General features: G+C 35.1%; 2 protein-coding genes across 4 annotated transcripts; one reads left to right on the top strand and one right to left on the bottom strand.

Moving 5' to 3' along the window:
• The first annotated feature begins 63,694 nt into the window (after nucleotides 1-63,694).
• LOC148949307 (uncharacterized) lies at nucleotides 63,695-125,632 on the top strand. Of its 3 annotated transcripts, XM_089093335.1 has the most exons (13): nucleotides 63,695-63,843; nucleotides 81,428-81,610; nucleotides 84,470-84,594; nucleotides 86,926-87,151; nucleotides 92,388-92,590; nucleotides 98,270-98,419; nucleotides 99,143-99,245; nucleotides 101,571-101,627; nucleotides 104,248-104,351; nucleotides 105,682-105,871; nucleotides 112,009-112,904; nucleotides 121,748-121,916; nucleotides 125,515-125,632. In XM_089093335.1, the coding sequence occupies exons 1-12, from the start codon at nucleotides 63,762-63,764 to the stop codon at nucleotides 121,892-121,894; spliced, it is 2,466 nt and encodes an 821-aa protein (XP_088949461.1). In that variant the 5' UTR covers nucleotides 63,695-63,761; the 3' UTR covers nucleotides 121,895-121,916; nucleotides 125,515-125,632. The 3 variants fall into 3 exon arrangements, with proteins under 3 accessions (XP_088949461.1, XP_088949462.1, XP_088949460.1); XM_089093336.1 differs by lacking the exon at nucleotides 125,515-125,632 and having other exon boundaries at nucleotides 84,473-84,594; nucleotides 121,748-122,192; XM_089093334.1 differs by lacking the exon at nucleotides 125,515-125,632 and having other exon boundaries at nucleotides 121,748-122,192.
• A 3,873-nt stretch (nucleotides 125,633-129,505) lies between these two features.
• On the bottom strand, nucleotides 129,506-143,258 carry LOC148949306 (dehydrodolichyl diphosphate synthase complex subunit nus1-like). Its single transcript, XM_089092918.1, has 3 exons — nucleotides 142,898-143,258; nucleotides 132,039-132,261; nucleotides 129,506-129,651 (listed from the first exon to the last, which is right to left on the bottom strand). The coding sequence occupies exons 1-3, from the start codon at nucleotides 143,256-143,258 to the stop codon at nucleotides 129,561-129,563; spliced, it is 675 nt and encodes a 224-aa protein (XP_088949044.1). The 3' UTR covers nucleotides 129,506-129,560.
• Between the last annotated feature and the right edge of the window lie 921 nt (nucleotides 143,259-144,179).

The following is a 144,179-nucleotide window of genomic DNA, read 5'->3' as shown; positions in this document are numbered from 1 at the left end:
CATCTCCTCTGTCTTCTAATTTTTAGCTAAATCACTATTTTCGGTGTGGTACCATGCAGTATTTTGTGGTACGTGCCTTTATTTTTCATGATAAAATTACTGTTGGAACATACCCTGGAAAAATTTATGTCGCAAAGGTAAAACAAGAATTTATTATTAAGGTAACTGTTTTTTTTAATCTGAAGCAAAACTACACAGGATGACCTTTTAACAAAGAGCTAGCTGTAATGTCAACTCAAAATTGAATAGTCATAAAATACAAACCAATAATTGGCATACAATACGAACCACTAGAACAACATTAGCATAAAATACACAATTTTTCATTTTTATCCTTAAAAGTTAAAAGCAAAATGGGATGAATATTGGAAAATTATTACTCGCAGTCTCCGTTATATCAAACTGCTCATAGTAACAGGCTGTAAGTACCGAGTGAAACGGCTGAATAGTAATCGAAACTCTAAAAAAAATTGATAACAATAGATTCAACAGAGAATTGAATATTCAAGTTGATTGGGAAAATATAAGGGTCATTAAGTTTAATTATACCCATTAAAAGCTAAGAGCCAGTAAAAATTTGTCCTATGTCTGAAAGAGGGAAAACGACAGAAACAGATGATCTTAATGAAAATTACACCATTATATTCAGCATATCAGATAAACCTACTTTAGAAGTTTCAAGGCCCTATATACCAAAATACGGAATTTTACATTTTTACCACAAGAAAGATCACGAATGCATGTTACTTTGTTTCTTTAATTTCTTCCCCAAGGGTGACCGAATCGAAACTGTGATCCTATAAGCTCGGGAGACGGTTCATATACCTTCGATGCCAAAAGAAAAATTTGGCACGATATAATAAAATTCGTGACAAAGCTGTTTTAAAGTATAAAAAAAGGTGGACTTGCCCTTATCAAAAGTAGAATACTTTTTGAAACTCCATTTGAAAGGCAATTTCTAGGGCAAATCTCAGCATTTTGACGCTCTTGACAAGCCAAACTCTGCCTCAAATTTTGCTTAAAATTTGACATCTTTCAATCCAATACAGCTAGTTGCTCTTCCGTTTCTCAAACAGCAACATGTTCATGAAAATGAATAAGATCAGTTTCCTTATAGTTTTTTGGTACGATCAAATACTGCTATTGGCCATTAAGTGCTACCTAATAATCGAGCTACCACTAGTGCTACCTGGGTTTTGTTGGCGTTATATGAAAAAATGGGCTAAAATTTACCAACAACTAAATAATTGAGCATTTTATTTGTGGTATTTTTCAAACTGTCAATGAGAACTGCGTCCTAGAGAATATTTACGATACTTGGGTGGGTTGCAACTTGACCAAGAAGTATTAAACTGCTCTGTTTTTGGGTATTATTATTGTGTCTGTAAAAGAACGTGATGCGTGCAAACAATTTTTGCTCAGAGGTGGAAAGACCCTTCCTTGGCCCACTAGTGCTACCTGGGTTTTGTTGGGGTGATATTAAGAAATGGGCTAAAATTTACCGACAACTAAATAATCGAGCATTTCATTTGTGGTTTTTTGCAAACTGTCAGTGAGAATGGCGTCCTAGAGAATAAAGAATTTTTTCCGAAAATTGGGGATCTTTTTACATTGGTGGTGAGAAGCTATGTTGGACAAGGATATACAGAGTATGATGCGGGTATGATATCTCTCCTTTTTAAAGGAGGCGATAGAATGGACCTTCAAAACTGGAGGCCTATATCGGTTTCAAACAGTGACTACAGAATGACGTCCAAATTCTTAACTAAGAGAATGGAGAAGGTGATGCCTGGAATCCTGGGAGGATATCAGTTTGGTGGTATTGGAGGAAAGAAAGCCCAGCATATTCTCAACGTGCTGCATGACTTGATGGTACGCAGAGACGACGAAATAGCAAAAAATAAAGGGTTTTCCTTAATGGCTTTCCTACAGTGTATGGATGTTGTCAAAGCGTAAGACTCGGTTATAAGATTGATACTGTGGACACTGATGAAGGAAAATTTTGGGTTTGATCAACAATTTATGAAGTGGTGAGAAAATTTATATAAGAACCCGTTGGCGTTTGTGAATATAAATGATAACACTTGTGGAAGGCTGAAGCTTGAAAAGGCAGTGCGACAAGGGGATCTGAGTGCCCCTTATTTATTCGGACTTTACATAGATCCCCTTTTTAAGTATGTTGAACGGCGGATACAGGGGATTGCCATTACGACGAATATCTCCTTGAAATCACTGGCTTTTTTAGACGACGGGGCCCCCATTTCTGGGAGCAGAGGCGCCGTTTCAGCCAAACCTTAGGATGGGCAAGCAATCGACATGGGCCCCGAAGCAGGCTTGTATAAAAAAAATTGCCTCTAGCTTTATCCGAAAAAAAACTGCCTTCCGTGGGAGTTACCGTAAAAATTAAGGAAATTGTCTCAATTGCTTTCCCTCTCTTTCTTTCGCTCTTATGCCATAGGTTCGGAAAAGGCCAGATATCTGAAGAAAGCGGAAACGGTATGTGCGATGTTAAAAAAAACAGCCGTTTGGAAATCTTCCACTTTTCCGAACCTATAACTTGACGAAAGCCAAACCTCTGTAGAAACTCACGCTTTGACTAAAGTACATTCTGTAGCCGAATTCATCAGCTCGCTGCTTAAAGTAAATACTTTAGTCGAAGTCGGAGTCACGCTCCGGCTATGACGATGCAAAACTTTTCTCGATCAAGTATATTTACAAAATCAAAAAATACAACAAAATTTTGAAACAGATCAGTGAACACTCAAGGCAACAAGGGGAACCGTCGTGGTTTCATCTTCGAAAAGTCGTCAACAAGCTGGTCGAAATCCAAGTTTTTAACTAAATCCTTCTCTGCAAAGATCAAAAGCAGGTGACTAAGACGATCGTCTCCTGTGGTAAAGTGTAGATAGTTCTTCACTATTTCCAGCCCAGAAAACAAGCGTTCATTGCTGGCTGTCGTGACAGGAAGTGTGGCAGCAATATTAAGAACTTTGATAATTTCTGAATAGGCCACTGGAAGTGTCTCGATATTATCGATGACGTCCATGAAGTTCTTCAGCTTTGCCTCCTCCTCGAGCAAAAACCGCTTGGCAATACCAGCTTGGGCCTCAAGAAGAATCTGGTCAATGTCCATTTCAGAATAAAGTTCAGAGAATTGCTTGAGGAGCCCTGCATCCATGAACTTGGTTGAGCTGGGGTCCAGAGCTTCGAGTGCACTGAGCACTGGAAGGTTATCTGTAAGCCATCTGTCGAATTCCGCAATCAGATGATCTACAGTCTCCAGGTATTCTCTTTTTAGTTCTTCCGCTAGAAATGGAGCTCTATTGTAGGATTCAACAAAGTTTTTTCCTAACGTCGAAGCGGTCATGAATTCTTTCAGGTGTTTGATAATTTTTTGGGTTCTTCTAGGTCCTCCCTTCTGACCCACAGAATAGAATTTGGTCATTATCTCGTATATGTTCAGTCCTTCAAGGTTAAGACCCTCAGAGACCTGTTTTAACTTCTCCAAAAGCAAGTCAAGTGAAGTGGCAGGCTACAGTTTAGCTATTACTTCTCTTGTAACTTTAGTCAAGGTGTGGGACCTGAATATTACCAGATCAACTGCCTGAAGCTGCTCAGAAGGGGAGTTTGTCGTCCTCAGAATTGCTTCCATATAGAGCAGCTGGAATATAACTGTGAAAGATTCCATTTTTCTCTGGAGCCCAGCTGCTTCCGCTCGAGCAAAATTATTTTTACAATTTGGTATTCCAAGTAAAGTTTTAAGTGTCAATGGAAGAAATTTTGTTTCAAAAGTAACAAAAGACTTGATGAGTTTTATTAATATAGAGAAATTGGTGACATTTCCGTATCACCCACAAGCTAATTGTAAAATAGAAAATAGGCATAAAGTATTTTAGAACGTATTAAGCATTTATACAAAAGACAGCAGGAACGATTGGGATCAATTCTTACCTTATTTAACCAACATAATCGACACTGCTTATTCAGAAACTACCAAAGACAACCCATTTTATTTACTATTTGGTCGTGATTTTAGAATCCCGTATGATGAGATTATTGAATCTCGGCAGTATTACAATAACTCAGAGGATTATAAACAAGAATTCATAAATAGGATGAGGAAAACTTATGAGATAATTAGGCAAGAGTTGCAAAAATGTAAAATAAACCAAGAGCTAAGAAACCAATCCAAAGTCAAGGGGAGCATAGATTTCAAGATAGAAGATTGCGTCTACCTAAAGAATGAGGCAAAAGTGGAAGGCAAAAAACTTTCCAACAAATATTCTGGACCGTACAGAATATTCAAAAAGTACGATAACGATTATACTTTTAAAATGGTGAACCCCGATAGTGGAAGAACTTACAAGACACATATTAGCCGAATAAAATGAGCAAAATTTCCGGAGAGATGGGTATCACGTCCCTCCTCTACTGATTCGTCAGATGCAGAAAATGAGCCCCCTAAATCAAGATTGGCAGAGCTAAAACCATTTAATTTCAAGCAAGACTATTTCGAGGATAAGACTGATGAGGAAAACTTTGAAGAATTTTTAGATATGAAAAACCTACTTGTCCCCAAGAAAAAATCACTAATACCAAACAGATTAAAAACGCCAAAAGATCCAAAAGGTTCATCATCAGAGAGCGCAGGAGAACTAGATTATACGATATCCCCGAAAATCCAATTTCTCCCTGATAGAATTTCGAACCCTTGTCCTCCAAAAAGATTTCCAGACGATATGGTTTCCCCTGCAACACCAATAGAGAGGCCCCGGTCATTGCAGGAAGAATTGAACAGAGCTGTAGAAACCCCGGGTATTACTGGTAAGAAAACTCCTCCCAAAGATTCAACTAAAACAAATCTGCGAGAAGCTATGGATTTAATAAATTTCCCAATAAAAACGAGTCAAAGTACATTGTCTAAGAATAAAACTCCCGAGGATGACCGGCAAGGACAATATCATGATATAACTGTGTCCAAGGTCAAGCCTCATCAATGGACTTCACGGAGGGAAACACTAGTGCAAAGAATGCCCCATCCCCCTGAAGACATGGCATTTAAACAGTGGAGGAACCCTGCAAAACTTTTGATTCCTCTCAAAGCTCTCAAGAGTCTTTCAAATCTCCCAAGTTGAAAACTGAAAGCGAGGACTTAGAGAATAAACCTTCTACTTCCAGAGGAGTAGAAATTTACGAAGGAAGGGGAGGTGATACCTCAAAACTGTGAGGTGAAACTTCTAAAACTTATAATCGAGAATCATCGGAAACCAGTTCCGAAGAATCTGACGGCGAATCGGACCATATAGTAGTTAAATAAATAGGGAAATCAAAACCGACTTCAGCAGCCACACACGCGAATGAAACAAAATTAAAAGGGCAAGAATTTTTGAAAAAACAATACAAAAAGTTTGATCTTATTTCGCAAGAAAACCCGAAAAAGAAAAAAACGCAAGAAGTCGAGGAGAAAGTAACGACACAATCGGGTAGAACGGTTAAAAAACCCGATAGATGAAATTTTCACTTAATCAGTATACGATTAAAATATTTTAATGGATAGGCGTCATAAAGGAATATAAATTTAAAAACTTTTAATTTACGAGTAAAAATTATACAATTATAAAAAATGCTATAGAAAAATTTTGTTCAACATATATCATTTCCCGAAACAAATTCTAATTGAAAATTAACACTGCATATGATTAATTCGACTAATTTCCTTTACTACAAATAGTTATACGTATCATCCCATTACGGTGCATCCAGTCCAACTGAAAGAAGTCGTGATAGGAAGTACTAAGCGAGAAATATTCATACACCTTAGAACTGATCTTTGGTTATTTTCTGTTCCAAGAGAAACTGTTGGAACTTTGTCTTGTTACAATAATACAGAAAGAATAGACCCGAGTTACAAAACAGAATTATTGTTACAAGATGTGGGCACGATAACCATAAAACAAGGATGTCGACCTGTAACTAATGAGTCAACTGTTCGAACACCATTAATTACCACGCACAAAAATATAAAAAATTCCAAAATAACCAACCTCAAGGCAATTAACCTGTCCTAAACTATTCCCAATATAGAAATTGAGGAAATGAAAACCTCGATATGGTCCAAAATAGAAAAGAATAAAGGGACATTAAGGCTTACAAAAATAAGAAAAGCATTAGATTCCCAGATCCCCCTATTTACAAATGAAGACCAGCGATTAGCGTATGTGGATAATAGATACGGATTGTTCTCAACCAATTTCTGGTGGAACATACTACTGACCGTATGTTTCGTATTCGCAACTTTCCTGACCATAAGAACCTTATTGACTTCTAATTATGGAAAAATCATGAGACCAAGAAAGCGAAAACCAAGAGAAGAACACGGAGAAAAAGCTGAAATGCAAAGGTTCAACCTGGAACCTCATGAGAACATTTCAACCAAAAAAAGGGAATACATTAAAAAATGAATGGGTATAGAGGTCTCCACTCGTCGTTGCTATGTCTGGCTCCCTCATTTTAAGCGTCGTTTACATAAAAACGTGGTGCTATGACGCTGCAACAGGCGTTGCTTAAACAGCACGGACGTGTGTGAACAATGCAGGCATGAAATGTGTTGTAAAATTAGACCTCAAACTTAATAATGTAGCGTAATTTATATTTAAATGGTTATTTTAAATCTAATACAGAATTAAATGAGTGCTGAGAAAGATTAAGTTAAATTGTGTGTAATAAAGTATACCGAGGAAAATAATAAGGGACATTACTTAAAGTTAAGAGAAGTAATCTCTTATATATGAGAAATAACAATGCCAGTTTGTTAAAAACAATATATGCATATTAACATTGGCATATGCTTGATATTACCTTTTAGTATAACGATAGCCATTTATTGTAACCAATCATATTGCTTGTTATGTATTATGACTATTTGTTTTAAAGAACGTGTGATTCTGCCTCGTTGTTTTTATTACAGGAACTGGATCGACATATTGGAAATCGATCATTACAATGCGTAGTCCAGTGCAGATACAACCTAGTAGCATCTATTTTCATCATACCTCAACCAACGAAGAGTACTCACCATACTCTCCAGGCAATTTTCATCCCAGCTTCGTCTACGAAAACAATTGTTACCTTTGATCGTTGTTTCCTCGACCACGAGCCATATTACGTATCAGGTAACATTATATTTGAATCTTAGTATCCAGTGCATTATCAAACTACATAATGACATAAATCCTGAGAACCCCATCGACCAGTACAAGATATAAGTACATAAATATCGCCTTTGATAATCATTATGGACCCATATACCATATAACCGTATAGTTATGATATTCGATGACCCCAAAAATTATTTATGTGTCACAGACTCAAGCGTCGAATCCCTTTCGACCATCTCTCGTAATCCATCCTAGCCCCTCTATGTGAAAAGTTCATATTTCTGTTATCCTATAAATGTTAAGAGATAATTTCTGACAAATGGACCTGGAAACCAGCCACTGAATTACGGAAACCGAAATTAACCCCAGTGATTAACCCCTTAGTGACAATATACTCCTCCCGCAAGTTAAAGACAATATGTTGAAGGAGTCAGTAAAGTTTGATGTCAACCCATTCCAAAACCAAACTTCAATTCCCCTGTGATTAACCAAGGAATCACCGCAAAAGTTAATAGACGCAAGCCAGGCACGAGCAATTTTAGAAGAGAACTATAATCTCTAAGTGCAAGAATGAACAATTTTATACGAGAATTACATTATCTATGTGCTTTAAAATATCCCAAAAATGATATGCTGAGAAGAAAATGAACGCAATCCCAGTGTTCAACCCCTTAATAATAAGGCACCCTATGAACTATCAAAAAGCAGGTGAGAATGAACTCTGATAGCATATTCCCAACCTGTAGTTGGAAGTATCATTTCCCATTTGACAATTACAGGAAGCTTGTCATGTGAACATAATCATGCTCGAACTGTTCCATGAAGAAACTATATTGTATGTGCTTTAAAAATTTTGCCAAGACGAAAAGAGTGAAGGACCAAAAATTACAACAGAAGGATTGAGTACGCTAAAGAGACACGAAGGTGATGAAATAGCTGTGAATTTACATATGTTATATCTTAATAACTTTGATAACTCAAAAATTCCAATATCCTATCATTAATGTGACGTAGCAAACACCCCAGTGAAAGTGTTCTAATGTTACTAGTGAACATGGTAAGCCCAATATTGTGTGTTTTAAATCGTTCTTATATGTAGTGTTAGATGTTCAGATAGAGTTATGTGTAGCAGAATAAAAAAAAACTTGTAAAAGGTGAATTCTCATAAAAAAGCTTATGTAAAGGTAGAATAGCCTCAAACTTGTTGGAAATGTAAAAGATATCAGTGTTAGATGTAGAAACAAAAATCTTTAGGATAGTAGCTAGGCTAAAACCATAAATAATCTTAATCCGGTTGATGAACTTTAGATAGGGATTTATAATAAAATAAGAAAAGTAATATAGAAAATTTTTAGCACTCCTGATTAAGCTAAAATAAAATATAAAATAATAAAATGTCAATCAAAATTATGTAGAATAAATAGTTAATAAATCGCGAATATTTCAAAAACCCAAGGGCAAGCAAGTCCTAATGACGGGACGTCATTAAATAATGGAAGGGTAATATGTACCGTGAGCAAAATGTGATATATTTAAAATACAAAAATAAAGTTCCTTCTTTCTAAAGATAATTCCGATTTCCTCTAATTAAGTTAAATCTCGTTTCAAAAAAGAAAAGTTCTTAATCAGCAAAAAGAAAAACTGCCTTTTAGTTCCAGCCAAAACTCGGCGCTAATCACGGGAGATGGTTTTGAATTTCGCCGAGATGATGGGTAATAAAAAACTGCTAAATACAATGTTTCGCAGGAAGTCTAAGTTATAAGAGAGTGTGAACGTTAAAATCATCGAAATATTTAAAACAAATTATTGGACGAACAGTTCGCATAATGTAGTGAGTTTGCGAACATAATTACAAAATAGCGGCCCCCTCCACAGGACTTAGGCCAATTGTGAGTCAGCTCTTAGAGCGCAGGACAAAAACTATATTTTATAGGGTGGTAAAAGTGCTTTTTGAGGATTATTAGTATCAGAGTTGTTTCGGCGCTCAGGCATTGCAATTCTGTTATTATTGTTATCTCAGTTACCATCGTTGTCATTTGAAGTGAACCACTGCTGTACACCTAAATATGTAAGTCATAATAAAACTATTGCTTTTCTAATTGTGTTTATTTTATATGTCTGTATCGAGTCGCACGACAGGTAATTAATTCATATGTCTCCATTGGTAGCGCTCCCAGGGATCTGATTACTACATAATATAACAGGTAATTGATTTCGAGATAACCCAAGGAAAGGAGGTTACATTTTATAATTACATATTTTATTTTCTTGCTTTTAGCAAGTTGCGCGATCGGTATACCGCTTTTAATCATAATATCACATATGACACAGTCCTTAGTGCTATAAGTGGCGCTATCGGAGAACTTATAAGGTGTAAGTTCACAGCCTTAAAGTATAATATTACATTTGACGTGGTCAATCTTTATTACCAAAACCTAACCCACTCTAAATTTTTTATTGCTACATTACAACAGTAAAAAAGAATTAGCTTTTTTAAGCGCCATAGGGAGTTCCCAAAGGGACCAAGCTGGTCAACTGATAATTCCTTTGAGGTGATTTTCGGCGTTTTCCTAGCAGGTAAGATGGAACATTTTGAGGGACTGTCCTTTCCTGAAATTTAAGAAGAAAATTTGCTCCGATTAATAGAAAAAATAAAAAATAGGCTTTCCGATTATATATGTTTCATTAAAACTGAACATCTCTGTCTCCGGGACAAACCGCGAGAAGTTATATGGTTTTTCTAAGATTTCCGGAAAAGTAGGTGTCGGCTTTTAGTTTTGTGTCGATTATTCGAATCTCTTATCCAAGCTCTACAAGCCAGGGCAAGACTGCCCAATAAATTCTGAATAGTTTGGCCAGACAAACTAAAAAAGTGCATAATGGGCGAGATAGGGTGAACATTTAAGGTACCGCATCCCCTTAACACAATAAAAACTACCCAGCGCGTTTAAGAATAGTAACTTTGGTCCACCAGATCTTGAAAAAAAAGAAACGACTTAATAAAACACAAATACTGTAGGTTACTTACTTGCCGAGCCGGTTCAGTTGGCTTTTGCTTCTTAATCCATCTTTTCAGTGAAACTTGCTTTTCTGCTTCTCTCTCCTTCTTCAATGCTGCCAATTTACGTTTTTGAGCTCCTGACAAACTCAAGAATTCTCAATGGTTCTTCAGCTGCTGATATTAGATAGTAAACTGGCGAACTGGGCGAATAATACATGGGTTATATATGGATTGTCTTACGGTTTTAAACAAATTCATTCATTTAAACTGATCTGTATAATTTCCCGAATTTCCTTTTTGCCGCTCCCGACAAAGATTCCACTCCCGACAAAGATGCCGCATCTAAAAACAAGTGCACCCTTCCATTCTATCAGACATTATAGGATTACAATTCAATGGAATCAAAACCAAAATACTTGGCCGGTACGAAAACTTAAGGCTCCAAAAATAAGTAGAAAGTAAGTAGATAAGTAGATTTAATATTTGGAAGTAGAATAGTCCAAAAATAAATATTCTACTACCAAAATAAGTAAAAGTGGAAACACTGCTCATGATAGCACATAAGAAAGATGTTGAATCAATAAAATCAAAAACTGATCTGTAACTTCAATCCTTGCACGACCCAGTTGCACTATTAATCTCACTATTATCTAAGTGAATCTACATATAAATGTAGTAGTTTCAAAATTTTGACTAATTGCTAATTGTAATTTTGTTCCTGTATATTTTGTAAAAGAAAAAAAAGACCTTTTTGGGAGGAAGCTTGGGCCCCCCAGAAAAATTAGGGTGGACAATGGAACACCCCTGCCCCCTCCCCCAAATGGCGCCCCTGCCTGGGAGTATGGCTGATTTGATGGAAGTGGTGAGAGGACTATTGTGGTATGAGGAGCATTTCTTCATAAAAATATACAGAAAAAAGATCCAGTTACTAAACATAGGTGAGTGCTCACGGTTAGATGATAGCGTTTGGGTCAAGGAGGCTCAGTCAGTGAAAGTATTGGGTGCACTTTTTGAAAGAACGGTGAATGTGGAAAATTTGTGGGAAGAGCGTGTGCAAAAGTTTGAGGGGTTGCTGGTAGCCCTTCAAAGAACACACTTCGTGTCAATGTTTGAGAGAGTAGTGTATGTAAACACATATGCTCTCCCACTGCTATTTTATCTGGGACCGGCTTTCAATTTTGAAGAAAAGTATGCTAAAAAGGTAGAAAGGAGAATTTGGCGTTTTGTTTGGAGGGGAAAGCTGGAAAAGCTAAGTAGAGAAAATGTTGTATGTGCTCCGAGAAGAGGGGGTTCTTGGTGTTATAAATTTCCGAAAGGTGTGTAAGTCTCTGAGAATTAGAAACGTCTGTAAGATGATCTGTAGTAAATTGATGGACGGTGAAATAATAAGAGGATGGGCCTTACCAGTGATAAATAGTGAGAAGGATGAACTAGCAAAAGAAAAAATGATCAGGGATGTGCCAGAAAAACTTCAAGAAGCAATATGGTGTATTCGAGAAATGAAAAACCAAGGCTTGATGAGTGATTAGGTGAAAATGCCGAAAGGAAAAAGATAGTGGATGGATATTTAGAGAAAACGGAAGAAGAAGAAGTGGTTTTTCACGTGAAAACAAAACAACCATTTGTGAATTTTGAGCTATCGTTTGAGAAAATGCATAGTGTACCGTATAGTCAGTTTATAAAGGAATTTATGTTTCTGTTTATTCATGAGATACTGCCGCTTCAAGATCGGGTCAGCCGCTTTACCAAAGATGAACGTCTAAAGAGCAAGCTTTAAAACGAAATACTGATAAATGGCCTAGAGTACGAATTTTTAAATTGTAAATGTAATAAAGGAATTGTGGACATGTGTTTTAGTTTATTAAGAGATTGTGGAGTCATTTGGAATACAAAGGAAGATAAGTTCTATTAAATTGAATATAAAAATCCCTGGAAATGAGAGGAGAGAGCGAGCTGTGGTGTTCATTTTGACGAAACTTTATGAATATTTATGGAAAAGAAAGAAAAAGGGACCAGGAGTTTAATCAGGAAGGTTTGATTGTGATTGCACCAGAGCGATAATGTGTTTAAGTAGATCTGAAAGGTGGGAAGAACGATTGGATGTTAATAGAATGGAATTGTTGGCTAAAGAGTTTATTAGCAAGATGTAAGTTGTGTGTGAGGAGATATGTTGCGAGTGTGTGTCTCAGTGTAAGTAGCAATGGGTAAAACAGCGTTGCCAGTTTTTGTAATTTTGCTTCTGTTTTGTTTTTGGAGTTAAATAGCAGCCGAAGTATAGTTAAAAGTGTAAAATGAAAAGATAAAGTTGAAATATGGTATCATTATAACTTTCTTTGAGGTCTTTGTAATTTGTAAATATGTTGCCTTGAGATTTGTCAATATTGAACATGCTAACAAAGTAATATGTCGCTTCACGACACAATGTAACAAACATCGAATATTGTGGACTTAGAAGTTTTAGCTCCACAGATTTATAATGTGAGTTCTGTTTAGTAAATTTTATTTGGTTTTTCAAAATAAAATCATTTTTGTAGTCCCCCTCCAATATATTCAAATTCAGGGTATAACCCCACCCCCCCCCAAAAAAAAAATCTTTGTACTTTGTTTCAAATATGCTCTTTTTTCCACTACATAAACCCCATCCCCCCTCCCTCCTCCCAGCATTCGTCACCTTTTAAATCATTCAATTGAAGTTATTATTCAAAATTGTCTTTTCTCCTTGATGAGTTTAAAACCACCAGAATCTTCACACTTGCGATTTAAACAAAACTGTGTGTGAAAATGTCTCGAGAGGGTGATTCCGTAAATAAATCTTGTCGCACGTGCCTTATCTAAATTAAGAAAAACAAGGGTGGTAGCACCACATGGGAATGATTAAGATCACGGGTTTACATAGCTTTTACCTGTATGGAAGAAAGGGGCGAATTATATGCAAAATTAAAAGAGATATTTCTAGGACATGGAAATTATGTAAAAGGCAGATGCTAACAGCCCTTTAGAGTTCATATTATTAAATTCTATATCTTTCTCTTATATTCTCAGGGAAAGGAAGTGTGAAAACTATGGTTTTTAACTCTGATAGTATTAAGCTAGAAAGCAATGTCTCTAATTTAGGCGGGAGGGTTGCTAAAATTAGACCTATCTATCTTACACTGTAAACGAAAGACATCTTTTATTATCAAAAGTGTAAAAGGGTTGCTTTTGCAGCCAATTACTCCTTATGAGGGGACTGTTCTATTCTCAAATGGCTTTGATGAAAGCAAATACTTCCGTTATGAAGAGAAATAATGGTTTAGTTAAATCTTCAATGTTTTACCTTCCGTGAAAGGAAGGAATGGGGCAATTTAAATGCTCAAATTTTCATATTCATAGATTTTATCTGCTCTTTAGATGATTATTAGTTTAATAGGCTTTTCATAAAAATCCTACTTTCACTAATTTCTCTTCTTCTGTAACAGGGAGTCATTATTTTATACTAAATTTTTTCTTCTTTTCTAGAAAATCACCGAGTTGACAGGCCCAATGAAAAGGGCAAGGAATAATAATGCCACATCACTAAAACGGTTGATGATGCCTAGCCTATCCATACCTCATCTCCCCCCTTCCAGGCAGTTAATGCCTGCGCAATCTGCCCCTCATCATGAGATGCCTGACCTTTGGTTGATCATGTTGAGTTCAATATATCATTTTATTGTGACTGTTCTATATGTAAAGGACATTATCAGGATTTTGAGCATTTTCATGAACCTACTACAACATGCTTAGACACTGTGGACGCAGAGATAGACGAGTAGAATCTGGAGGAAATGAGGAGAAAAATCATACATGATACGGAGAAAAAATTATACAGATTTCAAGCTAGCTCGCATAAAACAATGTTCAATATCAAGGAAAAGAAAGAGGAAGATCGAAAGAAGAGACGTGGAAAAGAGGGCTATCTCTACAGAGATACCTCAAAATCTAGTATAAAAGACACTGATGAGAACTCAAAGAAACATGTACATAGTGCAAGATATAACAGTCAATATTATGATGAATATGATCTAAAAGAAGAGAATAGGTGGTCCTTTAAGAGACAGCATAAGAGGTTGTTCTATGAAAAGGTTTTTAAACATCGAAAATCGGACTGGAACAGCTCTCATGCATCATTTTACGATAAATCTCAATATTGATGTGCTTGACAAGTTTTGTAACGTAATCTCACAATAAATTTCATGTGACCCTGACTTTGCAGCCAATCAAGGTCAATATACAGTGAATTCAAATGATCTACCAGCATTAGTGGTTCTCGACAGTTGTCTATACAGCAAAGAAGAAATCTAAAGTGATGAATAAAGACATTGTTGTATATATACATTTTTTCTTTATTAATAAACAAATTCGCATACATTTTTAAGCACTTTACTCATAGGACACTAAAATTATTTGTTTATTTTCAAAGACAGCACTTATTGCAAAGGTTCATTACTCATGTCATCTATGACAGGAGTTTTGCATCTTCTACACTTAAGACGGAATACGTTCGCACATGTGCTTATGCTCAGCAATTTGAACATTGTAGACTAGCATCTGTAACAAAATTGGTTTTTCCAAGCCTGAGGGGTATATTTGATAGGAAATTTCACAGATTTATCCTGAAAGAAGATCAAACATGATTAAAAACTATAGGTTCACACAAAACCAAAGTTTATAAACATCTGATTTTATCAATAACATTGATTTTTTTTAGTAAAGCTGGGTTGGATCCAAGCCCTTATTGGGTACTTGTTTGCATATTTTTTTCCAATTTTGTTTGTTTTCTTAAGAAAATGGTCCATATTTAAAAAATTTGGTCTTAGATAATTGAAAATATCGGTGTCGAAATTCTGTTTTTTACAGTTACGCTTACTATTATTGAGATGGCACTAACCTCCTTCGGGCTTCATTACGGAGTTCTGAAAGTAAAAGTTTATTAAATTATTAAGAAGGCTATTATTTCTTTGAAATATATATTTACATTATAATTTTCGTTTTTTAATTTTATATTAATGGAGAATTTCAACATAGCTTCAATTAGATATTTTTTTTCCGGCATAGTTGAAAGGTCCAATATCACAGAATGGGAGGGGAGTTCTTCGATGGAAACGCATGACATAATTTATTCATTAAAGAGTCACGTATAATATTCCAAAATTATTAAAATATTTTTTCATATTTAATTAAAAAATCAAGGGGCAATCCAAAACAAATATAGTGCAGAATTGGCAATAAACGTTCAATGTAAAATTAATAGAGTAAAGGAAAGGGATTCAGTAAAACACTGAAGAAATAATAATTAGCGATTCATAAAGGGATTTTAATTGCAATGTAACAACGTTGATTATCGCAGGCGATTCTTCATATAGTCCATTTGATTAACTTAGGAAACAACCTCATTAGAAAACAATAGCACTAAACACATTTGAAACTAGATGTCAGATTAAATGAAGGACTTATATTCATAATCATGAAAAGCTGGATCTCGGGGGAGGAGTGCACTAAAAGTCCTTTTTGGGCAGAATATTGAGATTTTTCACATTTTTCTCATTATTTCCTTGAAATTTCATATGGGGTACTTAAAATATCCTTGGGAGAGGGGGTTTCGGCTTGTCCTCTGTAAGTAGGTATTATTACCTTATCTCTTTCGCATGCATCTAAAATCATAACGTTTTCAAACTGTGTTAGCAAGAAATCTAAGAAATCTAAAGAGGCAAAAGGAAAATATAAGCTAGAACTACGTTTTCAATGCAAAATACATCCCATCCCGGTATTATCTAAAAAACGGCCAGAAATTAAATTAAAAAAAACTTTATTTTCTTTTATTATTTAATCTATTACCAAGAACCACTCTTCGTTGGATTATTAAACAACCTCCCTTTTTAAGTTGAAATTTTGCTCCTTTTGTTTCGAGATTAGATTTTGAATTTGTCAGTTACCCCGATCTGTTCTTCGCTAGATTAACCAAGGTGACAGGAGCCTCCTAAAGACCTTCTATATCCCCTATGTAAATTAAAGTTTAGCTCTTTTCAGTTTAAAGATTTGCTTTTGAATTAGTGAATTTTCAAAATCTATTCATAAGAACCTTAAATGCCCCCTTCTTAAATAAAATCTTAACTCTTTTTACTTTCGATTGTCCTTCAGATTTCTCATTTACTAAGAGCTGTTCACCATTAAATTGCCAAAGACACCCAGAACCTCCTAAGAATCTTACATAACCCTTTTTTAAATTAAAATTTAGCTCTTTTGTCTTAGGGATTTGCTCCTCAAATTTTTAAATTAGAAAATGTGTGCTAACCTATCGATTCTATAACGACCCTCGTGTTTAAGGAGTCGTTCTTAAAGAATTGGGACATATTAATAAAAAAGCTCTAATCGGGCATAATCCTTCTTCCGGCAATCCTTTTTACTCGCGCGCGTAAGCTAACCTAACCTAACCTATGGTTTTGGTATTTCCGTGGAAAAATTTGGAATTTTGTATTTGATGTTTCAAGTGTGCACTGTCATTTATATCTATTGTCCCCTTCTCAACACTTAGCTCTTTATTTAAAAGTTCGAAATCTGTCCCAATTCTTTAACAACGACTCCTGAAACACAAGGGTCGATATAGAATTGACGCAGTGGTCCTAGAATATCGTAAGAGGGTTCATTCGAAACATTGTATTTTTTTGCCAGAAGAAGGATTATGCTTGATTAGACCTTTTTTATTAATCATCTTAACAGTCCTTTATATTATGACTTTAGAAAGCAAAAAATTCCAACAAGGTTGAAAACGAACTGTTTGAAGCACGTAAGCTAACATAACCTAACCTATGATTTTGGTATTTCCCTGCAAAATGTGGAATTTTGTATTTGATGTTTCAATTGTGCACTGTCATCTATATCTATTGTCTCCTCCTCAACACCTAGCTCTTTACACTAAAGTTTGAATTCTGTCCCAATTATTTAAGAACGACTCCTAAAACACATGGGTCATTATAGAATCGACCCAGTGGTCCTAGAATATCATAAGAGGGTTCATTCGAAATATTGTATTTTTGCCAGACGAAGGATTATGCCTGATTAGAGCTTTTTTATTAATCTATCCCAATTCTGTAAGAACGACTGCTGAAACACGAGGGTCCTTATAGAATCAACCCAGTGGTCCTAGAATATCATAAGATGGTTCATTCAAAACATTGTATTTTTCGCCAGAAGAAAGATTATGCTTGATTAGGGCTTTTTTATTAATCATCTTAACAGTCCTTTATATTATGACTTTAAAAAGCAAATATTTCCAACAATGTTTAAAACGAACTGTTTGAAGCATGTAAGCTAATCTAATCTACCCTATGGTTTTGGTATTTCCGTGCAAAAATGTGGAATTTTTTATTTGATGTTTCAATTATGCACTGTCATCTATATCTATTTTCCCCTCCTCAACACCTAGCTCTTTACGCTAAAGTTTGAATTCTGTCCCAATTATTTAAAAATTACTCCTGAAACACAATGGTTGTTATAGAATCAACCCAGTGGTCCTAGAATATCATAAGAGGGTTGATTCGAAACATTGTGTTTTTTTTGCCGGAAGAAGGATTTTGCCTGATTAGAGCTTTTTTATTAATCTGTCCCAATTCTTTAAGAACGACTCCTGAAACACGAGGGTCGTTATAGAATCGACCATTTGGTCCTAGAGTATCCTAAGAGGGTTCATTCGAAACATTTTATTTTTTTCTAGAAGAAGGATTATGCTTGATTAGAGCTTTTTTATTAATCATCTTAACGGTCCTTTATATTATGACTTTAAAAAGCAAACAATTCCAACAAGGTTGAAAACGAACTGATTGAAGCACGTAAGCTAACCTAACATAACCTATGGTTTTGGTATTTCCGTGAAAAAATGTGGAGTTTTTTATTTGATGTTTCAATTGTGCACTGTCATCTATATCTATTGTCCCCTCCTCAACACCTAGCTCTTCACGCTAAGGTTCAAATTCTGTCCCAATTCTTTAAGAAAGACTCCTGAAACACAAGGGTTGTTACAGAATCGACCCAGTGGTCCTAGAGTATCATAAGAGGGTTCATTCAAAACATTGTATTTTTTTTTTTTGCCGGAAGAAAGATTATGCCTGATTAGAGTTTTGTTATTAATCTGTCCCAATTTTTTAAGAACGACTCCTGAAACATGAGGGTTGTTATAGAATCGACCCAGTGGTCCTAGAATATCATAAGAAGGTTCATTCAAAACATTGCATTTTTTGCCAGAAGATGTATTATGCTTGATTAGAGCTTTTTATTAATCATCTTAACAAACCTTTATATTATGACTTTAAAAAGCAAACAATTCCAACAAGGCTGATTAAAATTCTACGACTTCGATGGTGTCTTTCTCCCTTTTTCGAAAATCAGACAAATTTTCTCCGGCTCGTAGCTTTGGATTTATAAAACTAAGCTGTGCTGGGAATTAAAAGATAAAATTTTATCTGATATTTTATCTGACGGTTTCATCCTGAAAGGTTCTGTATGTAAGTGATGGAAGACATTTGCTTGTTTTTCAATTTATTCAACAACATAGGTTAATCTAGATGTTGAACCGTTACTTTCATTTGCGATATAAGTCTCTGTTTGTTGTTTCTTAGAGCAGTCTATAATGAACTAAAGATTCTTTAATCAAAGAATAGCAATGAATAACTCAAACATTGTAATGCAAAATACTGGCCAGGTAGTGTGTTTTTTGTTTTGTGTTTCAATTTTAGCCTCATATTGGTTCATATTTGTAAGTAACGACAAAAAAATTGCTGAAAATCGAACACCAATTTATTTGGGTTTCCATATTACTATGTTAGCTTTGTAAACAGCAATCTCTAAATCCCATAAAACAAACTATGGTAGCAAATAATTCTTTCAGTTTATTTGTTATGCAATAAAAATTTGAAAACAAATTCATCAACTAAAAAAAAGTTAAGATTTAATTCTAAGAGGAGACATTTAATGTTGTTCTGAGGTTCTGACCGTCTTTAATAATAGAACGAAGCATACATTTTCTAATTTAGAAATTTGAGGAGCAAATCCCTAAGACAAAAGAGCTAAAATTGAATTTAAAAAAGGATTATGAAAGGTTCCTAGGAGGTTCTGGGTGTCTTTGGCAATTTAACGGTGAACTCCTCTTAGTAAATGAGAAATCTGAAAGACAATCGAAAATAAAAAAAGTTAAGATTTTATTTAAGAAGGGGCATTTAAGGTTCTTATGATTAGATTTTAATAATTGACTAATTCAAAAGCAAATTTTTAAGTGAAAAGAGCTAAACTTTAATTTACACAGGGGATATACAAGGTCCTTAGAGGGTTCCTTTCACCTTGGTTAATCTAGCAAAGAACAGGTCTGGGTAACTGACCAATTCAAAATCTAATCTTGAAACAAAAGGAGCAAAATTTCAACTTAAAAAGCGAGGTTCTTTAGTAATTCAACGAAGAGTCGTTCTTGGTAATAGATTAAGTAATAGAAGAAAATACAGATTTTTGAAAAAATAATTTCTGGCCGTTTTTTAGATAATGCCGGATGGGATGTATTTTGCATTGAAAACGTAGTTCTAGCTTATATTTTCCTTTTGCCTCTTTAGATTTCTTAGATTTCTTGCTAACACAGTTTGAAAACGTTATGATTTTAGATGCATGCGAAAGAGATAAGGTAATAATACCTACTTACAGAGGACAAGTTGAATCCCCTTCTCCCAAGGATATTGCAAGTACCCCATATGCATTTTTAAGGAAATAATGAGAAAAAATGTGAAAAATCTCAATATTCTGCCCAAAAAGGACTTTTAGTGCACTCCTCCCCCGAGATCCAGCTTTTCATGATTATGAATATAAGTCCTTCATTTAATCTGACATCTAGTTTCAAATGTGTTTAGTGCTATTGTTTTCTAATGAGGTTGTTTCCTAAGTTAATCAAATGGACTAAAGAATCTCCTGTGATAATCAACGTTGTTACATTACAATTAAAATCCCTTTATGAATCGCTAATTATTATTTCTTCAGTGTTTTACTGAATCCCTTTCCTTTACTCTATTAATTTTACATTGAACGTTTATTGCCAATTCTGCACTATATTTGTTTTGGATTGCCCCTTGATTTTTTAATTAAATATGAAAAAATATTTTAATAATTTTGGAAAATTATACGTGACTCTTTAATGAATAAATTATGTCATGCGTTTCCATCGAAGATTACCCCTCCCATTCTGTGATATTGGACCTTTCAACTATGCCGAACAAAAAAATATCTAATTGAATCTATGTTAAAATTCTTCAATTTTAAAATTCTTCAATATAAAATTAAAAAAAAGAAAATTATAATGTAAATGCATATTTCAAAGAAATAATAGCCTTCTTAATAATTTAATATACTTTTACTTTCAGAACTCCGTAATGAAGCCCGAAGGAGGGTAGTGCCATCTCAATAATAGTGAGCGAAACTGAAAAAACAGAATTTTGATACCGATAGTTTCAAGTAGCTAAGGCTAAGTTTGTTAAGGATTGGCCATTTTCTTAAGAAAACACACAAAATTGGAAAAAAAAATATGCAAAAATGTACCCAAGAAGGGCTTGGATCAAACCCAACTTTAATTTAAAAAATCAATGTTATTAATAAAATCAGATGTTTTTAAAACTTTGGTTTTGTGTGAACCTATAGTTTTTAATCATGTTCGTTCTTCTTTCAGGATAAATCTGTGGAATTCCTATCACCCATTCTGTCGTAAATGCCGGTCTACAATATTCGAATCGTTCAGCATAAGCACATGTTTGAACGTATTCCGTCTTAAGTATAGAAGATACAAAACCCCTATCATAGTTGACATGAGTAATGAACCATTGCAATAAGTGCTGTCCTTGAAAATAAACAAATGATTTTAGTGTCCTATGAGTAAATTGCTTTAAAAATGTATGCGAATTTGTTTATTAATAAAGAAAAAATGTATATATACAACAATGTCTTTATTCATCACTTTAGATTTCTTCTTCGGTGTATAAGCAACTGTAGAGAACCACTAATGCTGGTAGATCATTTGAATTCACTGTATATTGACCTTGATTGGCTGCAAAGTCAGGGTCACATTAAATTTATTGTGAGATTACGTTACAAAACTTGTCAAGCACATCAATAACGAGATTTATCGCAAAATGATATATGAGAGCTCTTTCATCCCGATTTTCGATGTTTAAAATCCATTCCATAGAATAACCTCTTATGTTGTCTCTTAAAGGGCCATTTTTTCTCTTCTTTTAGATCATATTCATTATAATATTCACTGTTATATCTTGCACTATACACATTTTTCTTTGAGTTCTCATCATTGTCTTTTATACTATATATTGAGGTATCTCTGTAGAGAAAGCCCTCTTTTCCACGTCTCTTCTTTCAATCTTCCTCTTTCTTTTCTTTCATATTGAACCTTGTTATATGCTAGCTTGCTTCCAATCTCTATAAATGTCTCTCCATATCATGTATGATTTTTATCCTAATTTCCTCCAGATTCTTCTCGTCTATCCCTATGTCCACAATGTCTAAGCATGTTGTAGTAGGTTCAGGAGAATGCTCAAAATCATGATAATGTCCTTTACATATAGAAAAGTCACAATAAAATGATATATCGAACTCAACAAGATCAACCAAAGGGTCTGGCATCTCATGATGAGGGGCAGATTGCGGAGGCATTAACAGCCTCAAAGGGGGGAGATGAGGTGTGGATGGGCTAGGCATCATCGACCGTTTTAGTGGTGTGGCATTATTATTTCTTGCCCTTTTCATTGGGCCTGTCAAGTCGGTGATTTCCTTGAAAAGAAGAAAAAATTTTGTATAAAATAATGACTCCCTGTTACAGAAAAAGAGAAATTAGTGACAGTACGATTTTTATGAAAAGCCTCTTAAGATAAAATCTATGAATATGAAAATATGAGCATTTAGATCGCCAAATCCCTTCCTTTCAGAGAAGGTAAAACATTGAAGATTTACCTAAACCATTATTTCTCTTAATAACGGAATAACATAAGTATTTGCTTTCATCAAAGCAATTTGAGAATAGAACACTCCCCTCATAAGCTATAATTGTCTGCAAAAGCAACGCTTTTCCGCTTTTTATAATAAAAGATGTCTTTCGTTTAGAGTGTAAGAGACATAGGTCTCCTTTAGCAACCCCCCCCCTAAATTAGAGACATGGATTTCTAGCCTAATACTATCAAAGTTAAAAACCAAAGTTTTCACACTCCCCCCTCTGAGAATATAAAAGAAAGATATAGAATTTAATAATATGAACTCTAAAGGGCTGTTAGCATCTACCTTTTACATAATTTCCATGTCCTAGAAATATCTCTTTTAATTTTGCATATAATTCGCCCCTTTCTTCCATACAGGTTAGAATTATGTGAACCCGTAAGCTTAATCCTTTCCATGTGGTGCTACCACCCTTGTATTTCTTAATTTAGATAAGGCACATGCGACAAGATTTATTTACGGAATCACCCTCTCGAGACATTTTCACACACAGTTTTTGTTTAAATCGCAAGTGTGAAGATTCTGGTGGTTTTAGACACATCAAGGAGAAAAGACAATTTTGAGTAATAGCTTCAATTGAACTAATTAAAAGGTGACGAATTCTGGGAGGAGGGGGGGATGGGGTTTATGTAGTGGAAAAAAGAGTATATTTGAAACAAAGTATAAAGATTTTTTTGGCGGGGGGGGGGGGTACCTTGAATTTTAATATATTGGAGGGGGGCTACAAAAATGATTTCATTTTGGAAAAACCAAAGAAAATTTACTAAACAGAACTCACATTATAAATTTGTGCAGATAAAACTTCTAAGTCCATAATATTCGATGTTTGTTCCATTGTGTCGTGAAACGATATGTTACTTAGTTAGTATGTTCAATATTGACAAAATCTTAAGGCTGAATTGCGATGTAAGAGAAATCCATTGACCTAGAAATAGGTCTAATTAATCCTGTCACGTTAGACACTCTTATCCAGCAATTATGTAAACCCCCGCCATGAAACAACATCAAACCATAAAACAATATAGCCATCAAACCATATATCTAACAACAAACAGAACCATGAAACAACATCAAACCATTTAACCATCAGACAATATAACCATCAAACCATATAACCATCAGCAAACAAAGCTAAGAACCAACACATAAAATCATCAAACCATATAGCCATCAAACAGGTCTAAAAGTAGGTTTGATCTTGTTCGGCCAGGGATTCTAGGCATCTGATTGGCCTAGAAATAACATTTTTACCAAAGGACATTAAATCTCGTCCCAGGTTTTTCCCCAGGACATTAAATCTCTTCAATGCCCATATATGGAGTATATTCAGTATGTAAATATGGGGTTCTACTGTTATGGAGTTGATACTTCGAATAAAAGATGACATATGAGACACGAATCTCTTATTATTAAGTTGTATTTAGAAGTTTAATTTTGTATATGTCAAACGTTCACAGGTCTAGATAAATATTTGCAGGTACTGCAGATTATCCCATATACAGGTTTTAATATATGTCCTTTGCAGTGAAAATCAGTGACCGGTAGCACTAATTTATGAAAATTCTGGTGGGGGATATTTTCCACTGTTTGTGTTGTTCCAATAAAATACCAAAACAGATTATGTTTCAATAGAAATTCTTGCAAAGGGTACTTTTCTTAATCTAGAGGGTGGGGTAAAAAGTAGTTCTTAATTAAAAATTTGAATAAACTTGCCCTGAAAATCAGGAATGTTTAGCAAACTTTCATGTCATACTCTATTAACAGGGAAATTTGATTCTACCCTTGGTATTTCAGAAGGAGTTTAGAAATGTATTTTCAAGAAGTTGTAAGTTATCAATCTTTATGATAATTAAATTTTAAAAGTTGTAATTTTCTTTAACTGAAAATATGCGCAACATTAAAACTTTAAACGAACATATATTATTCAGTATTTAGGCTGCCTCCTCCTCAATACGCCTCTCTTTACGCTCAAGTTTTCACCACTTTTAAAAAGTTAATTATTCTAATTAAAGGGTCGTTGTGGTTTAGGAGCCCCTTTTTAAGAATTTGGAAAAAAGGTTTAACTTTAGCGTAAAGAGCAGGGTATTAAGGAGGAGGCACCGCACATAAATAATAATTTCTGTTTTTTTTAAGCTTTAGTGCTGATCCTTGCTTTCAGTTGAAAAATAGTTTTTCTTAAAATTTTATTTCTGATCGTTTTTCGAATAATAACGGGACACACACCTCCCCATTCATGGCAATTTCTCCAAGGAAAACTCCCCCAAGGAAAGTTCCCAAGCGTATGAAAGTACCCCCATGAATTTTACCTCATAAAAGTTCATGCTCACTGCAAATGCCCATCCCCCCCCCCAAAAAAAAAAAAATAATCTTGTTCACAATACTGGACGAAAAATTCTTTTGAACATAATTTAACTCAAAAAAATAATTGTTTTTAAATTTATTTATGATTGTTTTTTAATTCACACCAAAAATCACCACTATGTTGAAAATTTTTCGAAGGTCCTTGCCCTCCAACTTGAAGTTCCTTGTGTAGAAACTTTCACAGCAGAGAATTATTACTCATTATAGTTCTTCATGGATTATTTCTCATGTGGTAAATGAGTAAATTTTGCATATGAATTCAGGCATACTTCTCCACATGTAAAATTTTTGTTGTAACGTCAACCACCGCCCCCCCCCCACGATTTTCTGGCGTCCTCTTTCCCTGTTTTTTTCCTTTTTTCTCTCTTCCTTTAGAATAAACTTGCATATTTGGTCAATTATTGGCCCCTTCGTCACATTGCCATCCCCCCCCCCCAAAGATTTTGCTCATTGGCGCCCTTGTCACATTGCCCCACCCCTCCCACCAAGATTTTGCTCTAGATCCGTCACTGGACTAGAGCTCTCAAGTTCTGATCTAATCAGCACCCTCCGGAGTATCAGTGATCATAAGGTGGAGTTGCGGATGACGAAGGGCAGTCCCCCTTCCATATGTAATAGATTCTGCTCATTTTGGGATTTAATGACACTCTAATTTCATGATAGCAGCGTAGACCAGAAATATTCACAGAAAGCAGACCAAAAAGCAATCCAAATACGTTTCTTAAAGTTCCTTTTGTCCCCTCCTCAAACAAAACATATCCCCCCCCCAAAAAAAAAAAAATAATGGTTATAGCCCTGGTGATTATACATCGTTTTTTACTTCCGCAATCCCCTTGTCTCTCACTTAGAACTAATTCTGTATTTATCTAATGGTTTAATGAGAACTATAATGTTTTGGCATTAAAATACACCATTTGATATATCCCCCTCCCTCCCTAACTGCAGAATACTCACAGGATTCTATTGTAAACGCTTAAGGGCCTTTTAAAGTTTGTAATTTGGCCACTGATAACCGATAGGATTTGATATTGGAAAACGCACGGATATTTTTCGAAGAAAGTTTTCTGCAGGGATGGGGGGATTTTCTTGGGAATTTTCAGTAGGTAGATGATATTTGGGAATAAATTTCTCTCAGCCGAGATGTATTTTCCATATGAGGAATTTTCTGGGTGGATATTTTCCGCGGGGGGATTTTCTTGGGCGATTTTTCTGCGGAGGAATATTTATAGGGGTTTAATTTTCTGCAGGGGGGGTATTTTTGGGGGGGGTTTAAAAACCTAAAACAATTGGCAAAGGCTTTAGCTTGCAGCTCTTCTCCCGTTTTTTTATGGGGGGGGGGGGTCTAGTCTTCCTGAAAGACAAATTTATTAAATATTTCAACTATGAAAATTGGTCGAAGGTAGACCAACTAAATATGTAAATATATATATATATATATATATATATATATATATATATATATATATATATATATATATATATATATATATATATATATATATATATATATATATATATATATATATATATATATATATATATATATATATATATATATATATATATATATATATATATATATATATATATATATATATATATATATATATATATATATATATATATATATATATATATATATATATATATATATATATATATATATATATATATATATATATATATATATATATATATATATATATATATATATATATATATACATATATATATACACATATATATACACATATATATATATATATATATATATATATATATATATATACATATACATATATATACACATATATATACATATATATATATATACATATATATATATATATATATATATATATATATATATATATATATATATATATATATATATATATATATATATATATATATATATATATATATATATATATATATATATATATATATATATATATATATATATATATATATATATATATATATATATATATATATGTATATATATATGTGTATATATATGTATATATATATATATATATATATATATATATATATATATATATATATATATATATATATATATATATATATATATATATATATATATATATATGTTTATATATCCACTTCTCGCGTACGAACGCGAGATGTGGAGTGTCGTTAATGCTAATGAAATAAAACAAAATGGGACGAAAATATAATAGTTTAGAAACAAATTTGGACTACATATTTGCACATTAGGGGAGGGGGTGGGGGTAAAGCATAGCATATATTAAATATGTAATCTAATCTAGCCTAACCTAACCTAGTTACCAAACCCCAAAAAACTGATTTAGTTCCCTAAGCCCTTAAAAACTAAAGTTTAAATCTTTGTCACGGAGTGAGCAACACCTCACAAACCTGTTTTTCAATAGTGGCTTTGAGATTTCGATGCGGTCTTTCTTTCGTGTGTACCCAGATTCTACACAAGTATCGAAAAAACTTCGGTACTTTTCACTCGAATTCACTTTTCATTCATTATTTTCTGAAGAAAATATCCCCAGAAAATACATCTTCACTGAAGAAAAATTATTCCAAAAATTTTATCCCTCCGGAAGACTTCCCCGAAAATTGGTTCTGTGTTTCCTAGTAAAAAATACTATCTGCAAGAAATGTACGAATTAAAAAACTTACAAAGGCACTTGATCTTTCACAATGGTCTGATTGTTTTGTAGTTTGGGAGGGAGGGAGATACCTCAAAAGGAGCAATTTAATGCCAACAAATCCTAGGTCTCATTGAGCCATCAGATAAATATAGAATTAGTTCTAAGGTAGAGACGAGAGAAGGATGAAGGTTGAAGTATAATCTCCAGGGCCGTAACCAGGTTTTTTTTTGGGGGGGGGGGGGGGAGTGCAGCAAAACAAAAAATAAATAAAAATGTTAAATTGATATCTACTTCCTTATGATTTCTGGGAATATTTCTGGTGTACACTGTTGCTATGAAAGTAAAGAGTAACACTAAATCCCAAAATGAGCAGAATTTATTCCGTATAGAAAGGGCTGTCCCTTCCTGTTTTACACCTTCACCTCATGGTTGCAAAGCTTCAGAGGGTGCTCATTAGTTCAGAAATTGAGACTTCAAGTACTTTTATTATAAGCCGAAAGTTTTGTTAGATCAATGAGCCGGGGGGGGGGGGTATTTTTTTAGGGGAAGAACCTTCTACGGTTGATTTTACTGTAAGAGGAGAGAATTTTATCATGGAGGAAGAGCCATATTTATCGGCATTATTTGAAAAACGATCAGAAATTAAATTTAAAAAAGAAATTTTTTCAACTGAAAGCAAGGAGCGACGTTATAACTCAATATGAACATAAATTATTCTTATATAGAGGGGGTTTCCCCGGGGAATTCGTTTAAGGGGGCTAGGCGGGGGGTTCCCCCCCTCTAATAATTTGTACCAAAATATTTTTACATATCCCATGCCCCTTGACTACCTGGATATAGACCCGACTTGCCCCCCCCCCCAAATAAAAATGTTAGAGATTCTCCCCTTGTTTTCCTTCCTCCTTGATACGTTGCTCTTTACGCTAAAGTTTGACCTTTTATATTTTGTCCCAAATTTTTAAAAATGATTCCTGAAACACAAGGGCCACTTAATTGCAATGATAATCTTTTTTATAAGCACTAAACAGCTTTACAGCGAAGAGCAAAGTATTGAAGATGGGAGCAACCCACTCATATACAAAATAATTTATGTTGATTTTAAGGTTTGACTTTGCTCCTTACTGTCAGTTCAAAAATATTTTTTTCAATTTAGTAAATTGAAGCCTTATGACTCTTTACTATAAACAACTTTTTTGTCAACGAAAAAAAAATATAGCAAAAGTTTTCACTTTCTGAAAGTCTTTTACAGGACTTTATCTATCTTCTATATCCCCATAAACATTTAGATAATGGTAAAATCTTTCAATTTGTTTGCGTTGAAAATTTCCCTTTCAATTCAGATGTTAAAGCAAAACTTTTGGATATCATTCCACTTTGCTCCAAGGGTTGTAGCCATGTTTGTTGGTTTAGGTAAAAATCGACAGAAGTAAAAATTCATAGATCATGATATCAGAGATTCTAGACACTTTCAGGGGTGGGTCCAGGATTTTTTTAGGGGGAGAAGGGTGCAAAATAGGTTGATCCGATAAAAAAAAATATAGGGGGGGGGGCAAATTAGGTTGATCCGATAAACTTGGGGTAAAAGCAAGTTTAATTAACGCAAACTTGGGTTAATTAAGTAAACTACGCTACTTTAAACTACGCTAGTGGGGGGCCTCGTCCCCCCTGGATCCGCCACTGGACACTTTGATGCATTAAATATTATTAAGATTTTCAGGAATAAATATCAGCATATGTATATTAAACTGACAATACACATTCACTTGTATTTTCTTTTCAGTAAAGTGCAAAGTATGTTCTGGCCTTTGAAATGCATAGGGGTTTTGACAGTGCCGTAATTTCTTCAAAATCCTGGGAGGGGGTGGTAAAACTGTAGCCAATTTATCCAAATTAAGTGAAAATGACCGTAAATATTATTTTTTGGGGGGGGGGGGGGTGCAATAGAAACAAAAAATAAACAAAAATACAAATTGATATCTACTCCCTTAGATAGATAGATAAATAGATAGATAGATAGATCGTGTATTTCAAAAGCCCAAAAGCCATATACACACAAAAATTTATGAAAAATAAAGAAATCACAACAGAACAAATTACGAAACACACATTAACATGATAAATAGCGAAAAACAACTTATGGTAAATTATTGAGAAAATAAGTTTTATTCCATATAATTAGTAATAATTAATTGTAAAACTTTTCCTTCTTTCTAATCCCTACTCTATGTACGCACCAATACGAAATATTGTGGTTGGATTACTACTTTGTAAAATTTTAGGAAGCAGCAAAACAATCCCATTTAAGTAATTTTCCTTTAAATCAGAGAGTACCTGGCACTTTCGAAGAAAATGGTCCAAATCTTCGTCCTTATGATTTCTGGGAAAGTTTCTGGTGTACGCTGTTGCTATGAAAGTTAAGAGTAACATTAAACCCCAAAATGAGCAGAGTTTATTCCATATTGGAAGGGACTGTCCCTTCCTCATCCACACCTTCGCCTCATGGTCGCAAAAGCTTCAGAGGGTGCTCATTACATCGGAAATTGAGAGTTCAAGTCCTTTTTTTTATAATAAATACATTCTTCGACCAAACTGGCTATACATGACAAATGAAACTCAGAGAGGGAAGAAAATAACAAAATGAAAAATAAAATCAAAAAAGGCGAAAAAATGAGGATTATGTCAGCCAGTGGAAAACCATGAAGAAGAAGAAATAAGCAAATATTTCGACAAGGACTTCCGCCAAGTCGTCCTCAGTGCCAAACAAAAAATATATAGAGGGGGTTTCCCTATGTAAACCATTGCTCCTTCAAAGGAGCTGGAAACTTTGTCCCAAACTTTGATCCTCCCAAACTAACTCTATCCTCCCAAACGTTTTGTTGTTAAGGAGCGAAACAGGAGTTGTTAAGACAGTTTGGGAGGATCAAATATATAGAGGGGGTTTCCCCGGGGAAACCCCCTCTATATAAGAATAATCTATGGTCGTATTAAGTAATAACGTCGCTCCTTGCTTTCAGTTGAAAAAATTTCTTTTTTAAATTTAATTTTTTATCGTTTTTCAAATAATGCCGATAAATGTGGCTCCTACTCCATGATAAAATGCTCTCCTCTTACAGTAAAATCAACCGTAGAAGGTTCTTCCCCTCAGAAAATACCCCCCCCCCCCCGGCTCATTGATCTAACAAAACTTTGTCCCAAACTTTGATCCTCCCAAACTAACTGTATCCTCCCAAATGTTTTGTTGTTAAGGAGCAAAACAGGAGTTGTTAAGACAGTTTGGAAGGATTAAATATATAGAGGGAATTTTCCCGGGGAAACCCCCTCTATATAAGAATAATCTATGTTCGTATTAAGTTATAAAGTCGCTCCTTGCTTTCAGTTGAAAAAAAAAACTATGTAAACCATTGCTCCTTCAAAGGAGCTGGAAACTTTGTCCCAAACTTTGATCCTCCCAAACTAACTGTATCCTCCCAAACGTTTTGTTGTTCAGGAGCAAAACAGGAGTTGTTAAGACAGTTTGGGATGATCACATATATAGAGGGGGTTTCCCTGGGGAAACCCCCTCTACATAAGAATAATCTATGTTCGTATTAAGTTTTAACGTCGCTCCTTGCTTTCAGTTGAAAAAATTTCTTTTTTAAATTTAATTTTTAATCGTTTTTCAAATAATGCCGATAAATGTGGCTCCTACTCCATGATAAAATGCTCTCCTCTTACAGTAAAATCAACCGTAGAAGGTTCTTCCCCTCAGAAAATATCCCCCCCCCCCTGGCTCATTGATCTAACAAAACTTTTGGCTTATAATAAAAGTACTTGAAGTCTCAATTTCTGAACTAATGAGCACCCTCTGAAGCTTTGCAACCATGAGGTGAAGGTGTAAAACAGGAAGGGACAGCCCTTTCTATACGGAATAAATTCTGCTCATTTTGGGATTTAGTGTTACTCTTTACTTTCATAGCAACAGTGTACACCAGAAATATTCCCAGAAATCATAAGGAAGTAGATATCAATTTAACATTTTTATTTATTTTTTTTCTGTTGCACTCCCCCCCCCCCCAAAAAAAGCCTGGTTACGGCCCTGGAAATTATACTTCAACCTTCATCCTTCTCTCGTCTCTACCTTCGAACTAATTCTGTATTTATCTGATGGCTCAATGAGACCTAGGATTTGTTGGCATTAAATTGCCCCTTTTGAGGTATGTCCCTCCCTCCCAAACTACAAAACAATCAGACCATTGTGGAAGATCAAGTGCCTTTTTAAGTTTTGTAATTTGAACATTTCTTGCAGATAGTATTTATTATTAGAAAACGCAAAACCAATTTTCGGGGAAGTTTTCCGGAGGGGTAAAATTTTTGGAATAATTTTTCTTCAGTGAAGATGTATTTTCTGGGGATATTTTCTTCAGAAAATTATGAATGAAAAGTGAATTCGAGCGAAAAGTACCGAAGTTTTTTCGGAATTTATGTAGAATCTGGGTACACACGAAAGAAAGACCGCATCGAAATCACAAAGCCACTATTGAAAAACAGGTTTGTGAGGTGTTTCTCACTCCGTGAAAAAGATTTAAACTTTAGTTTTTAAGGGCTTAGGGAAATAAATCAGTTTTTTGGGGTTTGGTAACTAGGTTAGGTTAGGCTAGATTAGATTACATATTTAATATATGCTATGCTTTATCCCCACCCCTCCTCTAATGTGCAAATATGTAGCCCAAATTTGTTTCTGAACTATTATATTTTCGTCCCAGTTTGTTTTATTTCATTAGCATTAACAACACTCCACTTCTCGCGATTGTACATAGATTCTACACAAGTACCATCGTTTCTTATGAAAAATAAAACACAAACTTGACAGCTGACAGTTAAAATTCGTGATTTGCAGGTTGCACAAGATATCTTCAAAATTAGCTGGTTATATTTTTCCTATCTTTGTAAAATTCCAAAACTAAAGCTTTATTGAAAACACAAAACTTACCCCCCCCTCCCCCCCGCCTCTAATTACAAAATACTCTTTTTAAAACAAACAGTTAAATGTGTAGTCTGCAGAATGGTAAATGAGTTTCTTAAATATAATGGCTCTGAGGTTATAAATAAGTTGTTGAAGATTAGGAATATGATTTTTGAAAAAGGGGAAGTACCTAACGATTTTAGGAAAACCTTAATTAAGCCACTTTATAAGAAAGGTGATAAAAGTGAGTGTGGTGATTATCGAGGCATTAGTCTGGTCTCTGTAGGTAGCAAATTACTTAGTAATATGATACTTTTTAGACTGAGAGATGCTGAAGACAAAGTTTTAAGAGAAGAACAGTGCGGTTTTAGAAAAGGTAGAGGCTATGCCGATCAAATTTTCCCTCTTAGGCTAATAATTGAGAAGTGCCTGAATTCTCAAACACCTTTGGTCCTCAGTTTTATAGATTATGAGCAAGTGTTCGATTCTATTGATAGAAGAGCTTTAGTAAAGGTTTTATCTTTGTATGGTATACCAGACAAATGCATTAAAGTGATTAGTGCTATGTACAAGAATAACACTGCTGCGGTTAAGGTATAAGGTATAGTAGTATATATATATATATATATATATATATATATATATATATATATATATATATATATATATATATATATATATATATATATATATATATATATACTACTAACAACTCACCGCAGCACCAAGCCGCCTGAGGCCAACATAGCTACGCACGCTCCTCCGCCACCCCAATCTATTCAAAGCCTCCCTTTTTACACCCGCCCGCGAAGTTCCCATTTCCCTTAAATCCTTCTTTATGACGTCCTCCCACCCCAGACGGGGATGACCTGCTTTCCGTTTAGCCCTAGATGGTTGGCCGAAAAGAACAATCGTCGGCAATCTGTCATGCTTCATCCGCACAACGTGCCCTAACCACCTCAACCTTTCTTTCATTATAGCCCTAGAGAGCGGTATTTAACCACATTTTTCGTATAGCCTATTGTTTGAAACACGGTCAGTCAGCCGGGTACCCAGAACAATCCTTAAGCAATATCTCTGGAAAACATCTAGCAAATCTTCATTCGCTTTTCGGAGCGTCCATGCTTCAGAGCCATATTTGACCACTGTCATCACTGTAGCTTCTAATTTTCTAATCTATCGAAGCGTAGGTTTGGGAAGGAACTTGCTCGTCACCGTGTGCAGTTGAAATCTGAGCTTTCTGAAAAAGTAATTAAAAATCCTAATTTTTTGTGAAAAATATTTGATAAGAAGGAGTCAGCAGATCTCGAGTCGGATATCCCATCTTTAGCATGGATAAACAATTACTTTAATGAGTTTGCAACCTCAAAACAGGATCTTAACATTTCTGTTCAAGAAAAGCTTTCATCCCTCCTCTCATCAATACCAGATACAGATTTCATAGTTACCCAATCACAGGTTGCGTCCGTGGTCCGACGGTTGAAAAAGAAGAAGTCGGCTGGTATTGAGCGTGTATCCGCCCTTCACCTTAGCCATTGCAGCCCAACTTTCATGGGGCACCTAACTCTTCTCTTTCAGATGATCTTCACTACTGGACTCGTACCATCGACATTCAGTACTGGGTCGTACCATCGACATCGACATTCAGTATATATGTATATATATATATATATATATATATATATATATATATATATATATATATATATATATATATATATATATATATATATATATATATATATATATATATATATATATATATATATATATATATATATATATATATATATTAATATCTAAAAACGACCCGCTCCCTTCTTATTGATCATCTCCGTAAACGCCTGGCTTTTGCTCACACTAGAGTAGTCTCATCTAAAATCCGTTTCAACCGTTTAATTCTGGCTCGACTTTATAACGCAGTATCCCTTCTCCATTTCCTGTATCTAAGCCCGTTTTGGAGAATTTGTCCCGAGCCAGAGAAAAGAAAGCTCAGATCCACGTTTTTTAAGTATGCGAAGTTCTAGTTGCGGCTCCCGCCGTGGACAAGAAATTCGCGCCTTGTTAAAAATTTTAAAATTGCGGACCCAACGGCAGCTATAATTGAACAAATTAAACAGTACAACGGGAAATTCTCTTCCCACCCTTGGTACCGTTTGCTAAGGCAGTAAATCGCTGTCCATTTAATTTTATTTGCACATCTCTTGTCATATTTAGTCTTTTTACCGTCTCTTGTCATATTTAGACTACCTGTTTGAGACAGTTGACTATCAATTGTAATTATCAAGTATTTTACTGTAGGTTAGTTGAATTGAAGTTATCAATCATATTGCTTATGTTTCTTCAGTACTTGGGAGTTTAAAAACTAAAATTTCTTACGTACCTGCAGCGCATAATTGAATTTTTTTTCTTGTCTTTGTATTTTGTTCGATTATGTGTAATGTGTTGTAATTTGTTTTTTGTGTGTGTTTTTTCTTTTTTGGTGATACACCGTCTTTTGTACCTTTTTTCGACAGGTAATAAATAAATAAATAAATATATATATATATATATATATATATATATATATATATATATATATATATATATATATATATATATATATATATATATATATATATATATATATATATATATATATATATATATATATATATATATATATATATATATATATACTGAATGTCGATGTCGATGGTACGACCCAGTACTGAATGCCGATGGTACGATTCCAGTAGTGAAGATCATCTGAAAGAGCAGAGTTAGGTGTCCCATGAAAGTTGGGCTGCAATGGCTAAGGTGAAGGGCGGATACACGGTCAATGCCAGCCGACTTCTTCTGTTTCAACCGTCGGGCCGCGGACGCAACCTGTGATTGGGTAACTATGAAATCTGTATCTGGTATTGATTAGAGGGGGGATGAAAGCTTTTCTTGAACAGAAATGTTAAGATCCTGTTTTGGGGCTGAAAACTCATCAAGGTAATAGTTTATCCATGTTAAAGATGGGATATCTGACTCGGGACCCGCTGACTCCTTCTTATCAAACATTTTCCATAACAAATTAGGATTTTTAATTACTTATTCAGAAAGCTCAGGTTTCAACTGCACACGGTGACAAGCGAGTTCCTTCCCAAACCTACGCTTCAATGCAACTCTCTTTACCTACTCCTGAGTGTGGTCTACCACATTTTTTCCATATCCCGTACCAGAAGTTAGCTCGGTCGCATGCTAATTGTAACAAAAGGGTTAGAAGACCATCCTTTTTCTTGAGTTTTTATCTGGCACGAGACTTGGATACTCCCTGAGATTCGGCAAACAGAAGAGCATAGGTCAGTTCAGCGTAATAAATATTGAGACTAAGCCATGAATTTCTTTCATCACGATGAGAGAACTTTTTAAGTATGTCAAGCAGCAAGCGAATTTTTGACAAAACAACATCAAAAGAATCGTGAAACTTGTCTTTATGAATTTTACGCCAAACAAGAACCTCATGCCACCTCTGAGTGAATATCGACGAATTATTCAAAGCGGAAAACGAGGTAGGCCTACTGATAATACACTGAACTGGGAAATGATCCGAAATGAAACTATTCGGCAGGACAAGAACTTCACGTTCTGGCAAAGAACTAGAGCTAAAAATTTGGTCTAGATTGGACGCAGAACCAGATTGGTGGATATACGAAAAGTTCTGGTTCTTCTGGTGAATAGTAAAACGGTTCTCAAGTATCCCTATTAGAATGCAACACCGACTTATTTGGGCACTAATATCAACTTTTGAATCACAGTTAAAGTCACCCATGAATATGCACTCAAGGGAATCTCTTTCGGCTTTTTTAAGGCAGTAGGCTAATTTAGCAGCACTTATAGCAAATGCGTCGTCAGATTTGGCGTCATGTTAATCAATTGGAAGATAAACATTTCTAACTAGCAGGCTATCTAGTATAGTTGCAATAAAATTGTCACTGCTCTCGTTTGCTTTACACGCGAGAAGATTGCTAACCAACTTGTCAACACCGCCAGACGGACGGCCCCACAGAGATGAATGTTTTGCAGGCACGGAGAATACAGAGTAGGACGGCCAGAGATTTAGTAGGTTTATGCCAGCTTCTGTGATGAAATGTTCTTGCAGGCATATCACATTATACCTATTCACAAACTGGTCAACCACAAGAGACCACTCGGCAAAATGTCCGTTTATATTCCAAGAAATAAGAAAAATGTTAGAGATTTCGTTTTTCATCATGTTAATGACTTGCCTTTTGTTGGTTTTTCGGACACGTTACGCTATAGCAGGTTTGATAGTAGAGTAGTAGGTTCCATTTCTATCGAGCCCCTAGGAATTACCATGCTATTCTATAGAAGCTCTACACCTTTTTAAAGAGAGTCAGTACTCCCTCACATGGTATACACTACAGTTTCACGTGCACATTGCAAAAAGTGTGCAAACCTATAAAGTGGTCAAACACGTTTTGAAACTATAGTCAGGATTGTATAAGACAATCAGACTGGTTTTTTGCTATTGATATCAATTACACATGAATATGCATTACAGTTTGACGTGGACATTTTAAAAAGCGAGTACTACGAGCGGGGATTCACCACTGGTTCCTGAAGTCTAGCTTGTTACACAAGTTTGCTTGAACTCCACGTTTTCAACCAGACTGGTTTTTGAGACAACACCCATTTTTTAGGGCCAATCAGAGAGCGGGGGTTACTCCATATACGATAACTTGATTGGTAATTGGATTCAAATAAAAGGAGTGATTTTCATAGAAAAAAAATCTGGTTAGTCTGAAGTTGGTTGTGAGAGTGTTAGGACTCTAAAAAATGGATAGATTTGAGAAAGAGCGAATCATGGGGAATCTAGTGTTTATGGAAAAACGTTTGATTCTAGATGATGATTTTCTAGAGCTGTCTATTCAAAGGAAGATATTTTCTCATGGAATGCTTGCCGATATAACGAAAACTGATTCTCCATCATTAGACTATTGCATGAAGCTTTTATGTTGTGGTTCAAATGCATTTACACAATTTATTGACATATTAATCACGACACGGCAATATGATATTGTGGATATGCTTTTAAACACTAGTTTAGAAATTTAGGACTTTTTTCTCGTGAGAAAGGTGGTGTTCAAGGATGATTTACTCCTCTCTCTCTATCCCACTCAATTTGTTGTTGTTGCTAGCTCAGTTTCATTGTGGCATTGAGAGTGTCAACACATGAAAAAAATATTCCATACATGTCCGCTATGCATGTACACACTGGGCAGCTGGTCATCATGTGAGAATTGCACAATGATTGATAAGTATGATGAAAAGTTCAGATTATGCAACCCGTGTAAATTGCATAGAGGATATGCTGTACAAATTAAAGGTTGTAATTTCTGTCTTGAAGAGGTGTGTGACTCTTATTCCAGAGGACACCTATGCTTGAATTGCCACTATAATAAATGTAATCAGTGGGAGAGTACATATCCCGGTATGATTGGCAAGAATCCGAAGCGTGATTTTAGTTTATTGCTAAGAGATTGGTATCGTCGTGGTTTTAGATTGTTCAGGGAGGAGGAGCCGCGTCAGCAATTCAACTGCTGGAACAACAAGAGAATATGGTTTCTACGTCATCGTTGTGAAGACAATGACTTCTACGATTATAAGCCCACTGATTTTTATTTGGCTGTTACGGAGTGTGATTCGCCACTTGACGATTCCGTTTGTGACATTACTTCAAATAAGCAAATTGAAATATGTGAATTATATAGAATGAATGAGAATAGTATCATTGACTATACAAAGAGATATGACAAGAGTGAAGTTACACTCTACTGTAGAAAATGTGATGCTGACATTGCAGTACATCAGGATCAGTAAAAGAGTACTGTGAATTCGGATAATCTACCTACATTAGTTATTATCGACAAATACCTAGTAGAAGATGAAATCTAAAGAGTAGAAAAGTCGTTTTTTATCATGTACATACATTTTTCTTTTATTAATAAAAAAATTAAAATTTATTTTTAGAACATTTTATTAGTAGGGCACTAAAATCAATATTAAAAACGCTTGTAATTATATTTTACGCTAGAAAGTCGTTCAATCGAGGTAAGTCAATGTAAATGTCGAGAAACTGCTTGTAGGTATAGCCACGTCATCTGAATATGAAAAAGAGTAGAGCATGAAAGCCACATGTTTTAGCCGTTAAATCATGTACTCCTTGTTGATTTTGAATAATAGTTTTCCCACTGCTTTCAATAAAGTTTCTGCTGCGTGGAGTGTAGAATTTATACGATAGGCCAAGAGGATCAAAAAATTCAATATTCTTCGCTGTTTGATGATGCATAGCCAATGGCCTGTCTTCAAAGTCGATGGACTGCTATTAACAATGATTAGGGTATTGTTAAAACTTGGAAATTTTTCAATGAAGTCCGATGGTATGCAATAGGACTTGTACTGAGACATGTATGGATCCATATTAAATACGCTGGTTACTTGGTTTGTGTTCATGGTGCTAGGTCTAGTAGAACACTGCCGTCGGGTGTGATTTCCCAATAGGTTTCAAATTGACTCAATGATAATAGCGTGACACTCTCAGTCAAAGCATCGGCAAATGTACACTCTAAACGTACATTCCCTGTTCGTACTATGCTCATATCCTGGGTCCCCAAAGAGTCCAAAACAATTACACCATGATTTTTTGAAAACATTGAATCGGTTATTCCATTTTCAAATAGTTGGGAGTCATGATTTAGGGATTGCATGGTCAACTCATACAGAGTTCTATAGGATTTTTTGTCAAATGATAGAGTGTACAGTGGAATACCATTCAATTTGCACACAAGGCTAGATAGACCGAAAAAATTAAAATCATGGGGGGATTCAGTCCAGGATCCAACGGCACTGCCACTCTTCACAAAGGCCAAAGCCAATTTTGACGGGATTTTTCCATTGATAAATGATGAATTAGTATAGCTACGAGAGCCGGTGGCAATGTGACGTTGATTGGTGATCGTATGGGGGACAAGAAGTTTAATGTTGTTGCCATTGGCTCTTAACTTTTCCACTGCCAATGCAACAGAGCTCATAACCTGTTGTTTTCGGACGTGGAGAATTGCCGATGTGATAATGACATTCGCATCGGGTGCTGCAGGTAGTGTTTTTCTCAAAATGAAATTCGATGGAGCGAGTTGCAAATTTATGTCAATCTTGACATTGGGGGGTAATCATAGGGATATATTGAATAGCTCATAATCTGATTTTCTAACCAGATGATACTCTTGGGTCCCCGCAGTATTCAACTCGTAGTCAGTCTTAACACCTGATCAATATTCATAACCTGATCACTGACATATCAGCTTTCTATAAGACTTTGGCGTAATCTTCGCAAATTGTATTTATCTTGCATTACTGGATAAATTACTGATACTGCTCACCAATATTTCATTTATAAATACCTTCATTTGTTTGAACAGATTGTGTAGAATACATTTTTCGTAGGAGAGACCATCGGCAGCAGTTGGGGTTGTATTATCTGACTTTTTCTTCACTGCAACATTTAAATCAATAAAGTTTGATGACAAATCAATCAAATAGTCTTCATTGGAAAATATTTGAAAGTGTATATTTTCCGAGAAGGGTTGTTGGGGGTGAAATTGTTCATAGTAACTATACTTGACACTGACATCAAAATTTTCAGAATTAAACAGATTTAATTAGGAACTAATTAAAGGATGCGATTTCACGTTATGGGGATAAGTCATCTGAAGAGTATAAATCCTTCTTTGATCTAACAATCTTTTTCTTTTTCTTCTTCTTCTTATTGGTCTTCGTTGTTTTATTTCTCAAAGTCCTTGTTGATGTCCTCCGCTTCCCGCCTGGGTAAAGACTGGTGAGTGAATGAGGCGCACGCATCCTTTTCAAGCCGTTCCCATTTTGCTGAGATTTTAATTCCTCACCAACGGCTCTTGCTGAAGATCTAATATTTTCCTGAACACTCTCCTTGAAAATCTTACCCAACCCCCAGTCCTGTAGTGTTGAGGCAGCAAAATTTGATGCAGCAGGTACAAGATATTTTCTCGCAAGGGGTAGTGCAGAGCGAAATAGCCTAGCAAACCAGCTACCAAGACCATAGCCAGACATTGTAGTACGCCCCTTGTAGTAGTCCAATCCATTGCCAATTTGACGTGGACTCAGAGCACCTACATAGCAATCGATATCGGGACAGACAATTAGAATTCTTTTATTGTTCATTTTAGGTGGTGGTGTCGCTGACGATGGGTCGAAAATACATGTAATCACTGCTAAACCTTTTGTTATTGCTAGAGGATCACCCAATTCACTTCTTATGTGTTAACTGACAGAGTTCCAAATACGAAATGTTTACAGGAAAATACTGAAGATGCTTTATATTATAGTGATGAACAAGTTCATAGGTTATTTTTCGTTCAAGAACACGTAGGAGGGGGAAATTTGAATTACCGACTCTCGATGTTTCCACAAAAGATGCATAGAGAAATATGCAAGAGTCCGAGGCGAAACCAGGTGGATAATCAGCAAAAATAACTTGATCCATCCCGTAAACGGTGCCAGCGTTTTTCCCATTGATCATATTCTGTTTAAAGCCAAGAATGTCTCTCAGATTATCATTGAGGATAATTATTTCAGTGTCAACAGGTGAGTTAATGTAAATCCTATCGTGTTCCAATGAATAATTAAAATGGAATTTACCATTCCTACGATATGAGATTTTTCTATTGATTGTACGACACAAATCGGTCATAATATCGTATTCAATATATTTCAATTTGACATGTGGATATTCGCTAGTTTTAAGTGCTTCAACCCCTTCATAGTCGAGAAGGAGTGACCAATCGAACGGTATAACTTTTATATCATACACACGATCCTTTCTCAGGATATCGTAAGTATTTTTGAGAATACAGTCGACAAGAGCCACTTCATACTTTCCGTCATCGAATTTAATGGTGGGGGAGAATTTAGTCAAAAAATCACTTGTCTTATTCAAGTCATTGCAGAGAGGATCGGAAACGTTGGACATAAATGTTACATAGAAATCATTGGGCATTGTCAATATCTTCAACACCGATCCAAGAATCAAAATCAGAGTTGTATCCTAGCCACCGAACAAGAAACTGTTTCCTACCCCTGTGAGTACGAGTCTTTAATATCTTTCCAATTTGATAGATTTCACTATTATTTTTAACTTTTTTAGTTCATAGTCATAAAAGCCGCCGAGAATTTCTTCATCTTTGGTATCGCGCAAACGATAAGTTATGGGTTTAGTGTCTAGGATTTTTGCTACTTTAAAAAGTTCTGTGGACCACAATTAATTCTCCTTTTCAAACATTAGGTGTCCTTTTAATTCTATCAGTATCACCAACATTGAATTTTTTCTTCTTGACACTCGTTTTATTGGAATATTCTTTAAAAAAGGTGTCAACTGTATCTTGATCCGAATGATGAACTTCCGTTGGGGTTGAATTGGACAATGATTGATGAGGTCGTTGATTATAAATCAACATGATTTTATCTAAATCATGAATAAAAGCAGATGTATTTTTCAATGTACAATATCTTGAAATTAAAAGTCGAATAGTAGATAGTCTTGTACAATTTTAGCGTGAACACCAGTGACTTTGGAAAGAGTGGTGGGGGAACTTAAACTTCCCACTTCACCAATATTTTCATAAACACGTTTCAGAACTTCAACCATTTTGAATGTAAACGTGTATTGTAGTGTCCGCTACTCTTTTGTATACTGGTGATTGGTGGTGGTGGTGGTGACGTTGACTTGATACGTCTTCGCTTTTGTCTAGCTATCAATGGTGTGCTGCTGCTCCTCCTTATTGTCAAGTTTCCACTAGGTGTGCTAGTATTTTCCAAAATTGATTTAAAATCTTCTTCTTCTTCTTTATGTTCATATTTTAATGGTGTTGACAAGGGTGCTCGTTCATTTAATTTTTTTAGAATTTGCCTATTGCTAATAAGGCTTTTGGGGAAGTTTAATGTATTTAGAAAGTTGTATAGATGAGCGTCAAATGATACTAGTCCCTTACAATTTGTAAGCGCATCAGAGATGAACTCATATAAATCATAGTTATTTCCTTGAATTATAATATCATTTTCATTCCTGTCAGCTTGGAAATGATCCTGACCACTTTTCAAAAGATAATTTATGAGTCGTTTTATTTGTTTAAGATATTAGTGGGGCATTATATTTTCAATTTTAAATAAAAATTAATCCAATTCCTCCTTCTTTAATTGTGTTCCAGCAGCAGCAGCAGAATCTTGAGATGATTCTTTTTTGTGATCAATACCACTGGCCTTCGCACGATAGGGCTTATGTTTGTCCACTCGGAGAAGTGGACATTAAAAAAAATGACTCTTTTTTCAGACCCACACATGCGCACACACGCACACGCACACACGTTCAAACACACACCCACACACGCACACACGCGCACACACACAGACACATTCGCACACACGCGCACACACACATACGCATACACACACACGTACACGCTCACACACACACACACACACACACATATGCGCACATACACGCACACACATCGTAACGTTTGACTAATAGCAATAAAATACGGTAAAAATAAATCAACTCAATAATTGTCTTAATAGCTCATTAAAAAAAACTGACTCTTTTTTCCTATAAATCTAGCCATCCATAAAAATAGCAATCAGACTAGAAGGAGATTCCTTTTCCTACAAATCTATCCGTTTAATGTTGTTGTTTTTTTCTTAATTGGATTCGTATTTATCAAACAAATGCATAATAAATTACAAATTTTTGCTTATAGCATTATTTACAAAACAAGTGCATAATAAATTACAAATTGTGTTAATAGCACACACACACACGTTCACACACAGACACACGCACACACACGTACACACTCACACACACACAAACTTTTACAGTGTTGAAAAAAATGGCGAAAAGGCTAATTCATTAATCTATAGAAAAAAAAGGTTTATTTTCTATGTGAAATAACCACTATTTTATAAAGTAACAAAAAAAACATGTTCATTTTTCACCCCATCCTCAAAACTCAACCCCCCCCCTCCTAGCTTTATTCTAACTAAATACTTGCCACACCCCATCCACCACCACCCCCTCCCCAGAAAGTTCAGAAAGACGCAATACCCTATTTAGGCTGATGCATTTCAAGTCAGATGTTTACCAGGATATTGAATAAGTACCATTTTTTACACCTCCCTCAGAACTTAATCCTCAGAACTCCCTCAGGATTAAGATTATAGCGAAAATAACATTTTAATATCTCTGACACACAGAAACTTGTACGGTGTTGAAAAAATGGTGAAAAGGCTATTTCATTAACCTATAGAAAAAAAAGTTTATTTTTTATGTGAAATAACCACTATTTTATAAAGTTAAAAAAAACATGTTCATTTTTCACCCCATCCTCAAAACTCAACCCCCCCCCCTCCTAGCAGTATTTTAACTAATTACTTGTCCCTCACCCCCTCCCAATAAGTTTCGGAAAGACGCAATACCCTATTTATGCTGATGCATTTCAAGTCAGAAGTTTACCAGGATAATGAATAAGTACCATTTTTACACCCCCCTCAGAACTTAATCCTCAGTACTCCCTCAAGATTAATATTGTAGCTAAAATAACATTTTAATATCTCAGACACACAAACACTTTTACGGTGTTGAACAAATGGTGAAAAGGCTAATTCATTAACCTATAGAAAAAAAGGTTTATTTTCTATGTGAAATAACCACTATTTTATAAAGTTAAAAAAAAAACCATGTTGATTTTTCACCCCATCCTCAACACTCAATCCCCCCCCCCTCCTAGCATTATTTTGACTAAATACTTGCCTCCAACCCACTCCCCAGAAAGTTCAGAAAGACGCAATACCCTATTTATGCTGAAGCATTTCAAGTCAGATGTTTACCAGGATATTGAATAAGTACAATTTTTTACACCTCCCTCAGAACTCCCTCAGGATTAATATTATAGTTAAAATAACATTTTCATATCTCAGACACACACACACTTTTACAGTGTTGAAAAAATGGCGAAAAGAAAAGACTAAAATAAGTTGTAAAGAAATAGGCTGATATTTCTATAACCAGGTAGGAAGTAAAGGTAAAAATGCTTACATTTCCTAATTCAGACTGTAGTTGAGTGCCGGATGGTCCTGGCAAAGCATGATGGGGGATACATGGGACGGTGACGTCCGTTTCTTGCATAGATGTAATGACGGCTGCAATGTCACTGGCTTGGAGGGTTGGAGCAGCGGGGCTCACCATCATTTGAACAGTCATCCACTCCTTTTTCAGCTTTCTACCTGGCTGCATAGGGGTTGGCACGGATGGAGCTTAGACAGGCAGCGCTGGTCTGGAAGGGATGTGGGTGGCTCTCGATGGGCCAGGTATCTCCAGTTGTTGCATTGGAGTATCGCCATTAGCCTTAGCTCTCTTTTGAGGGGGAGGTACGGACTCTTCGAAATTGTTCTTAAAAAGATGACAAAATTTAGTATGGAATCAATAAAAAAAATGAAAAATATATTTAAACATGAACAAAACAATAAAGGTCAGCAAACTCTTGGCCCTTAGCCCCTAATTAAATCTCACAAGCTCATCAACCATTTTATGAATTATAAATTGAACGGATTCTTTTGGTTGCAAGCCTAGCTGCAGTTCTTTAACTTTTCAGAGTTTACTATTCAGATCACATGTCTCGTTGGCTGTGAACCTTCTCCCCCTAATGGGTTAAATTGCATGATGAAACAGAACACCATCGTGGGAGGATTCTCTATAGGAGGACAACCGTGGCAGGGCATAAGATCCACATCTGTGGAAACGGCCTTTACTAAAGGATTTCTTGACCCTTTCGGGTACCTGCAAGACCAGTGATTTGTCAAATCTGTCCCCGCTTGAAGAGTGGCGCCCGTCTAGGAAATTATAACCTAGTAAATGACATACCATTCGCACGGAATTCTGATTAATGGATAATTCTTCTGGGCTTGGTCTGTTTTGGCAGGCGTTATCGGGCTGAAAAACCTCTTCCTAGCTAATTTATCTACTATGGGCTGCCTCTCCGTAGTAGCATAATAGTTGTAGGCATGAATATATAATGAGTAGGAGGTAATAGGCTTGAGAGGGTCTGTGGAGAGTTTCGACACTTGTTGATAGAAGAGCATTACCAAGAGCTGAAAACCATGTTGTGACTATGATGGGCACAGGAGCAAATAGACAGGATCCCAGGTAGAAATATGGTGTCTTTATTAGGAGATTTTAACGCCCAGAAAACAGTAATGACTACAGACTTTTGCAATTTCGTAGGTATAAAATCGAATTATAAGTAATACATTGTTTGGTCATAAAATGGCCCATAAGTTGGCATGGTATTCATGTGATGGTAAGACAGCAAATTTTATTGATCATATTATTTTAAACGATACTAGGGGGTATAGAAGTTCTGTTATTGATGCTAAAAGTAAATATCGCCATCTAGTAGTGTCTAGGGTTAATTTAAAACTGATATTTCGGAAGGGTAACTATCTCCCAGAAGGTTATGATGCTGGTAGACTCCAGGATAAGAATATAAGAGAAGCTTTTCAAGAACAGTTGAATACTAAACTTGAGAGTTTAAAATTTGACAATGTGGAAGATGGATGCCATAATTTTCGGAGAACAATTTGTAAAGTTGCTGATGGTATCTTCTGGAAGAAAGTTGGGAGCACAGCTAAAGAATACTAGTTTAAAGGCTTTATGTTTAAAAGACATGAGAAGGGGCTTGTACAAGAATTATCTGAGTGACAGATCATATGAAAACAAAAAGAATGTAAAGAATGTTGAGAAGGAACTAAAATATGAATTACGGAGTTATTAAGTGGAGGCCATGAATAAAATTGCCGAGGATCTGGAAGACGTGGCTAGGCGGCATAATAATAAAATATTGTACTGGCTTGTTAATAAACTGAGAGGAAGTAATCAATCCGGACTTCTCCCAGTTAAAGATAGAAACGGGGCTATGAGTAGTAATGAGGCAAGAGTTAAAGAGAGATGGGCAGAATATTTTGAGATTGTACTAAACAGAGATAGAGTTACAGAAACAGATATAGAGGAAAATCACAAAGTCTGTGATACCTTGGATGTTAAGGAAGACTTGTTCTGCAAGGAAGATTTAGCGACAGTACTAAAAGGATTAAAAAATAATAAGGCTCCAGGTGCTGACAGTATGGTAAAATGAGCTTGTTAAATATGGTGGATATGAATTTAGAACAGAAGATTATGAAACTCATTTTTGAAAAAGGGGAAGTACATAGTGATTTTAGGAAAACCTTAATTAAACCACTGTATAAGAAAGATGAGAAGAGTGAGTTTGGTAATTATCGAGGCATTAGTCTGGTCTCTGTAGGTAGAAAATTACTTAATAAGATGATACTTTTTAGACTGAGATATTCTATACACATAGTTAAAAGAGAAGAATAGTGCGGTTTTAGAGAAGGTAGAGGATGTGTCGACCATATTTCCACTCTTAGGTTATTAATTGAGAAGTGCCTGAGTTATCAGACATCTTTAGTCTTAAGCTTTATAGATTATGAGCAAGCGTTTGATTCTGTTGATGGAAGAGTTTTCGCGAAGGTCTTATCCTGGTACGGTATACCAGACAAATACAATAAAGTGATAAGTGCTACGTACGAGAATCATGCTACTGCGGTTAAGGTAGGAAAAGAAGGTTGGCTGCTGGTTTCGTATTAAATAAGGCTTAAGCTGAGTTGCGTTAAATCCCAATTTAAAAGGATCATTTTGATGAGATTTCTCTTAAGAAGCACAGGAAAGGCAATGGTAGACCACGGAACCAAATGGGGAGGATAAATTCTCCTGGACTTAGATTGTCCTGATGATTTAAGCATCCTAGAGGAAAGTGTGAACCAAATGAATAAATTTTTAGAGGTTTTGCGAGTTCAGGGTGCTAGAATAGAATTAAACATTTATGTTAGGACGACTAAGTCACTAAGGCTAGGAATAACCAAAGATGAAGAGGTGACGCTGGGTAGCAAAAAAATCGATCAGGTGGACAGCTTCACCGTGGTAGTATTATTAGTAAAGAAGGTGGGAGCAGTGAAGATGTTGAAAGTAGAACAGCCAAGGCTAATGGGAATTTTTCTCACAGTTAAAAAAAGTTTGGAAGAATAAGATGATAAGTCTGCAAACCAAGATTACAATATTGAAAGCTACAGTGATAACAGTGGTCAAATATGGCTTTGAAATATGGGCGCTCCGAAAAGCGGATGAAGATTTGCAGGATATTTTCGGGAGAAATTGCCTACGAATTATTCTGGGTACCTGGCTGACTGACGGCATTTCAAACAGTAGACCATATGAAAAGCGTGGTTCAATCCCGTTTTCAAGGGCTGTATGTTCTAAGGAAGAGAAAAGTTTGGATGGCTAAGGCACGTTCTGTGGATGAACGATGACATATTACCGAAAATTGTCCTTTTCGGTCAACCGTTTAGGACTAAACAGATGGCAGACCGTACGCGGTTGGGCGGGAGCATATCATAAAGTAGAATTTTAAGGAAAGGGGAACTTCCTGGGAGAGTGTAAAAAAGGAGGATTTGAATAGATTGGGATGGAGGTGGAGCTTGCGTATCTGTGTTAGCCTCAGGCGGTTTGGTGCGGTAGTGAGTTGTTAGCACCAGTAATAGAAGTAGTTCAGTAAAGTGTAAATTATGTTCTGGTCTTGAGAAGGCATGGGGGTTATATGCACTACTCATGTTAAGTTTTACTCGTTTTGAGTTTGACTCGGTTATTTATTGTAACTTCTGTTCGATTTTGGTTTCGATTATTTATTGGTGGTGATTTGTGGTATTTTTGTGCTTGGAAGATTCTTTGACTTTGTTTCTGCTCATTTTTGGTCTAATAGAGCTCTTTACTTTTCTTTGAAAGCTTGTTTTGTCGAAAAAATGTTTCAAATTAATTTATGTTCGTTTTTTATTGACAGTCTTTCTCGTGGAAAAAAAATATTTCATATCTGTATGGTTTTTTCTTAAAGACTTCATGGTTTAGCTTGCTATTTGTATGTTGGAGAAACTTTTTCACTAATATTAAATCGTGACACAAATAGTATTATTTAATGTTATTTTAGCCTATATCTCCTCAGGTTGACCAAGAAAATAAAGCATAATGTCATTCTCAAAGAATTTTTTCTATGCTCTATGACAACTTGGATATACTTACACTTTTTTGATTCATTTATATTGTAAGAGCAGAAGTATTAGTAGTAATACCTAAAAGTTTCAACTTAATATCCCCAGTCGTTCTCACTATATTGCTGAGGTGTCTTAGTGGCAATGATAAAAACAGTACCTTTAATTTAGTTTTAAAGCAACATTTGGTTAAAAAAAAGTCTAATCGCCCGATTACATAATTATAGAGGGGGGCTGACATACCCAATATCGCTAGAGACATAGTCGCTGGACCGTTCTACTATGCTGAACAAAATGACCATCTGAAAATTTTTGACTGGATATGTTTGGAAACTGAATGGGCTTGGAAGGAGGACTGCTTGCCCTCCTATCTCTTTTGACTCTTAAACTTAGGTCAATATCCACCTAAATTTTTCTTGAAAGCTTCGCCTTAATGCTCTTACCTTTCGTAGTAGCAATAGTTGTAGTAGTATAAGTAGAAGTATACGCATAGCACCTTTGGTTTCTTCAACTTCTCCTTCAACACACGCTGGAAGTTTAAACTTAATGTGATAAACCGTTCCTGAAGAATTTCTTACACGTCCTCTTAACAACATGTTTTGGCATAGTGTGTTTTGATTTAGTTCCATACATTTTCAATAAATCCCGATTTTTTTTTTCTTAATACCCTTAGTTTTATTTGCAGCATTAGCAGTAGTAGCAATAGCATTAGTAGTAGTAGCCTTAGCCTTAGTGGCAGTAATAGCAGTAGAAGTAGTAATAGTAGTTGCAGTAGTAGTAGTATGAGCAGAAACAGTAATAGTTCCAGTAGTAGTAGTTAGAGTAGAAGCAGTAGCAATAGTATGCAAATATTTTCTTTTGGTTAGTTAAACATCCCTCACAGCAAGTTGTGCTAGTTTTAACTTCACACACCAAACTGTTCCTAAGATAACGCTGTTACGCCGTTTTAACAACCTGCATACAGACAGTGTGGTGTAAATAAGTCCGCCCCTACCCAAAAGAAAAAAATTAAATCCTTGATTGACATAGTTTTGATAATAATCATAGTAGGAGTATTTGTATTATTAGTAGCAGTATAAAATGTAATAGCGATAGTACTAGTAGCAGCCAGGCGTGTCATTAGCCTTTTACCTTTGGGGGGGAGGCACGTTCAAAATGTGCCGATGAATTCGGATAGGTGCAGACGACAACCGACATTTGTTACTTCGTTTTTTGGGTGTTAAAATAATGTTTATTGGTTGCGGAAAACTGTCATACATTGTAGAGAAAAACTCAGGCATAAAAGCAAATGAAAACCAATAAAATAAGCCAAACTTAAAGGCTGATCGGCTTTTTAACTTTCTGCTTTTCTTTCATTGGGTTGAGGTGAATCTTTTCCAGTAGGTCTTTTTCTGACATCATAAGCATGAGATTGTCAAGTCGATCGTTTCCCATAGTTGACCTCAATCGGTCCTTGACGATTTTTATCTTGCTCAATATTCGTTCACCTTCGGCTAATGTCACTGAAATGTTCTGTTTCGCTACAGAGAGCAACTCAAAAAACTCAATGATACTTCCAGCGTTTTTTAGATATCTGCTAAAAGAACGATAATGTTCCCTCTGTGGGCTAGGCATCTTAGATATTGAATAGTTCTTCCTAACTTCTTGGAAATATGAGCTTGTGTTCCATTAAAGAGCCCAGTCATGTTACTTGCAAAATCAAAGCATTGAAATGCCAGTTTTTCTTCATTGATACGAGCCTTTCGCGAAACTGGTAGAATTTTTTCTCCTATATCGACTTCTTCCTCTGACCAAGAATCTACAATGACGAGTAAACACTCTTTTGCGGCTCCCTCCCTATCAATGTACCGTACACCTACAGCTAAACACTCTTCATGGCTGGCAGCGTGTTTCGTCTACGAAGATGCCAAAGATAAATTCTGCTACGATTTTTGAACTAGCTCTGTTCGAAAAATAGCAATTAATTTATTTTGGCTACTAACCAACAGATAGCTGGTGATATTTGGCTTCATCTGGTCTTTCATTCGATGGTTCATTTCGATGTTATTTTTCAAAAGAAGACTGGCTAACTCAACGTGATTTACCTTGTCATGATTCTTCCCCCAAAATGCCAGCCCTCGTTTACCTGGAGTTGTGGTAACATCTAGTAGCATGTATATAATTTAACGCCCTCTTTCTCTTTCTTTTTTTGACTCTATATCTTTCATTAGCTTCTCCTTTTTAACTAGGCTTGCCAATGATTTATCTCTCTCTATATAGAACAAATAAGACCACCTATACAATCTTTGTGACCATTTGAATGGAAGTGAGTGATCAACATTTCAGCCTTGGCGCCCATGCTTCACATTCTGTGTCAGTTTCTACTTCCTGTTATAAATGAAGAATCTTTGTGTCTGTATTTGCGGCCAGGTCTAGTTGGAAACAGCGAACAGGCAAAGCAATAGGCTAAATCATTCTTGACACTATACTCTAGGTACGGGTACTCTTTGCACCAGTTTCGAATAAACTGCAACTGGTGTTTGTAGCCCTGGGATTTATTTTCGGCTGAAATTGTCCTAGTTAGATAAGCTTCAGGTTTTCTGAGTCGGATTTTTTTTTTCTTGAGCCCGGAATTGTGCTGGACTCTTACAATTCGAGCTTGCTGTAAACTTTCGGCCTCTGATTCTACTCCTTCTATTCTTGACAATTTCTGAGCAATGAATTTTTCAAACTGACTAATGAGCCTAGTTCCATATTCGCTTATTCATCACCCTACGTGTAACACTTTTATTGTAGCGTCTAATTCGTTAGTGACAGAATCCAACTTAACTTCAAATGTCAGTTTTTTTTTCACCTCGGTACAGCCAATAATGCAAGAAAGAATAGCGAAGATATTGCTGCTTACCACTGTTTCTTTGTGATCAATTTCCAAAAAGCGAACTTCTTTCAATTTTTTTTGTCTTTCACCAGATTCCACAGAGTCAGACCTGAGAGGATAAGTAACTTCTATTTTTTCAGCCGCATCTTTTTCTATTTAGACTCCGATATTTGTCAAGGATCGACCACGATGATCTTTCTCAAGTGATGTCTAAAATGTTACTTTGGTTTCACCCCAGTTGTTTCTCTGTACTTATTTCACTCTTTCGAAAAAATTGAAAAGCCCGAAACAAATTCAAAAGGATTTATAAGGAAACTTGTCGAAAGTTCTAAAAAATCTTAGTGGAACCATAGTATTCAATGGGCTCATGTATTAAAAATATGTCAGCTGTTTCCGATATGTTGGAAAGAAACAACAATATTTCACAACAAGGTTTTCTTCAGTAGAGCCACAAGAATTATCCCAGCTAACGGACGTGTTGAAAAATATTAATTTTTGCAAGACTCCACACGACAAGTCATTTTCTAGGTAGTAAATTGGTTTCTGTCAACTTCGCGCAGATGGAGCAGTCAATTTCGTCGTCTTCGCCCGACAGAAGTCGGACATAGTAATGGACAGATAAAATACTAAATTTTTGTTGACTTCGCGCTAATGAAGCAGTAAATTTCGCAGTGCTTCGCCCGACGGAAGTCTTTAATGACATTAGATTGGACCAACTATATATCAGGTTTTGTAGGGCTTGGCTCAGCAAATCGTTTTCCAGGGGGCGATTGGTTTCTATCGACTTTGCACTGGTGAAGCAGTAAATTTGTTGTTTTTCGCCCGACAAAAGTCATTTTTGACATTACACTGGAACGACAATATACCAAGTTTTGTAGGGTTCTGCTCGACTAGTCGTTTATTACGGGGATGATAGGTTTCTGTTGACTTCACGCACATGAAGTAGTAAGTTTCGTCTGGCTTCGCCCGACAAAGTCCCTTCAAGAAGCTTCAATAATTTCTTAGACCACACTGCTTTTCCATTTAAGAAAAATTAAGCAGGAAAAAACGTGTTTTAATCTTGATAAGGCAGTGAATAAATACAACAAAATAAAAACTTAATTAAACAAACACACTCTGAATATTTCGGCCCCATGCCCGGGAGCCTTTCTCAACGGAGAAAAAGGGGAGAAAATGAAACATATATGTTTTTTAAACTTAACTTACATCGAAATAAAACATACTAAACACACGAAGATAAAGAAAAAAAAACGAAATATAAATAAATAAGTAGGAATCAAAACTCACATATTATATAACACTTCCATGCCCCAACGTATAAACAAAATCGAATGTCTATGATGATACACTCGTCTCCTCACAATGTATAAATGGAAATTTATCAAAAAATGAAGAATATATTTATACTTGAACAAAACAATAAAGTCAGCTAACCCCCAGGCCATAACCCCTAATTAAATCTCACAAGTTCATCAACCAATTTATGAATTATAAACTGAACGGATTCTTTTGGTTGCAAGCCTAGCTGCAGTTCGTTTACTTTTCCCAGCATTTAACCCATTCTGACCTTTGTTCACAAGGTCATCTTTCGTTCCAGAACAATTATTAAAATCAGTACGGGTTGAATATTTTACCTACTTTTTAATTGAACTATTATAAGTTGAATTGATATTTCCATACTTTTAAGTTGATCTTTTAAGAATTCCGAGTTCTTATATACAAATCTTGGAGATATAACAAAGGTTTAAGTGTCATTGCTACCCATTTCTTGATGTTTACCGTTGGTGAATTGGTTGTTGAAATTATAGGTCTTAAAGGATACCTATTTTATGTATTTTTGGCAAACCAAATATTCTTGGGCTGATAAATCCCCTCAGAAAAGAATTTGTAATACATCTGTGGTATGCTACTTCCATTTTTTTAAGGTCTTCAAAGTCCTTTCTTAATTTTGTAACATACAATTAGTCCGAATTTTATACCTCTTTCAATGATTTCTTTTTGTTCTTTGGTTAACTCGTTTTTGCTTAAATTAATCACTCCAGGGTCTGGGAAATGATTAGGCTTATACATTGATAGTTTTGTTTTTCTTGTTCCCTTTTCAAGTACAATTTTTTTTTTTTTTTGGTTTAATCATTCCCTAGATAATCTTAAAACATGTTCAAAAGAATTTTTGAAGATTGATATAATTTCTTGGAAATCACTCATATTAAGAAAATCACAAAGGCTATGTTTTAAAAAAATCTATTTTTTTTACAACTTGTGATCTCTGGAAACGTTTATCTTTCAGCACATGGTTTAAGTTTAGTAAATTTACCTTTCTCGTGTGCTTCTCCTCATTATATTTATTTAAATTCTGTTTGAAATAGAACATTTTTAGAGTTATTTTATTTATTTTGCGCTTTTCTAAAAACATTTGTTTTGTAATTATATTGGCATGTTTTTTTTGCTAAATTCAAAAATAATAAAATTGAATTGGTCTTTTGCCACCCGTAGGCTAGACGTAAATGATTTCTTAGACCACACTGCTTTTCCATTTACGAAAAATTAAGCAATAAAAACGGGTTATAATTTTGATAAAGCAGTGAATAAATACAACAAAATATAAACTTAATTAAACAAACACACTCCGAATATTTCAAACCCACGTCCGGGAGCCTTTCTCAACGGAAAAAAAAGGGGAGAAAATGAAACAAAAAATTTTTTTTTTTTCAACTGAACTTACATCGAAATACAGCACAGTAAACACACGAAGAGAAAAACAAAATAAAAGAAATATAAATAAATAAGTAGGAATCAAAACTCACATATTAAATAACACTTCCATGCACTGACGTATAAACAAAATCGAATGTCAATAATGATATACTCATCTCCTCACAATGTATAAATGGAAACCTATCAAAAAATGAAGAACATATTTATACTTGAACAAAACAATAAAGGCCAGCTAACCCCTGGCCCATAACCCCAAATTAAATCTCACAAGTTCATCAACCCATTTATGAATTACAAACTGAACGGATTCGTTTGGTAACAAGCATAGCTTCAGTTCGTTTAATTTTTCCAGCATTTAACCCGTTTTGACCTTTGTTCATAAGGTCATCATTCGTTTCAGAACAATTATTTAGATCAGTACTGGTTGAATTTCTTACCTGCTTTTTAATTAAACTATTATAAATTGAATTGATATGTCGATACTTTTAAGTTTATCTTTTAAGAATTCCGAGTTTTAATATACGAATCTTGGAGATATAACAAAGGTTTAAGTGTCATTGCTACCCATTTCTCGATTTTTACCGTTGGTGAATTGGTTGTTGAAACTATAGGTCTTAAGGGGATACCTATTTTATGTATTTTTGGCAAACCATATATTCTTGGGCTGACAGATCCCCTCGGAAGGAACTTGTAATACATCTGTGGTGTGATACTTCCATTTTTTTAAGGTCTTCTAAGTCCTTTCTTAATTTTGTAACATACAATTCACTTCGGTCTGAGTTAAGTTTTTTATATGTTGAAGTGTCCTTTAGAATTGTTGCTATTTTACTATCATAACCATCTTTTTCTAGGATTACTACCGTATTGCTCTTATCCGCTTTCGTTATTATTAGAGAATCATATTTTTTTTTTTAATCTTTTAAAACTTTCATATCTTTGTTCTTAAGGTTTTCTTGATAATTACCAAAATGTGTTAAAATATTCACGACCTCTAGTCTAAAGTCATCTACATTATTTATATCTCGGAAACTTATCAATCCCTGTCTCAATCTTTGAAATAATTTCCTCTATCGGTACAGTTTTTAGAATTTAGTCCGAATTTTATACCTCTTTCAAGGATTTTGTTCTTTGTTCCTTTTGTTCTTTGGTTAACTCGTTTTTGCTTAAATTAATCACCCAAAGGTCTGGGAAATGATTAGGCTTATACATTGAAAGTTTTGTTTTTCTTGTTCCCTTTTCAACTGCAAAAAATTTTTCTGGTTTAATCATGCCCTAGATAATCTTAGAACATGTTCAAAAGAATTTTTGAAGATTAATATAGTTTCTTGGAAATCATTCGTATTAAGAAGATCACAAAGGCTATGTTTTCAAAATCTATTTCTTTTGCAACTTGTGATCTCTGGAAACGTTTATGTTTCAAGATATGGTTTAAGTTTAGTAAATTTACCTTTCTCGTTTGCTTCTCCTCATTATATGTCTTTAAATTATACTTGAAACAGAACGTTTTTGGAATTATTTTATTTATTTTGCACTTTTCTAGAAACATTTGTTGTGTAATTATATTGGCATGTTTTTTTTTGCTAAATCCAAAAATAATAAAATTGAATTGGTCTTTTGCCACCCGTAGACAAGACGCAAATAATTTCTTAGACCACACCGCTTTTCCATTTACGACAAATTAAGCAAGAAAAACGGGTTTTAATTTTGATAAAGCAATAAAAATACACAACAAAATATAAACTTAATTAAACAAACAAACTCCGAATATTTCGGCCCCACGGTCGGGAGCCTTTCTCAACGGAAAAAAGAGGAGAAAATGAAACAAAAATTTTCTTTTTTTAAGCTTAAATTACATCAAAATACAACATACTAAACAAACGAAGATAAAAAAAAAAAACAAAAGAAATATAAATAAATAAGTAGGAATCAAAACTCACATATTAAACAACACTTCCATGCATCGGCGTATAAACAAAATCGAATGTCTATAATGATACACTCGTCTCCTCACAAAAGAAGACTAAACACACGAAGAAAAAGAAAAAACAAAAGAAACAAATATAAATAAATAAGTAGGAATCAAAACTCACATATTAAATTACACGTCCATGCACTGGCGTATAAACAAAATCGAATGTCTATAATGATACACTTGTCTCCTCACAATGTATAAATGAGAATCTAAAAAAAAAATGAAGAATATGTTTAAATTTGAACAAAACAATAAAGGTCAGCAAACCCTCGGCCCATAGCCCCTAATTAAATCTCACAAGTTCATCAACCAATTTATGAATTATAAATTGAACGGATTCTTTTGGTTGCAAGCCTAGCTGCAGTTCGTTTACTTTTCCCAGCATTCAGCCCATTCTGATCTTTGTTCGCAAGGTCATCATTCGTTTCAGAACAATTATTAAAATTAATACTAGTTGAATATTTTACCTGCTTTTTAATTAAACTATTATAAATTGAATTGATCCTAAATTGAAATGTATTTTGATATAAGTTAAGTTTAAAAAAGAACATTTTTTGTTTCATTTTCTCCCCTTTTTTTCCGTTGAGAAAGGCTCCTGGGCGTGGGGCCGAAATTTTTGAAGTGTGTTTGTTTAATTAGGTTTATATCTTGTTGTATTTATTCACTGCTTTATCATAATTAAAACCCGTTTTTTTTTGCGTAATTTTTTATTCCAGAAGCTTCACTTTGCGCCAAAAAATAGTGACTTCCGTCGGGTTTTGTCCACCAAAAGTCCTTTCTGAGGACCTTAAGGAGGGATCTCCCCCCTTAGTGATTCCCTGTAGCAGCAGCAGTTTTAACGTATTACCTTTACAAGTAGTTGCAATAGCAACAGTAGTTAAACTAGTAGTAAGAGTAGTAAATGTAGCAGGGATGGAAGTACTAGCAGTAGTGTGCACATAATGCCTTTTGGTCAGATGATTTTCCCCTTTTAGTATTCTCTGAAAATTCCAACTTAATAGCCAAATTGATTCTTGAGATACACTCTTTTGAAAATGTGCATGTACATAACATCTTTTGATTCAGTTCAAAATTTCCCTCAATATTGTAAATGTGATAGTGTGGTAGCAGTAGTAGCAGCAGTAGCAGTAGTATAAGTGGTAATTGTAGTAGTAGTGATAGCATTTAAATATTATCATTTTGATGATCTCCCTTATCGTTTTATAAAAGTCCCAAATTAATATACCCAGTCATTCATGAGTTACATCCTTTTGACCATCCTTAGACACAGAATGTGTTTCGGTTTAGTTTAACACTCCCCTCAACTTTCTCTGAAACGATCACCTGAATTCCCTTCGTCTTTTTGGAAAACAAGGTTGAAACATGTCCACCTTTCTCAATAATATATACTATATAAACAATGAACGAAATGCCTAGCTTACAGCCCTTAACCTAAGGACTGTCGGTAGTTTGACATTCCCAAGGACATAGTTACTGGACCTTCCAATAATGCCGAACAGAATAGTTCTCTTAAATTTTTAATTTGATGTTTTGTGGAATGTTAGGCTTGTAGGGGAGGGGCTGGTTACCCTCCATTCACTTTTGACTCTTCAAAAGGGCACTAGATCTTCTAATTTCCAAAAAATGAGCCCCTTCCGAACCGAAGTTTGTACGACTGTCCTTTCCATAAAAATCTTTTATGCCCGGGGTTTAACTTAATACCCTTGCCCCTGGGCACTGAAGGGTTGTGTTCACCCTGAAGGCATTATTGTATGCTCTTTGGACTAATGTTAACAAAATGGCTATCTCATGATTTTGATCGGATACGTTTGGGGAAAAAAGAATGTCAGGAAGGGGGAGGTGGGCTGGTTGCCCTCCATCAATTTTGGCTCTTATAAGAGAACTAAAACTTTAAATTTTCAATCAAATGAGCCCCCTCTAAAGTTCACACAATTACCCCTTCCATAAAAAGCTTATATGCCCTGGGGCATAACTTACAACCCTTGCCTCCAGACTCTGGGGGATTGCGACAACCCCGAGAAGAGGGAAGGGGGGGGGGGCTATTTGCCCTCCTATCACTTTGAGTTTTAAAACAGGCATTAGAAATTCTGATTTCCAATCCAATGAGCCCCCTTCGAAGTTTATACGATAATTCATTCTATGCGAAGTAACCTGGTCTAAAACCAAAAAAAGAGTGGGGTAGCAGCCCTCCGATCACTTTCATTCTTGAAAAAGGCACTAGAAAGTCTGAGTACCAGTCCAATGAGCCCCCTCCAAAGTTAATATGACCACCCTTTCTATAAAAACCTTCATAGACATTTTAAATTCATCAACCTTCCCAAAAAGATGATTCTAAATCATTTTTGGAAAATACTAGCACGGCGAGTAGAAATGATTTGACGACGAGACTGGGGGACGTAACCGAAGGCGTCTAATATCAGTGCATCAGCCTCACTTGCTGAGGGTAGTGGACACTTCTCTACGTGCTTACGTTTAAAATGGCTCAAGTTTTGAAACATGTTTATGGGAATACCGGGGAAGCGGTAAATTTGAACTCCCCCACCACACTTATTCAAGTCACCGGACTTAAAAAGAAGCTAACGACAGAGTATTTACAGAACAAACAAAGTTACACTCTTCTTTGAGATCATAGAGTTCATGATAGTCATTATGGAGAAACTAAAATCTTTTTCCCGTTGTAAATATTACAAGTAGATCTGTTGACTTCAGACGAGATTCAAAGACGTCACAATAGTCCACACAAATAGATTTTACTTGTAATCAGTGTCTTTAGTCCCTATGTGTGTATCATTTTATTCCAGTCTAAGAGGAGTGATGAAGTTGCTAAGACTCTTGAATCCATCCTTGAACAAGATTTTTATAGGATAATTCAAACAGATTGGGGTAGGGAGTTTGTTAATCCACATGTAAAAAAAAATTATGGAAGTATAATACAACGCTCTATCATAGTCATAGTCCAATAAAGGCAGCATTGGTAAATGATTGATAAGAACTATTCAACTTTTAATTTCAAGATATTGTACATTGAAAAATGATGCTGTTTTTATTCATGATTTAGATAAAATCATATTGATTTATAATCAGCGTCCACGTCGATCCCTGCCCAGTCTTAGTCCTCTGGAAGTTCATTGAGGAGGCCGTAATACACTTGACATTTTTCTTAAACAATATTCCAGTGAAAGGCAAGTGAGAAAGAAATTCAGTGTTGGTTGGTTTGAATCCAAGAACTACTAATGTATTTGAAAGGGGGAACTATCTGTGGTCCACCGAGCTTTTTAAGGCTTCAAACGTCTTAGATATTTAACTAATAACGTATCGTCTATGTGATATGGAAGAGGAAGAGATTCGCGGTGGTTTTTATGACTATGAATGTCAAAAAGTTAAAAACAATTGAATCTACCAGATTGAAAAGATATTATAGAGTCAAACTCACAAGGGCAAGAAACATTTGCTTGTTCATTGGCTAGGATACAACTCTAATTTTGATTGTTGGATACCTGCTGAAGGCGTGTACAATTCCCAATGATTTCTATGTGATATTCATTTCCAATATATCTGACCCCCTCTATAATGATTTGAATAAAACAAGTGACTTTTGGACAAACCCCCCCCCCCCTATCAAATTCAAGGGAAAGTATGAAGTTTCTCTTGTCGATTGTATTGTCAAATATACATATGATATCGTGAGAATATATCTTGCATATGACATAAAAGATCGACCAAACGATTGACCACTCCTTATCGAATAATCGATAGAATCACTTAATTCTATTGAATACCCCTTTGTCACACTACCACACAAAGAATTTCGTAGTATGAATGATTTGTGTCATGCAATTAATATAAGAATCTCTGCTCGTAAGAATGGCGCATTCCAGTTAAACTGTTCAATAGAACATGGCACGATTTACATTAGCTCTCCCATTGAGAATGAAAAGATTTATCTCAACGATAATCTGAGAGATGCTCTTGTTTTTAAATAGAATATAGTCAAAGTTAAAAGTGATACAACCACCAGTAGGATGGAGCGTGTTATTTTTGCGGACTATGCACCCAGCCTCCTCTTGGAGAGCTGTACATTTCTTTAGGCATCCTTAGTAGAGACATCGAGAATTGGCAATAGCAATGCCCCCCTAAAAATTATCGAACGAAAAACCACTCACGAACATATTCATCACTACAATATAAAGCACCTTCAGTATATTCCTGTCAGCACTCCATGTTTGGGACTTTGTCAGTTAACACTAAGAACTAAATTATTTGATCACTACAATATAAAGCACCTTCAGTATATTCCTGTAAACACTTCATATTTGGGACTTTGTCAGTTAACACTAAGAACATAATTATTTGATCCCATGGCAATAACAAGAGGTTTGGATGTGATTACACGTCATTTTTATTCAATTCAATAGAGAGCTGGCTAATAGAAAAAATACGACCGTTTTTCCTTATGTTGCTACTTTTAGACCACGATAACTGGGTCAAGGAATGGACTATTACAAAGGTCGTTCGCCAATGTCGGGCTACGGTCTTGGTAATTGGTTTGCTAAATTGTTTCGCTCTGTACTACCCTTGGCTAAAAATTATGCTGCTCCTGTTGCCACGGATTTTGCGTCCTCTGCACTAGACGATTGGGGCTAAGGAAATGATTTAAAAGAAACTGTTTCACAAAATCTCAGGTCCAGCGCCCGATCCCTCGGCGAGTGATTGAAGTCATAATAAAGTGGAAAAGGTTTAAAAGGTAGAGAAACATCTTATCACTCATTTGTCTCTACTCAGGTCAGAAACGAAAGACATCACTCTTATCAAAGAACAAAAAGAAACCAAGAGAAAAAATTTTTAGATAGGAGAAGGATTTCTTTTCCTACAAAGAAACTGTGTATCTACCACACAAGGAGTCCCACGCCTCAGTCACTTCATCATTAAATCTATTCAATGCAGAAAATGTTGATATCAGTGTAAAACATGGTTACTATAAACAATTCAACCCACGACAACCGCTCTCAGAAAACGTCTGTTTTCAAGTTTCTTCCAGTGAAGACTGTATCATAGATTTGACTTCAACAATTATAGATTTGCATGTGACAGTAAAAAAAATATAACAATTAAAGCCCAAGTGCTGCCAAGGGGCTATTCCTTGAAAACTGTGTACTACACAATTTGTTTAGACAAATCAGTAACTACATAAATGGAACATTGATGAGCACTAGCAACAATCTTTCAAACTATGCAAGCTACATACAATTCATGTTGATGACTCCAGCGTCCTATGAGAAATTGTGGGGTTTAGCCGTTGGATAAGAATGTAAAACGGACTATAACTCTACCAATGTACTTAGACAGGCGACAGGTACTGATTTACACTTAGATGGGAAAATAAATTATGAAATATCTAATATACCCCAATGGATGCCTCCCAGTGTTAAGATTGCCACAAACTTAAACTTGCCTCGTCCAATTTTATTTTGCGACAGGTACTTGCTGATGCCCCTGATGCAACAGTCTCTCTCACTTCAGCAATACTTGATGCACGAAAACAACAGGTTATGAGTTCTGACCCTTTAGCAATTGAAAAATTAATCGCCAGTAGAAATAATATCCAAGTGCTCGTTCCTCACACAATTACCAATCAATGACATATTTCCACAAGTTCGCGTACCTATACCAACTCTTATTTTAACAATGGTGAAATTCCTTCAAAACCTGCTTTGTCGCTTATAAAAAGGGCTAGTGCTAAAGGATCATAGACAAGTTTCCCATACAAATTCCAAATATTTGGACTTTCCTCTCTTGTGTATAAAGTAAATGGAATTCCGCTCTACCATTTATCCTCTGATAAATCCAACAGGACCCTATATGGATTAACAATTCAATCCCTAGATCAAGATTAACAACTTTTTGAGAAGGCATAACCGATATGCACGCAAAAAGTTACGGTATCCTTGTATTGGACTTGTCTGGTACTCTAGATGTGAGTATTGTCCAAATGGGTACTCTACGTTAAGTGTGTAACTTTGCCGAGCCATTGACGAAGAGTATAGCATTAATCTCGCTGACTTAAATTGAAACCCATTGAAAAATTACCCCCGATGGTAGTGTTCTATTAGACTTGGCACCATGAACACAAATCCAATAATCACCTGTCAAATGTAATGACGGGTCATTGGTTATGCATCTTTCAAACAGCGAAGAATATAGAATTGTTCGATCCTCTTGGCCAACCATGTGCATTCTACACGTCTCCTATTAAAAACTACCATGAGCTAAGTGGAAAATCTATTATTCAAAATCAGAAGCGAGCACAAGATTTATCCACCGAAAGCTGTGATTTTCTTGCATAGCTATATTTTATTTTATGCTGCCGTGGCTATACTTAGAGTGAACTTCTTAACATTTTGTAGACAATCCTCGATTGAATGACTTCATAGTGGAAATTACCCTTTCCTACCTGTTTAATATTGATTTCAGTCCCCTAAGAATAAAACGTTCTAATAACGTTTGTAAATTTGTTTATTAATAAAAATGTATGTACAATAAAAGTCTTTGTCTCCATCTTTTAGATTTCTTCTTCTACGTGCAGATGGTCGTCGACAACGACTAGTGGTAGCAGATCATTGGGGCTTTAGCTTGTACTGATCTTGGCATGTAATGTCAGGGTTATATTTTCTACAATACAATTTACCTTCACTTTTCCTACAGTATTGTCCTGCAGTAAATTCGATTAGTGAATATTTTATTTAAGGTCAGAAACAGATTTAACTTTCTTAGCTGAAATTGGGCCAATTTGGCGAAAATATGAAAATGCAAAGTTAAAAAATTTTGTATTTTACCATATTCATTCCAAAAGATTCATTTTTATTTCGGAAAGAAGAAAGGAATTGGTTCAAATTTCAACAAATCTCAAGAAGTTTGGGTTGCTGCCCCACTCCCGTCGCAACGCCACTGCTTGTTACAATGGAGAAAGAAAGCAGAATCAACTTGCAATCAAACGTGTCACGGCTTCCATTGTTCAAATTTTTCCAAATTAAGACCTCAAAGCTGGTTCTACTTTGGATTCTGTAAGGTATATATGTAAGAACTAATTGTGTCTTGTTTTTCTTCCTCTTCCCCCGAACAAACCGATTCCGAACTTTTTTTGTGTTTCGCTGCACACAACGAATAAAAGATGCTTCACTATTGTGACACACCATCGGTTGAAAGGAATATACTGTGATTAATTGGGTTTTATGGAGTATAACAACTGGTATCATCAAAACACAAACATAGGGGGAAGCAAGCAGTAGCGTTTATTGAAAATCAAGAGATTGAAAAGTCTGAAAAACGACACGTGATTCTGCAGATTTATGAGTGTTGTTGCTTGTGTCATTTTTTCCTCAAATTTACATTTTTTTTTATATAATGTGTGTTTTCAGAGTTCTAAAGGGCATCAACAGACTTGTCCGTCAATGGGATTTTTACGATATGTCACTTGGGGTATTTTGAACTGATTTGAATATCCTTCCTAACAAGACAAATCAACATCAGCTGGTGGCACGATGTGATGCGCCGCCATCTGACGTACGGAAACAAACTAGTACGGCTCTAATAGTATGGTCGAACACTAGGTGTGAAAGACCCAAGCACGAGTAGTAAGAATGATAATTCGCCCAAGAAGCGTCCAAGTCCTTATTGGATGTGGGATCAGCTAAAAACGGGGCTATCGAATCTAGGCTGAATTTTAGAAGAAAAGATCAAGTAAAGAGAAATAGGTAGACAGCAGAAAAGAGACCATCAATAGGAAATTTTAAATGTTTCTAGTCTAGAAGGGCCTAAGGTAAAGAAAAAAAGATGTGGCAGCAGGACAGTAGTCAATCATGGGTTGATTGGCAAGCTCAAGAAAATATTTGCAAAGGATTACAACATGACCAAGGTAGGTATCACCCTAGCAGGCAAACTGTGCAGTGAAAAAAAACATTATAATAACACTGTTTTCACCTCATTAAATTCATGAAATCTATTTTTTAAAGGTCTAGCTTAGGGGCTATTGAGAAGGAAATATGTTAAAAAAATAATACTTTGGCCTGTTTCATTAGGCTATATGCAGAGTAATTACAACTAAAACATGTTGACTGCAAATCCAGTATACTTTACCCACAACCATCTGCCAATATGCAGATATATAGTCCAAATTATATATATTCCATGTATTCCACCACCTGTCACTTGTTTTTCTGGTTCTTGTTTTGTCTATTAATTCAATTTACATTTAGCATTAACCAAACTTCATTTCTTTTGTGTCTTAGAGATAATAAAGCCTACCAAAATATGTTTAAGGCCTAATCCATATTGTCTAGACAACTTTCACAGTAAAAAGTTGTCTCTTTGTCTTCTAAATAGCCTACCTGTCTAAATCTTCTTTACCTGATTGACAAAGTCCTCTTGAGAGCATTCCACCCAATAGTCATCTTTGGGTCAATATCTATCAAATCATATTAGGCCTATTGAGTTAGGAATGAAGTGAATACACCATTCGATGCCTTTTTTATGCTTATTACGAATATAATAAGCATTTTTATCGGAAATTAATTTCACCCCCCCCCCCCCCCCTTAGATAGGATATACCTACCCTAACCCTTAATGGGCATATTTCGGGGGGGGGGCTGAAATTCATTTCCGATAGAAATGCGTAATATATTCATAAGCGGTATAAAAAAAGGCATCGAATGGTGTAGTCACTTTAGTCCTAACTCAATAATATGTTTTGGTAGATATTGACCCATCTTTGTGCCTGTTGTGACCCATGACATCACATACCCAATGTATTAAAAATGATAATTTGCACAAGAAGCATCCAAGTCCTTATTGAATGTGGGATTGGCTAAAAATGGGGCTTTTGAATCTAGGCTGAATTTTATAAAAAAAGATCAAGTAATGAGAAAAAGATAAAGAGCTGAAAAGAGACCAGAAATAGGAAATTTTAAATGTTTCTAGTTTAGGAGGGTCTTGGGCAAAAAAGATGTGGCAGCAAGACAGTAGTCAATTGGATATCCACTCTTTGACTATTGGAAAAAATTAGTTTATAAGCTTATATAGAATGGTACTATCTAATCTCCTTATAATTAAAACATTTTAGTTATCTAGCTGGAAAATTTGGCCCATCTGTATAGGAAAAATCTAAATTTGCCAACTAGTTGACAATAAATGTTGCCTCAGCAAAACTTTCATTTTCCAACTAGTTGACTAATAACTTCTCCCCAACAGAACTTAATTTTCCGACTATTTGACTAATAACTTCTCCCCAGCAACACTTAAATTTGCCAACTAGTTGACAATAAATGTTGCCCCAGCAAAACTTTCATTTTCCAACTAGTTGACTAATGACTTTTCCCCAGCAAAACTTAATTTTGCCAACTAGTTGACTAATAACTTCTCCCCAGCAAAACTTAATTTTGCCAACTAGCTGGAAAGAAACATTGCCCCAGAAAACAATTTATTTTCCAACTAGTTGACTAATAATAGTTAGAATTTATTCTGAATGGCATAAAATATGTTAATAATATAGGGTTTTTTCAAATTTAATTATCACTATTGTTACTATTGTGTTACAACTTCTGTCTCTCTCCCTGTCTCCCTCTTAATGGGTGATATATTTTGAGTTATATATTGGGCTTTGAAGCCAGGGTCCCAAAAGTGAGATTGAATGTGTCAAAGCTTGGAGGGTTATTCCTCCTGTCTGTTTAGGGAAAACGGATGCATATTTGAATTTTTGTTCATTTCTATCTTGCATTTAATGGACATAAATTGTGTATGTTCCTTCATTTATCTGTCTTTCTTTTCTGGAGGAATATTTTTGTCTCATTCTTAGAATATTTAATTTATTTTTCTAACTAGTTGACTGATAACTTTTCCCCAACCACACTTAATTTTTTCTAATAGCTGGAAACAAGCATTACCCCAGAAAACAGTTTATTTTTCAATTAGTTGACTAGCAAATTTTCCCTAGCATTACTCCCTTTATCCAACTAGCTAGAAACAAACTTACCCTATAAACACTTTTGTTAGCCATCTAGTTGGCAAGTAACTTTTCCTCAGAATAATTTCTTAGCTAACAACATGATGTAAAGAGAAAAAAAAAACATACTATTCCTGGTCCAACAAAAATTGGCAGTATGTAATTTTAACAAATGCACTGCAGCTAAGGTAAATCAAACAAACTGAATTCAGGAGTAAATAGTCTTGGAGCCACAGAACTAAAAGTCTTCTCCTTCTATAAGTGTGCTTTCCAATCTTAGGCAACACTCTGCAAGATAGTCTTACCCCAGGTTCACAGAGATGCAATTTCATGTAAAAATGTACATTTTTGTGCAACCTGCCAAGTTCCATTTATTGTCTGATGCCCATTTCTGCAGTTGTTCTTTTATATATATATATATATATATATATATATATATATATATATATATATATATTCACTTATAGAAGGAGAAGACTTTTAGTTCTGTGGCTTAAAGACTATTTACTCCTGAATTCAGCTTGTTTGATTTACCTTAGCTGTAGTGCATTTGTTAAAAGCACATACTGCCAGTTTTTGTTGGACCAGGAATAGTATGTTTTTCGTTTTTTCTTTATGTCACATTGTTAGCCAAGAAATTATTCTAAGGAAAAGTTATTTGCCAAATAGATGGCTAACAAAAGTGTTTATAGGGTAAGTTTGTTTCTAGCTAGTTGGATAAAGAAAGTAATGCTGGGGAAAAGTTGCTAGTCAACTAGTTCAAAAATAAATTGTTTTCTGGGGCAATGTTTGTTTCCAGCTAGTTGGCAAAATTAAGTATTGCTGGGGAGAAGTTATTAGTCAACTAGTTGGAAAAATTGAGTTTTGCTGGAGAGAAGTTATTAGTCAACTAGTTGGAAAAGGAAAGTTTTGATGGGGCAACATTTATTGTCGACTAGTTGGCAAATTTAAGTGTTGCTGGGGAAAAGTTATTAGTCAAGTAGCTGGGAAAATTAATTAAAAATGAGACAAAAATATTCCTCCAGAAAAGAAACAAAGACAGATAAATGAAGAAACATACACAATTTATGTCCAATAAATGCAAGATAGAAATGAACAAAACTTCAAATATGCATCTATTTTCTTTAAACAGACAGGAGGAACAATCCTCCAAGCTTTGACAAATTCAATCTCACTTTTGGGACTAGGTATAAGACTAATTATCCTGGGAATTAAAACAAAAAATCCCTGGATTCAAAGCCCAATATATAACTCAAAGTAAATCTCCCATTAAGAGGGAGACAGGAAGAGGGATGGAAGTTGTAACACAATAGTGATAATTAAATTTGAAAGAACCCTATAATATTAACATATTTTATGCTATTCAGAATAAATTCTAACTATGATTAGTCAAATGGTTAGAATATGAATTGTTTTCTGGGGCAATGTTTGTTTCTGCCTAGTTGGTAAAATTAAGTGTTGTTGGGGAAAAGTTACTAGTCAACTAGTTGGAAAATGAAAGTTTTGCTGGGGCAACATTTATTGTCAACTAGTTGGCAAATTACGTGTTGCTGGGGAGAAGCTATTATACAACTAGTTGGCCAATTTGTATTTCTCCTATACAGTTGGGCCAAATTTTCCAACTAGATGACTAAAATGTTTCTAATTATAAGGAGATTTGATAGTACCATTCTATATAAGTTTATAAAGTAATTTTTTCCAATAGTCAAAGGGTGGAGTCCCTAGTCAATCATGGGTTGATTGGCAAGCCCAAGAAAGTATTTGCAAAGAATTACAACATGACCAAGGTAGGTATCACCCTAGCTGGCAAACTGTGCAGTGAAAAAACTTAACATTATAATAACACAGTTTTCACCTCGTAAAAATTCATAAAATATCTTTTGTTAAAGGTCTAGCTTAGGGGCTATTGAGAAGGAAACATGTTAAAAAAAAAAAAAAAATAATACTTAGGCCTATTATAACTAATATATGTTGACTGCAAATCCAGTATTCTTTACCCACAACCATCTGCCAATATACAAATATATACCTTAAATTGCAGCTTGGAGTGAAATTAAGGATTTTCATCCTTGTAATGCTCTGTTATGACTTCTATGGGTTGTTTGCTAAATTTGGGCTGAGGACTCAGCAGATTCCCAGCGATAAAGGAACTCTTGCTGTAGCCATTCTTTGTCTAGATTTTTCTTGAATGCACCTGTTGAATCAGCAGCCACTGTATTTTCAGAGTAGATTCCTCAAGTTTGTTACTTGTTGGCTGAAAAAATAGCTTACTTTCTTGGACTATGGAGAATTGCTTGAAAATCTTTTTGGGATGACCTCTAGTCATAGAATGCTCTGGGGGAATAAGGAGACAAGGGAGAACATTTTTGGAAATATTTTTTTTGGATCATTATCATGTCACCACATTTTGTCCAGAATACAAGAGTAGGAAGCTTCAAGTGACATAAATGGTCTTTGTATGGCATTTGTTTAAGGCCTTTGACCATTTTGGTTGCTCTTCATTAAAATTTTTCTAGAATTTCTTTGTCCTTCTTGAAATAGGGTGATGCCAGGGACATTCCAACCTCTAGGCAGAGCTTCATAAACACACTTGGGCATCTGCTAGAGATAGTTCTTTTGATCATTCCAAGAGATTAGAGGGCAGACAGCAATACAGATTTTGCATGGGTGCTGAACTTTAGTTGACAATCAACAATGATTCCAAGATCACTTTCTTCAGAGACTGCAAAAAGGGGGTTACCTTGGGGAAGGTATAGCTGATTTGTGTTATGATTACCAAAGTAGATTACATGGCATTTGTCAGCATTGAACAAGAGGAGCCATGTATAAGCCCAAGTCCCAAGAATATTAAGGTCCTTTTGAGTAGATTGCCAGTCAGAGGTTGTGGCTGATTTACCAACAAGTTTTGAATCATCAGCATAAAGAGTGAGGAGGTTTGAGAGAAGATTGGGTGCATCATTTATATATAAGTTGAAGAGACTTGGCCCAAGAATGGTCCTTTGGGGAATGCTGCTTAAAGCTGTTGTTGACAAGGAGAAATGAGGGACACCTTGAGAGTCATCAACTCTTACAACTTGTGTTGTCTCTGAAAGGAAACTCTGTATCCACTGGACAATAACATCATCAACAGCTGCTGCTTTTAGTTTGGTGATGAGGAATTCATGGCAAACCCTGTCAAATGCTTTTGAGAGGTCCAGGAGCACCATGTTGACAGGTAAATCATTATCCAATAATGATGTAACATACTCACATGTGTGTATAAGATTAGTGTCAACAGATCTTAAGAATCTGAAGCCATGTTGATTGGAAGTGAGGATATTATTGATTTCCAAGTGCTGAATTAGAGCTCTACTGAAAAATCTCTCAAGTACCTTTACAACTGCAGAAGTGATGCTAATAAGATGGTAATTTTTTGCATGATCTTTGGGGCATTTTTTTGTTGGATTGGTGTTTGGTATCTTTGGTGATTGATAATTTTGGCATTGAATGACATATTAAGTTTGATGGTGCTGCAGGGATAGTTGAACAAGATTGGATGGTGAAGGCAGAGGCAAACTGAGTATTTAATGCATTAGCCTTATCTATTAGCAATGAGTGGGTTATGCCATTATGTCTGAGGTCAGGAATGGTGTGACGGTTAGGATTTTTGGCAGAAACATGTCTTAGGGAAAGATTTGGAATTTGCCTTGATATCTGTGGCAAGCTTTTCCTCATGCTGAGACTTCAATTTCTTAACTACATTGGAGGCAAGGTTCTGAGCCTTTGCATACCTTATCCAATTTTCCTGATATTTCTCCTTGTACCTTTTCCAGGCTCTGGCTTTCCTGTTGATTGTTCTTTTTGCATCCTTTGTGAGGAATGGAAGTGTTTTCCACAGTCCTCTTGAGAGCATTCCACCCAATAGTCATCTTTGTGCCTGTTTTGACCCATGACATTTCACACATACCCAATTCTCTGTACACTTTTTTGCTATCTCCCTATCCTTAAGCCATAAAATTGTCTCTTCTAAAGTTATGATGGGATTTGTGTAGACAGATCTGGTATTTGTCCTTTTTGGCTGATTTGTTATTGGATCCATAGTTGAAACAACCTTTTCGTAACCCTTTTCAACTAACCATGGATAAAATATTTCTTCCATTCATTTGAGAAACACATCCTGTGTCATCTATCCTGAATCGCTATGGAAAGCCTTTACACGTACTGGAACCGTTTCAAGGAAACTTTTGTTGCATCATTGGCTATATCCCATGTGCTTCAAATTTTATCTCTTTCAATGACTTTAATTTCTGCAGTAATATTGAAAGCATTATCACTAAAGAAAAAAAAGATTTTAACATTCTAAATAATAATTTTATGCCAAACCAGGGCTGACCCTAGACGTTCTTTTGGGGTAAGTGAACTATTCGTCAGTGCCCTCACACCCCCTGGTAGACCACAATATAATTGTAGCCTATGCCCTTAAAGTAAGGTGTGCAGGGTTTTCTAGTAAAAAGTGTAACAATGAAAATAAATAATATCTTATTGTATAGTATAATTCTAACTTAAGTATTAAATTGGAATATGTCAATAAAAAACAAGGTGATTTATTAAACTTTATTAAAAATGGGGAGTTAAAATATGATTTACAATTTATTGGTTGTACACACTAGCTTACTTATAAAAAAAATCTACATACAACTTTATTATGAAAAACAAATTTTTCCAGCTATTTTAAATATAACTATAAATGAATGAAAAGCCATGTGCCTTCCATGTACCTTATGCACTCCATCACATTCCCTCAAACTAAAATGCTTCTTTTCAAATGCAAAAACTGTAAGTTGCTGGAAATTGAAAGTTTTAGTGCCCTTTTTAAAAGTCAAAAGTGATTGAAGGGCAACCGGCATCGCCCCCCCCCCGCTCCCTGGGAAAAACACCTCCAGTTGAAAATACCCCTCCACCCTGGAAAATAACCCTGTGAAAAAACTCCAAGGTTATGTTCATACCATTTTTGGTATGTTTGAAGAAAAAGGTTACTTTTTATGTTACAGTCTTAAAAATGTTACATTTTTTTATGTTTTTGAATTTATGTTACAGTTAGACCTATGTTATGCTTTTGAATAATAAATAAGTTGCATATTGCCTGAGTAATCTTTTTTTTACCATGAAAAAATTTTGTTTTTCTTGGTTTAATTACACTGACATATGTATTGACATTCTTTCACAATTCAATCATTTAATTTTATCACACAATTATTCAGTTACTATGATGAGAAAACACCCATCTTGCTTACTCACATGGCAAGTTAAGATAATATTCTTATTTGCAAGATTATCATTTGCAATGATGGAAGAAAGTAAAAAGATTTTGCACTATCTTGTCTATCAATAGTCATCAACTTGTATCAGTTGAATATTGTTCAGTCAACAGTCATACTGAAATTATGAAACATTTGTAGTAACAAACTATAAGTAAGGAGCAACACAGCTCAATAGTAACTGAAACTCTAAAAAACACAGTTTTGATATCAACAAATATATCAAAAGAATTGGCTTGTTATGCTGATTCCAAATATATAAAATTATGTAATAAAATATAAGACCCTCCAGAGCTCCTGGGGAAAGTTCTTTAAGTTATAAAATTTGCCCATTGTTTACATATAGTATTTGTTTTTGGGAAGTATGCATACATTTTTTTGGTGGAGGGGGTGGTGAATCTTCTGCTTGGGATATTTTCCATGGGGAAGGAAGTTTCCAGGGGATGAACTTTACAGGGGAAATTTTACACTGGGGGAATTTGCCAGAATTCCTACACAGATTTCTTTTTATTACTCTTGCTTTCTCTTTTCTGTGGAAATTCACCAGCATAAGAGGGGAAAAAAAGGTACCTAGGTTAGGTTAGGTTACACATTTAATATATGCTATGCCTCCCCCCCATCCCCCCTAATGTACAAATATATAGCCCAAATTTGTTTGTAAACTAATATATTTTCATACTATTTTGTTTTATTTCATTAGTATTAACCAAAGTTGACTTCTTGTGTGGGTTCCAGCTAATTGACAAGTACCAAAAAAAAAACAATAGAAAGAAATTATCATTTTCAAGGGTCCGAAAAAAAGGCTTAAAACTAAATTTGCAAGAAAAGCAGTTATTATATACAGGAAGAGCATAAAAAAATGACATCTAGTGGTATGTTCACTTTATTTGTAGGTCAATAATATGCCCTAGGGTACATACAAAAATAGCTGACTTAGTAGTTTTGATTTTATTGTGCTTAATTCTAATTAAATAAAAAAAAAAAAGTTTATGCAACTGAAAGTAAGGAGCAACATTAAAACTTAAAACAAACAGAAATTATTATGCATATGAGGGGGAAGTTCCCTCCTCAATACCTTGCTCTTTGCACTAAAGTTTTTTTTTATAATTGTTGATGCAACAAAAGTCAAACTCTAGTGTAAACAGCAAATTATTGAGGAGGGAGCTGCCCCTCTCATATGCATAATAATTTCTGTTCATTTTAAGTTTTAGTGTTGCTCCTTACTTTCAGTTGCATAAACTTTTTATTTAATTTAATTAGAATTAAGCACAATAAAATGAAACCTACAAAGTCAGCTATTTTTGTATGTAGCCTAGGGTTATACATAGCCCATTTGGGGGGTGGGGGGTCTGAGATGCAATTACAATGGCAGTGGTAATCATGTTTGAAAATAGTGTTGAATGTGAAGTCAAGTGGTATATTTTTCTTCTTTTTTTATCTGATTTTTGACCTACAAGCAGAATTAATAAATGGTTACCTACCTTATTATCTTCCCCCTATAATTACCTTAATTTGCACTTTGGAGCAAATTAAGATCCATCATGATCTGTTACATGCTCCATACTTGATGATGTGAATAACTAAAAATTAAATGCATCCCACTTGTACTCTCCAAGAAACACCATTCCGTTCAGCATCCACTGATTTCTTCAAAAGTTTATTACTGGATGCTGAGACTGTTTTATTTGACTGACTATTCCAGTGGTTTACTACACTGCAGGAGAAAAACTGTTTTTGGTGTTGAGTTTTGACAGATGGTTTAAACAGCTTCTTTGAATGTCCTCTCCTTTCAGTGCTAATATTTTGTGAAATTGGCAAATGAATTAGGGGGGGATTCTTGTGAAGTAAGCTTATGTGTCATAAGCAGAGTGCTAGGACAGAGTTTGCATGAGACACAGTCTTTTTGCAGTTTGAATGGAATTTACACTGGTTGTCGGCAATGCTTCCAAGATCCCTTTCTTCATCCACACTCTACAGTTCTTGAGTTTTAAAGCTGGCTTTACTATAATATAGCCTACTTTAACTCTTGATTAGACTTGCCAAAATGAATAACACTACATTTGTCTATATTAAAGCTCATGTACTGTGTTGCTGCCCATTTTTGAATATGGTCAAGATCTGCTTGTAGTGACTCATGATTGACTGCACCAAACAATTTTGAGTCATCCATATAGAGAGTTAGGTTATTTTTAGTTAATTGAAAAATATCATTTATATAGATGTTGAATAGGGTAGGTCCAAAGACTACCCTGCAGGACATTACTCATGACTCCACATCTCTCACAGAGGACTGATTCTCCTTTATTACTAAAAAGTCTCACTATCTGTGTTCTATCTGTAAGAAAAGCTGAGATCCAGCCCACAATATCTCCATTAATTCCACGTGAGATAAGTTTTTTGTTCAAGTGTAGATGTGGAACTTTCTTGTAATAGCTTGTAATAATGTTATTATAAGCTAAAATTTTGAATTAGCTTACCCACTCTGGCATAAATAACTCCTATAGAGTGATTCCGCTTATTCAGCCAAGAACTTCCTTCTAGATATTCCATCTTCTGCTTACATGTTTTTATGTCTGCTTATTTGAGCACTAAGCAATAGATGGCTAAACCTTTAGCTAAAATTACTATATCTTAAAAGCAATGCTTTCATTCTATCTGAAAACAGGGCAGTATTGAAAAGTATAATTATAAAGGAAAGCAAGAAAAACCTTGTCAATTTATGTGCACACAAAATCAAATTTCCTGAGATTAGCAGTTGAAATTCGTGAGTAATGTTCTATTTTCTGAGATTTGTGGTTTTGGTGCTATTTTGTTGAGAATAATGTTCCAAAATTGTAATAATTATGCATTCCGTATTTAAAATAATCATGAGAATGTTGGGCCACATTTGCCACCCTGACTTGATTCTCTGTTCAATGTTCATTCCAATAAATGCTGTCACAATTATGTCCCAGTTCCGATAACAATAGATAACAATAAAATTAGTGACTAGTTTTCCTGGCTATTATGCAACTCAAACGAAACTCTTGCGATATCTTTCATGTTTAGTGGGGATGGGAGTCAGTTTGGGGACTTTTTGGGATTTTATATGGGGTGGTCTGTTGCAGGCAGGAAGGTAGGGTTTGGGGATGCTAGAATGTAATCAGGGAACAGGCAGTGTCTTGGTACCAAAATAAAGGCACAATCTTGGTCTCATCAATGATGATATCTTGGTCTCATTGTTAATGATGTCAAACAAAGCAAATTTGAAATGAAAGTCAAAAATTTTTTGTATATGGCTTAGTACTGTTTCTGGTCCCATCGGGTGGGGGGGGGGCTGGGGGACGGAATACAATTGCAATAGCTGTGACTCATATTTTGAAAGAGCATTCAATGGAGAATCAAATAGTATATTTTTTCTTGTTGTCTTTTTTTCTGTTTATTAATTAGAAAAAAGCTTTTTCCACAAAATAAGTTTTCAAAGAAAAGTAAAGAACCCCATTAAACGAAAAATGTGAAAAAATCAAATCAAATAATCTACCAAGCATAAAACTACCATAAATCACCATCAATAAATAAATAAAACCCAAATCGAATAGAAATTACAAGAACTAACCGAATCAAACTCAAAACGAGCAGAAATTAGCATGAATAGGGCTTACAACCCCCATGCTTTCTCAGGGCCAGAAAACAACTTGCATTTCACTGGAACAAACAAAAATGAATGTACATTATCAGTTTAATATACATATACTGATATTTAGTAATCAAAATGTTAATATTATTTGATTTATTATAGTTATACAAGTAAAAAAAATTATATTTTTTCAGCAAAGTGCAAATTATGTTCTGGCCTTGGGAAGGCATAGGGGTTTTGAGTCCTACCCATGTGAATTTCTGCTCGTTTTGAGTTTGACTCGGTTATTTATTGTAATTTCTGTTCCTTTTGGGTTTCATTTATTTATCGATGCTGATTTGCGATAGTTTCATGCTTGGCATATTATTTGATTTGGTTTTTGCTCATTTTTGATTTAATGGAGTTCTTTACTTTTCTTTGAAAAGCTTATTTTGTGGAAAAAGTTTTTTTTTTAATTATTTTCTGTTTGTTTTATATTGACATAGTCTTTTCAGGGAAAAAGAAAATAATACTTGAAACTTTTCGTTTTTTTAAGACTTCATAGTTTGGCCTGCTGTTTGTATGCTGGAAAAAAATTTTCCAGCAATTTTTAACAACATACACCCTTTTAAATATCTGGACACAAATAGTAGTGTTTAATTTAGTGTCATACCTCCTCTAGTTGACCTGAAATACAAAACTTGATACCATTCACAAAAATCTGTTTACTTTCTTTGATAGCTTGGAAACACTTACGCTATTTTGATTTCGTTAAATTTTAAGAGCAGAAGTAGCCCCGAAAATTTGAACATAATACCCTCAGTTGTTCTTGGGAAACTGCGGAGATGCCTTATTGGGAATTAGCATTAACACAGTGCATTTTGATTTATTCTTTATTCTTTGATTTATTATTAATGGGCAAATAGCAGGGTGGGCGTGGAAGGGGGACTAGTTGCCCTTCAATCACTTTCGACTATTAAAAAGGGCATTAGCCCTTTCTATTTTCAATCAAAGGAGCCCTTTTCGAAGTTCCTACAACAACTTGTTTGATACAAAGTGCCCTGGTCTAGAAAAAATAATAAAAATAATATATTGTATCCACGTCAATCTTTACTATAAAAATGTCAAGCCTTCCAATCACTTTTGACTATGAAAAAGGGCAATAGCCCTTGCAATTTCCAATCAAATGAGCCCTTTTTGAGTTTCAACAACAAAGCTTTCTATAAACAACTTATATGCCCCCAGGGCATAAATTATAACCCTTGTCTTAAGGGCTGTAAGGGGGTTGTCATCCTCAAAGAACTAATTTCCAGAATTTTCAACTATGTTAAACAAAACGGCTATCTCAAAATTTTTATTGGGTGTGTTTGGGGAAATGGTGGGCATGAGAGGAGCATTACTTGCTCTCCAATCTCTTTCAACTATTAAAAAAGGCAATAGCCCTTTCAATTTCCAATCGAATGAGCTCTTATTTAAATTTTACTACAATGCTTTCTATAAAAACCTTATATGCCCCCAGGGCATAACTTACAACCCTTACCCCGAGGGCTGTGGGTGGGGGGAATGTCTTCCTCACAATGTCATCCTCAAAGATATAATTTCCGGACCTTTCAACTACTTTGAACAAAATAGTAATCTAAAATTTTTGATTGGATATGTTTGGATAAATCGTGGGCGTGGAAGGGGTATTAGTTGCCTTCCAATCACTTTCGACTACTAAAAAGGGCACTAGCGATTTCAATTTCCGATCAAATGAGCCCTTTTTGAAGTTTCTATGACAACGCTTTATAAAAAAAAACTTATATGCCCCCAGGACATAACTTACAACCCTTGCCCTGAGGGCTGTGGGGGAGCGTCCTCCTCCAAAACATAATTTCTATCTGAATATCAACTACGCTGAACAAAATGGCTATCTCAAAATTTTGATCGGATTTGTTTGAGGAAATGGTGGGCGTGGAAGGGGTGTTAGTTGCCTTCCAATCACTTTCCGCTATTAAAATGGGCACACGCCACTCTAATTTCCAATCGAATGAGCCTTCGAAGTTTCTATGACAACTCCTTTGATACGAAGTGCCCTGGTCTAAAGAAAAAATAAATAAATAAGTGCCCTAGTCATGTATAAAGGGGCGTTAGTTGCCTTCCAATCACTTTCGACTATAAAAAAGGGCACTAGCCATTTCAATTTCCAATCGAATGATTCCTTTTAGAATTTTCTACAACAACGGTTTCTATAAAATAAAAAAAACTTACATGCCCCCAGGGCATAATCACGACCCTTGCCCTGAGGGCTGGGGGGGATTGTCATCCTCAAAGACTTAATTTCTAAAACTTTTAACTATATTGAACAAAATAGCTATCTCAAAATTTTTTTTTTCTATACAACATCACTATCTATAAAATCTTATATGCCCCCAGGGCATAACTTACAACCCTTGCCCTGAGGGCTCTGAGGGAGTTATCATCCTCAAAGACCTAATTTCTAAAACCTTTAATTACATTGAAGAAAATGGCTTTCTAAAAATTTTGATTGGATGTGCGGGGAAAAGTTAGGCATGAGAGGGGGGTTAGTTGCCCTCGAATCACTTTCGACTGTTAAAAAGGGCACTAGGCCTTTAAATTTCCAATCGAATGAGCCCTTTTTCAAGTTTCTACGACAAACCCTTCAATAAAAAACCTTATATGCCCCCAGGGCATAACTTACAACCCTTCCCATAAGGGCTGTGGGGCGAATTTCATCCTCAAAGATATAATTTCTGGACCTTTCAACTACTTTGAACAAAATGGTTATCTCAAAATTTTGATTGGATATGTTTGGATAAATGGTGGGCGTGGAAGGGGTATTAGTTGCCTTCCAATCACTTTAGACTATTAAAAAGGGCACTAGCCATTTCAATTTCTGATCAAATGAGCCCTTTTTGAAGTTTCTATGACAACGCTTTCTATAAAAACCTTATATCCCCCCAGGGCATAACTTACAACCCTTGCCCTGAGGGCTGTGGGGGAGCGTCCTCCTCAAAAACATAATTTCTATCTGAAAATCAGCTACACCGAACAAAATGGCAATCTCAAAATTTTGATTGGATGTATTTAGGGAAAGAGTGGACGTGGAAGGGGTGTTAGTTGCCTTCCAATCACTTTCCACTATTAAAATGGGCACACGCCACTCTAATTTCCAATCGAATGAGCCTTCGAAGTTTCTATGACAACTCCTTTGATACGAAGTGCCCTGGTCTGAAGAAAAAATAAATAAATAAGTGACCTGGTCTAAAGTGCCCTAGTCATGTCTAAAGGGGTGTTAGTTGCCTTCCAATCACTTTCGACTATAAAAAAGGGCACTAGCCATTTCAATTTATAATCAAATGATTCCTTTTAGAATTTTCTACAACAACGCTTTCTATAAAAAAAAAACAAAAAACCTTACATGCCCCCAGGGCATTATCACGACCCTTTCCCTGAGGGCTGGGGGGGATTGTCATCCTCAAAGACTTAATTTCTAAAATTTTTAGCTATATTGAACAAAATGGATTTTTGAGAATTGTGACTGAATGTATTTGGGTAAATGGTGGGTGTGAAGGGGGTGCTACGTTCCTACCGATCGATTTCGACTGCTAAAAAAGGCAATAGCCATTCTAACATCGAACCAAATGAGCCCTCTCGGGAGTTTCTATAAGGTCACTATCTATAAAAACTTATATGTCCCGAGGGCATAACTTATAGACCGTGCCCTGGGGGCTCTGTGGGGGTTATCATCCTCAAAGACCTAATTTCTAAAACCTTTAACTACATTGAAGAAAATGGCTTTCTAAAAATTTTGATTGGATGTGTTTGGGGAAAAGTTAGGCATGAGAGGGGGGTTAGTTGCCCTCAAATCACTTTCGACTGTTAAAAATGGCACTAGTCCTTTGAATTTCCAATCGAATGAGCCCTTTTTCAAGTTTCTACGACAAACTTTTCAATAAAAAACCTTATATACCCCGAGGGCATAATTTACAATCCTTAGCCTGAGGGTTGTGGGGGGAGTGTCATCTTCAAAGATATATTTTCTTGAACTTATAAGCATTTTAAACAAAATGGCTACCTCAACATGTTGATTAGTTATTTCTGGATGAACGGTGGGCGTTGAAGGGGTATTAGTTGCCTTCGGAAAGTTTTAGATAATCAAATAAATTACTATCTATTTCGATTACTGATCAAATGAGCCCTTTTTGATGTTTCTTCGACAACGCTTTCTATAAAAACTTTATATGCCCCCAGGGCATAACTTACAACCCTTGCCCTGAGGGCTGTGGGGGAGTGTCCTCCTCAAAAACATAATTTCTATCTGGAAATCAATTAAGCTGAACAAAATGGTTATCTCAAAATTTTGATTGGATGTGTTTGGGGAAATGGTGGGCGTGAAAGGCGTGTTAGTTGCCTTCCAATCAGTTTCGACTATTAAAAAGGGCACAAGCCACTCTAATTTCCAATCGTATGAACCTTCGAAGTTTCTATGACAACTCCTTTGATACGAAGTGCCCTCGTCTAAAGAAAAAAATAAATAAATAAGTGCCCTGGTCTAAAGGGGTGTTAGTTGCCTTCCAATCACTTTCGAATATTAAAAAGGGCACTAGCCGTTTCAATTTCCAATCGAATGATTCCTTTTTGAATTTTCTACGACAACGCTTTCTATAAAAAAAAAAAAACCTTACATGTCCCCAGGGCATAATCACAACCCTTGCCCTGAGGGCTGTGGGGGGATTGTCATCGTTAAAAACATAATTTCCGGACTTTTTAACCATGTCTAACAGAATGGCTATCCCAAAATTATGATTGGATGTGTTTGGGGAAATGATGGGTGTTAGAGGGGTGCTAGTTATCCTCCTATCACCTTCGGCGGTTAAAAAGGGGACAAACCCTTCTAATTCCCAATCGAATGAGCTCTTTTTGAAGTTTCTACAACGTCACTATCTATAAAAACCTTTATGCCCCCAGGACATAACTTACAACCCTTGCCCTGAGGGCTCTGAGGGGGTTATCATCCGCAAAGACCTAATTTCTAAAACTTTTAACTACGTTGAACAAAATGGCTTTCTAAAAATTTTGATTGGATGTGTTTGGGGAAAAGTTAGGCATGAGAGGGGGGTTAGTTGCCCTCAAATCACTTTCGACTATTTAAAAGGGCACTAGCCCTTTAAATTTCTGATCGAATGAACCCTTTTTCAAGTTTCTACAACAAAGCTTTCAATAAAATCTTATATGACCCCTGGGCATAGCTTACAACTCTTACCCTGAGGGCTGTGGCGGGAGTGTTATCCTCAAAGACCTAATTTCCGGACCTTTCAATTACTTTGAACAAAATGGCTATCTCAAAAATTTCATTGGATGTGTTAGGAGAAATGGTGAGCGTGGAAGAGCTGTTTATTGCCTTCAGATCACTTTCGACTATTAAAAGGTACTAGCCATTTCAATTTCCAATCAAATGAGCCCTTTTTGAAGTTTCTACCAACAACACTTTCTATAAAAAACCTTATATGCCCCTAGGGCATAACTTACAACCCTTACCCTGAGGGCTGTGGGCGGGTTGTCATCCTCAAAGACCGAATTTCCAGAACTTTCAACTACGTCAAACAAAATGGCTATCTCAAAATTTTTATTGGATGTGTTTGGGGGAAAGGTGGGCATGAGAGGAGGGTTAGTTGCCCTCCAATCACTTTCGACTATTAAAAAGGGAACTAGCCCTTTGAATTTCCAATCGAATGAGCCCTTTTTGAAGTTTCTACGACAATGCTTTCTTTAAAAACCTTATATACCCCGAGGGCATAACTTATAACCCTTGCCCTGAGGGCTGTGGGGGAGTATCCTCCTCAAAAATATAATTTCTATCTGGAAATCTACTACGCTGAACAAAATGGCTATCTCAAAATTTTTATTGGATGTGTTTGGGGAAATGGTGGGCGTGGGCGTCTAAAGTGCCCTAGTCTGGTCTAAAGGGGTGTTAGTTGCCTTCCAATCGAATTAGCCCTTTTGAAAGTTTCTACGACTACTCCTTCGATACGAAGAGCCCTGGTTTAAAGAAAAAAAAAATAATAAGTAATACATTGTGCCAACATCGTTCTTTAGTTAGGCAGTGCGATTGCCTATGATAAACTGCCTTAACCCTTATTTCTCACTATCAGTTCGTCCATAATGCAAAGTAAGGCCAATTTGAAAAAAAAATAAGGGGATCTTAGCTATTCTAGGATGTAGTTAACTTTGGAGAAGAAAACTTCCAGGAATGGATTCAGAGCCTAAATCATGCTTTGAGAAGGTGATCTCATGCTTTTCTAATCCCAGTGCTTAGAATATTGCATAGAAGACATGCCTATACATGTCTTTGCTTGTTGCCAGGTGTATGTCAAATAAACGAAACGTTTAAATTTTGTCAAAAAGCTTTGCATGAAACTGTTCAGAGTGATGCTCTTCACAGTAATGCTCTTCTTCTCAAGAAGAAAAGAAATAAGGTGAAAATCTTTAAAATACCTTTTGTATTTTAACTGTTTTAGGTGTAAAACTGGTTATAGCCTGAGCTAAGTGTACACATATTTTTAGAAGATTAACCAATCTTTATTGTAACATGTCTACTCTTTTCTAGTTGACTGGGCAGCTCTTGCCCAACAATGGATATCCATGAAAGACACCAGCACAGGCTTTGTCAACAATGTTAAAGAGCCATTGCTTCCAACTCCCCCTCAGCCACCTATGGTCAGAAGTGAGGACACTATGGAAATTGAAGAAGATATTGAAAATCCACTTATCTTTGATGTACATCACAAAGGTATTATTGTTTAGAGTGGTACTTGTTCTCGACTAATGTACTGATCTATTTATTTTACAAAGACATTGTTTTATATTTCATTATTTTGAAATGTTGTGGATGAAGGATGGTTACTTTTTATGAAGCTAGAGATTTCCAAATTTTATGGTAGGTTACGACTACAGCTAGGAGGAGTAATAGCCAAAGCAGCAGGATTGAAACATAAAATTTAACATGTGTGGGTTAGATGCCTGTATGAAGGTAAATGTCATCAAGTTTAAAAGTGTAACTTAATTAGCTATAAAGGTAACTTATCAATGTAGTTGATTTTTACTGATCAACATTTAATTATTTTAATCCTTCCCTAGATAACTAAAAAAAACATAATTTTTTTTCAATTGAAAGTAAAGAGTAATTTTTAAACATCGAAATGAGCAGAAAGGGTTATTAACATGAGAGATACTGCTTCCACTCATTGGCCCTGTGTTCATTATGGTAAAGGTTGGCTGCTGCTTTCCTGAAGGCATTTTAGAATGAAACAGATATTGGTTGTTGCTTATTGCTGTATTTACTAATTACATTTCAAAACATTTATATGTAAAATTTTAATATTTACAGCAAATAAGATAATTTGTATTTATTTTATTTCTAACATGGCTGTGTAATTTTTTGGGGAAAAGCTTGTTTTAAATCGATTTCTGTTCATTTTTGATATTATATTCAGTGGTTCTGAGTTGGAGGGGATTGCCATCCCCATCTACCCTCCACATTTTAAGCTATAGTTAATTTTTGTACAACAACGCTTTAAGAATAATAGGGTCCTCCAAATTGTATATTTGCTTTACACAACAGGTACAGTTAGCCTACTCATATTAGGGGTACTCGTGTCCCTTTGAATCCCCTGTTCTTTTAGGTTAAGTTTAACTTTTTTTTTTCGTCATGATGTTCTAATTCTTAAAAACTATTGTTTCTAAAGTAAGACAGGAGCTGATGCCTGCTCACCACCTATATCTTATAATTTTTTGTTCAATCTGTTTTGATCAAAAATTTTGTTCTGTAGAACAAAATACTAGAAATTGACACTTTTTGATGGGGCAAACTTTTTTTTACTACTTAATACAGGTAGAGGCGTCACATCCCCCAGTGGTTTCAGTCAGGTGGTAAAAAAAAATCGTGGCATGAAGCTCTGCTCTTTTACTGGCCTTTATTTTTAATTGGAGATAAATTTTTTTGTGGTGGAAGCAAATGACATAAAATCAGTGAAAGAATATCTGTTTTAGTTGTTAAAAATAATGAAGTAATTTTAATAGCAGTATCACTTAATATAGGCAGTAAAAAGGACCAACAGTTGGTAAAATCCACCCCCACCCCCAAACATTTTGGATAGTGACACCTCTAAATACAGGTACTAAGACGTTCAGTTTCCATTGAACTTAATCCTCTTCCAATGCTCTACAACTATTGGTACAGTACAATCACCCCTGATGAAAAGAAAAAATCCCAAAAATAAAAATCAGCAAAAAAAATGATCTTTCAATGTAGATTTTATTTTTTAACTTCCATTTCTTAGGGTTTTGTTTACTTTTGACAAGAGTTGTTTTTTACTTACTATTCCCTGCCATGAATAGTCTGATTTCTGGATTATCACCAATTGAAAGGGATGTATTATATTTAATTATGAAGTTGAGGGAACTTGGGCCCTAGGTTCCTCTAATTACCCTGACTAAAATCTTCAGATCTCAGAAAAAGGCTATGTGCTCATTTGTCTACTAAAATGTATTAATGAAGCTTCTGATTTAAAATGGGCCGTTGGTATAATTTGGTGCATTGCTCCTCGGGCTTTACACATGATGCCGCTGCAATAGGCATAGTGTTTGGGCATATTTTTTTTTCTTTACAATTAAAATTAAAATGGTCAATTTGTTGCTTAAAAAAGGCGCCTGATCTCAAAATTTGGTGATTAATGAGTCCTGTCTTAAATTTTCAATCATTTATTTGAGATGATTAATCTCTTTTAAAACGCCTTAAAAAAACAGAACGAAATAAAACTAAAGAGCAATATTAAAACCTAAAATAAGCAGAAATAAAGTCAAATGATAGGTCAAACTTAAAAGCACAGAATTACTATGAATAAATAAATGAAACTTGAAACAAACAGAATTTAAAATGAATAATCACACTAAATTGAAAAAAACTGACAGATATTGCCGCTGGTGAATGGATGTAGGTATTGATATGGTTGAATAGATAAAACCTAAAACGCACAGACATCACCAATTTAGAGTAGGGCTACCCCACTCGGTAAACCTTTCTTAGTGTAAGATATTTATTCAAACCCTTTTAAAAATCAATGAATCTTCAGATCATTTTTGGGTCCAATTTGGGTGCTCGTCGAACCTAACTGTTCTTTTTGTACGTTAGGATCCTTGGCCCAGGAACATGTGGATATAAGTTTCAAACTGTTTAAGAAATTTGAATTGGCAAGCCAATATTTTGTTTTTCTCCAATTTTTTACTTGATTGTTTAAGTCCTCTTGGGTCAAGGACTTAAGGATATACAGTTCATTTAATCAAAAGAAAACTTTCAGTCATTTTTAGGGCCGTTTTTTTTGGGGGGGGGGTCTGTAAGAATTGTTTTCCTTTTTCTTTTTACATCAGGCCTATTGATTTAAATATATAGTTTTCAACCCATTTCAAAAGAAAAAAATTGGCCAATTTTTGGACAAATCAGTATTTTTTTTTCTTGTGTTGGTTTCTCCTTGGGCTCAAAACTTACAAATACAAGTTTAAACAACCCATTCGCAGCTTGGAATCAGATTAGAGATAATAAGTGTAAGGACTCGTTTATTTTTTGCACAATTAGAAAACACCTTTTTTTCAGCAGCCCCAGAACCCTGGCAGCAATGGGATAATAGGAACGAGCAACAAGTATGGCATCCTAATCAACATTGGACTGCTCCAGGCTATTCAACAGTACATCATGTGCCACCTCCAGCTCCACCCCAGGTACTGATCAAATTTATTTGCATTCACTTTCTGAGTAGTTTTGTTGCCTGCTATTGTCATTCCTAGCATTAGGGCCGTTTTCACCTATCAAACTAATATAGTAGGGCCGTTTAGGCTCATTGAAAAGCTACAGTTTTAGCTGCCCAATATTTTTTTTTTTTAAGGCTCAGCTAAACCTCTTTCTCCTCATACCTGAGAAGTAGGAAGCTGATGGTATCAAGATCCTTTCGTCTTGCTGGTAGAATTTTGTAATAAAATTATTTCTAATTGCATGCAATTGGCTAGCAATGCTACACAGGGTGGCAAACGTGGTCCAGACGTCTCTCTTCTGTAGCTTCTCAGCATTGCTATTTTTGACCAGCGCACTGTGAAGCGCATGTACATGCATGGAGGATTTGGAAACTGTAACATCTGTCCCAAATTTGAACCAACGGCATTGCGGAATTCTGCTCTTTTTGGCAGATAAACATACTTCTTCTTACTTTTCTTTTCAAGCTCGTTATAGTTTTCAATAGGGCTGTCAGGTTTCAGATAGAATGAAAGCATGGCTTTTGATAGATATACAGACTTTGATTTTTGGTTTAACCATTTGTCTGTTACAAAGGCCAAGAATAAACAGGCATTTTTATTTGTAAGGGAAATAAACATACTTTTTATTACGTTTTTTTTTTCACTCTTTATTTTCAATGATTGACAAGTTTCCGATAGAGTGAAAGCATGGCATTTCATAGATATACTTATTTTGACTATAGATTTAGCTATTCGTGCATTACTAAGCTTTTAAAAACAGGCATATGTTCATGTAAGGTAAATAAAATACCTCTTCTTACTTTTCGCTTCAAGTTCTTTGAATTTTGCATGGTTTTCAGATAGAACGAAAGGGTAACGTTTCATAGATATACTGACTTTGAAAATAGTTTTATGTGCTTGTGTGTTTTTAAGCTTGTAATAAGGAGTGTAAAACTCAAAAGAGGGTTTGTTTTGACCTCTTTTCAACTTCTTAGGGGAGACTATTTTGACCTATCTAGGAGCGGGGCGATCCCTTCCCACACGCAACAGCTATGTTGTAATTAAAAAATGAATTGATAGTCTGTCACTTGCATGTTGTTTCTTTAGAATTACTATATATACAGATTGATGTATAGGTTCTAGTCAATGCTGTTTATATTCTGTATTTGCTAGAGTAGTTAAGCATGATGATGAGTCAGTTGATTTATAATTTGTAGGCTGCTTTAAAAACATTTCAATGTTAAACAAACCTCATCTTTTTTCACTCATAGAGACAATTATACCTAGGTTGCTGAGGTCAGTAAAGATTATCCCTCAAATCTAAATTGAGTTAATATACTGTAGGCATATCGTAGCTGAAGAAAGCTTCCTTTTGAAGCATTAAAAAGTCTGGCCTTGTTAAAAAAACACAGTGCACAAGGCAACAACTTTTAACACAGGTAGACTGAGAGGTGGAACTCGATGCGTGTATTTTATCACAAAAGAGAAACAAACCAATAAATGTATTCTTCTGGAAAGAGACAAATAAAAGGGATAAGAAAAAAGTAACTGGAGATAAGAAGGGAATCACCAATTTATTCACAGTCTATTAGGACAGCCCACTACTGTAGGCTGAAGGAATCATCTTCTTAATTATTATTTTTTTGCGTTAACAACGATGGTGATTCACATAATAATTCAGATAACTTGTATTTATTTGCATTGAAAAGAAGCTGATACCTATATAATACTAATTTCCTTCTATCATTCTAAACAAACTGTAAAATAAACTTGATTCTAGCTTCCATAGACTCCCAAAAAGCGTTTATTTTTATGTTGCTGGGGGTGGGTTCGAATCTGGCTCCCTAACCACTTAAAGGTATACCCTGCTCTGTTCATAAAATTTGCAGGTGGATCTAGCTGGATTGTTCAAGTAGGGGAAATTTTCTCTGTGTCAATATGCTTCTGTATTGTCATTGAATGAAATTATGTTCAGTAGTTTTTGTGGTAGAGGTAGGGCTGGTACAGTCATGGCTAGTCCCTTTTGTCTCCTATTAAGTAAATATGCATCTGCGAATTTGACTAGATGATTAAGATTTGCTTGAAAAGTTTTCTCATGCAACTAATTTTTGGAAAATAGGTTAGATATCCCTTTCCATTTCGAGCGCAACGATATCACACTTGTAATCTAGAACAAAAAGAATACAATTTAGAAGCAAAATTTATCCTGAAATCGAAAAATAACTCACGTTCTCCGATTTCCTTCTTAATTTTTTTTTAGTCCTTTAGCTGATATTTAGACAAATCTGAAATATCAGAAGCTAAGTGTGTTCATTGTTTTAGCCTCCAGGATATTGGACAGCGCCTGGACACCATTTTAGACCTCATCAGCCTCAACCGGCTCCATACGTTCCAAGTTTACTGAGCTTGAATGTGCCTCCTGCGCCAGCACCTAGAAACACAGCCAAACCACTTGCTTTTCTGAAACAAGAAAGACAAAGTCTCTTAGCTGAACCCAGTCACAAAGAAGACGATTTTGATGCTGAACAGGAGGATATACCTATGATAGGTGTGTTTTTTTTTTTTTTTTTTTTTTTTTTTTTTTTTTTTGTTTTTTTTTTTTTTTTTGAAAATTAAAGCAAAATCTTGACTGTATAGATTCAGTCTAGTTACATTTATTCTACTGCAAATGATATAAAGTCGCTACGCTGATCATTGAATATAGATGAAGTGACTGAACTTTTTTACTAAGAGTGTCTTAATTAAGTAGGTATGTTGAGTTTTCTCTAAAACTTTGTTGATGCAAATAAAAGAATTTAGGATTATGAACCTGGTTGATGGTACATGTCATATAAGGCTGAAATAGGAGTTGTTCTTGCGGAAGGACCAGGTGTTTCCCGTCTCACCTGGCATCTGGAATTCAGATGTTAAGTGGGAACCTCAACTAGGAGTTGAAAAACGAATAGCCAAGAGTTTGGCAAAGGTATTATAACAACCTAGAATTTGTATTTTTATAACAACATGTAAATTATGTTTAGTGATGCTTGCCACACCTCGTTCTATTGGCAATTCATAAGATTGTAATCCTAGTTAAAAATACATTAAAAAATGAATGATGGAAATATGTTTCTTACTTATATAAAACACAAATTTTTGTTGTTTTCCTACTCATTAGAAGCAGTTTGTAAATCTTTTCCTTATTTTTTATCATCTTTTTCTCATGAACTTTAAAAAACAAATTTTGCTTTTATGTGACAGACAGCATTTATAAATGTGGCAAACCGGATTTTTATTTTTAACCTTCTCTGGGTAAACGATTTTGTATTCATTTATGGCTTGGAGATTATGTTTTTTCTCAGCAGGCTCCAGCCAAGACCCAGCATCGCAAAAAACAGATATGAATCTTATCTCTGAAGGTGAGGTGAGGCTAAAAACCAGGGATGTGGAGTTGGTGCAAGTTTTAGCCTACTGCTGAACTGGGAGTCATTAAAAATAAAGACCTTAGAGTTTACGCCCCTGTAGTAATGAAGGCTTTGGCATCAGAGCCATTAAAAATAAACAAAATCTGACCCCAGTACTTATTAAAACTAATAGATTTATTGCTTCAAGTTGTCTTTGGTGTCTGTCTGACATTTTTGGAATTTTAATGGACACTTTTACCAGCAGTATTTTTCTTCTTTTAATATTTCATTTTTCTGTCATCAGAAGTTAAACCTTGTGTTTTTTTCTTCATTTTTTTTCTAATTTATTAGCTGATTTTCTTATTAAGAACCTCACGCACCTAATGCTTTAGGTCCTCATGACGCTATTACTTCTGTCTGACTTTTTTTTTTTATAATCACTTTTGCTTGCAGGATTTTAAAAAAACGTACTTGTTTAAATGTTAAACAATGTTGTTGTTTTTTGTATAATCTATCTATCATGGTTGTAACCCAGTTTAATATTAACGGATTGAATGTTCGGCAGTTGAATGTTTTTTACTGTGGTACATTCAAGGATATTGTTCATATTTCTGATTTTCTTAGCTTTATTAATTTTCACAGTTGTGTAAATATAAATTATATGTCTCAAATTCGGTGAACTGCGAAATCTTATTTAAAATGTTGAGTTTGAGGATAGTGCCTAGAATTTTAGGAAGCGAAGTGGTCTTCTGAAAAAGAATTGGGTAGATTTTTTTAAGTTTGGATGTAGAAGGAGCAGAGATGGGGGTATTAAGGAACCTAAACTGGAATCTACTAACAATCAAATCGATGACGGATCGATATATAAAAGAGGGAACTTAAGCACTTAAAGATTTCATGAGAACTAAAGGATTCATAATAATGGAAAGATAACCCAAATGTTGAAAATGAAAGCATTCTAGGGATTAGAGCAGGTATTTTTAATTTACCGACTCCAACGCTCCAAAACCTGTAGAGCCACAGAAAATCCATGTTACCAAGGTTAATTCAGAAGTCTAAAATTCAAAAGCTAAATTCTAGCAATATAATTCGTATTTGTTTATTTAAATAATTATCGTAGCACTCAAAAATGAACACCAAATTATGCTATTTTTACAATGTAAAAAAAAGTCACTTGTTAAACACACTTACAAAATATAACGCCAAAGAGTTTACAAATCTGTTCGTTCGACACTTACGGGTTGAAGTTTAATGTGATTAGACCTCGGCGCCGCGCCAATGATGGAAGACCGGCGGTGGCGGGGCCAAAAACAGCAGTGGCGGTGTGCCGCTGGTGCGATCAATGTTGACCACAAACATTAATGTTTTCATCAGTCTTTCTCAAATCACAGCTTAAATTTATAAATTTACTTTCTCTATTCATTGACAGTACACTTTCATAGGGTACTCCACCTAGTAGCTACTGGTAGTAACCCAACTGTCCTGTTCTTTTAAAAGTTTCTCACCCTCATTCACACTCCCTTTTGTATTTTTTTTTTTTTTTAAGCAGCCATATAATGTTCTTTAATATCCGTCTCTGCTTTAAATTAAAAAAAAAAAATATAACTTTTTTGGCATCCCTGCTTTCAATAAAAAAAATTCAAGATAATATCATTTAAATATAATACTTCCCTAGCCCCTCCCCCTCTGGATACCACCTTGATAGGATACCGTATCTGCTTTAAATTGAAAAAATAAATTAACATTTTGGAATCCTTGCTTTAAACAATAAATAATTTTGAGATCTTATCATTTAAATATACCTCCCTACCCCCCCCCCCTCTCTCTCTCTCTCTCTGGATACCACCTTGATAGAACATCGTTTCTACTTTAAATTAAAAAAAATAACTTTTTGGTATCCCTGCTTTCAATAAAAAAAAATTCAAGGTCCTATAACTTAAATATAATAGCGCCATTTGCCCCCCCCTCTGGATACCATCTTGATAGGATACCGTCTCTGCTTTAAATTTAAAAAAAAATAATTAACTTGTTTGCATACCTGATTTCAAAAAACTCGAGGTATTATCCTTTAATTATGATAGCTTTCTACCCCCCCCCCCCCACCCCTCTCTGGATACCACCATGACAGGATACCATCTCTGCTTTAAATTTAAAAAATAATTAACTTTTTGGCATCCCTGCTTTCAATAAAAAAAATCAAGATATTATCATTTAAATGTAATACCTCCTTACCCCCGCCCTCTCCCCTATGGATACCACCTTGATAGGATACCGTCTCAGCTTTACATTAAAAAATACTTTACTGAATAATTAACTAGCGCTATATGGTTCAAACAAACACGCGAAATAACATTAAACAGCTTAGTGTTCCTTGAAAGAAAAATAAGGGTATGAGTAAAAGGGTACAATGACAGCAACAAAAATGTCGAAATTATTCAGATATACCTCAATTTACTGGAGAACTAAGTCATAAATTCAACGTAGCATTCAATAAGATCCTAAGAATCTAATTAAAAGGGAGCACAGACAAAAGCCAAATTAGGCCAGTAGCCTATGAGAAATTGCAAAATACCAAAGACAATGAACAAGTCCTAGCGGGGGGTCCTGGGTCTATCAAAATATTTCAATGGTTTCCCAGGGAATTTGATATCATTTTCTTCCGTCTCCACTTCAAATGAAAAAAAAATATCTCTTGGCATCCCTACTTTCAATTTAAAAAAAGTGAGGTATTATCATTTTAAAATGATAGGCCCTTTCCCCCTCCCCTTATAGGCAATAATTTACAATTTTTTTATTAATCAAATTTTTGGGGTAACTTCTGTTTCAATCTTTATTTCTTCAACCTTGTACATAGCTGTCTGTCGCTAAATTTTGTCTCAATCGGGGTTTTTTTGGGGGGGGGGGAGTAAAATTTTTTCAGAAAGAAGGTTGTATTTTCTTTAATCATTGTGTATTAATATATGTGTAATCATTGTGTATTAATATATGTGTAATCATTGTTTATTAATTATTAATTGTTAATGTTCAACAATTGTGTATTAAACATTAAGAAAATCTTATCTAAAAACAGAAAAAGAAAACAAAATTCTGCAAACTTACGATTCAGCTGTAGAAACAATCTGTCGACTATCAGTTTTAAAATCCAACTGAAGCTTTATAATAGTGAATGCGTTCTATTCAACTTAAAAATAAATTCTTGACTACAAATGACGTAAGAAATAGTAATTGTGAAACTGCATTTCAAATGATTTAATCTGATCTTATAAAGATGATACTTTTTTTTGTCAACATATGAAGAACTGTGTATATTGCAATTGTATCTGTCTGGTTTTTATGCAAAGTAACAAGAGACGAAAATCAACGAACAAGAGAGTAGTTAAGAATTATGGTATGCAAAGTAATATTTGGCAGGGAAAGTCACTGGTGATAAATCGCAAGGTGATTTTTGGGGATTCGGGGAACCCAATTTTTTTTTCGGGGTGACGCATAGATTTTGGGGAAATACCTGAAAATTCGCGGATATTGCAAGCCCTGCTTGATTTCTAATCAGGAAAATCGAAATACTTAACAACACGGGAAAGAAAGGCTCCGACTTTGCAGTTGACGCAATAAAGAATTGCCGCAAAATTAATTCAAAGTCAGCCGTATCGACACTTCGGCGGTGGTCAACTGGGCCTTTCGTTGGCGGCGTTTGGTCGATCCGCCGGCGCGGCGGAGGGGTCTAATTGTGATGCCAAGTGATTCTGCTGATCTGTACAGATGGCGGAAGAACTCGTTTGCAAGTAGTGCTTTTCCGAATTTCACTATTAAACCATGTCTTTGAGGCTAATTCAAAAACTCAAGGGCGCTTTTGTAGTTACTGATGTAGGGTAGGAGTATTATTTTAGTAGCGCGTTTTTGAACATCTTCTAGTTCCGCTGAGATGTAAGCAGTGTTTTGGGTTTGGGGACCCCAAACGGGACAACAATACTTGAGGATAGGCTGATGTAGATTGTATACCCCAGCAGAAGCTGGCGATCTGAGAAGCCCAACCTGAGCATTTTTGTTAAATTCTGGAGTGATTAGTGGCTTTTATATACAGTATTGTCTACATGCCACTTAAACGAGCAATCACTTGTAGATGTTAAGCTCACTACTGTTACAGGGGAAACAGTGGGAAATACCTGGGATTGTAATGTCTCGCTAGAGTGGATTTAATTGGATAACTTTTTATTTTCTATTCATTCACTCGTAGGCTATTTGATTGACACTGGTTGATTAAGTTTGTGAAGAAAGTCGGGTCGAACTGCTGTTTTCTACCACATGCTGATATACAACTTGCATGAGCTGTATAGCAGCGATTGAAACTGTAATCATCATTTTTTTTATTATTTTTTTCATTTCTAAATTTATTTATTTTTACAGATGCAGTAAAGAGGAAGCAACTTCCTGCTTGGTTGCGTGAAGGATTGGAAAAAATGGAGCAAGAGAAGATAAAAAAGGAGCAGATAAAGCTTCAAAAGTTACAGCAATTGGAAAATCTCCGAAAACAAAAAGAAGAAGAAGACGTGAGAAAAAAAGAAGCAGAAGAAAAGGGTCTAGTATTCATCCCAGGGAAAAGTAAATTTGTAAGTTCGTATTCAATTAGCTCCTTAAGGCAAGATTCAAGTTTTTATGAGGCAGAATATCAATTTTATCTTCCACATTTTTATGGGCAGATTATATTGACAGATAGTGTTTTTCCTGAGTAAGCAAAACAGTCAAGCAGTTTACCGATTCTTTTCTTCGTAAAAACACGTCAGTGAATAAGTAATTAATAAACCCAAGACTAAACAAACTAAATTTTTAACTGGTGCTTAATTGTTGATTTTTTTTTTTTTGCCTATGATGGTAAAGCCCAAAAGGGCCATTTGGTCTGGATCGTACAAGGACCTTAATAATTGAAACATTCTTTTTAACATGAGCCTAGATAAGTTTGATATGTATATAGATGTATACATACATATATATATATATTGGTTCTAGCCCCCCCCCCCCTCACGCGAAAAATTTCCGTACATGCGAGATTGAGCAGCCATAGAGAAAGTATGAAATAGTTAGCTCGAAATGTCGATCAGATGTCCTAAGGGGTAACAAAATGACCAGATGTCTGATTTTTTATGCAACTTAAGAATTCTTTTTCAGTAACAAAATTGAAAACAGAATAAATGGAATCAAACAGTTCATGACATTTTCTGAGGAAAAATGCGAACGAAACAAACCAGATCAGTAGGTAACGCTCTAGCATTGCCTATAGTAAAGTGCCATAAAGCTTCAATGTATTATTATTTATTTAGATTTTATTTTTTTACCACAGGCACTTCATATGGAAGGGGTGGTCGTACAAAATTTGGAGGGGACTCATTCGATTGGAAATCGGAAGTTCTAGTGCCCTTTTTGAGAGTCGAAAGTGATCAGAGGGTGACCAGCCCCCCCCCCCCCTTCCCGCGCTCTTTTCCCCCAAATGCATCTGATCAAAAATTTAGAGATAGGTATTTTGTTCAAAATAGTCCAAAGGTCAAATTACTATGCCTCCGACGTTGAACTAACCCCCTCCTGCCCCTGGGGCAAGGGTTGTATGTTATGTAAGTTGCCCATTGTTAACATTTAAGGTTCTTATGGAAGAGCTAGTTGTGTAAATTTTGGACGGGGCTCATTTGACTGGAAATCGAAAGTTCTTGTCCGCTTTTTAAGAGTCGAAAGTGATCGGGGGGCATCCAGCCCCCTCCCTTGGCATATTTATTTGGCCTTTCAATCATGAAGAATCAAATGCCTATCTCAAAATTTCATTCGAATGCCTTTTGGGGGAAAGGGGACATGGGAAGGGGGCTAATTGTCCTCCGGTCTGTTTGGTCATTTAAGAGGGCACTTAAACTTTTAATTGTATTTAAATGAGCCCTCTCCCGATCTTTGGGACCTTCGGTTCGATACGGTCATCCCTGGGGGGAAGAATAAACAACACACATCCATGATCTTTCTTTGGCAAAAAAATACAGAATTCTAGTTTTTCGGAGGTGAGAGCTTGAGACATCTACAGTAAGGTTCTCTGATTGTTTTGTAGTTAAAGGGGGGGTAGATGCCTCAAAGGGTACATTTTAATGAAAAAAAAACTCTCATTGAGCCTTCAGGTAAATACAAAATTAGTCATAACGAAGGGGGTGGATGTAGAAGTTTCTGGTCCTTTTGTTACCCCTTAGGACATGTAATCGACGTTTTGAGGTACTTATTTTTTACTTTCTGCGTGGCTGCTAACAATTTATATTTCGCGTTAACATTTTTTATTTTAGAAGTTCGAGTTTTGGAGGGATTTGAAAGAAACCAATTTTAATTCGTTCATGAACTGGCTTAGATTCGTAGAAATGTATTTAGATTGAAATTTAAAGTTTATGTTCATATAAAACAAGAAAAGATACTTTGGGCAAACAAAGATTAAATCAATAGGGCTTTTAGAAGTCCGAGGAGTTTTGATGCCCTTCAGTCAACAATCGAAAGCTCCTAATATTTCATATGAGCTTAAAAGTGTTTATTGTTTTGGAAACTCACGAAAGTGCAAATTGTCGCAAAATGCTGTGATATTTCATCTGTCCGTCTTTATGATAGAAAGGGTTGCCAATTTAGAAATCAAAATGATTTGTGATACAAATTTTTTCTAGAGGAGGGGAAGGCCAGAAAAAGACTTTGAGGCTTTTACGCCTAATGGTTGATTCTTTTTTTTTTTCAGTCTAAACATTTTAAGCTCAAAAACTAACTTAAAAACCGCTGCGTTAAGAACTTACCTTATGGTAAATATTGGATGATATATATGTGTATATATATATATATATATATATATTACTCTAGGAATGAGAAAAATAAAGATTCAGTAGCATCTCAGATGTCAACCGATGGAGTTTAGTTAATAAATGTATTTGCCAGATAGAAGACTAAAGACAGAATTATATAGATACTGCATGCTCTTTTTGAATGGTCCATATTCATTGGTCATATTGGAATACTGTAGAGGAGGGGAAGGCCAGAAAAATACTGAGGCTTTTACGCCTAATGGTTAATTCTTCTTCTTTTTTTTTCAGTCTAAACATTTTAAGCTTAAAAACTAACTTAAAAAGCACTGCGTTAAGAACTTACCTTATGGTAAATATTGGATGATATATATATATATATATATATATATATATATATATATATATATATATATTACTCTAGGAATGAGAAAAATAAAGATTCAGTAGCATCTCAGATGTCAACCGATTGAGTTAAGTTAATAAATGTATTTGCCAGATAGAAGACTAAAGACAGAAATATATAGATACTACATGCTCTTCTTGAATGGTCCATATTCATTGGTCATATTGGAATATTAGCACCAGATGTTGTAATTGCCATAGATTATGCAAGTTGAGGTTATTACAGAATTTATTTGGGGTTAAGGGCCCCTGAGTATCGCCTACATGGCCTTAGAAGGCCCCGTTGATTTATTTTTACCTTTGGCCAACTGCCTAGTGGAGCTTTTGGGATGACTGGTCATAAGTTAAGGAGTGCAAAAACGGTAAATTAAAATTTACTAGACATTTCGAATAGCTGAATTGGTGGTTTAGTTTTGAATTGGTGAAATGCTGGATGGTTGGTTAATTGATTCAGTTTGTTATTAAGTATCTAACTTGGTTCTAGAAATTTTTGAAATGCTGATTTGTGGTTTAGTTTTGAATTGGTAAAATGCTGAATGGTGGGTTAGTTGGTTCAGTATGTTATTAAGTATCTAACTTGGTTCTAGGCATTTCGAAATGCTGAATTGCTGGTTTAGTTCTGAATTGGCAAAATGCTGAATGGTGGGTTAGTTGGTTCAGTATGTTATTAAGTAACTTGGTTCTAGACATTTCGAAATGCTAAATTGGTGGTTTAGTTTTGATTTGGTGTTTTGAATTGGTAAAATGCTGAATGGTGGGTTAGTTGGTTCAGTCTGTTATTAAGTATCTAACTTGGTTCTAGACATTTCGAAATGCTAAATTGGTGGTTTAGTTTTGATTTGGTGGTTTGAATTGGTGAAATGCTGAATGGTGGGTTAGTTGGTTCAGTCTGTTATTAAGTATCTAACTTGGTTCTAGACATTTCGAAATGCTAAATTGGTGGTTTAGTTTTGATTTGGTGGTTTGAATTGGTGAAATGCTGAATGGTGGGTTAGTTGGTTCAGTCTGTTATTAAGTATCTAACTTGGTTCTAGACATTTCGAAATGCTGAATTGCTGGTTTAGTTCTGAATTGGTAAAATGCTGAATAGTGGCTTAGTTGGTTCAGTCTGTTATTAAGTATCTAACTTGGTTCTAGACATTTCGAAATGCTAAATTGGTGGTTTAGTTTGGATTTGGTGTTTTGAATTGGTAAAATGTTGAATGGTGGGTTAGTTGGTTCAGTCTGTTATTAAGTATCTAACTTAGTTCTAGAAATTTCAAGATGCTAGAATGGTGCTTTAGTTTTGAATTGGTAAAATGCTGAATGGTGGGTTAGTTGGTTCAGTCTGTTATTAAGTATCTAACTTGGTTCTAGACATTTCGAAATGCTGAATTGCTGGTTTAGTTCTGAATTGGCAAAATGCTGAATGGTGGGTTAGTTGGTTCAGTATGTTATTAAGTAACTTGGTTCTAGACATTTCGAAATGCTAAATTGGTGGTTTAGTTTTGATTTGGTGTTTTGAATTGGTAAAATGCTGAATGGTGGGTTAGTTGGTTCAGTCTGTTATTAAGTATCTAACTTGGTTCTAGACATTTCGAAATGCTAAATTGGTGGTTTAGTTTTGAATTGGTAAAATGCTGAATGGTGGGTTAGTTGGTTCAGTATGTTATTAAGTATCTAACTTGGTTCTAGGCATTTCGAAATGCTGAATTGCTGGTTTAATTCTGAATTGGCAAAATGCTGAATGGTGGGTTAGTTGGTTCAGTATGTTATTAAGTAACTTGGTTCTAGACATTTCGAAATGCTAAATGGGTGGTTTAGTTTTGATTTGGTGTTTTGAATTGGTAAAATGCTGAATGGTGGGTTAGTTGGTTCAGTCTGTTATTAAGTATCTAACTTGGTTCTAGACATTTCGAAATGCTAAATTGGTGGTTTAGTTTTGATTTGGTGGTTTGAATTGGTGAAATGATGAATGGTGGGTTAGTTGGTTCAGTCTGTTATTAAGTATCTAACTTGGTTCTAGACATTTCGAAATGCTAAATTGCTTGTTTAGTTATGAATTGGTAAAATGCTGAATAGTGGCTTAGTTGGTTCAGTCTGTTATTAAGTATCTAACTTGGTTCTAGACATTTCGAAATGCTAAATTGGTGGTTTAGTTTGGATTTGGTGTTTTGAATTGGTAAAATGTTGAATGGTGGGTTAGTTGGTTCAGTCTGTTATTAAGTATCTAACTTAGTTCTAGAAATTTCAAGATGCTAGAATGGTGCTTTAGTTTTGAATTGGTAAAATGCTGAATGGTGGGTTAGTTGGTTCAGTTTGTTATTAAGTATCTAACTTAGTTCTAGACATTTCAAGATGCTGGAATGGTGCTTTAGTTTTGAATTGGTAAAATGCTGAATAGTGGGTTAGTTGGTTCAGTCTGGTATTAAGTATCTAACTTAGTTCTAGACATTTCAAGATGCTGGAATGGTGCTTTAGTTTTCAATTGGTAAAATGCTTAATAGTGGCTTAGTTGGTTTAGTCTATTATTAAGTATCTAACCCGGTTCTCAAAATAATTGTGTTTCTTTTTTGTTTGGTTGCTTTATTTGTTATTTTGTTCCTAGTGTCTTTATGCCTTTCTATTCTTGATGGAACAGTCGGAATGTGAAGCTTCCAGTATAAAAACTTGGTTCTAGACATTTCAAAATGCGGAATTGGTGGTTTAGTTTTGAATTGGTAAAATGCTGAATAGTGGGTTAGTTCGTTCAGTCTGTTATTAAGTATCTATCTTGGTTCTAGACATTTCGAAGTGCTAAATTTGTGGTTTAGTTTTGAATTAGTGTTTTGAATTGGTAAAATGCTAAATGGTGGGTTAGTTGGTTCAGTCTGTTATTAAGTATCTAACGTGTCTTACGATTATTTCAGTATAAAATCTTTTTTTCGTCGTGTTTTTAAGCATTTTAAAGGTCTTCCCAATGTAAACAGTTACAAAGTATTTGTAGTTAAAAAATCCTTTTTTTTTTTTTTTTTTTTTTTTTTTTAATTGACTTAATACCTTTTGAATTATTTCGGTTGGTTTGATTATTTGTATGAAGTTTTAAGAGTTAAATTCTTATTTAAGGAGAGTGATAGCGAAAGTGACACAGAAGAGCCACAAAATCCAGTGGAGCCTTTCAAAGTCAAGCTGGAAAGAGAAAGAGAGGCTTTGAAGGTGGACCCAGATTTTCTTGAACCAATATTCAAGACTAAAGAAGAAGTTTTTCAGGAAATGGTATGTTTTTCTCCCTTTTTTATTATCAGCGTAAAAGTAATCTCAATGTTTTTTTGTGTGAGTTAAGTCCATTTTATTTATTTTATTTTAATTATTATAGTAAAATATTATTTTATTTTATTTTTTTCCATTAAAAAAATAGTCTAGTGTCCATAATGCAAATAAAAACACAATAAGACTGAGTTTGCTAGTTTTGAAATTATTTTCGCGTGTATTCTGGACCATTGCAAGGACATTCTATTCTGGATGTCGTGGAAATAAAGCTCCTTAGAGCTATATAGAAGAAAGGAAAATAGATGTGTCAGAGATGGAAGATGGAGAGAGTTTTAGAAGTTTTATAAATTGGTTGTGATAATTCAATAGGAGTACATTGCATAAAAAAATTCGCAGGCTAAAGCTAGTTTGTTCGCTGAATGCACTTCCAGTGCTTTTGTAATTTTCTATGACATCTTCTATCTTCGATCAAAAATGAAAATTTGAGTCGTCAGACCAAATTGACCCTAAAGAAATGGGGTGGGGAAGCTGTTAATTCAGGTGCTGATAATGTAGTTTTTCCAAGGCGATTCCCTTTTGTATTTTTATGAAAACCTTGTTTTAAAGTTGAAATCCTGGGTTAAATTCAAGAGGTTAAATTATATAGTCCGTCCAGTTCTGTTTTTTCTAAGATGATGACATTCAATAACAAGATCAGTAGAGACCCTAAATGCGAACTCTTTTTTTCAGCTGATGAAAGTGAAGCGTATTATGACTGAGGTACTACTAGATGTAACCACAGTTGAAATCAACAGTGTTGCGAAAGAAGAGCTGAGTAGAGCTAAAAAGAAAGGTATTTTCAGTGGTAGCCTATCGTCAAAAAACTATGCTTTTCTTATAGGTTTTATCTTGAATTATATGTTTCTGATTGTTCTAGACAATTCTCTTTGTTCAATATATTTGGAACACTTTATAACTGTCTTGAGTTACACATTCCCAGTACTTCCTCTTGGAATTTTCGACTTGGTTAGTTTTTGGCTGGAGTGGCCAAACTCAGCTCATGTAAAGCCTTGTCTTTTTTCCGTCTTGTCTTGGCGTGTGTACACTCATGTCACTAGGTCACTATATCGCTTTATTGAGCAGTGTACACACTTCAAGGGTTTTTCTTCCTGGCTTCTCCCTGTAAAGATACATGTACTTTTGCTTGGGAGGATAAGTGCATTCCTAGGATTAATTGTCAGTGTGTTGACATATGTGCCCATGTGCTCGGTCCACCGGGAGAGGTGTCAAGATGTTTCTCTAAGAAGGAGGGAAGCCATAAATCCGTAAAATGATTTTTTGTCCGATTTTTTCTAGGGAGGGACACTCCTCCCCTGGTTAATAAAATAGGTTAATGCAAAATTTTAATAATTTTGTTATTTATTTAAATCGTTGTATTTGTCAGTTGCGGGTTTCCTTTTTTCTATGTGGTAGGACTACATAATGATAAAAGTGGACCACAATTGTCAGTGAGTTGAGCAATTTATTTTAAATAATATTTATAAACTGCGTAAGAAAAAGTCCAAGCGTTTGAAACGCACAAAGCATTGAAAATATAATAAGAAGCATAAAAATGTTAATATAACTATTATCCAAAAGAATTTTTTGCATATTTTATATTAACTATGATGGAAAAACAGTTCGGTAAGCGTTTTTTACACGAGTCGCATATTGAAGGTATAAAAGGCTCGCGAGTATTGGTTGTGATAATTTAATAGGGGTACATTGCATAAAAAAATTTGCAGGCTAAAGCTAGTTTGTTCGCTGAATGCACTTTCATCGCTTTTGCAATTGTCTATGACATCTTCTATCTTAGATCAAAATTATGAATGGTTCGCGAGCCGTGGTTAGCCCACTCCTGGCCTACGGGGCTTAATATTTTTGGGGCTATAAAATCTGAGAGAGAATCCAAAGGTCAAATAGGTACATAAAGCTTGCAAGACACATTTTTATTGCTCCTGCTATATAAAGTGATATATTCAGTGTATTATAAAATCTGAGAGAGTCCAGATTACCTCAGAATGTCGTTAAAAGCTCCGAACGCATCGTTTTGCTCGCAGGGTCATTTTCATATTTAAGAGTTTGCAGCCAATAACGAATTCCTAGGGTTGAACAACGGAAATTATGACCAATCGGAAAATAAATAGTACCTAGTATATGCTTAATGCAAAAAACTGAGTGTGAAAATTCCAAGAATTCAAAAAACGCATTTAACTGCTTTCCTTGTGACAAGTCAAAAATTGAAATGTTTTCAAGCCAGTTCGAATATAAGTGGCTTATAGCTGAATATTGAGAAATATTTACAGTATGTCAAATAATATTTAAAGAGTAAAATTGACTAGCTGGAAAAAAATATAATAATCTTACTTCTAGTAACTTCTCCGTTCTGAATATAACGTAAAAAGTCAGATCTGAAGCTAATTATGTCATTTCTACAATATATCCCTACAATTTGAATATATTTTACAATTTGAATATACTGTTCATATAGCCTACTCAGTGTTTATGCATGAAAGCCTGGAAAAAGCTCTTGTTTTATTAATATTTGACCTCCTTTTTAAGAAAAGTGAAATTTTATTGAAAAAATGAGACACCACTGCAAAAAAAAAATTGGAAACCCACTTTTTTATCTGAAGGCTACAAATTAATAGAATATTTTATACAATGAAAATTTTTAAAAACTTAATAAGAAAAGGAAACTAGTAAGGTGAAACCTTTTGTAAAGAGAAACTTAAAGCTAATTACAAATTTCTACGCCCATATTTGAATGTAAAGTAAATGAAAGTTCCTCAAAATGAATGAAATGAAATTTTTGGGTGCAATCCGTAGAATTGCAATCACCACCTACTGTAATAAGTTTAAAGTCAAACAAGTTTTGCTGTTTTTTCAAAAGTTTCAACTATTTGAACAGGAAATTCTAGTCATGTTCAGGGTCAAACAAAAATTTGAGAAAATTTCACTTCTGTTTAGCATGATAAAATAGGCCATAATTTTCATCCTATTTTAAGATAGGTATTTCTTTAAAATTTTAGAATTTGCAGGAAAATGCTACTCTTTTTGAGTTTTTTCAGCCGAGGTACTGTGTCTGCAAGTTCTACATCTGAATTACGTAAGAGATTAAATTGATTGTTTTTTTAAGCCTCCAATTCAGCCTTAGTCAAGGGACAGGCCTTGCAGTCTCTAACTGGAAAACTTGGTAAGTGTCGCTCGTTTTTCTTATTCAGTTATTAAATCATCATAAATTGTGAATGATGTATTAAACGCGAAAATATGTGTACAAAATAAAAATTTGCTACTGAAAATCCTTAAAAAAAAAAAACTTTTAAAATATTCCTGTGTAAAAATTTCGGCATGTACTAAAATAAAATCGAATTAGTCATTGAATTTTGATAAATAGTTGAAATACTTTATGTGTAACTATTGGTAATGTTGAGCGTGATTTCAACTATTTGAAAGGCTAATTTGGTTGACAAAGGTCTGGGTTTAATGGAATGTTCTCGTATCATCATCAGTACAAGAGCATTTTTACTTAAGCCTTATCTGCGTGTTACCAAATAAGTGTCATATTTGCTCGTCGTCAATTTGCTTTTGAGATAGCAAGAGAGTATACTGTCAAATTTGTTCAGTGTATTATTGATAACTTGCGATCCCTGAAACACAATATCATGTTTTGAAGACCTTTAAGGGGTCCAAGTAGCAGAAGACCTTTAAGGGGTCGTTGAAAGCAGTTTGATTGAGATCATTAGTATTTCAGCCAGTTGATATAAAGTACAGAATTTTCATGCGAGGTGGGGAGGGGCTGGTCACCCTCTGGTCACCCTCTGATCACTTTCGATTCTAAAATAAGACAGAATTTTCAAAGAAAAACATAGCAATACTCCATCTGTATGCTGTCAATCTGTAGTGTGGATACCAAGTACTATTGTCCATTTTAAGACAGAATGTTTAAGACTCATGTGATTTGAGTCATGATTCCCTTCCTGGGCTCTTTGTTTGTGGGGTTTTCACTTGGCTCTGTTTTGAATGCTCATATTTTCACAGAATAAAATTAGATCGCTGCATTTCAAAATTGATATGTTTTAGCTTGAAAAATAAATTCTCACAGATATCTGTAACCAAAGGTAGGACCTTTATTTTGCTAGAAAAGTTTATGTTTGACTTTGAGCGTTCTTATTCGTGTTATGCTCAGATTTTTCTTTGTTGTTTACTCCTTTTTCTGTTCTCTTTCAATATCTGAGTGAAGTATTTTTGTGGTTTTTATCTAATTGTATTGTATGCTAATTCACTGTGAGTGCATATTTGAGGTACTCACTCAATTATTCATATTATTTTGCTAGATTAATCTTCTCCCCAGTACCACCAGTAATAAAAAAACAAATTTGAGAGTTATGTTGCTTGATATAAGTGTCTCTACCATTTTTTTGCTCAATTTTGTCTTGGCTGGGAATACTTTGAATCAATCTGTGAAAATGATACGTCAGAATAATTCTGCCTTGTGTATTTTATTTGAAATGACCGTTAATATGGTTATTATTGACCTTGGTTATGAAGAACATTATCCCATAATTTGAAAATAATAGTGTTCGATTCTTTTTATGAATCAAATGTTTGTCCCCAGGCTTGACAGAGGTTGTTTATTAGATAACAATGGCCTGTGTTCAGATAATATAATACGCAAGACACTTTTCATGAAATTGCAACAACATCAGATAATATTGTAAGTGATCGAAAATCATATTGAGAACTCGGCTTGAAAAACTGGTCAAGTATGCTGGTCTTTATGGTGCAGTTTTATGATCGTTCAAATTTCATTATTAACGGCGAGGCGGATACTCTGCCGGGGATAATAAACGTAGTAAATGGATTTAGCCACAAAGGCACAGCCTACCTCTTCTTCCCATCATATAAATCGTGCTACAGTGAGCTTGAACTAAAATTTTCTTGATTTACACGTTAAAGTGCTACAAGTGTAAAGCTAGAAGCTCATGCATTATACGAGAATATTTTCTTTTTTGTGTCATTCGGTCTTGAGGGGAAATGTAAGAACACGACTTCTCAGGATATTCACACACCCATTTTAGAGGGTATTCGGGCAATCTCTAGGGGGGCAGCTGCCCCCCCCCCTAGACCTTCAAATTTACATTAGATATGGCTGAAAAGCAGATGGTTGGAAAAGCAGTTGATAAAAGGCCCTCCATCACACTATCGACTGCCCCCCCCCTAGACAATATGCTGCCTACGCCCATGCTAGTGACTTGAATTGAAGTCCTCTAATTAGCTGAGACTGAGTCATTTCAAAGAAATCGAACTTTGATTTTGGCTAAATCAAGCTTCAGGTTTTAACTAGATCTTCATTATTTATGCAGAATCCATCGATTCTAAACCCAAAATCAATGTTAGCTGAATTTCAGTACTACTAAATTCTGATAGTGAGTAGGTCATGAGAAATTCTGTTTAGCACCTTATAAACTCAAAACAATGAAATAGCTTTAAACAATTTTTGCCCCGGCACTACCAACCCTAAGAACGGCTCTTATCCTGGTACATTAAATAACTTCAAGATCTCCTGACTGATTTACACTTGAAATTCTACTGAAATATACTTATAACATCATGTTTTTGTAATTATAATTTTGCGATACATTTAAATTAGAAAATTGCGTGGAATTTTAAGCTCTTATTGGCTGATTAAAACTAACTGGTCTATACCAACTCTAAATAAAGTGTTCGGTCAAAGTAGGGTTGTTTGGATTTTCTAGCTTGCTTATTCTAATTAGGCCGAGTGAGCTATTCATTTTCTCCTGGTTTTTTCGTAGGTCTGGGCCTGTATGACAACTCTGATTCAGAAGAAGGAGATGAAGAAATCGGTGTGCAGAAAGAAAATCACTTAGAAAGCAGTGATGATGATGATAAAATTAAAGTAAGTGTTTGGTTTTGTTCAAAAGGCGCTCAATTCTTAAATGACTAATGAATACGAAAAGTGACAATAAAAAGATTTTTAGGATCAGTTTTCATCTGATATTTTAATTTTTTAACCTTACGTAAAGATGCTGATAAGAAATTGCATAAGACCTACCGTTTGATTCCTTTTACTCTGTATTTTCTTTACTTTTTTGGAACAATGCTAATGGATTTGGGTCAATGTTATTCTTCTTGAATTCAAACGTTTTCTGTTCTTCTTTAAATTCGTTGTTTAGACTTTCGCTATGGGGGCTACAGTCCGCGCAAGCTTTGGATCCGGAGAGGCTTCATTCTTGTCAATAGGAAGCGTGACAAATGGTAGAAGCAGAGGTTTAGGGTGCGATATCCCCGATGGCAAGAACATAAATATAACAGTCTTTAAAAGTTGGCGGTTTGGGGGTGCCAACTTTGATCCCAGTGATCTTCGTAATTATGCTACGGAGCAACACCACTGTTTCGGTCTTCTATTTTTTCTGCTTCTTTTTGGGGTTTTTTTATGGTGATCAGTGGTGTGTATCTTGGTAGCAATCGTAGATACGAATTCGAAACGAATTTCAAATACAGGGACCGTGAAATAGCGAAGAGAAAGTCCGTTGAAGTTAGTAACTAGGCTACTAAATAGTATAAAACATAAATAAATTGGAACTGTTCTAAATTTGAATGTAAACTTCTAGGGGTTTTTTGCACAAAAGAAAAAAAAGTTAATGTATGATGCGCAAATATAAAAGAAAATGAATCATCGACACTTGATAAAAAAAAAAGAATAGGGATTTTTACAACCAATGACGGAGATAAAATGAAATACAGTGCTGATATTTCGACCAATCTCGAGAGCCTTCCTTGCCAGGAATATGCGAATCATGAGAAGAGAGAAGATCAAATAAAGAGCATAATAAAACAGACAAGAGAAAATCTAACAATAGAATGTATGTTGGCTTAACAATTTGTATATCTCAAGCGCAACATTTTAGAAAATTGAAAGTGACATAACAATAAATGCGAACAAAGGGTAAAGTTACTTTGTAGAAGTCGAGTTGTGTCCCAGAAAATCAGTCATTAGGCCTTTGCTCCTCTGTCCCGATTGCTAGTAAGGATTTTGTGTTAGATTGTTGAAAAACATTTATCAACAAACACAAATTATTTTTAATGGTGAAGGAAATTTCAAATGGGACTTTCAATTGTAATCAAGGATATAAAGCAGAATTTGTACCAGGTAATTTTAGAATGGCGGAAACAAGCCTATTTTATTGTGCATGATATGAACAACTTTGATTATTTTATGATTTCAGTGTCGAATTCAAAGGTACAAGTCAAGTTTTGCTACGAAGGAACTAGAAATAGAACGCCAGAATAGGGAACTGGAACAAAGAACTGCTCATCTGGAAAGAAAGTTTCTTGGTCAGGAGAGTTCGGAGGAAGAAGAAGAAAGTAGTGACGAGGAAAGAGGAAACGAAAGGCAGGTGCAGTCAAACGACCATGGTAAGGCGAACTTACCACACAACTAGCTCTCGCATCTAATGTCACAATGGGTATTTTTAAAACAATGGTGTAAACAAAAATTATGCCTTAAAAGTAAGCTTCCCATTCTGTGGGGGACCAAATTATACCAGTTTGTCACTCCGTCAGTTTCAGCTCTTGTTACAAAACCTTTATTGTGGGAAAATTTATACGATTAAAAAATAACTCTTAAAACAATCAAGGCAAAACTTTTCGTAGTTTAAAATAGCCAGACTGCATATATTGATCAGGACTGTTCCAACCTCTGAACCCCCCCCCCCCTCTCTATGAAAACCGAGAAACATCGCTGGGGATGGATCGGCCAACGGGTGCTAATGTCTAAAGAGCCAATCATCATAAAATGGACAAAGGACCTGCGGTTTGCTAAACTGGCAAAACATATAAAATGTATACCATGTTGTAGGCTAAAAATGTCAAAAACTCTTGTAGTCCAGAAGCTGGCATTATGTTTAGTCACTCGTGTACATTCCTTGCCGAATCTAGGAGTCGTAGGCCAAGCAAACAGCACTGTTTGGTTAGAACAAGTACTGGCTGAATAATAGATAATGATGAAATCTCGGTTTTTATGCTATGGGATAGGGAAATCTTAATTCAAGATTCTAGAAACGTATTTTGTGGCTCTTGAAATGTTTACTATACTTCAAGGGAAATTATCGATCTTTACTTTCACATGTATCATACTATTCGTTCTATCATTGTAGTTACCTTTTGCAGTACTTTAATACAGCCTCCTGAATTAGGATAGGAGTGAATCCTATGTTAGTTATTAAATAAAAAAAACAAGTTTTTTAAACTGAAAGTAAGGAGCGACATTAAAACTTAAAACGAACAGAAATTATTCCGTATATGAAAGGGGCTGTCCCCTCCTCAACGCTTCGGTCTTTACGCTAAAGTTTTTTATTATTTTAAAAAATAAAGTTGTGAGACAGAGTCAAACTTTACCGTAAAGAGTGAGGCGTTGAGGAGGGGACAGCCCCTTTCATATACAGACTAATTTCTGGTCGTTTTAAGTTTTAATGTCGCTCCTTACTTTCAGTTTAAAAAACTTGTTTTTTTTTATTTAATTTCTGATCGGTTTTTAGTTAATGCAGTTTTTGTTTTGGCTCACCGTCATTGAATAAGTAAACAAAATTTGCATAAAAATTTTACTTTTCTTTTGCTAAATAGATGTCTCTAAATTTGGTTATGACGTAATTTACAAATTTACTTACGTAAATAACTTCTATATTCGTATATTTTTCTTCTAGCAAAAAATACAAATTTGCAGATTTTTGCAGATATGAGCTTGAAACGTATGTAATAGGGTATTATGATACGCTGAACTGACGGTGTGATTTTCATTAAAATTGAGTGACTTTTAGTGAATGTTTCCCCCCTCTTTAAAAAATTAAGAAAATTTTTTCAGGCTTTTAGCCATTGATGAGTAAAATTAAAATTAATAAAATTATATATTTAGAATCAGCATTATAGACACATTCTTTTGAGACATTTATTGACATCAAAATTCTGTTTTTAAAAGTTTCGATTACTATTGAGCCGAATCGATTGTTTTTTTATTACGTATATGTTATTACGTATATGAGTGGGTTCTCCCCTTAGTCAATAACACGCTCTTTAAGTTAAAAGTTTAAAAAAATTTTGATTAACAAATCCCTGAATCACCAAGGCCGTTTAATTAGAATAGATTTGAAAGCACTAAAAAAAACTGTAGCGTAAAGAGCGAGATATTGACTTTGGGGAGAACCCCCTCACATACGTTATAATTTCTGCTCGTTTTAAGTTCTAATGTTGCTTCTTACTTTCAGTTGAAAAAACTTGTTTTTTATTTTATTTTATTTCTGATCGTTTTTTAAATAATGCTTGGAAATCCGGCGCCCCCTTCATAGAAATGTCCCTTACCCCAAAGAAACATCCTCCACGGAAAGATTCTCCAGAGTAACCCCCTCCTCTGGCCCCCCCTCCCCAGAAAAAATCCTTCCTGAAAATGTCTGAATACTTCCCAATAACCAATAAATAATGCTGACAAGTCCGGCGCCCCCTTCATGGCAATTTCCCTTCCCCCGTGAAAGCTTCCTGCATGGACAGATCCTCCAACATAACCCCCGGCCCACTCCCCCCCCCCCCGCTACCAGAAAAAAAAACCTGAAAACTTCTGTGTACTTCCCAATAACCAATACTATATGTTAACATTGGGTAAAGTTCATAACTTTTAGCCCTCCCCCTGGGGACTTCGGGGAATTAAGTCATCCTAAAAGACATATTTATCATATTTTCGACCATGCTGAACAAAATGGCTATCTCAAAATTTTGATCGGGTGACTTTGGGAAAAAATAAGCATGGGAGGGGCCTAGTTGCCCTCCATTTTTTTTGGTCACTTAAAAAGGGCACTAGAACTTTTAATTTCTGTTCCAATGAGCCCTCCCACGATATTCTAGGACCACTGTGTCGATACGATCACCCCTGGAAAAAAAAAAACAAAAAAAAAACAAGCATCCGTGATCTTTGCTTCTGGCAAAAATTGTAAAATTCAACATTTTTGTAGATAGGAGCTTGAAACCTCTACAGTAGGGTTCTCTGGTGTGCTGAATATGATGGTGTGATTTTCATTAAGGTTCTGTAACTTTTAGGGGGTCTTTCCCCCTTTTTTTGAAAATCAGTCAAATTTTCTCAGGCGCGTAAATTTTGATGGGTATCACTAAAATTGATGAAAGTTATATATTTGAAATCAGCATTCAAATTTGATTCTTTTAATGTATCTATTGGTATCAAAAACCCGTTTTCTAGAGTTTCGGTTACCATTGAGCTGGGTCGCTCCTTACAGTTCGTTACCACGAACTGTTTGATTTCAAATACTTTGGTGGATTTGATTTAGAGCCATCTGTAGCTGGAATGTTTTAGATGGTGCTGAGCGTACTTTCCTTGTGTTCTAGTTAATTTAAAATTGGAGTGTATTGCTCTGCTATCCAGAAGGGGTTGCAGGAATATATTTTGTTCGTTAGTTAAAGTCTTCGGTAGAACTTCAATATGATGGTGGATTCAACCAGATGGAATACGAATAGCAATGAATTGAATAATTGGAAAAATAAATTAGAATTATTCTTTCTATGAACAATTCAGTGTCTTGGGATGAGAATCAAATCTCTCTTTGAGAATTTATATATCTCAAATTTAAATTTATATATCTCCATTTATATGGACTCCAGCTCCTTATAAATGGATTTCCTAGAAAAAAAGACATTTTTTATTCACCTAGCTGATGTACAGGAAGATTTCTATTGCAAAACTACTAAACTGTTTACAGTTAGTGTAAATGTTTAGTGTTGTTGAAAATGATCTCTGTCCTTCTTAATGTATTCTAGACTTCTAGAGCAAAAAAAGTTAATTTAAAAAAAAAAAATTAATGAAAAAATAATTAATGCGTTGTATCTATTACTTTGTATGTATTTATTTGTTAACCGTCATAAATGTAAAAAGGCAACAAATTGTTAAAATGCAGAAACAAATTGTTCGAAATATACCAGGAGAAGGGCAAAATAACCTAAAGAAAACAGTTTCCAATAAAGAATAATTCCGAAGATGCTTCACCGGTAAATTGCTTCCAGTGTCTCCGGAATGACAAAAAACTTGTTCCGTGATTGAACAACAAATGGGTTTGGACGAATATCAGATAACTTTTTGATCTCTGTCCTTATTCCCAATATATCCCAATTTTCCCAAATCAAGCGAGAATGACAGTAAAAACAGAAAAATGAGCCATTTGGTGTCATGTAAGTACTATATGGTACTATAAAAGTACTATAAAGATACTTTATAGTGCTATAAAGGTAAATATATACTAAAGATTTATGAATTGTATTACTAAAGAATTATACACGCTTGTCTTAGTCAAAATCTGTTGACAAGATTTTTGAAGAAACTAAATTTCAGCTGGGGGTCAAACTTGGATCTGGGGGGGGGGTCAAGCCGGGGTCTTGGAGGGGCAATTGCCCCTCCCTACGCTATCTTTGCGTTGGTCAATTTATTATTAATACATTTGAGGCTTAACATAAATGCATGTATGTATTACTTTGTTACCCGTCATAAACGTAAAAAGACAACACCAATGGTGTGGAGAAGAAGAGAGAAAAAAAACAATACCTATAGTAAATGGATTTAGCCACAAAGGCACAGCCTACCTCTATTCCCATCATATAAATCGTGCTACAGTGAGCTTGAACTAAAAGTTTCTTGATTTACACGTTAAAGTGCTGCAACTGTAAAGCTAGAATCTCATGCATTATACCAGAACATTTTCTTTTTTGTTTCAATCGCTCTTAAGGGGAAAGGTAAGAACACGACTTGTCAGGATATTCACATACCCATTTTAGAGGGTATTGGGTACTAAATTGCTTCCAGTGTCTCCGGAATGACAAAAAACTTTCCTTTATTGAACAACAAATGGGTTTGGACGAAGATCAGATAACTTTGAACCATACGTAAAACTGTTTAAATAATTAACATTCATCGTGCAATGCCAGTGTATGAAATGTGACTAATTATCTTTTAGCTTGTCAGTTAGCACGGCCGTTCTCATTTTTTACTTTCCAGTGACTATATAAATTTTTGGTATTGGTATGTTCCATTGATCAGATCAAGTTTTCAATGAATGCGAAATTTCAGGCTTTTTACAATGGAAAATAATTTTAAGCTCTTATTTAAAAAAATTAACTGTCTGCCTGTTAAAATTATAGAAAGGGCAATGTGTTTAAGGGCTGGATAGACGTAGCATTTAATCAGTGAACGTGTGCAGAAAGTGAGTCACTGTTTCTGAAATACTAGAGTTTTTCTGACAAATATTTTAAATCCATAAAGCATGAACTGTCAAATGTGAAATTCCAGGCCAAGTCATCCTTCAGTGTTTCAAATGTATTTGGATCAACTTAAACCTGTGTAGTAATAAATTTTGACTATTTCACTGTTTAAAACGTTCAATTTACCGAGTCAAGCTTTTGGGCTTAAAAAAGTAAAAGTAAGAAACCCTAAAAATAAATGTTCATCTAGAAAATTCAATTATCGGATGTATTGCAGTCATTTGTGGAAATCTTCCGTTTGAGGAATCCTCCATCCGTCTATCTAGCCCAGGTTTATTTGGGGGGAAAGAGGAGAGTAGTTGGAAAAAAAAAGTGAAAACAAGGCGCATTAGGTAAGACATATAGGATTTTTTTTGGGGGGGGGGGGAATTTGAAAGTTCAGGGGCATAGGCCCGAAGCTCCCCTCCTCTGTCTTTATTTCTGGTCATTTTCAATTTAATCAGATGAATTGATTTTGTCAACAAAAGGTTACATGTGATTTTGCTTATGGATTTTTCCTCTTCTGTAGAGAAATATCCTTCAACTAATTATTTTGCTAGAATTCAAATTTAAGTCGAAGAGTATGTTAAACTAATAAGAGGCAACTGAAATTTGTCAGCTCCAAAAAAAGGACAACTAAAATCATCTAGTGTTAAATAATTAATCTTTAAAGAAAACTAATAGCTAAGCAAGAATGATGTTTCTATTTATGTCCTTTTTACTTTTCCTTTACGCTGAGTCAAAAATAGAAGACCTGCTTTTGCCAAAATGTCACAAAATTTATATTTACATCCTTTTTTTTTAAATAGCCTATGTTTATCTGATTAATCTAGCGTAAGTATTTTCTAAGCCAGAAAGAGACAAGCTCTAAAAACAACAAAATAAAAAAAAAACATTTTTATAAATTAACAGGAAACTCAGTTTAAGCTGGAGGTGGTGCTGACAGTTTAATTCCAGCTATGTTTGTTTACAAGTAAAAGAGGTTTGCTTTGAAAAGAATTTGGTAACTTTTAATGAAAATTTGAAGCTTGATAAATTAAAAAGGATACTCGGTTGAAGCTGGGGCTCTGTAGTGTCTGTGGTGCTTGTATTTTTTAATTCCTATTACTTTTATTAATAGTCACCAAAAATTGGCTTCTATTATATCCCCTTTTTTCTTTAGATTGTTGCACTTTGCCCCGTTATCCTGCATGGACGCTAAAGAGCAGAATTGATCTCTGCGTAAATAAGGTTTAGACTAGAATTAATTTGGATACTTTCCATTGTAGGTTTTTTAGATCAACGAGCTGTTTCTGAAGAAGAACAAGTGTCAATCAAAGAAGAAAAACAAGAGCGTAAAAAAGTGAGTCGTTGGGATGCTAAAGCAGGTAAAAACGATTCAAAAACAATTGACAAATCCCAAGAAGAAGATAATCTTACTAAAAATGTGTCACCTCATTCAGTTAAACAAGAGGAACCCTCATCTCCCAGAGAAGCAGTTAGGACGCCTGTCAAGCCTGAAAAAGAGCATAAGATAAGTAGGGAACGCCGTAGAAGTGAAACTGAACGCTATCGCAGCGACGTGGAGCGTTCAGAACGTTACCGTAGTGATACGGAACGCTCAGAGCGCTACCGTAGTGATGCAGAACGCTCAGAACGCTATCGTAGTGATGCGGAGCGCTCAGAACGTCATCGTAGCGATGCGGAGCGCTCAGAACGCTATCGTAGTGATGCAGAACGCTCAAAACGATATCGTAGCGATGCAGAACGTTCAAAACGGTGTCACGGTACAAGAGAAAGTAAAAAATCATCAGTGACAAGAGAACGCTCTGTATCAAGCGATGAAGATCGTCGTTTAAAGAAAGACCGATCTGATAGAAAAGGATCACGAGGAAGTCATCGCTCTGATCGTTATAGTGAAAGATATTCGAGGCGTTCGGTATCTCGTAATAGAAAGCGGAAGCGGTCAGACAGTAGAGAGAAACAACGCGAGAGGTCAAGGAGAATCCGAGAAAGATCCAAAAGTAGAGACTCGGGGTCGAGTACGAAAAGGGAGCAAATGAAAAACCAATATGGAACATCAGTTCCTGAGCGAGATAGGTATGGTAAAGAGGACAAAGTATCATCCCGTTCAAATTTGAAAGACAAAAACAGAGATAAGATAAAGATAGAAGAAAGGAAAAGGGTAAGCTTTTTGTAGACCTTATGCTAATGTCGCGGAGACCAGTATTAATATGTATAAAATTATTTTCTTAATCTTCTGAATATCGCTCATGAGCAATTGTTGTTTGAAGCCAGTGTGTATAACTAGAACATGATAGCACACAGGGGCGTACCATATGGGGTGGGGGGAGGGTGCTGAAACTGCCCTCCCTTCCACTTCTGAGAGAACTCTGGTTACAGGAAAAATATCCTGAATACAGCAGAGAAATTGCCATTTTACTAATTGCAATAGTCTGTTTTGCTTTTTGACGAAAGAAATGTTTTTAAAAATGGTGACTTGCCATATTAAAATGTGTATTGAAGGTGTTTTTCACCAAGACCACATTTTTGGACTCAACTAGGATAGCATATATTAAGCACTAACGAAGAACAAATTGAAAAGGAGGCACATAACTGATCAAATAACGACAGTCAATGAATAGGGACTCATAACCAACTTATTAGTAACTCGCTTGATAAATTCACTATTTCCATTTAGCAAACAGTAGAGAAGCATAACAAAACGAAAATATTAAATGAGTTCGACTGACCGTATATCAAACTATAAGCTATCCGAAAAGTCTTGGTAGATCCCACTTTCCATGGGTGATGACTAGGTCACAGTTTACGGATGAAGAACGACAGATTGCCCAAGGTTGCGCTTTTTGGCCATTCATCTGGTGCTAAAAAAAAAACCTGGTCTTGGCTAAATGGGGCGGAAAAAGATCAGAAATAAAGATAGAAAAGCCACTGGTACTTCATGGGAGGCAGCAAAGGCTGAAGCTTACAATAGATCGAGGTGAAGAAGGGTATATATCTGTTATGGCAGAGGCTCTGAAACTTTTCAGAACCCCCCCCCCCCCTCACCATTGTCGTCAACCCAGACGTGGGTCTCTCTCATAAAAATAGGTAGCAACGTAGCAAACACGATCTCAAACTGTCAACGTTTTACTCTCCGCGGAAACCTTGTCATAGATGAAAACTGCCCATACTGCGTATGTTTAAAAATAGAATGACGGCCAGTAGTAGTTTTATCGATAAAACCTCAAACCTTTTATTGATAATGGCTCGTGTATGTGATGTATAAATGCACCGAATTGTGCACACTGTACATGACGCGATTATTATTACGCAAATTTCACAAATCTTTTTCAGTCCTATCAATGCAATGTTGTTGTTTTTTTATTGTCCCCTTCCCCATAAAACTTTTGCCCTTCCCCCTGGATGAGGGTGCCAAACTTCAAGAATCTCTGTTATGGCCTCAAGTGGCCTGGCACTGTAGCGAGGTGTTAGTAGGGGTACTAGGCGTATTCCCTCATCCCCCCCCCACACAACAAATGTAAATTGATTGGTAGCGTCCCGCCTTTTTAATTTTTCTGCTTAAGAATTAAAATATGGATAGTAATTCAAAGTTTGAACAAAATTTGAATATTTAATAAAAATTTTCGTTGAACAGTTATTTTGTTGGATTAGTTTTTCTTATTATTGTTACTCCGGATTTTCGGGTGGACGTACAGGATTATTGTTCTTCTCGTGGATGGAAATTCTGCGTGACTTTTGATCTTCTACGCTGCTGAAGCTATAGTAACTTTTACAATAGGATTGTCTAATTTTTAAACACATTGCACTCATATGTTTAAATGTGTTAAATCGATAGGAAAAGAGAAATTACCATTTAAAATCGCTGGAAGCTTCTGGTAGCACTTGCCATTCCCCAAGGGGGATAGCGGGAGGGGCGCTATCCCCCTTCCAGCACCAATAAAAAAAGCGTAAACCAAAAATATTCCTGGTGATCAAGAGGGATTAGACATCAATTTTTACCTTTCCCCTCCCCTTCTTCCCCAAAACTCATTCTCTACTTATCTGAAGGCTCAATTAGAGTTAGAATATTTTGGTATTATAATGCACTCTTTGAGGTATATATGACCTCCCCCCCTGACTATAAAATGACCCGACGCCCTCCTTCATAATAGCTAATGCGCAATTATACATCACTAAACATAATTCCATGAAAAACCAAGTGAATTATCTTAGTTAAATAAAGCATTAAGATAAATGTCCATATTAACCATTTGCCTTGTACGGACTACGTGACTTTTCAGGAACGAATGCGCAACCGTGTGGTATTGCTTCCTCCGAAGTTTGGAAGCTCAATATATTGTTTTGATACTTTTTAGTTGACTGGCTATCTCAGAATTTTCAATCGATTGCAACTTGGTCCTCCATGGGGCAAAATCATAGTTTAACGTCACAAAATGGCAGAAAAGCTATTCCTCTGGCACAATCTTTTTGGTCGTTTCAGAAAGAAACCAGAACTTTTGATTCCCGTTCGAATGAGCCCTTCCCCGGTCTTCCAAAATCAACAGTTTGATACGATCACCCCTGGAGAAAAAAAGACAAAAAATGAAAAACTCATCCGTGATCTTTCTTCTGGGGAAAATGCTAAATTCCTCGTTTTCGTAAGTGAGATCTAATGGTGCGATTTTCATTAAGCTCACTTGCCCTTTTGGGAGTATTTCTCTAGTTTTTCGAAAATTAGGCAAGTTTTCTCAGGCTCGTAGCGTTTTTGATAAGTATTTATTTTGTAAATACAGCAATATATAAGCATCTATTAATATGTAACTAATAAAATAAATAGGATCTACTGACAAAACAGATAATTAGACCTAAATTATTGATTGGTAATATAAGAAGTTTTTGAAATAACTCGTTTTACTTCTGCGTATTCTGGGGGTGTAGACGCAAAATATTTAAGGAACGATGGATTCTGTTTTTTTTTTTTTTTTTTTTTTTTTTTTTTTTTTTTTTTTTTTTTTTAGGGCTCTTGAGCATTTAAATTGCCGAATTGACTTTTGAAAAAATAAGTTTACTATCCAATTGCCGAATATTGTTTTTTTCACTTTGGGGTATTGAACCTTATTATTTAGAAACTTTGTAGGTATTAATCAATAAAATAATCTTAGGTAAGGTAGCCAACCATTAGGAATATACACAATGCTGTTTTGACTTAGAACGACCAATATGCCGGAAAGCTAGATGTTTTTATTGTGGTTTAGGCATGTTTGATTGGTGTTGTTCTGTTTTTCATTATAAGAAAATCCTTGCCTCCTCCCGCCTCTTATGTTTTCGTGAATTGACGCCACTGGTTATCTATGAATTTTAGATCCAGCCTAATTCATCATGACGATAGAATTACTTATAGATTTTCATTTCTGTAACCGCTTTGAACCTATGTTTGCAGTAAGATTGTAGAGTCTGTAGTTTTTTAGGGTACAAGAGAGGGAATCAGTGTTACTTGTTTTTTAGACTTCCCAAGTTGAAGCCCACTTTTCCCCCATTTTTATCACAAAAAGTAGCTTAATATTAAATGTGATTAGCACAACGATTCTGAAAGTAATGTGAACAAAGAATGAAACATTTTATGAATATTAAAAATTTATTTGTATATTTCTGGATAGCAAAGGTAATGGGAGAATACGGAATCAATTGGGTAAGCAAAATTATCCTGCACTTAGATTATGTTGATGATTTAAGTATCTTAGATGAAAATGTTAGCAAAATAAATGACATTTTAGAGGTTTTGCGAGTTCAGTGTGCATGAATAGGTTCGAAAATTAATGCCAAGAAGACTAAATCGCTAAGACTAGAAATAAGTGAAGGTGGAAAGGTGATGTTGGGTTTGGGTAATGAGAAGATCGATCCAGTGGACAGCTTCACTTACCTAGGTAGTATTATTAGTAAATACGGTGGGTGCAGTGAAGATGTTAGAAGATTAGCGAAGGCCTGGGGTGTTTTTTCACAGTTGAAAAAGCTTGGTAGAATAGGAAGATAAGTCTGCTAACCAAGACTGGAATATTGGAAGCTACAGTGATTACAATGGTCAAGTATAGCTCTGAAGCGTGGGCACTCCGAAAAACAGACAAAGATTTGCTAGATGTTTTTAAGAGAAATTGCCTACGGATTGTTTTGGGTACCCGTCTGACTGACCGTATCTCTAACAGTAAGCTGTACGAAAAGGCGCTTCAATCCCTTTCTAGGACTAAAAAGAAAAGGATTGATATGACTTGGACAAGTTCTGCGGATGAAGGATGACAGGTGCCAAAGATCGTCCTTGTCAGTCAACCATCTAGGACCAAACGAAAAGCAGGTTGTCCCCGAATGAGGTGAGAGGAAATCGCAAAGAAAGGTCCAAGGGAAATAGGAACTTACCGGGAGGTTGTAAAGAGGCAGGTTTTGAATAGATTGGGGTGAGGACAAATGTGGGTAGCTGTGTTAGCCTCAGGTGGCTTGGTGCTGCAGTGAGTTGTTAGTGGTAGTAGTGTAGCTTATGCGTAAAATCAAGGGACAATACCCGTTAGTGCCAGCGATATTAGACATCAATAGGGTATTAAGTCATATCAGCTTAGTCTTAATAACTGTTTTTTGATAAACTTCTTTTGAAAGTGTGGTATATCCTAATCAACGGTAACATTGATCGTATCTCAATCTGACAGGAGTATTACCTTCTTAGCCTAAAAAGAGATATGTATACCGTATTGTGCTTTGAGGTAGAGGTCACCACGTTGAAAAGCTTAAAAAAATGTAAATAGGCTAATTATATGTAAAATGCAATTAGAGAACATCATAAAAATCTTGAGATTTCGGGTGAGGTAGAGCACGACTCTGTCCCTCCCCCGCTCCTATTTATGTGCCTGAACTTAGATGCACCTGAGTTCTATTTATTCTAAAATTCACGAAACTGATACTCGTAAAATTTTCGGGCAAAAAATCTGGTTGGAGTCATCGACGATGGATTCCCGTGCACATTTTTCAAATGCATACCTGTTCATCGGGACACAACTCCCCCTCCCCCTTCCTAGGAAAATTTGGGTCTCAAAATAGACTTGTCGGGTATCTGATCATTTGGCTTGAAATTACATGGTATCCCATCCTTCCCCAATGTGGGTGCACTTATTAAAAGATATGGTATTTGCTCTTTTCTGTACATATATTGATATTGAGATTAAAATAATTTAAGTATGAGAAGGATAGACATGATTCTTAAAAGAAATTTCAGCGTTTATGACGTGCCATTGTATTAGCTATTAATAAGGGCAAATGTTGAAATTTTATGGAGGGATTGGAGGCAAGTTTGCAAATCTTTCCAGCAAATTATATACATATATATATATATATATATATATATATATATATATATATATATATATATATATATATATATATATATATATATATATATATATATATATATATATATATATATATATATATATATATATATATATATATATATATATATATAAACACGATTTTTGGATTTCAGAACCTCCCCCGAGAAGAATCCACTGATACCCTTTTTCTTTTAAATGTCTAATTATGGTTAAATCTGCACCTTATTTTAATAGAGATTATTCACGTCTATGCTGTATAAACTTTTTTTTTATTATTATTATTCTGTTGTTAGAGACAGATGTTTTGTTAATGACTTTGATCGTGTGGACACTTGATAAAAATGTTGACGCAATTGAGAAAACAGACATAGCATCTTTAAATACGTGCGCTGGAATGGTGTGATGCTTGTGCTCCAAATGACAGATGTAGAAAACGTTGTAATTATCTTTTCCTTTTATTTGTTTGTCAATTTTTTAGAGGTCAAAGTTCTTGCAAAAAAAACTTCTTTCTGCTCTTTCTTCCTTGGAAAAAAAGGAATTGGACACTTGTTACTTGATAATGCTGTCGAATTTGGGAAATTCGACGTTGGTTGAAAATAAAGGCTAGAACCATTGTTTATATTATGTTGGATCCATAGCTTAAATCCATAGCTTAAATTAGATCCATAGCTACAGGCACGTGCACAAGAACTTCTTTTTTCTTTCTGTGTGCCAAACATGCTAAATTGATATAAGTGCCGTATCCATATATGTGCCGTATATCAATGTCGTATCCAGGGGGTAGGTGGTCTGAACTCCCCCCCCCCTCTGAAATGTTTATTCGAATCGTAAAAACTCAACTAAAATGAATATAAAAAAATTTTTTATCCATTTTTTTAAGTTTTTTGTAACCCCCCCCCCCCCCCCGATAAAAATCCTGGATACGGCCCTGACTGAGATCCTAATTAACTACAAGAAACCTGCAAAAATTATGAGGTTTCAGAGGGTCTCGTTTCTGCACTCCCCCTCCCCTGTCACTGCACAAATGCTTTAGTCGTGAGTCGTGACAAAGGCTTTAGACCTTAACCCTTTCCCCCTCGAAATTTTACTTACAATAAGACTGTTGGATCTTTTGGCCGAGTTGGTTCCAAAAGCGATATTTGTGGAGTTTCATGGGTGTGTTGGATTTTGGTAATTCGATAAATACGACATGTACAATAAGTCTGGAATTATTTTGATAGTTTACTCTGGAAAGCCTTCCCTATCACTAGCTCTTTACTCTCTTTTTGGAATTCTGTATTTGTATTAGAACTTTGTATTTCAGAATAAGGGAAGAAACCGAAGGGCGAAGAAAATTTTAATAATTCTCGCCAATTCGTTCCTTTTTTTTTTTTTTTTGCGCATACAAAGTAAATGAGATGCATACTTATAAAAATAGGTGCACGCAGCCTCAAATGTAGAGTGATGGGGATATATAAAAGGATTTTCGCAATCTTAGTGGGAGTTCTCGCCTTCCCCTCTTATAAGTAGGTCTGTAAAGACTGGGTATTGCATTTGAAAAATAAATGGCAGGTCTAAATTTGGACTGAGTTTTCTGAGTTGTCAAATTAATTTCAATTAATTAATTAATCATAAATGAACAATGAGATATCAAGGTTGCCTATTACCCGTGCTCTTGGTGTAGAAACAAACTGTACTAAACGTTAACCCTAAAAATAAAATCTTTCAATGATGTCCATTTTGAGCATTGCCCAAGCTTGCCCCTTGTTGGGTATTTTACTTGGAAAACGACTGCTGTTGGTTGTAGTGCTCTGATTTGAATCCAATATTTGTTCTCCAGTTGGTAAATCTCTGAGGTAGTTTTTTTCATATTGGCTTTTCATTGAAGTAGCTAGGAGTCACCAGTTCCTCTTGAGTCGTGGAGATGCTTTTTGATTTGGGTTCTTCTCTTGCAGCACTTACTTTAATTGATAATAGATTTATGATAATGCACTCAAAATTTTTTGATGTTGCAACGAACAAAAATAAAGACTTAATTAGCAATTTACTTATTTGACTCAAAGCTCTTGTCGGGCAGCGTCGCCTGCGTAGACGGAATTAACGTGAGTATCGTTGGTCGACTCCAGAGTGATCTGTTCTGGGCAAGGACTGGAGCTTCATTAGGATCGATGCTTCGGATAGCGATTCGACCTTGGATGACCTCTGTAGAACTTGTGCGTGATCTTCCTATTCAGGGTTTCCAGCCGTTTCCAGTTGGGTAAAACAATAGGCAGTGTTCGAGCGGGCAGGCAAAGTAGATGAGGATACCGACGCAGCGAGCGAGACTCGACCTGTTCCAACAGGGGGTGACAATTTAAAGGACTGGCGTATCTCCAAGTCCTGTACCCCGTAGAACCAGTCAAAGCGTTCGATTTTGCTGAAATGTTATGTCTAGACATTGTCTACCTTCAGTACCTGAGTACGAGTCATTTACCAAATCTCTTAAGAGTAGAGCATAATGCTAGCTTTTGGGGCAGAGTAGATGTGTGCTTAGTTAGGTCGGCTGTTCTGGAATTTGTGAAATATTGTTTTCAGAAAAGGGCATTCGCCTTTACCGCTCTTGCTGATATCTCTTCACATAGATTCCCATTTGAGCAGACAGTTGAGCCAAGGCAGGTGAACTGCTTGACTATCTTATGCACGTCTACGGATGTCAGAGGCCTGGATAGTACAACGTCCAGAGGATTCATTTTGTTCTTACACCCGTTTACTTTTCAACCAGGTTTTTTATTGCAGTAGCGTTTCCAGTGTAGTTTTGAGCTCACCGAGATTTTCATACACTGGTGCTACATCGTCAACAAAATTGACATCCGACTCAGCTCTTTCAGCAAAATTGATACCAATCGGGTGTGTCAGTAGTGTTTCGTTTAGAACATGGTCTTTGACTAGGGGCGTAACGTGTGAGGGGGCACTCCTGATGTTCTCCGCCAGTCGGTAAAATAGTGGTGCGAAGCGGCACTATTTTACTGGCTCAATTCTCATTTATTAGGGTAAATGAGTCGATGAAAATATATGATGTAACATCATTGAAAGAAGATCAGTCTCAGTTAGTAAAAAAAAAAAAAAAGATGAAGTAATTTTATCAGCAATATCACCCTAACCAGTCGGTAAAAATTGCAAACCAGTCGGTAGATCCATTGCCTCCCTCCCCCCTTTCCTAAATATTTTGGGCAGTGACGCCTATTTCTATGACACAGTTGAAGAGTTTGGGTGCAGTGGCGCAGATGTGCTGAAGATCATTTCTAATTTTGAAACATGAGGAAGGTTGACCATTTACAGTGAGCATGCACAAAATTAGCGAGTGACTTTTAATGTTTAAGAAACCACATCATATTTAATAAATATTACCTTTTTTATTTCGGCTGGCCTCGGCGCAAGTGTTTAATTTTGTCTGAACTTTCGACTAGGTTTCTGAGTAAATAGCTCAGAAAATTCAAAGAAAGTATAATTTTGTCAACCAATGTGTTGCATTTCAACAGAAAATTTTTCGTAATATTGTCCTTTTTCTGCCATTTGGATGTGAATATTTTTTCATGTGTTCAAATGCCAAAATGTATAAACACAATTTTATTTTAATAATGAGTAAACACTATAAAAAACTCGTTGCAAAATTTAAAAGAGCTTTGATTCGTTTCAGGCAAAGAGGCGGAGAAGTCCGTCATCATCTTCATCAAGTAGCAGTGACAGCACTTCATATTCTTCGTCAAGTAGTTCATCTAGCGAAGAATCATCATCAGAGTCAAGTTCGGCGAGTGCATCATCTCGTCTCAAAGGTCGTAAGTGAAAGTTTTCTGGGAATGGCAATGGTATGTTTCTTCAGTATCACTAGTTCAGATGCTACTGACTGGCAACAGTTACTGGAAACGTCCTCTGGCATATCTGCCATTGGATCAACTCCCTTCGTAGTATATTTAATTTACTATCCTTGGTATAGAATTTCCCTTTGTGACGGAAAACAAAAATCCGGTGCATAAAATTATTTCAAGTTATCAAAGCAATTGAATTGTTTAGTTCTGGATAACAGCTTTATCAAGGAATGGAATGCTGGATAAATCCTCGTAACGATTTTGTACATATTTTGACACGGGATGGGGGAGTACAAGAGGGGGGGGGGTATTCATAAGAAAAGATGGGGGGGGCTTCGTCTTGAGCTGCTCGAAACAGAACAACTGGTTTGTAATAAACAATCAAGATTAATATACTATGGTAAATTAAAGTATTGCAATCTTAGAGTTCATGTTTATACAAGTCTGACCCTAAGGGATGTGGAAGAGTATTAGAAAATTCAACCTTGAGAGGGAGGTGGAAAGGTTTTTAAAAATGTAAAAAGTCCATTTTTAGTCTGATTTTTCCAGGGAGAGGTTCATTTAACCCAATCACGGAGGCCCCTCTACCAAGTGCAGGTACGTGTATACAGTTTGGACCATACAGACACGCAGGGAAGACGTGGCAGGAGGGATCTTCGTAAGAAGTGTCCGTTAGACCATTGAATTGGAAAGTAGGGGGAAGAATTCTATGAAATATACGGGTACAAAAATATCAAACTTGTATCCAAAGACTTATTTTTTTCAAAGCTTTTGAAGTTATTGCCCTGAAATCCCGTATGGATGTAACAATTGCGCCAATGAGCAAAATCTTGGGGAGGGGGGCAATGTGACAAAGGTGCCAATAATTGACCAAATTAACAAATTATTCTAAAAAAAAGAAGAAAAAACAGGGAAAGAGGGTGCTAAAAAAAATCTTGGGGGGCTGGAGTTATACTTTCTGGGAAAGTTCTTTTCAAGCAAGTACATTTTCTCTCTTATATTTGACAGAATCTGTCTTTTCAAATTAGAAGTGCATATGACAGCTACTATAGTATTCCAGCTATCGAAGTAATCTATGTGTGCGACTTTAGTTTTAAAATTGACCTGCAGATAAATATATTTAATTAACTTCCAATATTGACTCAGAATGGTTGGAATCTAAAATGAATCGTTCGACTTAAGTGTTCAACAGCCTATCCATGTACATAGTCAATAGAGGATATGTTTCAGTAAAATATCAAATCGGTACTAAGGAAGGTCGGATTCTTTATTCATTGAAATGAAATGCGAAAACTAACAGTTAGTTATTTGAAGAAATGTGTTTTCAACTGAAAGTCTGCAGTCCCCTTTCTCTTCTTTTTTTAGTCAGTTGAAAGGATTGAGTATTTGGAAATTATTTTATGAACCTCTAGATTTCTGATCTTAATATTATGTTTAGCTTCGGAAAGGCACTATAAATGTGAAATATGCTATTCTTAGACTGATTATAATATATTCTTCATTTTTTCTTCAGTTTTTTATCTTCTTTATTTAACTCTTTAATTCTTTTGTTTTGGTTGATTTTGGATGATTAAATAGTTTGTAGGTTACCTGAAAACTTACATTGTCCATCATAGGGTTGACAGAACTGACAGTTTCGCTACTTATTTCAAAAGATATCACTGTTCTATTTTATAAAGCTAAAAATGTTTTGAAAATAATGTTTCTTATATTATTTTGTACTGGTTTAATTTGGTAAGTGCTTTTGAAATAGATCCATTGTTGTGAACATTAGGAACAATACTAAGAGAGATGTAGTTCTTTTTCCCATTCTGCTTTTTTGGCCTGCTAGTTAGGTTTGATTAAGTATTAAAGAAAGTGTTTTCCGAGAAGCGACTATTACCCTACCTCTATTTCATTAAATAAGAATCCGGCACTTTCGAACCGAGTTATTTTTAATTATGTAAAAAAGAAACAGAGCAAACAAACGAGGAGGTATCTGAAGACTGTAAAAGCTAGGAAATAATGCAAATATTTTGGCCGAGACCTCCACTCAGCCAATGCAACAAGAAGAAAAGTATATAGAATAAAACCCGGAAAACAAAATAAGCGACAGACCGCAGAAAAGAAAAAATTGAAAGAAACACGCAATCATGTCTAGATAGTTTGATCTTGAACTTCCTTGCACTCTTTCCAATGCGTATTTTTGATGGTCTCTTGTGAATCATCATTTTGTGTAAATTTCTACGGAACAGGCTAGCGATGACTTCAGCTTCTATTGTTTCATTATGAGCCGGCAAGTCTTGGTCTTAATCGAAGATCCTAGCTACCTAAAGATCTTTCGGGGGAAAATTTCCGTGCAAAAAAAGAAGGTGATGGTTTCTTCATTTTCCTCTAAATCTAAAACATTACAAAACTCTTCTATCACTTACTGCTGTATAATTTCCTTTATCTATGAATATTTTTTTGAAGTATTTTCACTAGAAAATGATCGTAAAGGGTCATTATTCGTTTTTCTCACTGCAAAAAATTAAATTCCGTAGGTACGATTTAAAGAATGTATCACACCTTTTTCCAAAAAATGAGTTGCTATGTTACATTTGATCTCTGGTTAATTGACCACTGGTCAAATCTGCAGAAGTCTGTTTATTTCTAGCTCAAAAAGCTCTACCATACATCGTTTTGTGTACTGACTACCAAGATAAAGCCAAGATTCAGTTGCATTTTTTTTAGATTTTTTCGTACTTAAAAAACTATTTCAATGAAAAGGTTTAAAATTCTATGTTTGTTCTTTTGCAATATTATGAGAATAATAGACAAGCTGTGTTTTCCAAGGACTTGTGAAACATCTAAATCAGAAGTTGCGTAACAAAAAATCCTTAGATTGTCTACTCATCAGGAGAGCATTATAAAGAAAAAGATTGTCAACCAATATTTTTTTTTTTTCCAAATGTCTACCTATGTAAAAATAATTTGCATCTAATTTTCTTTCTGTCTCCGCCTTTGTCTTTTATTTTGGGTCAAATAAATTTTTTTTAAACTGTATTTAAAAAGTAGAGCCACATGAAGACACGCTAGAAATAAAATGTGGCCTGTGTGTTACTGGTTAACCCTCATCGCTCAAGATTATTGTAGCCAGCTTTTGAATTTACTTTTATTTACCTAGAAGTAATTAATCGGGCTTTTAGGGGATACGGCTTTTACTAGTGGACTAAACTGTAGATAAGCCTGTTACATAAGCATGGATTTTCTGAAGTCTCAAAAATAAGTTGACTTTCCAAAATGTGGTCTTTTCGAAATGTACAAACACAACGTAGATGTCTTCAAATTATTATATAATTACAAGAATTTATGAAGCAACCAAAACATGCTACTTGTCTTCTGTTCGTCTCTAAGCAATTAATGTAATATTATTGGGTGTCTTAACTTTTCAAATGTGTTTCGAATTTGGTTGTGAAATTAATAGTTACACCATTCGTGTGTAGCAGCTCTATTATCTGTAATGGCAACATTCTCTTAAACCCCACCTTTTCTTGATGTCATTAGCCGCAACCAAAGTCGAATTGATATGGTGCTATTTCTTTTTTTGTTTGTTTCGATTCTTCTGTTCTTTTCGCAGGTGGTTGGGGCGTCATCCTTGAAGATTCTCAAATTTCGAAAATTTTATGACTGTTGTGATATTTCCATTTATGAAGATTTTGTGAAATTAAAATATTTGTTTGTTTTTTTTAAACGTTATTAGATTTGAAAAGTAGCGCTGAAATTCTGTGGAAAGAAAAGAAAAAAAGGTCAATTTTAAGCAGTGTCAGTGTTATTGGTGGCAAGTAAGTCCGGCTGCTAGAGAACTAAATAACGGTACTCATAAACAAATTAGATTCAGCCATCTTTAGTGCCTCACAGCTTAGCTTTCTCAATCAAATTAGAACCGGAAAAACTGAAAGAAAAGGTGTCAGGAGTAAATTGCAAGCTTTTAGATTTCTATGGGTCAGCAAGCGTCCCTAACACAATCTTTGAGAAAGAAATATAATGAAAGCCATTTATGCTTCCTTTTTACCCTAATATCGTTTAAGGTTGAAACCAGTTCAATCACCCAGAGAATAAAACAAAAAGATGTATTCGGTTTTAATTGTAACTTTTAAACTGCCTGATCGTTTTGATTGTTTAGCCTTTTTGAATTGAAGTAAGGGCAAACACAAATTTGGTTCCAGTTTTCCTCCCATGAGAATTGTCCTAGAATAGGAGGGTGAAGGATACTGATAAGGTGCACTTTTAGATCACCATTTTCAGAACGGTGACCATCTCAGTGACACCTGTCTCCCCCTCCCCTTTATGTGAAAAGTAGTTTTGTTTGTATGTTTGTTGCTGCTGTTTTTACCATTTCTGCAAGCATCGGACGCTAAATGGTCAGTATGAATTGGTATAGCCAAATGAATATCAATAACAAGTGTTGATTGCCTTTCATTTTTTTGGGGAGGGGACATCTGTCTATAAATTAAATTGTTTCCAAGTATGATAATGAACTTGCTGTCTTCTCATAAAGACTGCAAAACATTTCCTATCACGTTTAAGTTATTTGCATAGCTCGTCCCATTCGCGGCACAAAGTTACAGCGAATGAACAAAAATAAAAGATTTGCGGAAATCTTCTCGAAATTGTTTTGAGTTTTGAGACTTTTGAGTTTTAGTTATCCCATGACATTATGCTATTCGCCCGACTCTTTATATTATCAAACAGATATCAGCAAAAATAAATATATAGAAGGTTTAATTGGTGCTTCTAAAACTAAAGCTGGGCTTGTCTCTATTTTGTTCCTCTCCCCCAAACAAAAGGCTGAGAAAATAAAAGCTATTTATCTGAACAAAGACAGTTGGAATCTGACTGGAAATACAAGTCGATCCCGCTATCAGCGCTATCTAGCGCCGTAAAAGGCATGAGATACGGGGCACTTAAAAGTTATTTTTCTTTTTTGATTTAATTATATCGACTGTAGTGGCAGTAGTTTTGATATCTTTAGTCAGTTTCATATACTTCTTCGACTTACCTTAACCCTGCGTTCTATAAGCTTCTTGCAAATTATTTGTGATTTTTGGCTTTCAATAGGCAATGGCAGCTACTGAATTGTTAAAAGCACTTATTGAATCCTATTGCAATTGATTATTTCCTTATTGTGCTTTGGAGCTCAACAAGCTGTAAATAATTGTAATAAGTTATGCCAAAAGCGGGTAAACCTTCTTGTTGGGGTGTTATTTTGCCAAATATAGGCCTAACAGAAATAACTTTGGGAGGAGGGGGGAAGAAGTCATTAATTATCCATAACAAGAATGAAGTCAAAGGATCTACAACTATGATTCCGAACGTGGGATAGAGTCCCCACCAGTGGAGCATGGCAATATTTTAGTGGGTCGTGTGCAGGAAGTGCACCCTCAGGTTGACTATGCTCTAGAGCAGTAGTTCCCAAACTATGGGTCGCGTGCGAATATTGAGTGGGTCGCGGTCGTGACCCAATATTGACCGGGTCGTGGTCGCGAGCGTCAATATTGGTAATGCTCAGATTCCATAGTGGTGAGTAGTTTGTTCGAATTGAAATGAGAAACAAAATTACAAGTGTTACCAATATGAATAAAAGACTTAAAATAAGAAACGGGACTGAACTAATTTTTTTATTACTTGTATGACTACGCCTGCAGGTTTTTTTTACGAAGTTATTTCAATGGGAAGGATGCATTTGTTTCCGATTTTTCTTCATTAGTTTTAGCATCAACAATTGCAGTGAGTTTAATATATCCAATTTATTTCTGTATTTAGTTTTAATGTATAATGTAGTCAAATGTAGTTTTAATGTAGTCAAAAATCCGGCCTCACATAGATATGAGCTAGTAAAAGGAGGAGGATTTTCATAGCTACATCAAACAGGTAAGGATAGTTATCAGCAACTGAAAGCCAGAATTTCGATAACTGTTTACGATTAAAAATATTTTTCAGTGACGTATCTTCTGATAAATCAACAAGTTCTTCACTTGCTTTTCTTGACATACTAGTTGGTAAGTGAAATTTCAAACAGTACGTTCATCTTAGGTTGCTCTTGATTTTCAATAATAAGTTTAAAGTGTTTCAAAAAATCATACTTTCCATTATCAATGCAACTTTTGCACAGCATAAGCTTTTTCCTGAATGCTCAAATTTTCTGAAGAACTACAAAAATGTCTGATCTTTTTGAATAGAGTTCGTTTAATTTGGAAAAAATATTTGCCTAATAAGAGCTTGAGAATAAATTCGTCGTCCAGTAGATGTTTAGTATATTCAAGTAAATTGTAGCATCATTACACAATTCCACTAAACGTATCATTACTTATCCCCTATATAACCAGCAAACTTTTGTATACAGAAGAAAAGATGTATCACGGCTACCCATTTCTTCACACAGTTTTTGAAATAATCGGGCTTGTAAAGGTTTTGTTTTAATATAATTTGCAATTTTCACTGCTCTATTCAGTACTGTCTTGAAATCATCGGGCAAGGCTTTGGAAACTAGTGCTTCTCTATGAAGACAGTACTGTGTCCACAAAGCACATGGAGTTCAAGAACTCTTGTAACCACACTGCCATTTTTCCCGCACAGCTCGCGCACCGTCAGTGCATATACTGACACAGTTCTTCGACTGTAAAGCTTTATCTTTTATATGAGAATCATTTGTATTGAAATTAGCTCAGCAGTTCCACGACTTGTTGGCTCGCAGAACAAGATATCTTCACGCACGTCATTGTTAATGTAACGTACAAAAACAAGCAGCTGAGCCTTGCACGTCGGTAGACTCATCTAGTTGTAGAGTATAATATTTACTACTCTTTTCTCTAGGACTACAAAAAGGTGGGTCCCAAGTTTGGAAATTTTTGTTAGATGGGTCGGAGCCCAATCAACTTTGGGAAATGCTGCTCTAGAGCCTAATTTTGAAAAAATTGCATTTTCCATGTGAATGACGTCATGCATTCTGTAAAATGTGTTGTATACAGGCAAAAATTTTCATGCCTAGAGGACAATTCGAAAAAAAAAACATATCAAGTTAATGGCCTTTTTAGTATCCTTCAGGTGAATTGGCGTAAAATTTTGAATAACAAAATTTAAATATCATGAGGGGGGGCATCATGATTTTAGGAATGCCTAGGTGGGGCATGGCCCAAAATCGGTCGGGAACCACTCGTCTACAAGAAAAGCGGTCTTTAGGGAAACGGCAGGGTGTGTTTTTAAATTGGTTGCCGCTACAAAATAAACTAGGGAAGAAAGACGTCACTATATACTGTAAGGTTCAAAAATTTCTGAAATGCCTCATACTTAATCTTAATGCCCAGATTTAGCGTGTGAGCCTAATCTATGTCTGAAGCTTCACAATACTGTTGAGCCGCGATTTCTCAGGGCAATAGAAGTGCATAGGGTGGAGTATTGTTTTTCCTTTTTGGTGCCGGGAGTAATTCATGTCTATAAAGCAAGTGTTTCTACGCACCCAAGCCCATGACGTTTCTTTAGAAGAAAAGCTAATTGGTTTTGATGACCTTGCAAAGACAATTTCAAAATAAGTTAATGGAACCTTTTAAGACTACTTAGATATACCTAGCCAGTGTCTGGACATGCTCATCATTTTAAAAAAGAGTACAAAAATAACAAATAAATCTAACGACCAAAATTCTGCTTGCAGCTTTTGTATGTGTGAATGGCATTCAAGAAAGTCCCCATAGTTATTGATCGATGAGTTGGCACATTCCTAAAAAATAATAATAAATTATTTTCTATACTTTGCTGAATTTCAAAACCAACCAAAAAATAGAAAAAATTTTCATTAAAAAAAATAATAATGATGTTTTAAAAGATGTCTCAGGGAGGAACATTAAGCTTGGTAGAAGAGAGAAGTATTTTAAAGCAAAATGTTGCGACTGAAAAACAGACGAAGAGAATAAAAAAAATATAAAAGAAACTTACATTAAAATTCAATAATTAACACTTAAAGGTTTTTTTTTTTTTAATGTTTTAAAACAGCCCTAATATCATTACTTCAAGGAAGTTCAACCAGGACTTCTTTTATATTGTTTTTATTCTCTTCGTCTGTTTTGCTGAGGACGGCCCTTGGATATAGGGTCGAAATATTCATTTAAAGTTGCGTTCCGCTGTCTTGTATAAAAAAAAAAAAAATTCCAAGTTGTTCTACTTATTTGTTTATGATGGAAAGGCAGTGTGGTCTTCGTCGCTATTAAACCAAAGAGTGATTGCAGATAATCCTAACCATTGAAATTAGTGTAATTTCCTGGAATATACATGGTGATGCTCTTAAGAAGCACCCTATTATTGAAGAATTCTTGAGAAATTACGACGTTTTATATTCGCAAGAATGTTTCCTAATCGACTGCAATAAGGAGCTCCTTGAATTCTCTGATTCCCACGTTTTTTTTCGCCAGCCTGACGTCTTTAAAGCCAAGGCAGATGATCTAATGGCATTGCTACTATAGTTCGCAAAACGATTCCCAGTATCGTAGTGGAGACCTCAGTTAATCATATAGCTGAGGAGACCTCAGCTATTCAAATTGGAAATTTGGCCATTATTAACACTTACCTCCGACAGACTGCAAGTCCAAAAAATCTGAAAAATGATTCGCTCTCGCGGTTAAACGTCTTGCAAAATGTGTTACCCGTCATCTTATCCCCGAGAAACTTCTGATTGGAGACTTTAATTGTGACTTGTCCTCAACTCGAACAATCTTATCCTGCAACTGACCAGTAATTTAGAAGTTTTAATGGAAGATCATGACACAAGTTGTCTGCATCATACTGGGGCCACTACGAACATTGATCAAGTTTTAGCATCCGGAAATATGCCGCAAGACCAAGTTGAAGTCTTGTCCTGAACATACACTTCTGACCATTTTCCAACAACTGTTAAAGTTAAAATTTCTGCTGCTGCCCTGACAGCCAATATTCCAGTGTGGCTTATCAAAGAAGAGTGGGAAGACAAACGCGTCATCTTTACAACTGGTCTATGATACAATCCTTTGTAAGAATTTGTCCTGTGTTGTCCTGTATTTTTTTTTTTTTTTTTGTATTATGTTGTATTCCGTCTCCTTGCTTTTTTGTGACGGGTTAGTAAATAAATAAATAAGAAACCAAAAACTATAGGGGTAAGTACCTTGGGATTTTAGAAAAAAACTTTAATTAAACCCCTTTATAAGACAGGTGATAAAAGTGATTGTAGTAAATAAAGAGCCATTAGCTTGATTTCTTCAGGAAGCAAAGTACTTGGCATGAAGATACTTATTAGACTAAGAGATACTGCAGGTAAACTTTAAAAGAGAAATAGTGTGGTTTTAGGAAGGGGGGGAGAATGCCATGACCAAATTCTCACTCTTAGATTAATAATTAAGAAGTATCTGAATTTTCAAACGCCTTTAGTCCTTGGTTTTATAGATTAAGAACCAGCATTTTATTCAACCAATAGAAAAGTTACTATCCTTCTATGGTACACCAGATAGGAAATTCTAGCGATTAGTATTATGCACAAAAATAATATTACTTTGCTTAATGTAGGAAGTGAGGCTAGGTAGTTGGTTTGGTGTAGAATCAGGAGTTGAGCGGGGTTGTGTCCTATCTCGCTTGTGCAGATTATTTTGGTAGACTTTGTCATAAGGGGCACAGCAGGCTATGGGATCAAATGGAAAGGGTTTGACAGGTGCTCAACATCTAGCCATGGGCTGCATATAATATATATCATCAAATAATCAACAGCCAACCACAAATGATAACCATAGTTACTATTTAAAATGTATATAATATAGCCCTTGACTTGATGTTATACACTTAAATCCTTCCTTGCTGGTGAACAAATTCATGTCCATGTCTTTGCATCAAGACAAAAGTTGGTAGCAAAACCAACTTTTTAAACAGTAGTAGAAAACTATCAAAATTTTATAGGATTGGACAATATTTTCAAGATGTTTTGGATAACCACAAATTACGTGTTGAGGTCTAAGCTCTCAAGACTATCCGTTCAACTAATCCATTCAGTTTGCCAATTCCCTTTTTATGTTTAAACTGCTGAGTAGGGCAAAGATATAGGCCTATAATTTTAACAGGAAAATTATCACAATCAATAGAATAACTTACACAATGGTAGAGAATCTTAGTTTCAAGGGTGAATATCCTAAAGATAAACCTGGTAAACCAAACTGAAGAACCAATTCTGGCTCAGGTGATTTATGCTTCAAGAGGAAGTCTATAGCTTCATCTGCATTGATAACTTTTTCTGCAGTTGCCACTTTCTGTATGGAATGGACTGTATCATGGGCTTGACAACAATATATTTTGATGTCATTCCTTGAACACGTTTCTAGAATGATTTGGGCTTTTAAAAAGTATAAAACAGAATAGAGTTGAGAAATTAAAAATTATCAAAAGAAAAGAAATAAATTTCAGAATAGTCAAATACCATTTAGGATCAAAACAAAAGACTTGAAATGAAATACATCCCAAAATGAGAGAAGACAAGCTAATTGTCCATTTTAAACATCTATCTTGTAAAGACTTTGTGACTTTTCATGAGAATACGCCACCGTGCGGTAATACTTCCTATGCAACTAGGAAGCTCAATATAATAACAGAACATTGATAAAAAGAGAGAGCAGACAAAGGAAAAAAACTAAATAGAATCGTTTTGATTTCGTTTTTGAGGGTAAGGCAAATGTCTTGATAACAGGATGATTGCTTACAAAGCTTAGCAAGGACGCAGTAAAATAATAATGAGAATTTACAATTAATGAAAGAAACACTAATATTTTATATATGCCCACACAGGGGAAGATACCAATAGTAATAGAACCGTCTACCGAAAGAACAGGTGGAAAACACACAAATCTGAATTTAGCAAATAAAACAAAATAAAAATTAAACCCTCACCCCTTTAAAAACAAATCTTCTGCAGACAATTTTGACATTCTACATGTAGGCAGCCTTAATATGGTTGCATCAGTAGCTATAACGTAGCTAAGAGCAAAATCTGATATTAGTAGCAATTGAAAATTTACAAACGTTTTTTCGAAGAAACTGTTAGATGAAAAAAAAAATTGCAATTGAAACTGATTCGGAAACGGTAACTATGATTCAGATTCAAGTAAATAGCAATAATTTTTAATCACAAAAATAAACTAGCCAAAACTTTAGCTTCCACTGAATTTTTTGGTCAAATTCTAACAAACTACTAGAATGTCAATAAGGGTTCATTTGAAATCTAACTTATATATATAAGTACTATTTTGAAACTTTAAACAGTTGTATCCAAATTAACTCATTAGATCATTAAAACCAAGTTTGTTACACCCCACTACTGCTACTAACAACTTACTGCAACACCAAGCTGCCTGAGGCTAACACAGCTACGCATGCTCCTTCTCAACCCATTCTATTCAAAATTTCACCCTTTACGTCCTACCATGAAGTTTCACTTCCCTTTAAATACCTTCTTATAATCTCTCCCCACCCCACTTGGGGGCAACCTGCTTTTCACTTGTTCCCAGACAAATTGCCGGAAAGCCCAATCTTTGTCATCCTTTATCCTTTGTCATCCCAATATGTCATCCTTTATCTGTGAAAGGTGGCTTAGCCACCTTAACCTTTCTTTCAGAAATGGGATGGAGCCACATTTTTTGTACAGATTATTATTCAGTATACAGTTAATCAAACGAGTAGCTAAACTATCCCTAGTCAATTCCATTAGAAAACATTTAGCTATCTTCCTCAACCTTTCAAAGCATCCACATTTCAGGGCCATACTTGACCACTGTCATATTCATGTCTTCTGACATTCTCATATTAATTTCCACACTTATCTTCATGTTCTTTCCAATTTTTTTTTAAACAATGAAAAATCATGCTGCATCTTGGTATTCAGGTTATTACATGTTTCTATGGGGGTTTTTTCCCTTTTCCCTCTGAAAATTCTTAATTTGCAAAGGAAGTATTAGTGTTCTTAAAGTGATCAGCCCCAGGTGCTGATAGTGTGGTAAATGAGTCTTTAAATATAGTCATTATGAAGGTAGAGATAAGTCATTGAAAATTATGGATGTGATTTTTGAAAAAAAAGCGTAAGACCTAGCAATTTTTTAGAAACTCTAATTAAACCCACAATAAGAAAGATAATAAGAGTAAGTATGGTAATTATTGTAGCTTGATTTCGGTATGAAAAAAATTACTTAGTATGATGATACTTTCTAGTCTCAGAGATGTTGTAGATAAAGTTTTAAGAGAAGGACAGTGTGGTTTTACAAAGAGGAGAGGATGTGTCAATCAAATTTTTCCTCTTAGAGTAATAATTGAGAAGTGCCTCAATCATCAAACCCCTTTAGTTGTCAGTTTTATAGATTAAGAGCAATTGTTTGGTTCAGCTGATAGAAGAGCTTTAGGGAAGGTCTTATCCTTGTTGCTGGTTTCATACTAAATCAGGAGTTAAGCATGTTTTCATCCTATCCCCATGTAAATGGGTCATTTTAATGGACTTTGTCATAAGGAGCACAGCAAAGGCAATGGGAGAACACACAACATATTGGGGAAGTGAAACTCTCCTAGACTAGGATTATGCTGATAATTTAAGCATCCTAGATGTAAATGTAAGCAAAATGAATGAATCTTTAGGAGGTTTTGTGAGTTCATAGTGCAAGAATAAGTTTAAAAATCAATGTTAAGAAGACTAAGTCATTATGGCTAGGAATAAGTGAATGAGAAGAGGTGATGCTGGGTAACAAGAAGATTGACCAAGTGGACAGCTTCACTTATCTTGGTAGTATTATTAGTAAAGATGGTGGGAGCAGTGAAGATATTAAAAGTAGAATAAGTAAATTTCAGGATATTTTTTTCACAGCTGAAAAAAGTTTGGAAGAATAGGAAGATAAATCTGCACACATGATTAAGAATATTGGAAGCTACAGTGAAGACAGTGCTCAAGTATGGTTCTAAAGCTTGGGGGCTCCAAAAAACAGAGGAGGATTTACTGGACATTTTCCATAAAAATTGCCTTTTATTGTTTTGGGTACCTGACTGACTTACCATATCTCAATCCTACATACCAGGGCTATAGTTATAGAAAGGTTGAGATGGCTAGGACATTTTCTGTAGGTGAAGGATGACAGATTGCCTAATATTGTCCTTTTTGAGCACTGTTTAAGGCCAAATGAAAAGCAGGTCACCCTTGAATGGGATTAAATAAAAAAAATAAATTTTTTAAACTGAAAGTAAGGATCGAAATTAAAACTTAAAACGAACAGAAATTATTCCGTATATGAACGGGGCTGTCCGCTCCTCAACGCCTCGCTCTTTACGCTAAAGTTTTCTATTTTTTTAAAAAATAAAGTTGTGAGACAGAGTCAAACTTTAGCGTAAAGAGCGAGGCGTTGAGGAGGGGACAGCCCCTTTCATATACGGAATAATTTCTGTTCGTTTTAAGTTTTAATGTCGCTCCTTACTTTCAGTTTAAAAAACTTGTTTTTTTTATTTAATTTCTGATCGTTTTTTAGTTATTGCAGCTTTTATTTGCATAAAAATTTTAATTTTCTTTTACTAAATGGATGTCTTTACAAATTAACTTACGTAACTAACTTCTATATTCGTATATTTTTCTTCTGGCAAAAAATGCAAAGTTGCAGATTTTTGCAGATATGAGCTTGAAACCTATGTAATAGGGTTTTCTGACACGCTAAATCTGACGGTGTGATTTTCATTAAAATTCTTTCACTTGTAGGGGATGTTTCCCCCTCTTTAAAAAATCGAGTAAATTTTCTCAGGCTCGTAGCCTTTGATGAGTAATACTAAACTTAATAAAATTTATATATTTAGGATCAGCATTATAAACACATTCTTTTGATACATTTATTGACATCAAAATTTCGTTTTTAAAAGTTTCGATTTCTATTGAGCCGTATCGCTTGTTTTTTTATTGTTTTTTTTTTATTAAGTATATGTTATTACGTATATGAAGGGATTCTCCCCTTAGTCAATACCACGCTCTTTACGTTAAAAGTAAAAAAAAATTATGATTCACAAACCCCTGAATCACAAAGGCCGTTTAATTAGAATAGATAGCTCTTTTGAAAGCACTAAAAAAAACTGTTGCATAAAGAGCGAGGTATTGACTTGGGGGAGAACCCCCTGACATACGTTATAATTTCTGTTCGTTTTAAGTTCTAATATTCCTTCTTACATTTCAGTTGAAAAAACTTTTTTTTTTATTTAACTTCTGATCGTTTCTTAAATAATGCTTGGAAATCCGGCACCCCCTTCATAGAAATGTCCCTTACCCCAAAGAAACATCCTCCACTTAAATATTCTCCAGAGTAATCCCCTCCTCTATCCCCCCCCCCACCAGACAAAAAACTAACTGAAAAAGGTTTTATAATGACAAATAAACAAACAAAACACATGTCAATAACGGCGCCCCCTTCAAGGCGAATTCCCATCCCCCATGAACACTTCCTTCATGGAAAGCTCCTTCCATATAGCCCCCGACCCTCTCCTTCCCCCACCTACCAGAAAAAATCTCCTCTGAAAAAGTCTGTATACTTCCCAATAACCAATACTATATGTTAACATTGAGTAAAGTTCATAACTTTCAGCCCTCCCCCTGGGGACTTTGGGGGATCAAGTCATCCTAAAAGACATTTTTATCATATTTTCGACCATGCTGAACAAAATGGCTATCTCAAAATTTTGATCGGGTGACTTTGGGAAAAAAATGAGCGTGGGAGGGGCCTAGTTGCCCTCCATTTTGTTTGGTCACTTAAAAGGGGCACTAGAACTTTTAATTTCCATTCGAATGAGCCCTCCGACGATATTCTAGGACCTCTGGGTCGATACGATCACCCCTGGGGAAAAAAAAAAAAACAAAAAACAAATAAACACGCATCCGTGATCTTTCTTCTGGCAAAAAATGCAAAATTCCACACTTTTGTAGATAGGAGTTTGAAACCTCTCCAGGAGGGTTCTCTGATACGCTGAATCAGATGATGTGATTTTCATTAAGGTTCTCTCATGGTTAGGGGGTCTGTCCCCCTGGTTTTAAAAATCAGCCAAATTTTCTCAGGCACGTAACTTTTGATGGGTAGCACTAAACTTGATGAAAGTTATATATTTGAAATCAGCATTGAAATCTGATTCTTTTGATATATCTATTAGTATCAAAAACCCGTTTTCTAGAGTTTCGGTTACCATTGAGCCGGGTCGCTCCTTACTTACAGTTCGTTACCACGAACTGTTTGATGGGAGAATGTTGTAAGGAATGATTTAAGGGAAATTCTTGGGAGGGTAAAAAAGGGCAGTTTTGAATAGATTTATATATCTATTCTATGGTACACCAGAAACTGGGGGGTTTATATATCTATTCTATGGTACACCAGAAACTGGGGGGTTGCCTCCAGCCCCCCCCCCCCAAGGCGGAATGATGCTGCCTTATATTTTATATTTTTGTTTTGAGATTTCTATTATACAGCATTGGAAGTATATATATATATATATTTTTTTTTTTTTTTTTTTTTTTTTTTTTTTTTTTTTTTTTTTTTTTTTTTTTTTTTTTTTTTTTTTTTTTTTTTTTTTTTTTTTTTTTTTTTTTTTTTTTTTTTTTTTTTTTTTTTTTTTTTTTTTTTTTTTTTTTTTTTTTTTTTTTTTTTTTTTTTTTTTTTTTTTTTTTTTTTTTTTTTTTTTTTTTTATATATATATATATATATATATATATATATATATATATATATATATATATATATATATATATATATATATATATATATATATATATATATATATATATATATATATATATATATATATATATATATATATATATATATATATATATATATATATATATATATATATATATATATATATATATATATATATATATATATATATATATATATATATATATATATATATATATATATATATATATATATATATATATATATATATATATATATATATATATATATATATATATATATATATATATATATATATATATATATATATATATATATATATATATATATATATATATATATATATATATATATGTGTATCTTTTGGGAAAATAATACCCAAAGGCCCAAACAATTTTTTTTTGTTCAAGCAGACAATGACATGGATCAAGATATAGAATACCCCTATATAACAAAGATGGGAGATGGTAGAGGTTTGGACAAATTTGTTTAAAAATTCATCAATGCAAACCAGTCCTGGCCAAATGGTAAAACTGTCTGTACTACTGAATACCAGGGATACAGCTAAGGGGGTGGTAATCCTGCCCAATGTTCCAAAGTGTCAGCACATAGTGCTGACACCTTGGAATTTTTTTTACCTCTACCTCTGTAATTAGTGCAACTTTTGACCTTCTAGGAGGGAACACTCACCTCTAAAACACTTTCTAGTTCTACCCCCGCTTTAGTCCAAACAAGGTACTAAATTATTTGTCAGATAAGTCAACTTGAACAGTAGTTTAATTTGCTGTGATGAGAATGAAAACTAGATCCCAGAATAGGGATGCAGTTGAACTGCATCCCAGCCCCTGCCCTTCTGACTGCCTGAGTACAGCCCTATGCTAGGCTAAAAACCCCAAAAAAGGTGATTTTGCTGGTTTGTATTTTTTTTTTCTATCATTTCTGATTAACAGTTGGTTTGTATTACAAACTCAGCAAACTTTTCAATATAGCCAATGACTATATCTAGCTCTTTGCAACATGGAAGGATGGGGCAAGATGTGCTTATACTGGAGGCAAATCTGAAAATCTAATAAATAGAAATGTTCAGAATGCAATTAAGAATTTTGTTATTATAGTATTTATTTCAGAAAAGTAAGTCTTCACTAAAACCCGTAGAATAAGATACCCAGTAGTCAGACAGCTAATAACCACTTTAATAGTTGAATCACCATAAAATCTCTATTATACCACCTAGAAACCTAGGTGGAATGAACTAGAAGAAAAAACAAGAAAGCACAAGAATTTGTTCACTAGTGGAGAATGCATATACTTGTGACCCAAGGATTGCCAAATTTAGAGAAGATTTAAGGAAAGAAAAACTAGCAAAAAATTGGCAAAAGAAGAAGCTGCTAGAGCCAAAATTGAAGAAAAACAAAGAGTAATCTTTTTTTCTCATCTTTATTTTTATATGGGCTAAAAAAAGAAGACAACCCTCAAGGTTTGAATGGCTTAGAAAGGAGCATCAAGGGCCCAAGAAGTGAAGTGAGTTTTACTGCTTGCCAGGTTGATAAAAGTTCCAATATTGAAGTTTTTGGGCTTCTTCAAGATGTTTTCCAAAAATTCTTTTGGAAAATGGGTAAATTTTTAGCTTTTTTTCTGTTTCTTAGATAGGTAGAATGTGATTACACCACTTGATGCATCTTTTCATGCTCTTTCCAAATTTAACCTACAAATTCCTTAATTTGCAAATTTTATTTTGAGCCCTTCTTAAAGTGATACCTTGTTCAGAATTATTTGTCCGTAGAAAAAAGTTACCAAAAATTCTGATAAAACTTATTAAATGATAAAATTCATTAAGATGAAAAAATTAGGCTACTTATGTCAACAACAAAAGTGCATTGCTTCTCTTAACCTGTAATGGATGAAAATACAGCCCACTATAAACATTCACATGTTTTTTTAGAATAGCCTGGCTCTTTTCTTCCTGTCAATGAATTAGTGTTTGTTGTAAAATAATCATATTTATTATTATCACAATGCTGACAGTTTTTGCTTGTTGTGCAAAAATACAGATGTATAATAAAACACTTGGACCAACTAGTAAAGCTAAATAATAATGCACCAAACAAAAATCAACACTTCAGCACAAAACATGGGATCCTCAGATTCATACAGACAAAAATTATTGTTGGGGAATGAGCTGAATTGTGTAAAACTTTCAGACCATACAATATCCTCCAGAAGTATGGAAACAGCATAAAAAGATGTATCCAATGGTGTAATACCTTCTACTTATCTAAGTGATGGAAAAAACCCATAGCTTATTGAAAAATGCTACCCTGAAAAGGAGCCTAAATAAAGGAATCTAGGTAATTTTTTTGCAGTTCATATTATTGACTTACAAATAAAGTGAACATACCACTCAATGCCTTTTTTTATGATCTTTATGAATATAATAATTGCTTCTATTGGAAATTCAAATTTACCCACCCCCACTCCCCTAATTTTTTAAATATATACCCTGAATTGTAACCACACAAAGAAGTTATCAACACTAGTTAAGTTATTGAAAAGTGGTTAAAAGCAAATAACTAGGGAAGTGGTGCATTATATGGACACTTCTAAAAAGTCAAGTTTGGTTAATGCTAATGAAATAAAATAAAATAGGATGAACATATAATAGTTTATAAACAAATTTGGGCTATATATTTGCACATTGGGGGGGGGGGGGGGTAAAGCTTATCTTATATTAAATATGTAACCTAACCTATGTACCTTCCCCGCCCCCCCCGAAACCCCCAAAAACAACAGTTTACATGTTGTAAACACAATGAAAACTACTCTGCAATCCATTTCTCAATAGTGGTCTCCTGAAAATAACCAGTCTGGCAGGTTTCATCTGTCATTAGTATATAAAAGTGTATGTATAATGTACCAGTACCATAACTAGTTTATAATTAAGTTGTTCAAGAGAAATATATTCCAAAAATACTTATTTATAAACAATTCAAGCCAATTCAAGTTGCCTCATTTATTAGGCAACTCAAATATAAAATGTTTTCCAACCATTTCAAGTTTTTTTAATCCTGTTGACAAAAATAGCACTGAATTTTGTACCTCAAAACTTTAAATGACAATTCATGGTATAGCCTATTCCAATTCAGGGTATATATTTGCACATTAGGGGGGTGGGGGTGGGTAAATTTGAATTTCCAATAGAAGTGATTATTATATTCATAAAGAATATAAAAAAAGGCATTGAGTGGTATGTTCACTTTATTTGTAAGTCAATAATATGAACTGTGAAAACTTACTGGAATCTTATGGTAGGGTACTATTTTTGGTAAATATTTACCAAATCATATTATTGAGTTACGACTAAAGTGAATATACCACTTGATGCCTTTTTTTATGCTCTTTCCAAATATAATAATCATTTTTGTCAGAAATGAATTTTACCCCCAACCCTATAATTACCAATTCAGGGTACATATTTGGGTCAATATTTACCAAATCATATTATTGAGTTTCAAATAAAGTGAATACACCATTTGATGCCTTTTTTTTATGCTGATTATGAATATAACAATCATTTCTATTGGAAATGAATTTCAGCCCTCCCCCTATATATGATAATTCAGGGTATATATTTCTACATTTGGGGGGGGTAGGGGCAAATTTTATTTCTGATGTAAATGGGAGGTAAGTTTAAACTTTACCCCCACCCCCTCCCTAATGTAGAAATATATACCCTGAATTGCATATATAGTGGGGGGGGGCTGAAATTCATTTCTGATAGAAATTATTGTTATATTTATAATCAGCATAAAAAAAGGCATCAAATGGTGCATTCACTTTATTCCTAACTCAATAATATGATTTGGTAAATATTGACCCAATTTTCACTTTATTAAGGTGTTTTGCTGTAACCCAAGACTATTACAAATGAACCAATTATTATAACTGGAAAGAGCATAAAAAAGGCATCCTTTAGTATCTTCACTTTGTCTGTACATAAACAATGGAATTGTCTCTGAATTTAAAAAACCATTTACCCAGTGGCATCATTCCTAAATTTTGAAAAAAGCTTTTTTAAATAGATCTGGTCATGTGGCTATGCCTAGTTAGGGTTCCTTTCCTGCACTTCCCCCTAAACATTAAGCTATCTATTGTAAAGTTATAGAGTGATAAAGGTTTATACTTAAAAACACTAAGGCCAATTTCACATAGACTACATAGCAGGCCTAGCCTGACTTACCCTCAATCAAAGCTTCACTTTCCCATTCCTCCATCAAAGGTGCATGAATGCTTACACATTGGATTCCTAATGCTTTCAACCAGAAAATGACATTGTTCAAATCATAGAAAGAGATGGAATCTTCACAAATGATCAGTCCAACATGCACTGGTGCCTTCTTACAGACTTTTAGTTCTTTGCTTACAATCCCTAGTCTCTTGCTACCAGACAGTGTAGAATAGTCTGAAGATAAACTAGCAGAAAAGAGCCTATATATATGAGAGCCTATCTATTGTAAAGTTATAGAGTGATAAAAGTTTATACTTAAAAACACTAAGGCCAATTTCACATAGACTACATAGCAGGCCTAGCCTGACTTACCCTCAATCAAAGCTTCACTTTCCCATTCCTCCATCAAAGGTGCATGAATGCTTACACATTGGATTCCGGTCAATATCTACCAAATCATATTATTGAGTTACGACTAAAGTGAATACACCATTCAATGCCTTTTTTTATGCTGATTACGCATATATTAAGCATTTCTATCGGAAATGAATTTCAGACCCCCCCCCCTATTTAGGCCAATTCAGGGTTTGGTTAGGTATAGCATAGATAAGGGGTTGGGGGTTTAAAATCATTTACAATATAAATACTTATTATATTTATAATCAGCATAAAAAAAAGGCAGCAAATGGTGTATTCAATTTAGTCATAACTCAATAGGCCTATTATTATTTGGTAGATATTGACCTGGATTCCTAATGCTTTCAACCAGAAAATGACATTGTTCAAATCATAGAAAGAGATGGAATCTTCACAAATGATCAGTCCAACATGCACTGGTGCCTTCTTACAGACTTTTAGTTCTTTGCTTACAATCCCTAGTCTCTTGCTACCAGACAGTGTAGAATAGTCTGAAGATAAACTAGCAGAAAAGAGCCTATATATATGAGAGCCTATCTATTGTAAAGTTATAGAGTGATAAAAGTTTATACTTAAAAACACTAAGGCCAATTTCACACAGACTACATAGTAGCCTGACTTACCCTCAATCAAAGCTTCACTTTCCCATTCTTCCATCAAAGGTGCATGAATGCTTACACATTGGATTCCTAATGCTTTCAACCAGAAAATGACATTGTTCAAATTACAGAAAGAGATGGAATCTTCACAAATGATTAGTCCAACATGCACTGGTGCCTCCTTACAAACTTTTAGTTCTTTGCTTACAATCCCTAGTCTCTTGCTACCAGACAGTGTAGAATAGTCTGAAGATAAACTAGCAGAAAAGAGCCTATATATATGATAAACTGTGAACTTGATACTAATAAAAAAGCAACTAAATCTATGCTGTAGTAAAAATATAGATATCAATATGCTGTGAATCATTCCATAGAATTTCGACATTTTTCATTTATTTCTTCTATGAAAGATTGACATTAATACCAAATAAAGGTAAAGAAAGCTTGTCTGTACAAGAAAATAACCTAAGCTAACTGCCCAGCAAAACCATTAAATAACTTCTAAAAACACGGAGAAATATTGATAATATTTTATTTATCTATACCTTCACAATTTAACCTTGGCTGAAGCAAAACTGTTTCTAGGGATGGTGGCGCCGAGGTCACAATTAAGCTCAGCTTAAAAAAAATCTAGCAAGAAACTAAAAAGATAATCAAGATAGTTATACAAAATATGTGACAATTAAGGAAAATTTAGAATTTTTTAAAATATCGAAGTGGGCGAAGAAAGAATATGAACACTATAAAAATACTTTTTATATTTAGGCTCATTAAGTTGCCATTAACTTTCAAATCTTCATATCTCCTTCCCCACACTAAAACTCCTTTACCCTTCTATTACTTAAATCACTTTTCAATTCATTCCAAATGAGTATATAGATCCTTTTACCATAATATATTTAATCCCACAATTAACTGTGAGTAGGTTTTTCCACAATTGGTGTACAAAGAGAGACTTGTGATTAAAAATTAATTATATAAAGCAAAACGAAAAACAACTAATCTCCTTTGAAGCGTTACCCCTTGCAAAGAACTTGTGTTTCAAATCCTTACCCTACAGTTAGTGATTGGCCCGAAAATTTTCAATTCGATTGCCAAACCAAGCTGAAAAAAATCGAGTCTATGTCATCACAGCTTTATTCATTCACACTGTCTTCATGCAAAGTAGCATGTATTGTCTTCAATAGCTCGGAGGAATGACCCTACATCATTTTTCAGCTATATCTATGCATGATAGTACACATATATTTCAGCGTTTTGTTGGTCCTCAGTAAGGAAATGGACGATAATTGAGTCCAACTCGCAG

The sequence above is a fragment of the Artemia sp. Qi Xiang Cuo genome, chromosome 8, assembly GCF_049724085.1.
Source record: "Artemia sp. Qi Xiang Cuo chromosome 8, ASM4972408v1, whole genome shotgun sequence".
NCBI classification, from domain to species: Eukaryota; Metazoa; Arthropoda; class Branchiopoda; order Anostraca; family Artemiidae; genus Artemia; species Artemia sp. Qi Xiang Cuo.
The sequence above is the reverse complement of the archived record's forward strand: the minus strand, read 5'-3'. Positions and strand labels throughout refer to the sequence as shown.

What these genes read in the sequence shown, in the direction of transcription:
- LOC148949307 (XM_089093335.1), top strand. Translation starts at nt 63,762, where the DNA reads ATGTGGCAGCAGGACAGTAGTCAATCATGGGTTGATTGGCAAGCTCAA. An exon ending in TCCCAGGGAAAAGTAAATTT is followed by an intron (nt 92,591 to 98,269) that starts GTAAGTTCGTAT and finishes TTCTTATTTAAG; the next exon opens with GAGAGTGATAGCGAAAGTGA. An exon ending in GGTGCAGTCAAACGACCATG is followed by an intron (nt 105,872 to 112,008) that starts GTAAGGCGAACT and finishes TTTCCATTGTAG; the next exon opens with GTTTTTTAGATCAACGAGCT.
- LOC148949306 (XM_089092918.1), bottom strand. Translation starts at nt 143,258, where the DNA reads ATGTCGAAATTCTATGGAATGATTCACAGCATATTGATATCTATATTT. An exon ending in AAGTGAAGCTTTGATTGAGG is followed by an intron (nt 132,262 to 142,897) that starts GTAAGTCAGGCT and finishes AAATCATTCTAG; the next exon opens with AAACGTGTTCAAGGAATGAC. An exon ending in CTAAGATTCTCTACCATTGT is followed by an intron (nt 129,652 to 132,038) that starts GTAAGTTATTCT and finishes ATTATTTTTTAG; the next exon opens with GAATGTGCCAACTCATCGAT.